Source organism: Ischnura elegans, chromosome 6 (assembly GCF_921293095.1).
Source record: "Ischnura elegans chromosome 6, ioIscEleg1.1, whole genome shotgun sequence".
Classification (NCBI taxonomy): Eukaryota; Metazoa; Arthropoda; class Insecta; order Odonata; family Coenagrionidae; genus Ischnura; species Ischnura elegans.
In genome coordinates this window covers 40,306,601-40,416,523 of record NC_060251.1, presented here as the reverse complement: position 1 = coordinate 40,416,523, position 109,923 = coordinate 40,306,601, and the positions used below count along the sequence as shown (strand labels likewise).

Sequence of the window (109,923 nt, the reverse complement as noted above, 5' to 3'; positions counted from 1 at the left end):
TTGAATTTTCCTGCCGCAATAGGGGGGTTTCCTATTATTTTTTTATTGCCTTAATCGAAAGATTATTACTCCTGGAGTACGTATTTCACGCTTTTAGATTTTTAAATGATAATATCTATTTTTCGCGATTAAATGAAAAGTGAAAATTTTCAAGCGCGCGAAAACGCGACGCGTTAGTAGGAATGATGGGAAATCTCTCCGTACGTCGTATTTCTGGTTCCCCCTCCGCCCGGTGAGGTGACCTTGAGGCGAGGCTTAGCGCTGATACGTCGCAGGCTGCCAGCGGGTAGCCTAGTGCCCTGCTGCCTGGTAGCGCTTGGCTTAAATAAGGTTTATTAATACCTTATCAAACGAGGAAAACTTTCCGACCTTAGCCAGTTTTAATAAGTGATTATTAAGACATGTTTCCCCGAGCTCTGCGCCTCATGCATGCATTGGTAACCTCAGACGACGTATAACTCCTATCTTCTCCTATAGAAACTAGGTCCCTGTGACGTCACGTGGAGTGGCATCGCATGGGCGCCAATCTGGCCCTTTTCAAATGAGGATAAAAATGGACCATTGCCATTCGTCTACACCGGCATTTATAAAACGAAATAATTTGTATATTATGAATACACTAATGGTGGGTAACGAATCGCAATTATTGCCTTTTGTTTTCTTTGATGAAGGAAACTACCCTATTATTATGAAAAAATAAAGTTACCAGTCGACCATTCCGTCGGGTGGTAGCATAATTTGGTTTTACTGGAGTTAATACATGTCGTTGCAATAAAAAAAAACACGCGAACATGGAGAAACACATACGCAGCATAAACTTTGCCCTAATTATGTAAACAGTAAAAAATGAGAAAGACCCTTACATATCAATATTTTATTTTAACCTTCTCATGACGGATTTTAAGTTTACGCGGGAAGAGTTTGAAAACTACCTTTGGTAGACTGTCCCAAACCCCTATCCCCCGGTGCAGGAAAGAATATTTCACAGAATTTGAAAGCTGATTCGGAGGATATAATTTGTGCTTGTGATCCTTTCTTGACAAATAAAATTCTGCGCCTCTATAAATCTATTTCTGATGACAATCTGTTGATATCTAATCAATGTATTGATTGATACTTGTGGTAAAAAAATCTTTATCCAGGGGCGGAGTGGTTAACCAATGCAACGTGGTCAAAGTACTCCTACGAGCAATAGGGTAGTTTCCTTCATCAAAGAAAACGAAAGGCATTGATTGCGATTCATTACCCACCATTAGTATATTCATAATATACAAATTATTTAGTTTTAGAAATACCGGTTTAGACGAATGGCAAGGGTCAATTTTATCCTCATTTGAAAAAGGCCAGATTGGCGCCCATGCGATGCCACTCCACGTGACGTCACAGGGACCTAGTTTCAATACGAGTAGATAGGAGTTTTACATCATCTGAGGTTACCAATGAGGCACAGAGCTCAGGGAAACATGTCTTAATAATCACCTATTACAACTGGCTAAGGTCGGAAAGTTTTCCTCGTTTGATAAGGTATTAATAATCCTTATTTAAGCCAAGCGCTACCAGATAGCATGGTACTCAGCTACCTGATAGCATCCTGCGTCGTATCAGCGCTCAGAGCCTCGCCCCTAGGTCACCTCACTTGCGGCAGCGGGAACCAAAACGACGTCACACGGGAGTTTTCCCGGCATTCATACTTACCCGTCGCGTTTTCGCGCGCTTTAAAATTTTCACTTTTCATTTAATCGCGAAAAATAGACATCGTCATTTAAAAATCTAAAAGCGTGAAATACGTACTCCAGGAGTACCTAATAATCTTTCGATTTAGGCAATTAAAAAATAATAGGAAACCACCCTATTCGCCCGCTCGGTAAAAGTGAAGGGACATGCTTAAGAGATCATCGCAACAATATCCGGAGAGAGTAGATCGGCGTAGTCTCGGACTATCGTTACTTGGCGTGCCGGAGGCGCGTATGAAGCCCTTCCGTTAAACCATATTCAACCCAACCACTCAGTTTACGATGCAATAATTAAGGAGCGCATTTCATCTACATCTACATACTACCCCGCAAACTGCTTGAAAAGGCGTGTGGCAGAGGGTGTTAGCACACCAGCCGTCTAAATGGAAAAAGCAAATGCTCAAACAATATTACGACTAGCTTTTATTAAAGTCCTTTTTTATTAAAGGGGACCCCAATAATTTCACCACGTTTTAACTTCCACCTACTTCCAATTCAACGGTGAATTCTTTGAGCAGGCTGAGGGAGTTGCCATGGGGTCCCCTCTATCCCCCGCCGTCGCCAATTTCTTCATGGAGGATTTCGAAGAGAAGTCCTTAAACTCAGCTCCGCTACGCCCGAAGTATTTCTACCGGTACGTTGACGATACCTTCATAGTGTGGCCACACGGGAGGGACAACCTTGACCAGTTCTTGGAGCACATGAACAGCCGGCATCCCAACATCACCTTCACCATGGAACTAGAGAAGGATGGCCGGCTACCGTTCCTGGATATTCTCATCCAACGGAAGAGCGATGGAACTCTTGGCCCCAGCGTTTATCGGAAACCGACAAGCACCAACTTGTACTTGAATGGAGGCAGTCACCATCATCCTTCGCAGCGCTCAGCTGTACTGACAACCCTGTTTCATAGAGCCATGCCCATCTCTGACCAAAACAGTTTACCCTCGGAGTTGGCACATCTGAAGAAAACCTTTGCACAAAATGGTTACAATGGACACCAAATTTCCATGGCCCTTAAAAGGACCTCCGAACCACGGGATAAGCGCCATATAGAGGACAAGGAAAAGCCGGTTGCAAGAGCGTGCCTGCCTTATGTCTCATCAGTTTCGGGGAAGATTTCGAGGATACTCAGGAGGCACAACATCGAGACCATCCACAAGCCTCCCATGAAATTGAAGGAACAGCTGGTACGAGCGAAGGACCCAGCCGGTCTCAAGATTCCTGGTGTCTACCGTGTCCCCTGCGAGTGCGGTGAGGCATACATTGGAGAAACTGGCCGCACCATTGAAACCAGGCTTAAAGAACATAAGCGGCATCTGAGGCTTGGTCAGCTAGAAAAATCTGCCATTGCTGAGCATAGTGTCGAACACGCCCATAAAATTCAATTTGAAAAAACAGAGATACTTTGTCATGCCAAAAGTTTTTGGGACCGTCTCACCAAAGAAGCCATCGAAATTAAACTGGAGAGGAAGAACTTTAATCGCGATTCAGGGTATTCCCTTAGCAGCACTTGGAAACCCGTTCTGAAAAAACTGACCGAATACAGGGAAAGGACGATACGACGGACAGACCAATCCGGAGTCAACCCCACCAGGCGGGAAACTACCAGCCAATCCCGAGGAACCTGACCGGAGGAGGGCAGCATATAAGCAGGCCCATTCCCGCATCACAGCATCCAGTAGCCCTGATGATGAGCGCCGAGTCGGAGCTCGAAACGTCGGCCATTATGAAGCCTTTAACCCGGTGGGAAACCCGAGAGACGTTTACTCACATCATTCGCCGGGAAAGCATCAAATCTTTCTGTTTTGTTATATTTTTTCTTCTTTTTAAAATTTATTTTATAACTCTTTTTGGATATGGCTCATCAAACATCGGTTCGCGTACCGAGGATGGGCCCATGAGAGTACTCTCATGGGACGAGACTTATAAATTCGGTCACCTCGGGAGGGAAGGAGAAAAAGAAAAAAATGCACCAATCGAGCCCATATACCATGACTCAGTATGAATTTTATAACTTATAATTTTAAAACAATGAATTTTATTTTTTTTTCGAAAATTATATTAAGAGAAACACCACCAAATTGGCTGGGAACTGTCAATTTTAATATCAAAGAGAAATACGACTGGGGCTTGACTCCGTGAGACCCCGCATGGACGGCCAGTCCGTCCATCCCTCCAACATTTAGCACCATGATAATTTTTTAAGTTTACAAATATATATGATTTATATCAAAGAATGCATGCAAATTACGAAACTTTTCTTCCGAAACGAAATGAGATTCATGCGAGAATTAATATTATAGGTAATAGACATTTTACTCGACATAATATAAATGATGAGGTGACGAATTGGGAGTGAATATCCATGGAGAAAAAATTAGCATGCTAAGATTTGCCGATGACATAGCCGTTATAGCAGAAACAGAGAAGGATTTGAAAAATATTCTGGTTAATATGGGTAGGGTAATGAGTAGATATCAACTGAAAATAAGCACGAAGAAAACCAAGATCTTAGTATGCAGAAGAAGAGAAGAAGTCAAAACCAACATTAAAATAGGGAGGCAAAAACTGATAGAAGTGGATGAATTCTGTTATTTGGGAAGCAAGATAACTAGTGACGGGAGAAGCAAGAAAGAAATTATCAGCAGAATAGCCCAGGCGAAGAGAGCATTACACCAAAAGAGAGACCTGCTTACAGCGGGAAACTTAAATATGGAAGTAAAGAAACAATTTATAAGAACCTACACCTGGAGTATGCTCCTATACGGAAGTGAGGCATGGACAATGACCGCAGCGGAGAAAGCAAGGATAGAGGCCTTTGAAATGTGGTGCTACAGAAGAATGATGAAAATCAAATGGATCGACCGAGTTAGTAACGAGGAAGTCCTAAGAAGGGTAGGAGAGAAGAGAAGCCTTGATAAGAAGACGGAACAACCTTATAGGCCACATCTTGAGACATGATGGCCTGATGAAGACAATCGTCGAAGGACAAGTGGAAGGCAAGAATGGAAAAGGAAGACCTCGAACAAAATATATGGAACAAGTAAAGAGAGATGTGAAAGAGAAGAAATACGTAGGTGTGAAAAGATTAGCTGATAGGAGAACTGAGTGGAGAGCTGCGTCAAACCAATCCTAGGATTGTTGACCAGTGATGATGATGATGATGATGATGAGGTGATGATCCTTAAGATGGAGAATTTCCGATATAAATTAAAACTAGATGTTTTTGGCCGATCCTATCTCTCATTGTTAGTAACTCGCATTCCCTTGCTCATTAAAAAAACGGACAAAATGAAACCAAGGGAAGAAAAGTGTTGTAATACTCCGTGATTCGTGCCGGGAAATTCCCGAGCACCACCTGACTCCATCATTTTCTCGTTCGGAGAATCCAACACGAGTCCGGACATTCACTTCTGTCTTCTATATTAACTTGAATGAACGTCTGTAATTCAAGCAGTATCTTTGGAAATACCAATAACGTCTTAAGGTAGGGAGAGAGACGAAAGTTTTTTGGTTCAGTTACGCCTTGCTCCGAAACCTAAACTGGGGATTTTGATACCATGGTTTAAATTTGTACGAGAGCAACATGAAATGAGTGGACGCAGTTCAAGGAATACTATAATAGTAAAATTCAGTGGAACCAAAGCCCGGCCAGTTTTTTCGATCCAAATGTTTGAAATCGCAGTAAAACATACCTCAACAGAGAGGGAGACAGGTCAAGAAATCTTTTTTTACGTTATTGACAAGAAAGCGACGGTCGAAAATATGCATGACTTCGTGAAGTTTTGAGTTCATAGTTGATGAATGGATAACTTCTCATTTGAGCGCAACTTATTTTTCACAACCGTCCAACAATTTCGTCATACATGCGTACTATGGAGCAGTGGCGTAACTCTGGGGGGGGGATGAGGGGATAGATCCCCTCCACATCCTCAGAGAATTAAAAAAATATTTGAAACTATCGTCTATTTTTGGCTTGTAATAACTGCATCTGTTTAAAATTAAATTTTAAGCGCCAAAATGATAAAAAATGTTTTTCCAGGCATGTCATTTTTCAAAATTTTTTCCGAGTCGGTGGTGTGACTCCCGTTGCCTGGAGGTGGGGGCCACGCCCTAGGCCCCTCCATCCCCCATCAAAGCATATTCCTAGCTACGCCACTGCTATGAAGATTGTGCAACCACCAGTGGCGCCGACTCCATGGGGCCTGAGGGGGCCCGAGCCCCCCCAAAAATCGTTACAGATGTGAGGAAAAAATGTGTCAGGCTTGTCGATTTTCCCCGGAGTGTCCATATATCGAGATTTGAGTGATCAGGGTTCTAATGTTGATCATATGACTATTCTAAAATGCTTAAAAATTCACTACTTATAAAATTTACCGGGGCAAGGTCCCCGGTTTGGGCCCCCGCAATATTGTTTGTAAGTCGGCACCCCTGGCAGCCACCACACTGGGAACCATCTTTTCAATGATTATTGTAATGGCAAATAATAGATGGAGAGTTCGTGTATTAATGGCGACGATTATTCTTTTGCTGTAATTAGTGGAAAGAGTGGTACCTTGTCGATGAGGTAGTTGCCTCCATTCGATAATGAAGAGGAGAAGTTGACATTGTCAGAGGTTAATACAAAACTTAAGAAAGAAATAAATTAATTAATTTTTTTCTTCAATATTTTAGATCACAGGGTTTAAGAGATTGTTTCACGCGTTACTTTGTGGAAAATATAAATTTTCCTCAAGAATGAACTTGGTGTTAATTTATATTGGTCGACCCCGGTTTCGACATTTTAGGGTCATAGACCCGGGGCGAAAACATAGAAAATAGCAATGAGCTGCCGAAACCGGAGTCTATCGACATTAACTGTGGGCTTGTGTTTCATAGAGAACTAGGGGTTTTGAAACTGAGAATGCATGAGATTACCACCACTTATGCTGCACAGAGTTGATGAAAAGCATAGGTAGCACCCTAAAAAAATAAGCATCATGCATGTCACGTAGTTTAACAAAGATTTCAAAATACTACGCAGGTTACAATGTATGATTTTAACTTTTTGTTCTATGCTAATTCCTTCCCACGGATCTGAATTTTGAATCCCTGACAGTATTTAACCTTGGAAGCATAATCAATAGGATGTCGAATGTATTCGTATTACAGTAGATAGCGTGATTCACTAAGCACGTAGCCATATTGACATTGGAATTGTTAGCACCTGAGACAAAGATATCCGGTTGCTTTCGCTGAGCTATGCATGATTTCCAAGTGAGATTGATTGTGAGATTGCTCAAGAAATTTTCTTGCCAGACTGTAGGAGTCATTCTCCTCACCCGGATAAGAACCCATGACCTCCAATAGGTTGAATAAACTATGCTTGATAGTCAATCAGAGAGCCGGCGTGCTTATCAGACTCACTATTGATGTATATTTCTTGTATACTAATTGCACCATTATTGATATTACAAAATTACGCATAAAGATAGCATTGGTAGAGAGGTCTGACTGCATATTTTTTGCCGAAATATTCATAAGCTGCTTAGAAAATGGATTTGAATGCAAATTATGATACCCTTATAAATTTAATTATTTTTATGGATTTAATTATCAGATAACTGAAGTGAACTATAATGATAACATGCTATGCCAATTAAATACAATATTGAGATTATAATCTTTCACCTGTATTTAATTTCGCGTCTTCTTATTTTGCACCAGAAATTGATTTTGTTACCCTAAGGGAGATCTTAGAAAGTTACCGTATCCTATTAAAATAAACAACACGAAAACAATCGCAATAGTTATGGTCAGCTAATTGTGCGCAGAAGCTGAAAATAATTTCTATAATTAAGCACCCGCAAATCTAATCGATATCGTCCTTCGGTCAAAAATCCCCGATCTCGTAAACTCGAGAGTTGCAGGTTTGTTGACAAATAGTGGGGAGTTCCCCAGCGGTGCGAGAGCGAGGCCAGTTGGCAACCTTATTTGGGCGAGGCGTCGTCCAAGGTTAACGGATTTGCGCTGAATCTCACGGCTCATCGAAGTGGATATAGGATCTTCAAAGGCGGAGAGGGGAGTCCGCCACTTCCATCGTAACGGAAGGTCTTTCCTGAGCGGCCTTAAAATTATAAAAAGTAGGTTCTCTGTGTGTGAGACACTCTCTCTGGCCCGTTATCTCCTTTCGCTTATTCCCTCCATTTGCTTGCATGCACGCAAGGGGTTGGAGGGGAAAAAGGCGGGAGAGGGGAAGGTTGGTACCGTTGGTACATATGGTACATATAGAAAAAAAAGAAGAGTCTAGAAGTCGCGTGTGGGGAACTTTCCCTCGCCACTCCCTCGGCTAAGACCGATGTTTATCATAATTCGCGCGAACGTTTGCCGATACAAGTCTTTGCGGGGTCAGTGCATTCTTTCGGCGCTGACGTAGTGCTCGATCTAAATTTCCCGCTTGAATACATTAGAAGGGTTGCAGTATCCATATTCTCTGATAGGGAGAAGGGATTATTTTATTTTTATTCTCTTTTTTAATATTCTCTCACTCAAGGGAAATTCTCTTTTCCATGCACTGATTTTCTTAACTTGCTTCGTCTGTTTGTATTTCTCATCGATGGAATCCTGTAATTGTTTTTTTGATCCACTTCCCATTGTCGGATCGGCTTGAAAATTTGCTCACTTGCTTACCTCAGGGGCGGATCCAGGATTTTTTTCTGGGGGGCACAAGGGTCTGACAGATTTTCTCGTATTTGAGATAAAAGACAAAATACAACAATTACTGAAGAAAATATTCTCTTTATTTTTATATGAAAGTTATTATTATATTAAATTAAATGATTTAGACTCCGTAATCCACAAAAAACGAACAAAATGATAATCGTATTAACAATCATGTCTCTTTTTTGAGCGTCTAGGAAGGATACGTGTCCCCGTGGCCCCCCTAAATTCGCATGTGCTTCTGATGACAGCACCATATCCAATAATCGTACAGTTGAAATTTTATCCATTAAGCTGTAACTAGATGTAACTAAACTTCCATAACTTAACTTAATTTAAGTATGAAACAATAGTTAGACCTCCTTTATGTTACGATTATATTTTATTAGCTTACTTCACCTGTCTGTTTCAAATATGTGCTATTGTAATTGATTTTTAACCCTCTTCTCTTTCCCGGTTCGGCTTGAAATTTTCTACACTTGCTTACTTCTGATGACAGTACAATATTCAATCATGAGACATTTGAAAATTCTATTCATTGTGCTCTTATTAATTAACTAAATTTCCATATGGAAAAATATTTTTAAATGTTCTTTATGAATGGATTTAGTTTATTCTAAAACTTTTGACACTAAAAGGAAACGAGTACAAGCCCGGTTTATTCAAAAATGTCGTTTATAAAATTTAAATTTTTTAATATTTCAAAATCAGTTATTAGTCAAAATAAAATGAAAAAGTAACTCTTTTTCCAAAAACAGTATAAAAAGCGGAAAAAAGGAAAAATTATAATAACCTTTTCATCAGTCTGATAATAAAGCCTGTGTGTCAATCCTAACTCACATATCGGGCTCTTGTACCCTCATTTATAATAAACCTAATCAGTGCCCACGCTTTATTCTTAGAGAGATGAAGAGCTTATTAGTCATACTTTTTCTTGGTATTTTTTTTCGAGAAAAGCGTGGTTTTAATGTATTTGATTTTATTTTTATTTGGTCGAAGGAATAAAATACATGAGATGGTAGGCGTCATTTCCAAATTTTTATACCAATGAGGTATGCGTCCTCCTCTTTTAAATCAACCCCTCCAATGAGCAGCCTCCCGAAAAGGTATTAACATCCTGGCTACCGTCTTGTTGTCATCCAGCGTCATAACTCTACACCTGTAATAGGTACTGGTAAAACTTGGGGAGTCTTATGTTTTACGTACGCAAAACAGAAGCACTTTTGAAATAATAATTATTTTTCGGGTTAAAGCCGCGATGAATCATTTTGGTGGAAGACAGTTTCAGGCACGTGCGTCGCCGCCAGCGGCGACATGGGGGAAGCGCCCCCCCAATATTTGAAAAGTCAGTTTTATCCCCCCCTGAATTGTACGAAAAAATTTAATATAACCCCATTTGTCCCCCCCCCCCTACCCCCCAAAGTGTTGATGCTGACGACGCCAATGGTTTCAGGCCCATTCCAGCTCCCGTCTTCGGGTCCAAAATGAAAAACACGCTTTTTCCAAAAACAGTGTGAAATGGACTAAAATGTGAAAAAATATCTAAAGCGTGTTAAGCGTGTTATTTTCGGATTTGGGAGCTGGAATGCGCCCGAAACTGTCGTTCACCGAGATGAGTCAACGCGGCATTAACCCAAAAAACAATTATCAATTTAATCACCGCGGAAACCTCAGTACCAATTTTTCTATGAAATACATGCTTCACATATGCTTAAAGGCCTGGTTACACGATACATTAACACGTACGGTTTAATGTCTAAATGAATGAACGCGTGAACGAACACGAAAATGCACCGTGTAACCACCCAACTTGTGCGAATGCACGAACGGAAAATAGAACCTGTTCTAATTTGGTTCATGCATTCGTACATGTTCCGTTCCGGTCCACCAAAACCATTCACGCAAACGTACATTAACTTGTACGTGTTAATGTACGTGTAACTAGGCCTTTAGGTAAGGTGTTTTAGGTGAGAAATGAAGCATCAGGTAAGGAAGAGGTTGGAAAAATGACAATGACTGATTTGAGCAAGAAATTCTTCGATCTATTATAGTTTCACTATTCAAGGTATTGTAGAATAAATTACGGTGAGACATGTCCATTGACTTTGTACGTTTCACATTGTACTATAGAAAGTGAAAAGCGCAAAACAGAGAACATGCACCCCCCCGTTTGTTGGCATACGATGCTTTGCGATATTCCGTCACATCTTGAAACTAAAACAGATGATATTGCATTGGGAGATATGAAGTTATGTCCAAGCTTTTTAATTATCTGTCTGTCAAGAGCGAGGGCTAAGTTCAAGGGGGTTGCGCGCAAGTTTAAGAACAACTATCATCAGCGGCCAGTCGCAGTTCTTATCTAAAATTTTCGTTATCCAACGAACCGATAAGTTTTGTTTGTCGAAAACAACGAGGATTACAATCCGTCGAACAGTTATTAGAATTGCCTTGGCATTTTAATGACTTCAAAAATAAAATAAAATATTTCCAATGATTGAATAATGCGAGCAGATTCTGCGTACATTTTTTTTCAGATCGCGCGTTTTATCTTATCTCCAATTAAAAAAAAACTCTCAATGAGCTTTGCAGAATGCTGATCCATCGTGCTCGTGAATTACGCTCCGAATTCGTTGAATGGAAGATTTTCCCTATCATTTACGCTTCAAAGATTCAGGCACTCATTAGATTAGGGGAAAATACCATTTTTTCGAGCAAGATGGGTAAAAATATTTTCTCAGTAAAGCTATTAAGCAATGAGATTTGTATTACCCGATTTTCCAAAGATTCTAAGAAAATTTTGATTAACATGACATTCGGCAAATTTTACGTACCAAATCTGTCCGTTCCTCGAAGCCAGTAAATATAAAATCTTGCAGATACGGTTTTCTGCTGCTAAGCATGTCGTGTCTTATAAAAAAAGACCATGGGAATAAAGTACCGTGTCACTGAGACTATACTTGGATACAGTAATCCGAGTTCACTAATATTTAAAATTATTTTCGAAAGCATCGGGTGATTCTATTATGAATTTCGGACCGGGCCAGGTCTGGGAAGGTCTAGACTCCTAGTCTAAGTACGCGTCAGCCTTCCATCCCGCGGACCCCGGTCCGAATACCGGCTTTGGCTGTTTTTTCATCGGCTGCTGCTTCCATTTTTAAGTGCCTTGCGGAGGATAATTCAGGTACAGTACTCCGTCCGCCATACGGGACGTTAAGGCGTTGTTACCTTGAGGTCTTCCGTTGATGGCAGTCTAATGCCAAGGCCGGGCAGGGGCGGATCCAGGATTTCTTTCTGGGGGGGCATAAGGATACCTCGTAATACAAAACGAACGCAATGATAATGGGACCGTATTAAAAAATTTGCATATTTTTAAGGGTCTGGGGAGGGAGGGCACGTGCCCCCGTCCTCCCCCCTTAGATCCGCCTATGAGGCCGGGTTTGCCTCACCCTTTTTCCCTGACCTATCGAATAGCGCAAATGAGATCCGGCAGTCGCCTTCTCCAAATAAGATCTGTCAATAAGTGTCTCATTAGGTAATTTTTTCCATTTCAAAACTAATATCAATGATTGGCAGGGGGAAAATTTTCCCTTGGACAAGAAAGGAAGCACGGACCTTTGATTTTCCGGGCCACCATTTAGACCATGACCAGGGGCGCCGACTTATAAAAAATATTGGGGGGGCCCATATCCGAGGTCTTGCCCCGGGAAGAGGTTAAATTCAAAGTGTGTCGCAACACCGAAACACTATAATTATTTGTTTTAACACATTTTTGAATTTATTTTAAAAGGTAACTATCGTCAAACATGGGAAATAATAATTACCAATATCTTTTTGTGGTTTCACAAAGCATTATATAACTTAATTATTTTCTTGAAATATTGAGGGGGCTCCGCCCCCCCAAACGAATCTTTGAGGGGGCTCGGGCCCCCTCAGGCCCCATGGAGTCGGCGCCACTGACCATGACGTTTTCTAAGTTCCTAAATTGTATTGATGATCATGAAGAAATGAGACAGCGTGGCGGTCTACATTTTGGCCCGTAGTTATACCATAATAATACTAAAAATATTAAATCCCTGGGAAGTTAAAGGTCCATTGTTCGAATCCCGGTCCAGGGTATTTTTTCCCATAGCAATTAATATGATTTTCACTGTTGTTCACGCGGCAAGAATGAAGTATAACAGTTTCACTTCTGGCCTAGGCACCTGGCTAGCTTTTGGCAACTGCGGGACACATTGTGACCCTTTCATATTTGCTCTGAGGATCTTATTTTTTCTGGGGTTACAATGCTGGCCTCAGGCTGTGATTATCGAGTGTGTAAAATACACACCATTGACTTCGTCTGGAGTGAGCTCTACCCTTACCTATCCAAACCAACCTTCGTGTTAAATCATTGAGCGCGTAGAAAAGTTGTCGAACAGAATTAATAATAGATAACCCCTCCTGCCTGAGGGAATTTCAAGCGCTACATTGGGATGGAAAGGGTTGCATAAATTTATTACGGTCGCCCTTGTATGTACGTGTTTCGTGCAAAATCGGGAAGAGTGTCTTATGGCAAAGTTCAATGAAGGTCATTTTAAGTGGATCAGGATGTTTATCATTGTTTTCCGATCCTACTTTGTCTCCAGCCCACATCGAGTCAATTATCTCCGGAGTGAGACCACTTCCTGGATCACGGGCAAATTTCTCCTGTGGTGACACTTATGAACCCAAAGTTTCCACAAGTATTTTGACGTCGCAGGTATCAAATGAACGACCTTGAATTTCGAAGAATAGGGCTACCTAGTGCATTGTTTTATATTGATATAGTTTCTCCAGAAGTTTTTCACGCACTCAAGAATGAACGGATGCATCCGGAAGTGTCCTTCAATGAGCTATTGTCATGGAAAAGGAGAGAAGAATTTGGGAAGCAGGATAACTAGCGGTGGGAGAAGCAAGAAAGGAATCATCAGCAGAATAGCCCAGGCGGAGAGACCATTCCACCAAACGAAAGATATACTTACAGCGGGGAATTTCAATCTAGAAGTAAGGGAACAATTTATAGGAACTTACATTTTTAGTATGCTCCTAAATGGAAGTGAGGCATCATGGACAATGGCAGCAGCGGAGAAATCGAGGGTAGAGACCTTCGAAATGTGGTACTATAGAAATGTGATGAGGATCAAATGGATCGACCGAGAAGGTAATGAGGAAGTCCTAGAAGAGTAGGAGAGAAGAGGAGCCTCATGAAAACCTTGATAAGAAGACGGCACAACCATATAGGCCATATCTCGAGACATGATGCCTAGACCAGGGGCGCAGCTAGGACTTAGGTCTGGGGGAGGTTTAGGTGCAACTAATACCGGGGTGTGTGGGGGTATGGTATGCCCACCAGGATAAGCGGTAGGTGCGAGATTAATAAATTGCGGAACTTTAACATAAATGGTTCAAAATGGTGAGTTGTTCGGCTTTCTGAGGGGTATTTCATTAATTCTTACACTATTCTATTTGTAATATCAATCCAATTAATTCAAATGGATTAAAATTAAAAATTTCTCTGAGCTCTGAGGGGGGTTTTATCCCCCAAACCCCCCCCCCCTCACTGCGCCGCTGGCCCTGACGAGGACAATCGTCTGGGGACAAGCTGATGGCAAGGACGGAAAAGGAAGACCTCAAACAAAACATACGGAACAGGTAAAGAAGGGTACGAAAGAGAAGAAATAAGTTGGTGTGAAAAGATTAGGCGATCGGAGAATTGAGTGGAGAGCTCCGTGAAACCAATCTCAAAATTGTTGACCAGTGATGATGGGGGAACTCTTTTCATTTCGGGGGTGGCACCCTTATTTTTTCCCCTGGGTAATACGAGACATGTTTTTAAAGTAATTACCGTTTTGACATAAAAAAAACAAGTACATTTTTTTTTTAAATAATTTATTCACTTGAAAGGCCATACTTTACTCTACTTTTCTACATAATTCCCTTTACTATTGAGGCATTTATCGTATCTTGGGACCAGCTTTTGTATGCCATCGTCAAAGAAGCTTGCCGCCTGATTAGACAACCACTGCTTCACAGTCGTTTTCACTTCGTCATCATCGGAATGGCGCTGTCCCGCCATTAAGGGTGTTTTGCTGGTCGATTTTTGACTTGCGGCGACACAATCAATGCAACAGCGTACTTTGCGACTATACAAAAACTGCGCCGCGCTATTCAAAACAAAAGGCTTGGCATGCTGAGTGCAGGTGTCGTTTTGCTCCACGATAATGCCCGTCCACACACAGCAAATCGAACACAAGACCTTATCACTTCTTTTGCCTGGGAACAATTAAACCTCCCTCCTTACAGCCCCGATCTAGCGCCGAGCGACTACCATTTGTTTATGCACTTGAATCATCTGGCGGGTCAGCGCCATTCCGATGATTACGAAGTTAAAATGACTGTGAAGCAGTGGTTGTCTAATCAGGCGGCAAGCTTCTTTGACGATGGCATACAAAAGCTGGTCGCAAGATACGATAAATGCCTCAATAGTAATGGGAATTATGTAGAAAATTAGAGTAAAGTATGGCCTTTCAAGTGAATAAATTATTTTTGAAAAAAATTTACTTGTTGTTTTTTTTATGTCAAAACGGTACTTACTTTAAAAACATGCCTCGTATATTTTTGCTCGTGAATATGAGATATTCTTGAAGTATCCGTGAATTTACGTCACTTCATTCATAACCTTACGGTTTCCGGCCTCCAGATGGATTGAATGCGAGGCATGCGCTTCCCACAGAGTTTTCTCCTGGGACTCGTCGCATTCTTCCTTTGTCATCGTCAAACTGCTCGCGAGCGATTCCGAGTCTTTATTTTTCCGTAGCTCCGCTTTCTTCGCCTCTCCCTACTTTCTCTCCCGCGGCCGTGGCGTAATGCTCAGATCAGAATTTGAGTCATCCCCCTTGACGACCTCGTCTGCAATGACGGAAGCAGAATTTCACGCTAAGTGGGACCATTTGAAAACGCGCACGCATTTTTACCCCAAGAAATGCCTCTCAAGCACTGGGAAATTCCGTGAAAGAGATAACAAATATTTTGTTGCCATCAATCGCTGTATAAAGGCGAGTTTACGCGATAAATTACACGCGTGCGAGTTAATGTGTGAATGCATGAACAATAGGGGTGTTAACCTCAAACGAAATTACCCATTTAAGTAGATGCTAACGGTGAGTTTTGGCTAATAATTCACATTGGTGAAAAAATTTCTGCAATAGGTGCATTACATTTTCTTTTGTGCTCCGTTGAAATTTGTGCGCTTTTGAAACGGCCAGTTTCGGCGGGAAGTCAGGCTCGAATGGCTCTGACGTCACACACAGCTACTTCGCTGACTGCACGCTTTCGGCGAACGCCGTTATCCGAGCCGTGCTTGAATTTGTGGATGCCGTGGTGAGAAATGCCTTCGGATTGTGGTTTTGTGAGGGCTAATTTGTAATACTGTGCCTGATATGAGTGCTCTGATGCTCATTTTTTATCATTAATAAATAGAGGTCAAGGCAAGAAAAAAATCTAAATACGCAGAAAATAAATCTGGTGGACCGGAGCGGAACATGTACGAATGCGTGAACCAAATTAGAACAAGTTCTATTTTCTGTTCATAAATTTGCACTAGTTGGGTGGTTACACGGTATATTTTTGTGTTCATTCACGAACTAATACGTTTAGACATAAAATCCTGCAGGTTTATGCACTGTATAAACAAGCCTTGAGTTTCGAATTTTGACAACTGCTGATTAGTGGCGTAGCTATGGGGGAAGTCCGAAACTCCCCCCCCCCACGAAATAGAAGTACATAATCACTTTCTTTCATAAAAGAAAACAAAATATTGAAAAATCATGAATTAAAAAAAAGATTTCTTTGACAAATGCGGTTTTTTTTCGATATCGAAAAGTGTTAAAATTATTTTTTAACCCCTATACGTAGTAACCTGTTTTTCAAAAATCTTCCCCCCTGGTTTTGTACAACCCCCCCCCCCCCCCCGCTGAACGAAATTCCTGGCTACCCCATAGTTGAGACAGGAGACTGAGGTCAGGCTTATTAAACTATCGTCAGAAAGAAAAAAACATACTTTGTAGCGATTCCGCAACGGACGTTTTCCGAGGCCTCGCTTGAAAAAAGGAAATTTGTATGCAGGCACTCGCACAAGTGCAAAAATAAACTAAGGATGAAATTCGCAACGAAAAAATATCATTTGGCTTGGTGGTGTAACTGGTGGTATACCTGACTGGAAATTGGGAGAATTGAGTTCGAATCTCGGCTAAGCCAAAAGATTTTTTTCATTGCGACTTTCATCTTTGGTGAATATAGTTTTAAAGACCATTGGTGTATATAGAATCGATATATATTATATATATAATGCAGAGATGTAGGGTACCTCCATGGTAGTTCCAATATTACTTATTGATGTGAACGGTTTCGATACAAATAAATACCATTAGGCACTCATTACAACTACCATTTCCATATCTATGAAGTAAGATTCGGAAGAGGTGTCATAATGGGATGCAGTAGCGTAACTATGGGGTGATGAGGGGATAGACCCCTCCCCCAAAGCCTCGGAGGAAAAAAAAATTAACAGCTGTTACCTAGTTTTGACATTTAATAACTGCATCTGCTTAAAGTTAATTTTTTAGTGTCAAAATGATATAATATGTATTTCCAGACATGCTATTTTAAATAATTTTCCCGGAGAGGGGGCCGCCACCCCAGGCCAATCCATCCCCCCCCCCCAAAAGCATATTCCTAGTTACGCCACTGATGGAATGGAAGCCAGAGCCAAAAAGTTTAAAACATTCGAAAAATCAGGCGGTTTTCGTAAGAAAACTCTTATGGAAACTAAGCCCTTGTATCTAGGGCCGTTTCGCTTAAGATAAAAAAATGACAATAAATTTCAGCATCATTCAAACGAAATTTATAGCTTATTTAATGAAATTATGGTTTTACGATATATGGGAATTGAAATAAATCTACAAGTGTTGGCTAGCCTTACACCACCCAAGCTATCCCGGAGGCAAATTTCTGGCTGATTGCCTACCTTGCCCTCAAATGTCTCTCGCCTATCCTACCAGGTGTAATGAAGCCCTTTCTTCGATCACGCTCTCAATCAGAGGTCGAATTGATAAACTAAATTCGTACTGGCTTCCTTCAACCATTTTATTACGCTTGCGTCGAGGCTAATATTCGAGGTATAGATTTTAGTTTACGACAGTGGAGTAGCCAGGAATTTCGTTCGGGGGGTTCCAAAACTAGGGGGTACGGAGGAATTTTTAAAAAATAACAGGGTGCTAAGTATATGGAAGCTTTTAAACAAGTTATTGCCCTTTTCATATTCGAAAAAACTTAATTTTTCAAAGAAATCTTTTGCAAATTCACGATTTTTCAATATTTTGTTTTCTTTTGTGATGAATTGTGTTTTTATATTTCGGGATAGGGGGGAGGGTCCGAACCCTCCGGACCTCCCATCTTGCTACACCACTGGTTTACGAATTAGATGTATTGGCCTATTATCAGCCAATTGAATTACAGCGAGCTAACAGGAGGTCATGGAAATCAAAGAGAAAAGCAACTTCGAAAAATATATTGATGGTAAATAAGAAAAACGAGAAGGGTAAGTGATACACAAGGCGATTCAGCTTTCCAACTATTCCGCCTTACTAAAAATAGGTCCTGAATTTTCTTAAAACCTATTCTCACCACATATGGTAATGATCATTTGCGTGTTACGTGCATTGGTCAACGATGCTATGATATACAATCATACTTTAGTGTTTCTATCAAGGCGTTTGCGAATGGACCTTGGGGTAAGGGGTCTAGGGATTCAACCGCCCTAAATTTTCGGAAGATTGTCTTCTGAGTTGCTCCTCCATCTGAGCCCGTCTCCCCTAATGATACTCTCTCCAAATGAACACCACCACCACGAAATTATTTTCTAGCTAGGACCTTAGGTCCCATTATTAACTTGTTGGTTGAGAGAAAAGAGAAATGGATAAGTTTTTCTAGTCTATTATTCATTTTAATTTTTCGACCCAAGGCTGAAGATGCAACCACGATAGTGTATAGGAATTCTTTGACCTGTTCATAATGGATGATTGAGTCGCAAAAAATGGAGTATATTTTTTGGACCGCTGCAGACTTACACTGTCTTCTCCTAAAATCAGTTTTTATCAGTTTCGTTTACTCAATCATCGAGGAAACTTGCGCATTTGACTAAATTGAGTTAAGAAGTTGAAAAATAGGTACAATGCTTTGCCTCCATTGTTGTACCGTTGTTGATTACAATTTGAAGAAAGACTAACGTATTTCGTAGGGCCTGTTAAGCTACCCGGCGTGCCTAAAGCAGTGCGTAGTGCGTATTTATTTATGTATAATAAGACTTTCAGTGATCGTGTGGAACCGGGCAATACCGGAAAGATGCTCTCATTTTGAACAAATCGAAGGGCTGAAAGCTTATTGCCTTCCAAGATCCGGTGTCTACCCTCCACGGTAACCGTTCACAAAGTGATTATGCCAGGTGGGTCCTATATAGTAACCGCCATGTTCACGGCTAATTTTTCTGACTTTTTTTTTAAACTTATGGGATGATATTCTAGGGTATCATGTCATGCACGTATTTACCTGAATCACCCAATTTCATATCTGTTCAGAGGAATTGTTAGATTGGCCAAAGTTCGGTGAAATTCATGCACTTGGGATTCAATAGACATTCTAATTGTCACTTTCCGCGCGCTACTTGACTTCAGACTTGAATTGGCTATTAAGATGATTTTGAGCATCTAACAATTGAGACTAGCTGCATTGAGCAAGGCCGCAGCTATGAATCAAGGCTGGGGGGGTTTAGACGCAACCAATACTACTAAAAAAGCAATATTAAGTAAAAACTAATAAAGTTTAAGCTACTTTTAAGCTAAGTTTAAAACTAATATTAAGTAAAAACTAATACTACTAAAAAGTAGTATTAGTTGCGTCTAAAAAATGTTATTAGTAAGAGGTCTGGAGGGTGTGGAATACCCGCCAGGGAAAGCGGGATGTGCGGGTGCCCTCCTCCAGAAAAAAATATTAAAGACAAATGGTTCAAAATGGTGAGTTTTACGGTTTTCGCAGGAATATTTTATTAATATTTACACTATTCTACAAGTAATATTAATTCAATTAAGTAAAATGGGTTAAACTTAAATATATTCCTCTGAGCTCTGGGGGGGAGGGTTTATCCCCCAAATTCCCCTTCGCTGCGCCACTGGTGTTGGGTCTAGTGTGCATCTAATAATTAAGATGAATGTACTATTTTATTCAGAGTGTTTCAGGAAGGAATTTGCAATACTTCAAGGGGTGGCAGGGGTAACAATTTTCAGCATTTTTTGTCCATAAACATGGGGTCGCAACTCCTTAGTTACCTACTGATGCTATGGCGACGCTTGAATATAATTGCAGTTACCATGAATGCGTTTTTTTATATCCAGTCTTTCCGACATTTTATTCATCGCTGTGGATTTTTGAGGAGGACCTAAAATCATTAAAGTTGGACGAAAGTGTGCGATTATAATAGTATGAAACGACGAATCTTTGAGGTGCATTAAACGAGAGCTTTGGGCGAGTATCAACGATACGATAGCGCAATCTCACCCATTTTGAACATTAACCAATTTCGCTCGTGTTTTTCTCCCAAATATATCAAAATTCATTGAGATTATATTATACAGTTCTTATAAATGACTTTGCACATTTTGTACCATTTTGAACTAAAAGGAATAAGATTTGCACACTCTCAAAGTTCTTCGTTTGGCCACGCAGGGCGCTTAAGTACAGGGAATGTGAGACGAACACGTCCTCGTTTCGAGAATCGCCGTGCGGGTTCACGATATGTTTTTCGAATGGTCGTGGCGTCGTGGCATGTCTGCTCCGTTGGATCGCCTAGGGCAGCACATGCGGGATAGGCATGGGCGGTACTTGATAAAGTATCGGTATTTTTGTGATGAGTATTAAAAACCAATGATAGTTTTCTCCCGGTAGTACCGATGAAAAAATACCTGGTACTTTCATAATTGATAAAATATGTTGATAAGTTGATATTTAACGCTTGTCTTACCGTAATTATCCGGTATTTCGGCAAATTAGCGTGACATACATAAAGGATACACTGAAAAAATCATTAACTGGATTTTTTTTCGAAAATTTATCGGAAAAATACTTGGAGGACAGATTCTCTAATAGTGAGAAGGGTGATAGCGATGAAGTTTTTAAAGGCAATGATTTTGGTGCATACCATTACATTTTGGTGTTTTCCGGGCGTATATGATATGTGAAGTTCTCTCGGAAACTCTATCAGATGGCTTGTTTTCCTAAAGCCACCGGTTTTTTTCGGACTCGAGACCAACATTAGAACGTCTTCTGCCGAGGACTTATGATGAAAAGTCTTCTTATCCACAGAGCTTACGTTGTCACTCTGAGATTACCTAGAAAAAGCTCCTCTAATGTTAAGACATTTAATGTTATGATTTTACACGACGAGAATCGGTGTTAGTTATGGCTAAAATACTGCGATCAAATAAAATTTGACGTGTAGGTCGCAGCTCCATTTATTTCAGAGAAAGAAATACATATGTGGAGTTCGATAACTTTGAGTTTTCTTGCCTTATTTGAGTAAATAAATATTTTTTATATAAATAATGATAACGCTTGTCTCGAACTCACAGTTTTTTAAGTACCGTTAAATGATGAGAAAACAAGAAAGAAACTAAGGAAGGAGGACACATCTTAATAATTAAGAAGCAAAATTAATTTGTCTTCTTTTTGTGGTGCACTTGATTGTATGTAAAAAAACGAGAAACGGATGAACATTTTTAATACATTAAAAAAGTTGATGACTATTGTAAACAAGCTTAGCCTATATCATGATAGCATCGCGATTTTTCAGTCTCTTCCTACTTTGATCAACTGTATCAGTGCTTATACCATCAGTTTAAATTAAAATAAACAGTTGGTATTATTTTTAGTGTGCTTAAATACAAGTTGCGCACTCATTGCATAAGTCTGCATCCACTTTTTCTCGTCTTTTGTTATGATTTCTTGAGAAATAACCTTGGTATTAATTAAATAAACACTTCTTGCTGAAAGCCGTTGTGAATTGGTGTTTATTTCTTGGAAATAGCCAAGGAAGTTGTTAATACATAGTATATTTACAACTTCCTTGGAAATGGCCTACTTCGCTTGATACATTATCAACTTTAAGATGGCAGCGCCGTCGAAGTACCGGTATTTCTAGTACCGATACTCCGGTAGTACCGCTAAAAAAATACTGGCCGGTACAACCGAAGTAGAAAAAAAAATAGTACCCGGTATTACCGAATACCGGTATTTTTTGCCCATGCCTAATGCGGGATCGTAGTGTTCCCTCCGGTTTGCATGAATAATCTTTCCTGTGAAATTCAGTGTTTCTGTTTTAATACAGGTACTTGATACGGTTTGAGTATGATGACGAACAGGGACTGTAAACGTGTTCGGCGAGTGAAAATAGGGGAGAGGCATTGACTTTGGCAAAGGGAGACGCTTCAACGAGAAGTATATCAATAAAAGTAATAATTCGTTTTTATTGGGCGAGATTGGGACTACAAAGTCCCATCTTCCGTCTAAGTCATCGTCATACATTAAATGTTTGCGGGAGAAAATAATGTCAAGGTACTCTAGAAATCAAATTAAGTCAAATCAGAACTAAAGAGACATTATAGAAGTATGTTTTGAAAAACGACAAAAAATGCAAAGTGAAAACATTTGAAGTAAAAAAGTGTAAAAAGACGAGAAAAAATGTGGAAAAAAACCAATGGATATTGACTTTTGTCTTGCTGGTTCCAGACATTTTTCAAGTGTAAGCGAACAACATTCCGGCGACCTCGTCATAAAATAACTCGAGAGGTAGCAGGGATTCTCTCTGGATACATTTTAAAATAAATGCAAATACTTCAGGGACAAGGGTCGAAACGCAAATATCAGCGTGAGATTACAACGCCTTTGCTCTTATACAGGGTGTCCCATTTATCTTGACCACCCGAAATAACTTTTTGTCCAGACGCAAATTCAAAAATGTGTCAAGCAAATGTTCATTAGCCGTCAGGGGGACATTAATCAGCGTGATTACCTTCCTTATAGCTTTGTTATTTACAAAGATATGTACAGCGGTGTCTTTTTTAAATGGCACCCTGTATTTTTTTTTCGTCAATTCATTTCCTCTCCTATAACTCCTCCTGTTCATATCTTTGTGAATAACAAAGCTACAAGGAAGACAATCATGCTGATTAAAGTCCCCCTGACGGCTAATGAACATTTGCTTGACCCAATTTTTGAATTTGCATCTGGACAAAAAGTTATTTCGGGTGGTCAAGATAAATGGGACACTCTGTATATTGAATATGATATTTGTAGAGCCATAGAGTAAGTATATTCTTACTCTATGATAGAGCTTAAAAACCAATTATTGATAAAAATTCAGAGTACTGTTACCTACGAATGAATCAGTAAGCGACGGATCGACGGACAACTGGGCGAGTCCTTTTGGAAATAGCAATAACCTGAGTTATTAGGGTACTTATGAGTATCCTCCTTAAGATATATCCTTACTTCTACAATAATAATGTGGATTAGATCAAACCCTCAACCTTCAATCTCCTTGTTTGTTCAGTACTGAACATTTGATTGAGTGCTTAGGCGCCCTACGCGGCAGCATACTTTGCTTAAGCGCTTAAACCGGCTCTGATCTTCTTGGAAAATCCCATTGCAGGAAAACGCCCACACCAGCAGGCAGTATTGAGGTATATAGAGTGAAGGAAAGAAAGTGCGGAAGGAGATTGCAGGTTGAACAAGAATTTTCTGACAATTGTATATTATAGGCAGAGAGATGACAAAACCTCCGCTGGCCTCGGTGGCGTCGGGGTAAAGTCCTCGACCGAAGGTTGCGGGTTTGAGTCCTGCCTGGGTAAATTAACCTTACCCAGGGAATGGGCGTGTGTGAATGTCCTTCATTTTAAATTATTAACTTCCCATTATATAGGCCGTAAATGATCTATTTTTGGGATAGTGGAAATAAATTAATAAAATATCAATAAATTCATCGTTCCTGTTAGTAGATACGCGCGATCTGAAATTATTTTCATTCGGTATTTGTTGCTCATTGGTATTAATTGATCACAAGCATTCTGGAAATATCTGAAAGATTAAGAATTAGCAATCACTAATGATTTTAAGAAATGAAAGGTACATCGACGACGATTATTTATGGAATCTTGAGAGAGAAAGATCGTGAGAGGCGACGAATGTAATACCCCAGCTGGAGAATTTCAATAGTGTCACGACGAACAGTATCTCTTCAGAACTCTTGGTATTAGGACGATCAAATCATTTTAGCAACCAAACCTAAGTAAGACATCGGCAAAATGGTCGAAAGACAGGGGCAAAATGGAAGAGATAAGTTTGCCTCAGAAACGCAAGTCCTTCTCGTAAAGAGTGAAAATCTAATTTCTTCGAAACTGCATTCAAGCATAAATCTGATTCGTTGCACCAGTCAAAAATTTGCTTTATTTACTCATCTCTGCAATTATCATTTTCTCCGTAAATAATTTAAAAAGCCAAATACTGTTGTAAATAAGTGATTCATATGTATTTTCGGCGAGAATCCGAATATAGCCTTCATTTGCATCTAAATTGTCAAATATTTAGCGAATTACATTTTTTTATTCATGAAGAGTCACAAAGTTTATGAACGTGCAACTTTCAAGAGTGCTGAAAACGTTTGTCTGTCGATAATATATATTCGGATGTACCCTTATACGTGCCTTTTCACCGCCAAATCTTTGGGGAGCTTGAAGAAAGTGGGGAGATTTAATCGAAATAGATTTTTCCATCAATAAACCCATCCAGAACACCCTAGGCCCTAGGGGACTCAGGATCTACCCTAGCTCGCCTTCTCGGGGTAGCAATGAAGCTGATCTTCATTATATTTGACTAAAAGTTACTCGTAGCAGTTGGGATAATGAGACCGCCGAATGTGTCTGTTCAACGTTGAACTGCTTGACCGAAATTTCACTTACAGCTTGCTGTATGCATTGTACTGCTCCTCTAATTTCTACAAGAAAAATGTTTTGCGCTCGTAGATGGCATACTTTGATTGGTACTAAAAATAAAAATGAAACCTTATTTTATCCTTCATTATGCTTTTCGCGCAAATAACATAAGAAATTTCATAGGTACTTTGATAGATACTAAAAATCAAAATCAATTCAGTTACAGAATTCACTTCCTATTGCCTAAAAAAATTTAACGTAATTTGTTTTGCTTTACCTTTAACTGCAATTTATGTAAAATTATGGGTATCACGGAGTTTTGACGATTTGATTGAAAAACTGCAGTTTCTGCCAGAAAGACATTAATAGGTGAACCCGGGGCGGGACGGGGTAAGGTAAGGGATTTTGAATTACGAAAAAAGCGGCAATAACTAGTCCATATTGGTTCTGCATAACTTATAAGCCACACCAATCTGGACTAGATATAGTTATTGCCGCTTGCGCAGTACCTCTCTTTGCACTTAAAAAAATCGCTTACCCCGTTCCGCCCCGAGTTCCACTATACTATTTTCAATTCATTTTTTCAATGTACTTCGATGTGATTCTCCATAAATGATCCTAAAAAAATTATAATCCGTTTATATGGCGTGAGCAGCCATTTTTTCTATCGTCAGTTAACCCTTTCTAACCCAGAGCTGCTTTAGGGAGAAATCAGATTTCAAGATTGTTCATTTTGAAAATTGGAAAATTTTGCTCTCAATCATAATTTTCGTGGCAGCTAAATTTTTCTTCATTACAATGTACACCATAAAAAAAATACGTAGTTTAGATATTCCATAAATATAACAGAAAATGTATACACTTTAGATGTTGCTTAGAAGCAACATTGGGTTATAATGCGTTAATGCCATTAGAAATAGAAAACTCATCACGACTATTTCTCGTCAGCACTTTCTCAAATACCCTCCGAGGTCGTGTCTTTGAAGTCACTCGGATTTATCCCCTTTGTCATTCATATATGGTTCTCTCTGAATGGAAAGAGTGATGAATCTCACATGAGTCTCTTTCTAGAGCCTGGTGGTTGAAAGGTAGTGATCATACATGGGTTCCAGTATCCAACACCTCATGGGGTATAACGTCAAGCCACCCAAGCTTAAGTGATAGCTTTCACTATTGGCATTCCTCTGGATATGGCAATTTAGAAAAATATTGTTTTCTGCTGAGCTAGCTTCTCCTATAAGTAAGGTCAGGGTTATGAGAAGGAGGTAGATGCTTATGGAGGTCGTATCTCGTTTCGAGAAAGCTAGATGCCCTCTTAAAACCGAGGCGTTCTCTCATTTACCTCGATGCTTAATGAGTCGAAGGATATGAATCATTTCGCTTTTTTATTCACCCTTCGTTTGAAAGTAAACCTGACTACGTTCCCCATTCTACGGTAAATAACTCCAATAGCCGTAGATGTAGCATAATGTTCTTACTGGAAAACTTACCTTTGAGTTCAAAAACATTTATATCAATGTCAAGTTGACACACCGATGTGAAATTGTTTTCCGCAGAAGAGAGTTCCATCAGCCGAAAAAGATTTCTCAAACTTCATTTTATTGTTTCGTCTCAATATGACACAATCAAGCCAGGCGACCCAACCAAAAATGAATTTCAGACTCTCATAACATTCGCTAAAATCTAGTGACTAACTGTCCGTATTAATAGCATAGAAGGTCGAGTACGAACGCTTACAAAAACCATACCCTTTCAGCTATTTTCATGATATGTTCTTGTAATTTTGTTGTAATGTTGTTGTATGTTATATTTCATTCATTTCTTATTATTTTGTTTTACTTTTCTTGTAATATTGCGCTGATTAACATGATTGAAAATTTTATACCTTTCTAGCTAAGCATAGATGTTAGTGCAAAACGAAAAAAGTACCATTTTTTTACCCTTTCTAAGTAAACATCAACTGTACACGTTGGCCAACGTTAAAGCGGGCAGTGCCAACTTTAACAAATTTATACAAGTTATTAAATGAGACTATTTTAGCATCAATTTTAAGTTTCATACGTCACCTCTGAGAGCAATAGTTATTGTTTTCTTTATGAAACAAAAATTTCTAACGGTCCATACGAGGTGAATTTAGAGACTGCTGTCATTGGCTAGTTTTCCATATCTTTTTATGTATCGTTCACAAGAATTTTGTTGATTTCATACTAGGTGGACAAGGACACAACAGACGGTCTCGGTAACTGCCGCATTAATGAGATTCCATACGGTATTCAAAGTAATTCTTCAATAGGGTCAACTTTAACCCGAAATCGCAATTCACCGAAAGAATTCGATATATTGAGGGGAAAGTTGAGTCGCGTCGAAATAAAATCTTTCTCATACAAGGATTTTCTCAAACATTTAAAATGAAAAAAAAAGTGAATGTAACAACCCATCAATCATGAGTTGGTGACGTCATTGGGGTCTTGGCCCAGTGGCGCCGACTCCATGGGGCCTGAGGGGGCCCGAGCCCCCTCAAAGATTCGTTTGGGGGGGCGGAGCCCCCTCAATAATTCAGGAAAGTGCGCAGGTTAACTTAAAACAAGTGGTATGAATCATGATAGTGTTTCGGTGCTGCGACACATTTTGAATTTAACCTCTTCCCGGAGCAAGACCTCCGAGGGCCCCCCCAATATTTTTTATAAGTCGGCGCCTCTGTCTTGGCCCACTGTCTCGATTGAAGAGAACCGCTCCGTGAGGGAAAGAATCATTCAATGCAGTTCTAAAGGCCGCTATACAAGGTGAATGATCACAGGATTCACAGGATCATGCGAGCAAAATAGAAAATGTTCTAATTTTCACTGAATGATCATGCGCATAAAGGCTCATTCGCGAATTGTTCTGTTATACATGGTGAATGATCATGCGCATGATCATGCTGAATGATATTGCGAATGAAATCATTCGCCATGTATAGCGGCCTTAATGAGAACGCACCACGAGGGGAAGATGGGTGAGCCCGAGGAGTAGCGACGACACGGGGAGACACTAAAAAAAAGGTTTCTGACGTCATTAAATTTGATTTGGGCGGTTTCTTCTGAATTTAGATCCTCTGAAAAGAGTGATTAATGACCATCTGATTTTTGTTCAAGGAAAACAAATATTTACGTGCAGGAGTAATTTACGTAGGTACCGTGATAATTAAGGTCATCATCACTGTTCTACCATCCTGAAATTGGTTTGACGCAATTCGCCACTCAATTCTCCTATCAGTTAATCTTTCCACACTCACGTATTTCTTCTCTTTCGCGTCTTTCTTTCCCTGTTCCATATATTTTATTCGAGGCCTTCCTTTTCCATTCTTGCCATCTACTTTTACCTGGACGATCGTCTTCGTCGGGCCAATCATGTCTCAAGATATAGCCCATACGGTTGTTTCGTCTTCTTATCATGATTTTCATGTGGTTTCTCTTTTCACCCACTCTTCTTAGGATTTCCTCATTACTAATTCGGTCAATCCATTCGATCCTCAACCTCCTCCTGCCGGCCTCGGTGGCGCCGGGGTAAAGTCCCCGACTGCTAACCAAAAGGTCGCGGGTTTGAATCCCGCCTGGGTGGATTGATCACCATCCAGGGCATGGATGTTTGTGATTGTCAATCAAGTTAATTGTAAGAGAAGACAATCACTGGTCAACAATCCTAGGATTGGTTTGACGCAGCTCTCCACTGAGTCGTTGTGAAAACAATCAGTCAGTCGATCAGGAAGTAGGCGAATAATTGAAAAAAAAACTATGGATACGGGTCACTTAAACTTTTTCGAACTCTATCACAGGCCATAATAATTGAAATTTGACTAGAGAGCTCATTTTAAATTAAGTAAAAAGATATAAATATAATAAGCTTTTACCCAAAACAGTGTAAAATGCCCTAAACATTATAATTACCTTTTAAGCACTCGGACAATAAAACGCGGGTGTTGATTAGGTTGTTAGGTATGAGGGTAGACGAGCTTGATGAGTGAATAGGTACTGGTACGCAATATTAAATTGTAAGTGGAAAAGTTACGCTTTAAAAAAAATAATTGTTTACATTTTAGCTATGAATCATTTAATCTATTACACCAGAACTGTTTAAGAAACTTCTGCCTAAAATTTGTACCTTACTCCATCTAATGAGAACATTCAAAACTATTTTTTCTTTTGAAAATTTTGAAAATAGGGCACAACGGAACAAAATTTCATATGCCTAATAACTGAATATTGTAATGCCAGCAGAAGCAAGAAAGTGTGAAAAATTTCAACCCGATCCGATTATGGTAATGAAGGCTGCATTTTCGGGGTTTCACCGCGTCGTCGTCGTGATGGAGACCACAGTTTATCCTGCATTCCAGCAGGCTTCTTCAGGCCGAAGTGTACTTCCACCCGAGGACGCCTGCTGTAAACCCGGAAAAAGCAGCCTTCGTTATCATCGCACCGCGGAAGTTTTCGTACTAACCGATTGTGGGAAGCGAGTTAAAAATCATTTCCAAATTTCATCGATAAAACATTCAAACATACTAAGCGAGTAATGAAAAAGCGTTCAAAAAATGAGCGCGACGCGAGTCATAATTTGAAAAGCGAAGCGGTGAGGCGGGAATAACGGTTTCCAACGAACGGAGGCGCTGTGCGTCGGTTGAATTCGACGGTCGAGCCAATGAACTGGCTAGAAGGACGGCCGTGAGTTGTACTTTCACTGCCAACTGCCATTATCCTTGAACTTGGTCGCGTGATACGCCCTTTCGAAATTAGCGACAGGCCAGCGTCGGGACATGGAGGGGAAAGGTGCGTTGGTCAGATTATCGGATCCGCTGTGTTCTGTTTTCTGCGGAATCTAATGAGAAACAAATATTTTCCTCTTTTTTGATGCCATAATGTATCGACATCTCCACTCTTGATGAGATGTGCCGAAAGCGCGCTACTCTAAGGCATAAGTATCATTTTGTTAAAACAACTGAAACTTTGAATTGCATCTTCTTATAAATCTATAGCACATCAATTTTTTAAACAGATATTTCTTTTAGATTCTTTACTGTTTTTTAGATTTTTTTGAATCCCTTCTTTCTATAGGTTTTCTGGGAGTTGAAAAAATTTAGAATCCCTCCTGCGCTGAGAACTCTGCCCTACTGTCCTTGCTGACCTTTTTACAAATGGCAAAAAAAATACGGGAATTTACCTTTACCCAGACGAGAACAGCCGCTGTTCATGTGGTCGAATGGTCTCTACTAAATAATGAAATATTAAATAAGTATATGAATACAATATCTATGTTTTTATTCTGTGCAGTCGTACAGCGGGCTAAAGTAAAAAAGTTCGGCAAAAAGGCGAAATTTATTAATATTTATTTCGAATCAGGAATAAAATAACCACATTGAAGAAATTCCAAGGCATGAAAAATTGAGGTTTTTTCAAAACAGTATGTCCAAATTTCGCAGTCTGCTAAAAATCATGGAATAAGAAGCGCGTGGTTATGAATAACTGTTTCATTTTTTCCCAGGACAATGGAATGTAATTAGTAATTTTATGCCTTTCAGGTTTTTTATTTACGGCATAATTTTTTTATTTTTAAAATCTAAACTTCTCTACAGTCAACCCTTTTTTGATGACTTCATAATTTGTTTGAAATAAATCTGTTTCTCGCTCATTTTGAGTTAGACTTATTAGTATTAGTAAACGGAAAAGAATAATCTTTCCCAAACTTGTACCCCTTCTTTATTTTTGTGGTAATGCAAAATGATATCGGGCGGTTCTCTCCCCCTTCGAACTGCCACACACGTGGTGGGCTCGGTGGGACTCTGTAAAATATATGCGTTGCTGATTGTTAGAGACGCTAGATTATTGTGATTAAGGCTTTCATGTATGTAGAGCGTTTAAAAAACTTGCAGGGAATGAGAGTCTACGCGTTTTAGCTCAGAGAACAAAAATACAATATCGGTTGCCAAAACGCGTCGTTTCTATTTATTTCTAACTTAGCAACAAGGTTAAATGCAGTGGCGTAACTAGGAATATGCCTTGGGGGAATGGGATGCCCTGGGGTGGGCCACTCCCCACTGGCAAAATCTGGTAAAATTTTTGAAATATGATTTGCCAGGAAATACAACATTTTGGCACTGAAAATTGAAATTTAAGCAGCTGCAGTTATTAAATGTCAAAACTAGTCAATAATTTAAAATTTTTTTTTTAATTTCTCTGAGGCTATGAAGGGGGGGGGAATTATCCCCTCATCCCCCCCCCCATGGTTACGACACTGGTTACATGTATAACATGGATTTGCCCTACATCTTGCGCATTGCACCTAACCATTCATTCTTCGCGGTGCCTGTATGGCATGTGGATACCCTCCTCTGATGGTTTTATCCTTTTATCTCCGTACGGCAGCCAGCCCGGTCGGCTCCCGAACTGATGTTTGGTTGTTAATGTGGCCTTCGGGCTAATAAGTTTGGAGACAACCCATAAATGAATAAAGATGTCGCTCTTGGTAAAACACATTAACCGGCGGGTCATTGCACAGAAGTCGTTATAAAAATATGGAATCGGCACGATAGTTCAGTAATAACCGAGTTATCTCGGGGTCGGGTAGTTCTCACATCCAGCGGGTATGCGATTCCCGGATCATATGAGGACGGCTCAGAGATTAGCTCTTCTCTGAAAGTAAAATATAAAATTAATTATGGAGAGTTTATCATGGATTTTGTCATAGCGCTTTAAATATTGGAGGTATATATTGTGAATGTACACAAACATGTTTGCTTCACGAGGGGTCATTTAAACTTTAAAATGCTCCTCCTAACCCACGAATCGTTTATCGACTCCTGCTCTAACTAAAGTCAAAATGCGATAATTGAATCGAAATGGCTCTGAAATAGGTTCAAGGTGGATAAATAAATTCGCAATGGCAAAAAGTATACTCTGAATAATGTGCATGCTCTCCTTCCTTTAACTTTACTTTTTATCATCGAGGGATGTATCACGTAAAAGAAGAATTACTTCAAACAAGATTGAGGGGTTTATTTAGTTTAGATGGCACTGTCACTACGGAACATTGATAAAAAGAGTAGGTGGAAACAACTACTGGGACTAAGTTAAAAAAATACTTGGTTCTATGTCTAGCGTAAGGAAGAATATCACTTACGGTTAGAATATCACCTGGCGTAAGAATATCACAGGTTTTCTTGTCATTATTTTCTATGTTACACCAGCTGAAATTAATGTAACAGGCGAGATTGAAACGATAGAATTGGAGAAATTAACGAGCTAATTAGTATGAGGATAATTTGGGCGAAAAAAGGCACTTTGTTATACGAAGAGGAGTATCTTTATCAGCAAAAAGTGAGGAAAAATTTAGCAGGAAAAATGAGCCTGGCAAATACTGTCATTTTATCTGGCCGTAAGAGATAATTCAGATGACATTCTAAGTTTTTCGAATGTGGGAATGCGAGGGTCGTCGAGAGGTTTTGTAGCAGTCTACGTAGTCGGACTAATTTTCATACTACTCTATAGTAAAAGCACCTGCTCTTGTGGGAGGACTACCATCGAAGAACACATTGCAGGTGTAAATGTGCTCGCGGTGTATTACTTTGATTTGTCTTCCTATTCTCATCCGAGGAAAACTCACGGATATTTCCACAATGAATTCAGAACATGATTTTTGTTGACATCATTTATATGATAATTGTTACCTCACCATTTAGTGTAGTATATTTTCTTTAACAGTAGAAAAAGTTATTTGTGTAAGGCACACCTTATTTTATCCTTCATTATACTTTTCGCGGAAATAACAGAAGAAATTTCATTGGTTCAAAAAGATTTTACTGACAATGAGCAGTTCTTGGCTATGGAAAAATAATTCTGCCTCGGATTTTAAGGATATATACTACTGGGGCTAAGTTTAAATAATACTTGGATCTATGTCTAGCGTAAGAATGTACACTAAAGTTAACGAATATTAGTCATTCTTAATGTTCTCACAGTAAAAAAAAATAATTTTACCAAAAGTTAAATATGCAAAAGTTATGAATGTTATACGTGGTAATTATTGGAAGGAGTCAGCATATTTCCGTCAGTTTTCCACTACCATACCCTACTTTTTCCCATTTAGCGTCATTCCCTCCTAATAATATAATATGTAAATATTAAAAGACCTCCCTTTTAATGTATTATTTACAAAAATTAGGTATTTCTTCTAATTAGTTACATTGTCTGTAATGATTTCATGCCTTTTAGGATAAATTCAAAAATAATTATGTAATTCAACTTTCAACGGTTTCTAGCACCTGTTGTTCATTCCGCCTTCTCAGCTGTCTGCCTTTTTCTGATCGTCTCCGTCGTACAAGAAAAAATCAATGAAATGAAATAAAATGAATGGTAGAAATTATTTCTTTATTCATTTTATATGAACGAGAAATATTGAAACATGTATTTACAGTAAGTATAAAAAAAACAAGGTGTGCACGCTTAATTAACAATAATGCCAAAGGTCTATGTTCAATTTAATCCAATATTTTTGATTTAAATGTCATATTTACATAAATCTAGATATGTTTTTCACGTGTGCCTCAGTGAATTCGTTTTTGGGCACATATCTCAAACTTTATTTTGTAAACTAGTATGGATGACCATTAGCATTCAGTTAGTTAAACAGATTTTCTTGAGAAGTAATAATTTTCATCACTGATTTCAATCCTGTTCCCATTAGTTTTGCTGCTTGGGAACGCATAAATAAATAATTTGTTTAGTTATGAACAGAAAAAATAGGACCCGCACACGATTTTAAATATAAAATAATAAATAACAAACTCCCAACGTTGTCTGGAGCAGATGAGAAGGGCTAGCTACTTAGGTAGCGACGTAGCTGAAACTATTTACAAATGAAAAGTTCCCTTCTGAAACAAGTCACTGGTTAATCACATAAATACTTGGCGAGGAGGCATTTCAACACGTTGTGAATCAATTCAGTTGTTTTTCTTGGGTTTTAATCTTGTGCCGTATTCGATGTTCTGATTGTAATTCGTGATTGGTAATTTCCTCTTCTTTTCTGTATCAAGATTTGTTTGAGTCTCCTCTTTCTGGTTGGTCTTGGTTTGAGTCGGATAGTCTTCGTATTGGCCGTCATCGTACTCCTGATCGCTGTTGTCTTTCGTCGTTTCCTGCTTTGACTCCTCGAATGTTTCGTAAACTCCATAGCCGGATGGTTGAGTATTCTCAGATTTCTTGTCGTCCTCGTTATCGACTTCTTGAGATACATCCTCGTCGTAATATTCTGAGTCATCATCTCCTCCCTGGTGTTGATTCGTCGGGGTATCGCTCTTCGAATCCTGGTTGCCACCTCTCACGGACTTCTCCGAGTAGAACGACGAGGAGGACGAAGGTCTGACCGTCTCTTTCTTCTGAGAGTTCGCGTTTGACAAAGAGTTGACTTGCGCAGCATCCACGGACGAGGTCTTGTGACTCGATCCCGCAGAGTACGAGTCGTGTCCGAAACTGTAGACTTGCGTTTGAACCTGAGGCGCAGCTGCGATGCCATTTTGCTGGTTGTGGTAGGCGGCTGGAATGTAGCCAGCTTGTCCGGGATTCGTGACCGAAACTGCCTGAGCTTGATGTCCTTCTAGAGCAATGGCTCCCAGGTTGTGGTATATTTCGTTGAAGTTCTGAGGGCCAGCGAGTGCAGTGTGGGTGAAATCGTGGATTTGTGGCTGGAAGTCGATGTTATTGGCCACCGGCGTCACGGGAGGAGCCACTGTTGTGGAAACGAACTGTTGCTGCCCGTAAATAGCATTGCCTATTGGAGTCGACGTCGGAGTAGCTATAGTCGTTGAAATTGGGAGTTGATAGTGGTAGTGGTTTGATCCTACGGTTGTGGCTGGAGCGGGGGTGGATGTCGGATGGGGTTGGTTGAAATGTTCCTTGAGGGCGTCCAAAACAGGTGAGTGTACCGGGCTGTTGGCGAATAGGTTGTATGTAGAATAATGACCTTGCTGTGCGTCGATTATACCGCTGACCTGCGGTGCGTTCACTGTCTGGTAAACAGTCTCATGGGTGGAGGACACCAAAGGAGCTTGTTGTACAGAGACATCTGTAGGGTTCCTCGAGTGCTGAAACGCTTGGGCGTAGTCCGAAGTTAGCTGCTGTACTTGATGAACGGTGCCACCATCTGGGACAACTTGTACCGTCTGGTGAGGGAAATGTTGCTGTTGAACGTTGACGTGGCTGTAAGTGTCGGGTTGGATCTGCGCCTCGTATTGCGCCAGAGCCTGTGACAGCAATAAATGTCCGCCCAAATCAGCTGGGCCGGTCGCACTCTGGTGAATCACGTCTCCTCCCCCTGCATAGTTTCCAACGGGATGTACTTGGTGCTGTTCTTGTAAGTGGACCTGTGGTTGAAGGTGGACGTTCTGTGGCTGCTGGTTGAACCCGTACAGGGTCAGCAGGTGCTGGGGAATCTCCTGCTCGAGGTCTGGCGGGGACTGGCCGTTGCTCGGGTGAGAATGAGGGTCTAACGGGTAGGGAACCTTCGGAGCGGGCAGACTTGGGTCCGGATCCGGTGCAAAGTACGCTCCTCCCGGGCTGACGGTCGACACGTGAGTGTAAACCGGAGCTGGGGTCACGAAATGATCCAATCCGTGTTCGTGGACTTCGTATCCGTGAGAGCTCTGGATCGTGATGGTTGGGATGTGAGCTTGGTGCTGGGACTGCGCCTCCGGAGTGGCCATGGGCTCGTGGTATGTGAGGTTCACCGTGACCGGTTTACCGTATACCGGATTCGGGTACGGCCCTCCTGCGTCTCCCAGTCCCTGCCCGATCCCGTGCCCAGTCTGGAAACTCGAATCGTGCCCGCCAAAGGAACCAAGCGATAACGCTGGTCTAGAATGATGGTGGTGTCCCCCGGAAGGTCCCAGATTCGGCGCCGGGATGGTGTGAATGGGACCCTTGTTGTCGTCGGCCGCCTGGTGGGTGGCCACTATGTTCTGGGCACCGTCGGGAGGCGAGGGGTGGAAGGTATCCTTGCCGCCCTGGGGTCCCTTCCATGGGATCTTGATGGACGGCCTCGGAGATGGGGAGGGCGGTAAGTGGTGATGATGGGTGTGGTGTACCAGGGATGGCGGTATAGGTGGGAGCGGCGGCAGGGTGTGGGAATGCGAGTGTGGTGGCGGAGAGGGTACGTGGTCGTGGTGGTGGTGATGGTGCGGGTGGTGGTGCAGGGGTCGGATGATGGCCCTCGGGGGACTGGGCCTTCCGTGAGGGAAGGCGGAGAACGCTGGCCCGTGAGGGACGTGATGGTGGTGGTGCGGTGGGTGACGGTGGAGGTGGAGAGGGCGCGGGGGCCCAAGGCTGTTGCTGGACCAGCGGTGGCCGCCTCCGCCCTTCAGGAGGGACGAGGAGAACTTGATGGAAGGCGGCGGCGGAGGCGGAATGGGCGGGTGGACTTTGACGCGGTACTCCGCCTGGGCATGTCCCGCCAGGATGGACGCCAGGGCCAGGAACAGCGTGACTGTCACCTACAATGAGAAATAAAATATAGTGATACCCCGAGAAAGAAGTATAATTCGTTCCGTTACCTTGCTCGCATTTCAAAGCAATTTTCCCCATTGAAATTTATTGATATGTCATTAATCCATTCGAGGACCCAAAAATGCTATATTAACTGTTTTTGTTACATGTTTTTATAGCAAGAAAAATGTATTTATAAATTATAGAAAGAGTAAAAAATACAATAAGGAGAATGTAAAGCAAAAAAACTTGTTTTAGAGAGTGTATTTGCAATTAAGTAACGTAAATGCAACTTACAAACAACTCAAATACTACAGTTCATATAGGTTACTATGCCAGCCTCTATGCTACTGTATGCTTAATTTCAGTCATTGCTTTTCAGTTCACTGGTCTTTTGCCTTCTTTGCCGTGTGCAACGCCTAAGTCGGCCGTTCCTCGTACCTCAATTTTTTCTCGTATTTATAGCGAAACTTCGCACGCTCAACGTCTTCTATCTCAAGTATTTCGTAAATTAGGGCACTCGTATCTCGAGGTACCACTGTACTTAAGTACAGCACTCCCTTTATAATCTGGGACTTCACTTTTCTGGCTCTGCATGTAATCCGGCATTTTTATATGCAGGCGGCTATGATCTTTATTAGAGATGTGTGAAAATCGCAAATGCGATATAAATGTGATGCGCGCAAATAAATGCGAAATAGATGTGATGACTGTACTTTTATGATATTCATACGCAAATTTGCCTTTTCGACGGCAAAATTCGTTCATTTTGTACCGAGCGCAGTTTAAATGCTCCGTCGACACTCACCGCTTAAAGCATGTGAGCGACTGGCCAGCTGCTGGTTGGCTGGGACTCTACGTGGCCGCGAACTACAAGTGGGCGCGGGCAAGCTACACCTCCGCCACTATATGTCTAATTCCTTAATTTATTATTGTTCTACCACATAATTATTTAAAATATTCTGTATTTTGTCATATAACTGTGTTTTACTACATTTTATCGTCATCTACCTTATTATGAAAAAAAAATAGACGCTACAAAATGCGTTAAACTGTTATTGAAAAAGCGATAAAATAAAAATGGAAGTGCAATTTTCACGTATCTCTAATCATTATCAAATATCATTGCGACTGGCCCAATCGTGCAAGTTCGTAATGTTTTGGTTGCGTTGCAGGGGGTGGGGCCTCTACCACTAAGTATGTGGAATGAAGAAAGAGGCGCGCATCTTCAAGATGATGATGTAATAACATTGTAGTAGATTCATGACCTTGAAGATAATGAAATAACGTTTAATCATAGGTCGTAATAAATAAATTTTATAATTGCGGTAAATAGCTAGTATTAATTTCAATATGGAAAAATTTACTCGATCACGCTTAAATATTCGATTTTTTTCCATTGCGCAGTTTTTTTTAGAATAAAACTGCGATATGGCGCTCCCACGATGGATATTACTTATCATGTAAATATCTTCTACAATGGATTTGAATGTAACTTTCCGGCTAATTTACGGGTAAAAAAACTCACTTCAAGATCTAACGGAGAGGTTGGTTAGAAAAAGGCTTCACAAAACTAGAAGCCTGCCAGAGTGTCCGCAAAAAAACGGGAGTCTCTATACAACGTTCCATTACGCTCAAATCGATGAATAATTTGAGGTCCCGTTTTAGAACATGATACGTCTTGGAAAGGATTGTCTATCTCGCTGCCAGAACTGTTTAGTGCCGTGTGATTCAATCGAGGGAATAAAAACTAGGCTTGATCGAACGCTCGAGGAATTCTTGGAATTGTCTAAAGAAACAAGCGCTGCGTCTCACCGTTGAATATAATGCCGTGCCAAAATTTGTTCCGGATTCCGAATAGTATTTTTTCAAATTAATTTCATTCCTGAAGTTTCAGGTAAGACAAAATATATTTAATGATATTTTTGTATGTAGATTACGTTATGGGTTATGTTCAATAATTTTCATTAGATTTCTAGCAACATTTTTGGCAACATACCTAATTAGGAGCGTTAAGAATATTCAGAAATAACGTGTTAATTAATCGATGTATTCATTAATCATTATTTTCTTATAATTAAACGCAAATTTCCATTTCATCTTCAAATTAAGGTCATCTTACCCCATCTTATACTCACCCACTTTTTCTGGCCATAATGGAATGAATTTAGGAAGGACATTATTGCACCAAAATTAGTGGGAAAAAATGATCTCCAGATCAAGCTTAAGTGCTGATCACAAAGAACAAATGTGAAGCAGCTCATCTTGAACAGGACCATTTGGGACGGTAACGGCCTACCAGTAAATAAATTTATATATAAATATATAATAAAAGCCCTTCCCGATAAAGTTACGTATTTAAAAAAATAGGTTTAAGAAGTAGATATCAAGGGTTTCTTATGATGTTTTCAATTGTTTTCATCTTATATTTGTTACCACCATGCCAATGGCCTACTAAAATTTTTAAATAATAATAACAACAACAATGAAAAATATATTAATAAGAATCAAATAATGATATTATTGACAATAATACAAATTATATTAATAATGATAATAGTGCAGTCCTAAAATTGGTGCTGCGGTTGTAGCACCATTTCTCGTTTTCTCGCACGAGTTCAAATAGCTCCCGGATATTATTCTTCCTCATGCCCTTATACATCTTCCCCAAGTTCCTCTACCCTTTCTTCGCCCCATGTTCTATTTATTTCTCCATGATATAGAGGGCGTGTCAGGAGGAATCTGCAATACTTCAGGGGGTGGTAGCGGAGACGATTATTTAGACGTTTTTTGTGTCCGTAAAAATAAATGGAAAATACCTAGTTACTGAGCTATGGCAACGCAAACAACAGTAACCATGAAAACGGTTTCCCTAGGGTATCCAGCCTTTTTCAACATTTTATTTAATAATCTGTATGTCTAAGGATATATCATTATGAAGGCTGGACGAAAATGTGCGGTTATAATTGTGTGAACCAATTTATCTCAAAACGGATGAGATTGCGGAATAGTATTGTTGATACTCGCTAAAATAATTCGTTTAATTAAGCTCTCGATTGTTTCAGACAATTTAATCGCACATTTTCTCACGATACATGAATGCGCTGAAGGCGCGTACATTTACATTGTGCCGGTGTCCTTTCTCACCTCAGCAAGTGAGATTACAAGAAAAGATGAAAATGACATGGCGCCTATGTACTGTTATAGTTTGTGGTGTCGTTTGCGTGAAAATGAAGCTTAATAGCTAATTGGATGACACGTTTACAAGAAACGTGAACATCTTTAAATTACGAAGATACTTGTTAATTTTTTCCTTTTTTCCATTTTATATTTTTTACCTTTTTATTTTATTACTCAAACTATTAACAATATTTGATTATATTTTTTCTATGTATTTTTGTTTTTCAATACTAATTCGCATTAGCGAATTAAATGGTTTATTTTCGTCCAACCTTAATAATATAATCGATTCCAAGAAGTCATGCATAAGGAGAATTCTATATTCAAGGGAAAAACGCATGTTTCTAGTTCTTACTCCCTTTCGTGCAATTGCCCAACACTCACCTTTACACGGATCCCTGACTCATTAAACCAACCGCTGTTCATACTTCCGCGCTTGCACTCCCCCCTGATTCGACCGATTATCGGATTACCGACGCGGATTGCGACACGTGCTTTCCAAGAGGCCGATTCCGGAAGGGAGGAGGTGGAGGAGGAAGTGACGTCTTCGGGTGCGTCGGCCGAAGAGCGTAGACCGTGCTCTGGGTGAGACTAGCCTCATTCAGATCCATCGCCCGCTCCATCGTCGTTTGAATAGCAATGACGCGTGGATTGGCATAATGAAGGCGACCCGCAAAATCGCGGCCTTGCTGAACGTGTGGATCGTCAGGTGAAACCTTTCGCGGTGAGCAGAGCGGTTTTTTTTAGTCAACAGGAACACACCTTTAACGTGCCTCATGATCCTAACTGGAGTAATCGTATCACGCCATCATTTGGCAGACTGGCTCGTATGCCCACGCTCACGAATATTACCAAGGGGACATTTTATCCATTCAAATCTAAATTTTATCAATATTTGCTACAATACGGAGAAAAATGTGTCGCGTAATTTTAACCCAAAGTATCCGATTCCAGTCGGAACCAAAATTTCTCATGATTTTTATGGTCAAAAACGCACCATTTTTAAACAACAGAAACTTCGAGCCAAGCCCTCCGTTTGGCCGCGGGATTGCCCTGTTGCCGGATGGATGCATCCCAATCTCCTGAAGGCAAAGCATTGGAAGTCATGAGCGCCACTTTCATGTAACTAACTTGCTTTACTTCAATTAACACATTCATTTACTGACAACTGAAAAGTTTCCAGTGACGGGATGTTTTATTTTAATACTGAATATTATGGTGACGCGAAAATTGTATAAGTTTTTTCATTAAAATGACAAATATATTCTATTGGAAATTGACCTACGGCTAGACAAGTAGGTCGTACTGTATATACCTGTATAAAAATGCAGGTTTTGAAATACAAAGGCTAGAAATTATTTTAACGCGAGCCTAATTTTCACAGACAGAAGATAAAAGAATATATTTTGAAATTTTGATGTATGTGACTCATATCTGATTTTTCTCAAAAACGTCCTCAAGATGACTAGTCACTTATATGTGATGTATAGGACTTGTCACTCCCCCTCGCAATGGTTTTGATATTTTCAGGCTATATGGAGTAGGTATTTTCAGTGAATACCTATAACTCTCTCGTGTAAAAAATTCATACAAGAATTTCATCAAAGGTATGTTCTTTTTTTAGACATAGGGTATAATTTTTTTATAAGAGTCTACTCTCTTTTTTCTTATATTCGATGATGGCCATAAAATAATCTTGAATATCATATTTTCTCCCAAGATAACATAAATCAAATCACATATATCAAATCAGATATAAACCAAATCACATGTGACAAGCAGATGGCTGTCACGCCTTACAAGAGAACACGTAGAAACCAATTCACATGTCACAAGCAGATGGCTGTAAACTTTGATCATCACCATCAAAATTATTTATAATTATCACGGAACATTTTGCTAATATTCCTGGCCTGGGACTCTTCTCATATCTAATTTCACTCTTTCATTCGGTGCAAGGTTTATATTTCAAGATGGCAGATTACGTTTAACCAATTCCTAAAGACTAAATACGACAGGTTTAGCGGGTTTTATGCCTCCTCTTAATTATGACCTTCTCTTATCATTCCTTATTCCATAAATATCTAGTAACTAATCGCCTTGATATCTTCACCAATATTATTATCGCCCTTTTTTACCTTACCTCTTCCAGACCACATAATCTGACTACTTCCATGGAAGCTACGTGCATGCTACTTGAGAATATCATTATATAACTGCACACACTTCACGCTATCCATTCTCTTCCTCTTACTTTCCTTACTTACTCGGCATTCTTCCTCCAATTACGTTTATCCGTTCAATCTTGGAAAATTTTCATATACAACTGGGGATAATATGAATTCCGGCAATTGTCTGGTGACGTACGAGAATTATTAAGTCAGGTATTTTCTTTTTGCATTTAGCTTTGTGAGGGGCTGGTTCATAAGGGTAATAAAGATAGAATACAGAAATGCGTGTATGTCTAATAAGTCCCAAGTATGATAGAAATGATATGAAAATAGCATTTTTTTACTTCGAGAACTTAGAAAATGTACCTTTTCACGTACATTTCCACTTTTAATAGAAAAAATTATTAGCAGATAGTGTATAATTTTCAAAATTTACTTTAAAAAGAAATTCACAACATTTTTGACTTGAGGGGAAGGTCAGCAATGATACAGTTTTTCATATTGTCTCTTGGTGAAGTAGAAATCTCATTTAGCCATGCAAGAAAATGTTAAATATTTCTCTCGTAACATTTAATTTCGTGCCAAAAATGCGCGGGCATTTGTAATGGGGTGAGATATTTTCTCGTGCACTGAAAAGATTCTTGAGAATTAAAGGACTCCAGAGGATTCCATAACATTTGTCTCGTAAAACCCAGATGGACATATATCTTGGCCCAAACCAGACTACTACATTGTCTTGAACATTCGGGAATGCGATAGAAGTTAGGGGGATGAGGTTTAGGCTTTTGGGGACAGTCTGGGATCCGGAGACACATTTGGCAATGCTGTGTGCCCGCCTTGGCCATCATTGACACTGTTTTATTCTCTGCTTAGGCTATAAATATACGTACTATTTTCCCTTCCCATATTAAAGGAGATGAATTGTCCTGTTTCTACGATATATCCTCTGACACTGCGTGTAGAATGTGTGTTAAAGTTTTCGCTGACGTCTTCTTTTAAGTTTTTTTTTCTATCTTAGCTACCGCCTACTGAACAAGAAAATATCTACTCTCCGCGCACCTGCCATACCGCACATAGTGAAGTGACGGCGAAAAGTAGAGATAAGTAGGCTTCACTTTTTTATTTGAGAGAAGTTTTGCTCAGTTTCGTTACAAGAGAACACGTAGAAACCAATTCACATGTTTGCTATGTAGAAAGCTAAAAAATAAAAGATCAATAACGTTAAATATACATATTTCGTTGCCTTCTGGCCGCTTTCAATTTATCTCCAGGATGTATAGTGATAAAATCCAAGTCATATTTAAAAAAATGAGATGCTTAATATTGAACGCCTATTTCCACTAAACTAAAAGATCAATGACGTTAAATATACGTATTTCGTTGCCTTCTGGCCGCTTTCAATTTTATATCCAGGATGTATTGATAAAATCCAACTCATATTTAAAAAAATGAGATGCTTAAAATTGAACGCCTATTTCCTTGATCTTTTTTCCGAATGCACTTTGCAATACGATTGCTTACAGTTGTTCATTTTGGCGGGAGTCGAATTTTTTCGCATAAGATTTATGCAATATTTTAGAGAAAAATAACCATAAATCCTATGTGTCCTAGTTTATTCATTTATATTTTTGTATTTAATATTTAATTGAATAAAATATTTAAGGAAAATTGGCGGAAGCTGTAGTTAAACAAAAAATTTGGTTTAAAAATATTAATAACATAAGCCGTCAGTAAGGTGCACAATGATTTTCCCATACATTTGTAGTTTTTCATTTTGGTTATTATCTTTTCAGGTGAACTATGTTAATAAAGTTCTAATTTTGTTGAATTCTCGTTCTTTTTATGATAGACTCGTCGAAATATTTTATTCAGGGAAGATTTAAATGTAGGGAAGAGCATTCCGTCTAATAACTGTGATATTAAAATGGATCTCCTATTCTTCCTTATTTGAATCAAACCGCGTCAAGCCAGAAAATAATCTACTTGCGGCGAGTTACACCCATCGCGCTGGTGCCTTCGGATTTTATTTTTGATAACTGGGAATTTTAAATTAGCTATGAGCTGTAAAAATACCATTAATATTTTTAACATAAAACTCATTGGGTTCTCTAATTCTCGTCTTATTGGCGTCATTGCGGTAGGGCGTGGTTTCGAACTTGAGCTATTTGTCAAAGATGAGCCTCCCTAAGATGCTAATTTAGTGAAAATAAAAGTTAATCATCGTCTTTGGCGTGGGTTAACTGGGCATTGTCATTCCGTTGCGGTGCTGAGCACCCTTTGTACGTGCGGGCATTTGAGGTGACCGCGAGCGTTATCTGTGCCGACAAATTCCTTCCATTGTTTCCTTTCGACCATTGTTTCCCTTTCCGCAACGCCTCGTTCGTTTTGCCGCCACTCTCACGAACCGGGGCGCTTCCTCACCCTTAGGGCACAGAGCATGCACCAATTAGCGCAGCGAGTAAACACATTAACGCAGCGGCGCTCATTGAGTCTCCCACTTAACGTCTGCACCCGATGCGATGAAAGTAGTTCTTACCGACGCCGTCAGGGTAACATCCGGTGTCCTGCAAGGAAGTGTAATGGGTCCCCTATTCTTCCTTATTTGAATAAAACTGTATCAACACTCGTCATCTTAAGTCAACAATCGTAAGATTGGTTTGACGCAGCTCTACATTCCGATCTCCTATCCGCTAGCCTTTTCCTAGAGACGTATTTCTTCTCTATTACATCCTCAATAACCTGTCCTATACCACTCATTCACGGCCGTCCCTTACCCTTCTTCCCTTCCACCTCTCCGTCCATATGGGGGGATGAGGGGATAGATCCCCTCCCTAAGCCTCTGAGAAATAAAAAAGTTATTTATAACTGTTGTTTAGTTTTGAAATTTTATAACTGCATCTGCTTAAAGTTAAATTTTTTTGCCAAAATGATGTAAAATGTATATCCAGGCATGTCATTTTTCAAAAATTTTCCCGAAAAAGTTGCCTGGGGGAGGTGTCGCCACCCCCAGGCAATCCTATCCCCCCAAAGCATATTCCTAGTTACGCCACTGTGTCCATCTACAATTTCTTTCATCAGGCTAGCATGCCTCATAATGTGACCAACTAAATTGCCCCGTCTTCTGTACGTAAAGTTTCAGCATTTCAGATACATCTCCCGCTTAACAGATTGACTAAATGATAGTATGAAGTATATAATACATAGTATGTAATCACTTCCGACGTAGGAAGGTAGCATTCCGTATACCACAATCATGTGTTCGACGGGTTTCCTGTTTCTCCTTGTTCGAATCGAACTATGTTACTGCTCTAAGGTTACGCGGTTGCGGCGTTATTTGGTCCCCGCCAGCGAATTCTGCGGTGCGTATGTGAAGCGGGTGGGTTTCTCTACAGCAAGATTATGTCTGTCAGATTTGCTCCTTTGAATACCGATGTCAAGCCGATAGCGCTTTGACGGGATCATTGGCGTATGCGGACCGTAGAGCTTGTTCAGATGGATGAGATATTATCATTTGCAGAAGATGCGGTCGCATTTAAAGGAATTACCACGAACACAATCTTCACATCTCCATTATTTGTCATTTACCGAGCAGCTTGATGAAATACGGGATATATTTGTATAGAGCTACGTGTGTCAACTTAGAAGATTCGCTATACAATAATTTGAACGCCATAATAATTTTTACTCGGTTGCCTCTTGAATTTGAACCATGGACAAAATTGCCTAGAATCAAGCACTATTCAATAGGCTAAAAAAATACCCTATGAATTGACTTTGACAGTCCGCGAAAATACAATGCATTTTAGTATTGTTTACATGGAAGTTTTATTTCTATTAAATTTAATTCTCACGAAGAAGTAGATGCGTTAGTATTTTTATAAAATCTATCTATAACTAATTTTATTCCTAACCTTTTACATTTCCCATAGTGATACGTAAGAAGGGGTTTCAACGTTAGGTCTCATGTTTCAAACACTTCTCTGCCATTTGGTCCGTACGATGATAGTGCTTCTTTTCAGTGATGTTTATTTCGAATGAAAAATGTATTTTTATTAAATTTAACTCTCGCAGTGGAGAAGTATCAGGAATTAAAAGAAACTTAATTACACTTTACATAATTCGTAAAAATTTTTCATTACGCATAATTATATAGAAATTGGGGTGTAAATGTTGGAACCAGCTTTTAGGCGTCTCGCAGCAACTTAGGGAGTATATATAGAGTTATTATAAATAATGGTGTGGTTTTCAATATGGTTTTAACGAAAACAGAATTTTAACATCTAATTATTTAAAAAATTTGTCATCTCAATTTTTTTTGCATAATTAATAAATTACATGTATACCCTTAGTCGCTCGACATAAGAGAAACCCGGCGTCGATGTTAACCTGCTCTTAACGAAAGGGGCCAAGGGGACCACGGCTTAAAGTCCCATCCGACGGACGGAGTGCTGCACTTTAAGTGCCCTCCACACAACATTCAAGCAGGGGTCAGGCAGCATATGAAAAACCTGTCTCCCTATCCCTACTATCTTCCTATAAAAAACTGAAAATTCACCATTCCTTTCTGAAAAACTTGAATCAGTTAATACTTTTCGGGCGTAATATTACTACGCCACTTGAAATCCTTCGAAATTTTTGCCACGCCATCCGTCTTTTGAAAAATCGTAGTTTGCCATTTTATAAAAAAAAAAAAACAAATCGGAAATAGCTTTTAATAAATCGGCACTTTTCTAAACTAATCGGTCTAAATAAACAAATGAAAAAAAAGTAAAAATTCATTCTTTAAAATAATACGAACCACCTATTCCTCGCGACAAAGGTTGGTTGATAAGAAATAACACAAAAGTATTGAAAGTGGCCAGCACTGGGTTACACATCTACGAAACCGAGGTAAGAACGGTAAGTTTTAAGACTGTTTTACACGGGGCACGTAATTATAGCCCATGCTCCAATTCCGAGCTCGCATTCTCGCGATTTCAACAAATATTTTGAGTTCTAACCTGCACAGTGACGTGCCTAGTGTGAAACGGCGTGTGAAAAGGTGACTCCCAAATTTTCCGTAACCCCAACGCAATTGCAGAGGTGCCTACCAGGGGCGCAGTTAGCAATTACGGCTGGGGAGGGGGGTTTAGGTGCAACTAATACCGGGGTGTGTGGATACCAGGATAAGCGGTAGGTGCGAGATTAATAATTTTGCGGAATTTTAAGATAATTGGTTCAAAGTGGTGAGTTTTACGGCTTTCTGAGGGATATTTTATAAATCCTTACACTATTCTATTTGTAATATCATTCCAATTAAGTAAAATGGATTAAATTAAAAATTTCTCCGAGCTCTGTCACCCCCCTCAAAACCCTGCCCCCCCCCCCAAAAAACTCGCTGCGCCTCGGAATTTTAAGATAAATGGTTCAAAATGGTACGACTTTCTGAGGGATATTTTATTAATCCTTACACTATCCTATTAGTAATAGCAATCCAATTGAGTAAAATGGATTAAATTAATAATTTCTCCGGGCTCTGGGGGGGGGGGGGGGGGGTTGGCCCCCAAAACCCCCCCTCGCTGCGCCACTGGTGTCCACCACTTCGCCGGCCAGTTGCCCTATCGCCGCCCATCTATATTCCTCCTCCGCTATGCACATCACGTCCTGCAGCCGGCTTACTCCTCCCTCCGAACCGGTCGACAACCTGATTCAAAGCGCATTCGCTCCGAGGAGACCCTCCCCACCCTCATCTCTCTTTCCCCCCCTCCCCCTCCAAAGCGCTTTTAGTAGATCAGTGTGTGAGTGGGACAGTGGTTCACTTCCTCCCCGGCCAGCGCTCTTCTGCCCTCCCTCGTACGCGGGCGTGACCTTGCTCCGGCGACTGCCAAAGGAGAAGCCCCTCACCACACCCAGCGACGCCCTAGCGCCGAAATACGAAAAAGAATGCGCGAAAGGCTTTCGACTCCGACCCTTCGTCCAACCTCGGGGCAGACACGTAGCCAGGGGCGCTTCGGGGCAGTGGCGCAGCGAGGGGGGGGGGGTTTGGAGGATAAACCTCCCCCCCCCCAGAGCTCAGGGAAATTTTAAGTTTAATCCATTTTACTCAATTGGATTGATATTACTAATAGAATAGTGTAGAGATTAATAAAATTTCCCCCAGAAAGCCGTTAAACTCACCATTTTGAACCATTTATCTAAAAATTCCGCTATGTATTAATACCGTTTATCCTGGTGGGTATTCCGTACCTCCACACACCCCGGTATTAGTTGCACCTAAACCCCCCCAGTCTAGCTGCGCCCATGCTTCGGGGGTCTTCTGCCCCTCCCTTACTCCTCGGAATTTTTCTTGCCATGTGGCGACTACCTGCGATACAACTGCTGAGGAGACCAACAGCCCAGGGGTACCATCCTGAAACACTCCATCATTATCATAAGTCAACAATCTTAAGATTGGCTGTAAATTCTTCTCGGGATATCATCAGGGTAATCTCAATCTCTATCGCTCCCTATGTTTCAATGAAATCGTTTTCCAAGGTCGATTCGTAACGAGCTCAGTCTCTACCAATCAGAGTTGACCCATCATGATCACCTAGGATATAGACTGTCCCACAGGTCTTGTGTCATTTTTGACCTCAAATTTTAGTTACTTAGCCTCGAGCAATATTCATGAAAATTGGCATACTTTTGGGGAAAGGTCATAAGTTTTGTTAAGTGTAAGCAAAATTTTACAATTTTGACCTTTTGACCTCACAATGTGGGTCCAAACCAAAATTTTGAATTTTCCTCATGGGGTTTTAATGGTAAAAAAAATCGAGATAGAATAAAGTCTGAACTTCATTGTATAAAGTTGGCACCCAAGACTGGCATCATCGGCCCTGATGGCAAAGGATGGAAAAGGATTTCTTCGGCAGCGAACCTCAAAGCAGGCACGGAACCGAAAATTTGCTGGGTCATGACGGGGAAAGGGCATTGACGCAGTGGCGTGGCTTTTCGCGGGTATAGAAGGTAGTCAGTCGTAGGTTTTCGCGCGGCAGTCCTAGAGGCAAAACTCGGAAATTAACGCATATCGATGGCTAAGTTATAACAAAAAACGTATCTCAAAAATAGAAACTTTTCACGAGAGCAAAAAAAGATTGATTTTTTTACTTGTACACTGAAATTAAAAACCAAAAGTTCACAAAACTGAAAAAAATGATTTATTTGCAAACAAAGAGTTGTTTTCTGCTTGTATTTTATTTTTTTAACGTAATTACAGTTGTTTAAGATACCTGTCTCAAACCGGCCAAAGTTTGAGATACGTGTTTCTAGAACTTATCCATCCATATGGGTTAAGTTCAAGGTCGTTCATTATAAGTTGAGGTACAGCTCACCCTGAACTAACCACGCTCTTCGAGAGTTTTTGTGTGGGAGTGAACGACGTTTTCACCTAGAATAGAACCCATGACCAATGTAACAGGAGTCCGCGCTATACATCCATTTTTTCTTAATTAAATTTAAATTAAAGTGGCAGGTAGATAAATAATTAGTTACGTAGCAAGTCGTAGTAAAGAAGTATTACATTTGATAGAGATGAAAATTGCTACTCGATATTAAAACAAAAGTTAAAAACAAACGCTTTCGTCAAAATCAGCCAATCAGATTCATCTTGCTTATCGAATTTTGACATTAAAAACTTGGTCTCACGTGCAGATACTGATTAGTGCTCCATATTTATCTAGATGTGAGTTTCACTCTCTAAACCTTTACCTATGTATACTTGTCACAATTGAAAATAACGGTTTTAACGTGGGATTATCATTATGGACTTCAAAAGGCCTTAGTGAATAGATTTACTGCTGAAAAATTAATAATGTTCTGGATTATCGCGGTAATTGAGCAAGGCTTACAGATCGGGAGTCTGGGTTCAAATCTTGGTTGAAAAACTTTTTCAGTGGCAGTCCGGCATCATCACGTGTGCACTATGAAAAACGGTTGAATCAGTAATTACAAAACTTATTCTCCACTTCTCTTTTCATATTCGTTCATCGCCAGTAGGATCTTGTTGATACCCTTTGCTATTTTATGTTGGAGCTACCGCTTGGAGGCTGGAGCTCAAATCTCGAAGGAGGTAATCAGAGACTTTCCGCTCTTTACATTATGTAATTGAAGAGTGTGAAGATGAGAAATTACCGATAGGCCGACTTGTATTAATGCGATCTTTTAACATGGCAATTAAAACGCACATTTTTTACTTTTATATTGCGCGAAAACCGGTTTGTGATATCATGGCATTTTCAAATAGCTTGCACGTAACTTCCGTGGAAATGGTGATTATGTAGTCCTCAATGGAACAGATTGGAAGAGGAGAGGGAGAAAAGGGTTATAGTATTGTTGGAGAAGTGGTTGAGGCCATTAGTTACTAGGTAGTAATGGAATAGGGAATGATAGGAAAAGGCCAGCATTAAGAGGATGCATCAAACCCGCTAAACGTTCGTATTTCGTGTTTCGTAATGGGCAAGTTGGACAGAGACGGTGACGATTGTTGGTTAACTATCCATATCATCTTTACTCCCTCGCAGCCCAAACAGTTTCTTGGTAAAGATAATAATGCAAACAAGCAAAAAACAATTTTAAAAATTAAGTTGGAATAAACCTTAGAAGTTTTAGCATTTCTTTGTCCATCGGATGAAACGTCAAGCTGCGGTCTTCTTGCCGTCCTCAGTCGAGAATGTTTATCAGTTTCTCCCGTTAATTGGTTAAACTTCCATACTATTTTAGGTCTACCTTTCTGCGGAGAAACGTTTGTTATTCAAACATCATTAATACGCAATGAATGAACTGAAAACAGTATGAGGTAGGTTGGTTCTTTAGCAACCATTGAAGTCTCCTAAAAACAACAAATTCACGCGTTAAAGTCTCCGCTACCTATTTTCGGGTAAAACCACGCACATAACCAGCGATCCAAACTCTGCTCATGGACCATTATTTTCTACATTAATTATAATTACTCCTTCATGCGATATAAATTCCCATCCATTGATGTTAAAACGTAATTGATAGTTTGGCTTGAACTTAGTGGCATATGGTTGGGTAGTTAATGGCAAGAAAAAGCATTAATTACAGCCATTTACAATTTTTAACCGTCGGAAGGGGAAATGTAGTGAAAAGTTCCTTCAACGGCATAACCTTTCCGCAGAGTTTATTGTAACACGCATAGAATATCATTTTTTACCATAACATAGGCATATTTTAAGCGAATCATAAATCGAAAAGTTGAAAAATTGCAATCGTGACACATTTTTCTGTGTATTTAAATTCTTAAAATTATAAATTCCGTCTTCCTCAGAGTTACTTAAGTTACTATTGTTCATAAATAACCGAAAATTTAAATTCGCGTGAGTCTTTTTTTCATTGCCTCTTTAATACTGTCTTAAACAAAAACGAGAATCCAAAATAATGCAATGAGGAGCAGAGGGTAATGAGCGGTAAGAAGCTGAGCTAAAAACAGATAAAGATTAGCCATTACATACTTAGACATCTACATCTACATCTACATCTACATAATACCCTGCGAGCCACCTATAGGGTGTTTGGCAGGGGGTGACCAATCACCAACATGCAGCATGCAAGAGGACCGCCACATGCACACCACACAGTCAAAGAAACATTACGCACACTAGAAAAATGTACATGCTTATTCATAAAAAAATTGCTAATGGTTAGTAATTCCTAGAGCAAATACATGCAAGGTTAGAACTACGAAAAAACATGCAATGGGTGATCCTAGCGAGCGTTGCCATTAATCCTTTCAATTGAGACAACATTGCTATCCTTAATAGTACGAGGGAAGAATGACATTTTAAATCTCTCTGTTTTGCAGTCTATTTCTTTTATTTTTTTCTCATGATCGCGTCTACTATAGTACGATGGTAAACGAAGGATATGATTCACGTCGTCTGAGAAAATATCTTCTTCGAGTTTCCTAAGTAAGTTAAGCCTATACTTCGATCTACGCTCCTGTAAAGATTCCCATCCTAACTCGTTTAACATACTTGAAACGCTGCACTTTTTGTCGTAACAACTCATCACAAATCTGGCCGCCCTGCGCTGTACTCGATTAATTTCACCTATTAGTCCTACCTCGTAAGGATCCCACACGCTAGCAGCATATTCCAAGTGAGGCCTCACTAGAGTCAGGTAGCTTATTTCTTTCACCTTTTTTGGGCATTTACCGAGAATTCTTTTTACAAATCCAAGTTTACGGTTAGCTTTCCCGCATACTTCACGTATGTGCTTACTCCACGAAAGATCCCGGGTAATGGTGACCCCCAAGTATTTAACGAATTCGGTATTTGGTAGTGGAATCCCGTTAGCGGTGTAGCTCCTTCTTGAAGATATATCCTTTTCCCAAAAATTCATCACCATACTCTTTTCAAGATTTAATTCTAACTCCCAAGTACTGCACCAGTCATTTACGGCAACGAGGTCCTTTTGTAATGCTAATCTATCGCTAAGGTCGTAAATTTCACGGTATACCACTACATCATCTGCGAAGAGGCGGATTTTGCTCGTGACCACGGTGGTTATATCGTTAATGTAAAGAAGGAACAAAAGAGGGCCGATAACACTTCCTTGGGGTACGCCTGAGGTAACTTGAATTGTATCCGAGCTAACTCCATCCAAAACAACTCTCTGTTCGCGATCCTTTAGGAAATCTTTTATCCAACCAATAACGTGTGTATCTATGCCGTATGCTTCCAACTTTTGAATCAGCTTTAAATGCGGAACCTTATCGAATGCTTTTCTGAAGTCTAAAAATATGGCGTCGACTTGAACATATCTGTCACCCGCGGATAAGATATCGTGAACGAAGAGAGTAAGTTGAGTTTCACAAGATCTCCCTTTTCTAAACCCGTGCTGCTCTTTTGCTAACAGATTTTAGCTATCAAGATGAGCCATTATCGAACTGAAAATAATATGTTCCAATATTTTGCAAGAAATGGAAGTAAGTGAAATTGGACGGTAGTTACTAGGCTTTTCCCTATCCCCACCTTTAAATATAGGCGTGACGTTCGCTGTTTTCCAATCGTTAGGGACTGTGTGTTCTGCTAGAGATTTTTCGAACACTATCTTCAAGTAAGGCGCTATCTCTGACGCTGATTCCTTATACACTCGAGCTGGAATGAGATCAGTGCCTGTCGATTTCTTTGGATCAATAGAGCTGAGTTGTTTTTCTAAACCACTGTTTGAAATACAGATAGACGGCATCTGCTCTTGGTAGAGTCGAGGTAGAGGTGTTGACATATTGGTCGTGAAATTAGAGAAGATACTATGGAAAAAGTTATTTAAGAGATTAGCTTTATCTCGATTGTTCGTCACTCTTTCGCCACGTTCATTAATGAGTGAAGAGACTGTAGCGCAATTTCCCTGTACCTCCCTCACATATGACCAGAAAGCCTTAGAGTTGTCATCTAAATATTCGCCCAATATTTTTGTTTTGAATTCACTCAACGCCTCCCTAAGTGTTTTTTTCGTCTCTTTTTTCAATTTTTTATAATCTTCACGCATTTCTTGTATTTTCTCACAGGTAAGTCCCGCATGTATCTTTTTTATTTTAGCGTGAATTGCTCTCTGTCGCTTAAGAGCTTTACGGACTTTAGCATTGTACCATCTCGGTTCAGTATTAAAACGTTTTAACTTACTGGGAATCGTTTTATCCACGGCTTTCTGCATAATACTAATGAAATTCTTCCATGCTTCGTTTACCCCAAGATTGAGAGTGGCGTCTTTGAAAACAGTGAATGAGTTCGTCAAGTACTGCTTTAACCCTTCAAAATTCGCTTTATGGTATAAATAGACCCTTCTTCTTGACACAGGTTTTCTATCGGAGACGATACGAAACTTTCCATGCACTGCCTTGTGGTCACTTATACCAGCCACAGCCTCAGTTCTGATAACGCACTCTGGAATATTCGTTGCTAATAGGTCTAGTATGTTGTTACCCCTGGTTGGTGTATCTACTAGCTGAGTCAAGGAATTGGAATAGAATGAGTATAGCAAAGTTTCGCACAGGTCCTTGTCTTTCCCTCCATTTTTAAAACAGTATTTTTCCCAATCGATTGATGGAACATTAAAATCGCCGCCAATTATGACACTACTACGATTTTTCTGAGAAGTAAAACGTCTTATCTGGTTATCTAACTCTAAAACTGAATCTATGCTTGAATCTGGTGGTCTATAATATGCGCATATAAAGTATCTCTTAGCTGAGCATTCGATTGAGCACCAAACACTTTCCAATGCACTATCTCCAAAATTCTCGGCTCTGCTTTTGATCTCATCCTTGACGGCAATGAATACTCCTCCTCCTGTTCTCGTTTTACGGTCCTTTCTGTATATGTAATATGATTTCGGGAAGATCTCTCGGTCGTGTATTTCATCCGATAGCCAACTTTCAGTTCCTATGATTACATCAGCTTCTGTATTTAGAATTAAATGGTGGAAATCAGCAACTTTGTTCTTAATACTACGGCAATTTACAACTACGATCGATAAAGCTTCTTTTATACACGGTTTTGTGGACTTTCCTGATAATTTAAGTTTCTCATTGCATGCTATATTTGATTTTTGTGATGCTCTATCACTATTTTCACTAGGGCTATTTTGACGTTTTGAACGCTTTATTGCTGTTTGGACGGAACCTTTTACCCCACGATTTACTATACCCATATCTACCCTACACTCTGCCCTACTCACTAACCTAAAAAAGGCCTACAATGCTCGAAGATTCTACTCGCTACACACCTCGCTGACTCGGCCGTGTAATGAACTCCCGAACGATCCAGAGTGTTCCGACACGATCGGATTACCGGCCGCAGATCAACGAAGGAGGCTCCGATATCCTTGCAGAACTGACGCAGCCTCTGATTTATGCCTTCCACTCGGCTCCAAATCAGGGGTCCACGATCGATCCTCGGGACAAGACTACAGATCGAAAGCTCCATGCCGACCCCAATGGTCCCACCCACCCGCTTGACTTCGGCATTCAGATCCCGGAGGGAATCTAGAATTTCCTCAGATGATGAGACCATCGTTGAAATCTTTTAAATCCAAGTAAATCATTGGAGTCTCCGCAGATTTCATTTCGATATGACCATGCCCCACTCAACCGTCGATTCAAACACTGTCTAGTGAAAATCATTTTCTCCGCGAATTTCATGTTTCCGTGTCTTCGCCGTAGATATCCCACAAAAAGGAGAAACTTAGGAAGAGCTCTCAAACTTTCGTCGAGGCGTGAGGCACGGCGAGCGAATTCAGATAGCCATCGCATGATTAATGCAACAAAGGGAGCGTGGAGGATGCGAGTTCCCTCTATGGTTCCACTCGGACGAAACCGATAAAAAAAATAGTCCGAAAATTTTCTATACTTCTCCACGTGAGGCCATGCGGATCGAATAGCCGAAAATCAGATTCCATTTGGGACGAGTGGGCTCACAGCATAGCATCTCTCAAATTTCACAGCTTTCCTTTCTAAACCATGTACGTGTTTCGTACGGAGCGTCAATTGAGTTCCAGTAATTCATGTAGTTAAACTGAAAACAGTTGATGGAGATCGTATGAGGAAAATTGAGATGGAGTTTTTCTGTGGTGAAAGAAACAAAATGTAAATTTTTGCTGTAACCTGACTTGATTTCACGCTATTTCCTATGAAATTAACACAAATACCCGTAGAAAATTACCAGTGTTTTGATACCAGTATGAAAACAATTCATTGATATAATTTTGGGCTTGCTTTACGGCACAATTCAATCGAATGTATGCAATTTTAGTGCTTGAGATAGCTCGCATATGTGAGACTCTGCTTACCGTCAAACTGATTACATCATCAAAAATATTTTTCATGTTAGTTGGAATAAAGTCACTTTTACTGCTAATTTGCTAAATTATTAATATTTTTTTAAATGATTAAGTTGTTATGATATGTAAATGATCTGTACTCTCACTTGATCCCTTATTTCGTATGCTTTTGTGGTGCGTAGAAAGAATATTTTCTTTATGATGTCAAGAATATAATTACCAAGTACACAGATTTTACTATGCTGTACTTAATCATGGCCAGAAATAAAGATGAAGTATATAATGTTATTTTTATTGCTGCGAAAAATATAATTTTTTCATTCATGGAATTAAATTGTATTCGAAACCCTTTGAAAACTTACCGTATGATTTTCTTAATGCAAACATAGGAAATCAATTTTTTATTTTGGACAATCATTATAGTCGTCTTACTCACTCCTCTTTTTAGATTTTATTTGGCTAAAGATGAGAAATATCCACCTTTTTTACATAACTCAATATTCGATATAATATTTCTTGGAGTTTAGGTCAATTTTTAAACAAATTTCAGCCAACGTTTCGATTTATTCTCTAGCGAAACTAAAATTTGCTCTAGAAAAATTTGCCCTTACATTTGATAAAACAAATAATGCACTGTTAAAAAATCTTTGGGACTACGAACCTCCGCTGAAACCAAAACACCGCCTCCCCAAATGTGCCCTCAACCCTTCCCATATCCCTATCCCCTAATTCCCTGTCCAGTATTATTATGCCATGACTCTTTTAATCTATAAAACGTGATCAACTAATCTGCCTGCAACATTACTAAACGAAACGCCCAGGAGACAGCTGCAAAGCTGGGAACTGCGGAAAACAACAACGAGAAATATACTTGGACTTGGACTTTGATTTATTTTTAAATCATCATCAGGGCTATGTAAGAAAAAAGTATTAATCCATGTATTAATTAAAAATAAAAATAATTAGTAATTCAAGTATTAATTAATAAATTAAACCATGTAATCGATAACCTCAGTAAAATTTATTTTTATTTAATACATCAAAATTAATGGTAACCTAGGTGTGGCCATACCGTAGCAACAAAACATTAATAAATATGTTCAAAATTAAGAGGTATGTCAAAATTATTTGCGTATTCCATATTGTATGTTGTTTTAATCTTTGTATTTTATATTGTTCATAATTTTTTCTTACATAGCCCTGATGATGATTTAAAAATAAATCGAAACGTTGGCTGAAACTTGTTTTAAAATTGACCTAAACTCCAAAAAATATTATATCGTATATTAAACAATGTCAAGAAAAGGAAAAAAAAGAATAACCAAATATTAGGCGACAATTTTCGCAACTTTCTACCTATCCGTCATAGATAAAACGTCTCTTTTCTCAGCAAATAATACTCTCTTTACCATTCGTACTACTGATGATGAAACTCTCTTTAAATACTACAAGGATTTCTCCTACTCGCAAGAAATACACTCCCCTGTCGGAGGTTGCTCTCGGTCATGCTATTTCAACCATTTAATGCCCCAGTGACCCATCTGGCGAAACCAGACACTTGCATAAAACTGAAAACTTGCCTCGCTGAACGAGTCTTTGCGCGAACGGTAAACACTGGTAAATGGAATGTGTTTGAAAATACTCGACCACCTATCAAGAAGTGTTGATACGTGAAATAGGCGTCTCGATTTAATCTTTCACCTTTCACCGCTTGCGAGCTAGACTCACTTTCTTCTACCTGGTATTTACAATTTTAGTGGCTAGTCTTCGGCTATCTATCAAAATTTTCTAGCTAATGAAAACGTCGGAGCTTGTTTTCAAGGTTAAATGCCAGTTTCTGATTTTTTTTCTGCACATGGAAAAGTGGAGACACTCCCTCATCAGATGATATTTTCAGTACTGAACCTACTGTTTAAAGTAGGACACTCACCGAATACTGACAAACTCTCTGGCTTTCCTTTGTAAATGCCTCTCCTACGGTAAATGAGTCATTATATTCCAGAGGCCCAAATTATGGAGTATGTACCATGAGGATGATGCTAATTACGGTTTGTATCGGAAATTGTTGATAAGCCTGAAGGAATTCTCGAAAGCTGTTTTTATATCATCAATTCCATTAAAGTATTATATGAAACATTGTGCGCTAATTTATGTAATTTTTAGTTATCATTTCGGTGGAGGATGGATTTTGATGCTTGGAAAAAGTGCTTGATTATGTTACTCTTAGATAAGGTCACTAATCAAATAAAAATTATCCACGGTATATATTAATCATAAGAGAACACCTCGCTCGATTTATTGCCAACGGTATGGTAGTCACAAGTTTTTGAAATGATACGCATTCATTTACAGTGAAGCAGTACTCTATTTTTTTCCTAATATACTTTTCAATTTATTTGTGTGTCAGAAATTCTCGGAAAAATCGAAATCTCTCCGATAAATGTCTTAATCTGGACATTGTACTGGGAATATGATTTTCACCAGTTATCTCATAAAAAGATAACAATTTCTTGAGTGAATTTTCCTTCGTTACGATAAGTATATCATAACTCTTCTACATTCTTTACGTCATCGATAGCTGAACGACAACTCGAATATTAAGTTTGAATTGCTTGAATTCATCACCGATATTCTCGGTATTCGGCTAAATTATGCTTAAAGCGTTCTTTGATCCTTGTGATCCGTATTCTGTTCTTGGTAGTGTGCAACATTGATACAGACAAGTCAACTCTACAGGTAACGCCGCACACATAAGTCAAGATTCACTTTGTCTTTTCTGTGCCACCACGTTCAAGAGGAAAAGATATACCACTGGTAGCATATTGTATCTTGTGGTTGAGTTTTATTTTGAAATTGTCAACTTTCGTAGATAAATTAGTGTGCCGCAATAGTAAAGATCAAGGAGTGAATTATAATTCATCCCAAATGTCATTCAAATTGCAACTTTCTCCTCCTCTGAAGTGGTTTTAAGACCGAATGGAGTCTAAATGAAGAAAGCCTATACTCAATCGTGACGAATTGGCTGGGGAAAGGAGACTTAATCAATATTTTATTGGCCTTAATTTTGTGAGATGATCATACGATGAAGATGTTTTCCATCGGTCTGAAGGAATGACTTCCTTTAATTTGGTGTAATTCTATCGAGGAGATATGGATTGATGGCATGAAGTAATAATCGTAAAAGACCAATTATAATCGTACACTCACATTAATTTCAGAGTTCATATACAATTACATCTTTAATTTTCCATTGTTTCTAATAAGGATATGCAATCGATGCACTACTACATACAGGGAACTAAGTAATAGCATAAAAGTCATTTAGTTGCAGTTTTCGCCTAGGCTATTCTTTCAGAAAAAGCTTTATACTTATTGTCAGCGATGGAATTAATATTAAAATCTTATTCTTAGTTTTTTCTCCAGACAATGCTTAGTTTTTTAAAACATATTTTTATGTCACTATTGTTATTATTTTTAATATATAGTTAAAATCGTGTACTTTTTATAATTTATATTCGATGTATTATTTATTGTTACTTTAGTCGAAATTTGAATCTTATTTCTTTGAAATCAAGTCTTCGAATTGTCTAGTTTCGACGTGTGAGAGATAGAATAAAAGTTTTGCAGTACGTGCTTAGTATGCTATCCAGGATACCGCCGTTAGGCCGCAGTGTTCGTATATGATGATTGTATCCTAGAATTTAAAAGGTTTCCCAGCGATAAAATATGTCGTTATAAAATATTTCACATTAAAATACACCCTCCTTTTGCTCAAGTGTATACCACCGCGTCCATAGTATCGGTATTTGTTGAGGTATCGTCTTCAACGACAGATAGCAATTGTTCTTAAGGAGTGGATAGAGCACTGATCAGGTGATAACATGTCGCTTTCTAACTTTTTACACTGAGACCATGGAACATGAGCATTGATGACAAATATATGGAGGTGTGAAATTGGGTGACTAGTTTATTAGTTTCCATAGCTCTTTTTTTTTAGCTACACATATAATTGTTTTCATATCGATTTGAAATGGAATTTTCGCTAAAAAGTTCATCGTTCAGCATACTGGCATTAAATTCTAAATAATAACAGTTTAAAGAATGATATGATTACACTGTACGAATCCTTCTACGCTCTAAAAACTTTAAAATTTGGAAATCGTTATTAATTTGTATCTGAGTATCTAATGCATATTTATGATTGACTTCATATGTGGTTTCCATCTGATGTTGTTTGTTGACATAGTTTTGTTCATGGTAAATTAAGCATCATAACTGTTCCCGTGGTCTTGATCTTGAACTGATTTGGATAACATTTGATTTTTTAATAATCGGAGCGTGATATGCAAATTAACGACTGTATTTGTGCCAATATTAATGAGCCACGGCATTGAATTTCGGTGGAATACCTTACGTCATTTATTATGGTTCACTATTAAGTAGGTTATTGGATTCTGGGGATAAAAGATAAAATCTGTCCATAAAAAACTCAAAACACTGGAAGCTTGCGGCGTTTGTATACCACTGCTCCATTTCAAAGTTTTGTGAGGCACTTGTATTTTAACTCAAATGAGTCGCATACTATTTTTCAGTTCATCAATTAAGAGACTAATGTACGACAGTTATTTTTCCGTATTGGTAGTCTTATTTCGGTAGGCATTTATCAGAACACTAGATAACACGGTTGATAATAACACGGCCCTTGTCCTAAACCTATAAGAAGGTAATCATGGTACTCACTGCGAGTATTGTCGATTCAATAGAAAATGTAAGCTTATTTTGGAACGATATAAATAGACTGATTAAAGGGCCATTTTGAAAATTGCATCTCCAAATATGATATTAATATTTTATACTTTCAATCTGTCTTCTGAAATACCTGGAAAGTCGGGGAGTGCATTTGTGCCTGTAAATTCATGCAATATCAGGGAAAATCACATTCACATACGTGAAAATTATCATTGCATCTTGTAAACAATCTTATACGGCTTAACAATTTGGGGTTGCACATATTCAACCTTGTTAAATAGTGTTAACTCTACAAAATGAAATTGTTGCGCTTATGATGGCAAATGAATAAAATGTGAGAGATGTTTATAAAAATCAAAATGTATTGGGTGCTTTCCATTCATTGACACACGTCGACATAAGTCGACTTGCGTCGCGGTTTTCGTGTTCCATTCTGTGTGTGTCGCCGACTGTTGTGACACAAGTCAACAAACGGTAACGCAACGTAATAGGAGAGTAATAAACGAATGCCGCGAGTCGACACAAGTCGACGCGTGAGTCGCATGAATGGAATGCACCCATTACCATTAAAAGTACTGTATAAATATGTGCTAATTTGTGACAACTATTTTGTAACTCCGACGAAAAAATAGGTTGTTCGTACCCTGGTATTTTAACCTCCATGGTAGAAGGTCTTTGGCACATGCAGTTCCTCCGTTGTTGAACGAATTGCCTATATCAATGTTGGATATTAATAGCATGTCTGTTCTAAAAAAATCTCTGAAAAATTGGTTGATTGGGTAATATTATAATGAAATTATATTTGTCCGGAAAGTTATACAGCAAAAATAAGAAATTAACAAAGGCACCTGCTGACAAGCCGTTTTGGCTTAGCAGGACCTAAATTGTATGATGTATGTATTGATGTATTGATGATTGATTTTTTTTCTTATATTTCTCTTTTTGTTTATTATTGTATATTTTATTTGTATATTATTATAAGGAAGTTCATTCTTTATTTTTTTCCTTCTGATTGTAATAGCATAATATTCACATTATTTCATGTAATAACACTGTAAATTAAAATTATTGTTATTAACAAAAAAGGTCAAATGGTAATTATTCCTCATCCCTTTGCGCGTGAATTCCAAGTTGGAATAATCCAATTACGATATGTAGTTTAGGTTGAGGTACTTCACAATGACTTAAAATTCGTTTAATGTGTGAAATGTTCAAAAGGTGAAAAATTTCCATGAAAAATATCATTTAGCTTACCCGGCATCCCGACGTAGCCAAATGATTTTTTCATGACAAATTTCACAAGCGACAATGAGCTCAGTCACATATTTCATGCTTTTTATAGCCAATTAAACGGTGAGGGCACTTGGTAGTAATAGTATATTGGTATAAACTAGGTAGTATAATATCTACGTAGTGTACAGATGAGTATGCTTTTGGGAGACCTAATAAAAGTTTTTAATATAATATACGAGTTAGGAATATTGCTGAATAGAAACTCGCGACGTAGAATAGGAAGCAAAATATATTATTCTTAAGCTAAATTGCCATTTATAACCAGAGAACTAGCACAGGTATTAACTTCACACTTTTAAAATTGAAACTTTTAAAACGCTCTTTTAATAATCATTGATGATCATCGGTGAATTTACACTATTCATCATGGATCATAGATATAATAATTGACTTTTTTAGAGCAAACACTTAATTCGCCCCCTGTTCGCTTGGCCACCATGGTTGGATTTTGACGTCATTCTATTCAAAAGAGTGTGTTTGGGTAATTATAATATATATATTAATTATTGGGCTTAATTTGTGCAAGTCATACTTCAACTAGGCAGTGGTATAAAAAAAGACTAATGTTTTCTTAAAATATTATGCCAAGAATTTGAATATGAGTTTGAAATTTTCAAAGTCATTGCGTTTTATTATTACTTAAGTTCTTGAAATAAAAAACTAAATTAAAAATTGGAAAATAATTAGGTTTCTGAACTCATGGAAAACCTGATTGAGTTATTATCTTATCGTAGAACGAGTTTCAACGAATTTTGCTATTCATTATAATATATGCACCATTTCGATTTCTTATTGCACTATACAAATAATAATAAAGTTAGGGTTACGATTTAAAGACAATTTCACGGAGAAAAAAATCGTTTAAATGGGTAATAAAATACATAAAATCTGTCCCATTAACCGTAGCACTATGTTTTCTGCACTTGATTCAGTTTAGAAGCCGTGGATGATATATTTATTCATGATAACGTTATTGGAAAGCGATGAAAAATAGCTTTATACCCAATCCACTGTCTCAAATCTTGGTCCAAAAATCATCATAGAATACGAAACAAAATATATTGTTCTGAAGCTACATTTCCTATGATATTCAAAGGACTACCGTGCACTTTAACTGCAAGCTCATCCGAAATTCGGGAAATGACTTGTAAATTTGTTATAACTTTTTTATCCTTAAAAGTTTTGAATTTTAAAATTTTATTCGGAATTTACGGATAAAAAATTTGATTCACAAAAATCATATGAATGAAATTCTTCAATAAAACTTCGTTGAACACATTCAACTTCGGTTAAGTAGACTTACTTTCCATTCTCATGCTGATCTATTTTCACGGTCAAGGACGCGTTCCTTGGAGCAATGTCCTTAGAGCCTTGAGATGCATTTTCTTTACCCCTCACAGCTAATCCCTAGAAATTAGTTTTCACCTCGCAAATCTCCCCACTCTCAGCCTGAACGAGCCAAACCAAATCCTACCACTCTTCTACCCAACCCTATCGTACAGATGAATAAGTCTGGAAGGGAAATGTCGTCGGCTCGGACTGCAGAGAGAGAGAGAGAGAAAAAAAAAGAGCTAACGGCCTATCGTGCGACGCCATTTTTGTCCCATGTCGACCCTTTAATGGCGCGGCGCGCACAGGTAAAAATGGGACTATTTCCTCCACTTTTGAGTATGCGTTGACAACCCTTGCCACTCTCCCCGCTCTCTCTTCGTCTCCTTACTGAGTTCCTCCTGCTAATGTGAGGTCCGCAAGAAGGTTAACGGCCTTCCTTCCCTTTCGTAGCGGCCGCCCAGTTATATTTTCACCAGTAAGTGGGTGCATTTGTGTTTTCTACAACAGCCCATTCATGTGTCGTCGTCAAGGGTACATTTCTATCAGTTGTTGGCGCTAAAGTTATGTTTGCTCGAGCCTCAGAGAAAAAATATAGAAAAAAACGAAGTTTTGTCTGGTTAATCACATAGTATATTTCCTTGTCAATTCTACATTATTCGGGGTGTTCTAAGCCTGAGCCTTCGGCCTCAGTTTTTCTTCGGGTGTGACATAGTCATCGTATTTAATAGCTCTTGCTTTGATTATTATGTTCTCAATGAGTAATTGGGTGATGTTCCTTGTTTAATACACTTGCATATCTTGTTGGCATAACGAATTCTGAATTTGTTTATAAAGATTAACGAAACCAATGCTACGAAGCCATAATTTATTTCCCTACGATTCATTTGATATTCTGTGTGTGGTGCGTTTATATGAAGCCAGGGCCTACAGTCACTAGTTCGCATACACTGACTTACCTATAAAATGCATTTAAATAATTTTCTGCATAACAATAAAAATTAAAAATCTACAAAATTTAATAAGAATAATGCTATTTAATGATGGGAAATCCTAAGAGCTGATAAAACTACCTGGAGTTTGCTTTTAAAGCTGCACAAATATTGGGACACTTATGATTGATGGAGATGTGATCACAGAACTTAACGGCAAAGCACAACCTTGGAGGCGATGAAGGCAAGGAAAAAGGATTCTTCGGTATTGATGTGAAACATTTTGAAAGAAAAATTTATCCTAAGCGGTGGATTTTGTCAGGAGTGGTGAATGAATACTTATGGGTACTTACGAAGAATGTAGATTTCCTGATGTGGCGAAAGGGAAAAGTAAAGGTTATAGTTTACAATGTTCCCTTGAAATCATAACTTTTGAAAGTATTGATGGAGAAAAAAATGTGAGCCAAAAATTTTATTATTGAAATTGAGAACTCGAGATAAATCAGAACATTTCTAGTTTACCAGATTGGAAAGAAAATCGATTTACTAAAAACAGTCATGTTTATAAGCCTGTATCGGTCATCCGTTTTACTGTAATTAATGCCATTATGTCTTTAATTTTTAGTTTTCACATGATCGTATTTGCTTTTAACTCTGCAAACATAATTATAATTTTCCACTGCCATGATTCCAACCTCATTTAAAGCTTGAAAAGTTTGTACCTAATCCCTCGCTTGACCGACAAAAACCTTAGTTGGCCAGTATGACTGGGTGCTTTTCGAAATCGGAATTTTCGTTATGCTTGGCGTCCTATGTTAGCCACTCGTGGTGGAGGGAAGGGCGGCCTGTGCGTGTAGGAATGGGTGGCCAGTCGTATAATCTATTTTGGAGAAAGTTGGTTTGTGGTTCAAATTCAGAGCTACAACCTACCGGACGCCACTTACTACGACGGGATCAGTCACGGGTGGTCTTTTTTGAGCGTGTCACGAAAAAGAACAAATTGTTTTGTTTCTGCGTTCCGCACCGTTTCCAAGTTGATTCGCATCCTCTTCTGTATTTTCAGAAAGTGTTCGCCCTTTCATCGTTTTTTTTATTCTAACTGCATGTGGCAGCATATATATTTTCAGGATTTTCCAATCATAACATTGAGATACATTATCAAATAAGGCATTTTGAAATGAAAAAACACGTCTAATTATGTATTAAATTTTGCTTCTCTGAATTTATAAGCAAGAGCAATGAACGAATCGTTAAAATATCATGAAGATGGAATGGATTATGGAAAATTGTTCTTGTAACTGGAATGAATACATTATAAATAGTTTTCTTTGCAGATAAAAATAACTACAGTTTAACAGCTGAGGAAATTTCAGCGCTGCCAGATATGAAAGACTTTCCCGAAATAAACAGATTTTCGAAAGAAAAAAAAATGGTAGGTACTCCAAGGCAGTACTACAATTTTAATGTAAATATTGTCATAGTGTGCTGCAACCGTGTTCCTGATTAATTTTATATTCTAGTGTTAAGTTCAGGCTGTAACTTATTTGATTTTGTCACATGAATTAATGTAGTGTCCATTTTGTAATTTTCTAATTGAAATAAAGTCATGGCATGAAAATTCATGTTTATTATGCAATAAAAATTGAATTCTTCGTTGTATCTCGCCAGAAAGAGCTTCCCATTCATTTTCCACTGTAAGAATGTGAACGAGGAACTCGAGCGAGTTTTTATTGCTGTTATTGCATGCAATAAAGTTTGAAAACAGGCACACAATTTTCCATGGAACAATTCCCTCCCTGAAACTTACTTCTGCGGAACTGGTAACAACATTATATAGTTCTATTGTGCATCGAGAACATACCTCGCTTCCGCGTGCTAATTTCCAAAGCTCTGAGAAAACAAACCTCGCTAGTACTCTCCTACTAGAATTGAAATTATTTGGGCGTTTTCCATATTTCTATTTATGCTTATTCATTGAAGAATAAACCACCATGTGATACTAGGGAAAACGGATCTACTTCATTGGAGAGACAGATCAAATAAAAGTATTTAATTTATTCATAATTAAAATCACCCGGGAGGCATGGCTTGGAATGTAGAAAATTGCTGTAGAAGGTGATGTGGCAGATTGGGAGTAATCAAGAAATCGTATGAATATACATTTCACACAAAAATTCATGTGTTACGCCATCCTCTTTTCAGAAAATAAACTTTATTAATTACTAATTTCTTCGAATATACTTCTCACTGCATCTCATCACACTCGCAGTCTTGTTCTTTGCAAAATTTACGACAATATCCCATCTTTAGATATAACCACTGTATGAATATAAATATTAAATGAAATCAATGTTGGCATTAGTAGTTAAATGTTTTTTCGTCTTGTTATCTAAGATTGTAAATACACCTAATTAGAAAGTAGAAAAACGACACTTTAATAAATATACATTAACGAAACCGTACCGTGTATCAATTCCACGATATTTTTTTTAGATTTACTAATGGCATTATTTTACACATTTTGAATTTGCGACAGAATTTGGTGGAAGGACTATTAGTATGGAAGATACATAAATATATTTTACAGAGTAAGAAGACAAATTCCATTTCGACTTAATCGGCTTTAATTAAGTAAAAACAATTATTTCAAATGATATTTTCGTGCACATTGGCAGAAAAATTAGGATAGGAGAAAAACAAAGGTTTTTATGGAAGGTGATATATTTAAGTAGGATAAGTTGTTAAATGGGAGCGTATATGTTAAACGGGAAAGCACAGTCCTGATTGTGCTGTGACGAATCAATTATATCATATCATTATTTATTGTTTTGCGATATTATATCATTGAAATCTTTTTTTTATGGTTGCCAAGGGAAAATATTTAAAATATTATACGATAATAAAATTAAAAATTTTAACGGCTATACAAACCATAGCCATAATGACGTCAATTTATTCGTATTACGATATTTAGCTTTGACGTTCACATTTACTACTTGTGAACATTTTTCATACAACTTTCGTTGAAAAATGTGTTTATTTTCCTTGAGGTAAAAGCACTATCTGCTCCTTCCATCAGATTCTAATAGATCTATCACTTTATTTGAGTTATAGCTCTTGCAGCTTTCTATGAAATGGGGTTGATATTTTCTCCAGAGATGCCTTCCTTCTCCAACTGATTGCGGAGTAAAAGTGGCTCGCAAGGGTTTCTATGACGGTGGCATACAGGTTTTACTTAGTGAAACTCCTGATGCTGTTAACCGCTGGAAGGTCATTTGAAGTGAGATAAATTTAAACTCCCAACGGTCACCGTGTTTTCACAACCAATGTTGGATGATGAAGGCGTGGGTAGGCTGTCATTATTTTCTATTTTTACTATGACTAGTCTTACACCCCACTGACCTCGGTGTCCATCATCTTATAGTGCAATTATGGGTTCAAAGACCGCTCTAGCAGTTGGCTTGGGAAAAGCGTTTATGCTCTCGATACAGGCCTTCAATATCACAGTTAATTAGGAGTCAGAAATTATTGAAGCCACGAATTTGAAACTAGTACTAGTCTCATTGGCAGGAATTTGAGATGAAAATTTTTTCTGGATTTTTGAGACTACTAAAACATAAAGTACATAATACTGAAGGCTACTGCTGAAGCTTAAAAATGAAACACAAGTTAGTTAAATTATGAAAAGATAAGAACAGTTTAATGTAAAAATTTAAGACTAATATAAAAATTCGCGAATGCTTTTTTTGTTAGCCTTAAGAACCTGAATAAATTTTTCATACTTTCCTTCCATTAATTTATGATTTCATTATTGAAATATTAATTCAAAATACATGGCTTTAATGCTAGCATTTCATATAGTCAAAATCAGAGTTTTGGAGTAAAATACTATTTTAATCTAAGAAGGAAGACCCCATTTTAGGTCTTAGGTGGTAGAAAGTGCTAATAATTCTGATAATAAATTTCAATCATCATCTTCTTAACTCGCGGCTGACCTTAAAGCCACCGAGTGCGTCAACCGGGATGCGGATGGTGGGTCGACCTCAAGATATAGAGTTTCTTATGCTCTTATGAATGGAAGGTGGAGACCACGGTGGTCAGTACAGCGACACTCATTTCACTTCAGGCGTGGTAACATTTGCTTTAGTACTAGTAGTGGAAGGCAAGGTGAAACCACCGCATTATCATCGCGAGGAGTCGCAGCTACTTCACTGACTTTATATCATGACATGATGGAATTCTCCCGAGTAAAATATCCCTGAGGTCCCTAGCCCCCCATTCGGATCTCCGGGCGGGGACTACGCAGGGTATATATAAGGGTATATATAAGAGGGTATATCGCTTCGTACCTGGGGAGGCTAGAGAATTTGAAGGTGGAGATGCAAAGAATGAACCTCGACAATGATAATGAATTTTCTTAAAATTTACTAGCAAAACTATAAACAAAACTAGAAAAACTGAGGTACGGACTAGCTGAAAACTTCATTTCTTTCAAATTTTTCATGCATAAGGAGTTGCCATGGCATCTACTTTCGTATCCATTCATTTAATTACTGAGCCCATAAAAAATCTTTTTTGCTATTTTTCGTTCAAATAAGGCCAATTAATTAAATTCTTATGCTAATGGATGTGATCAGTATGTATGTTCTATAGATTCACTTTTTTCAATAGAATTTTTGCACTAGAGTTTTCTCATGATGCCATAGACTCACATGGTATCACGCTGTGCAGCGTAAAATTGCTCATCAAGTGATGAGGAAATAATGCAGACTATGGCGATATTTTCCAGTACAGGTTTATTTAGAAATATTAAAATTTAAAAGTAGTTTTTTATAAAAAAGATTTTTCTCGCGACTATTGCTCAACAAAATTTGATATTAACAAATTTACTGTAGTGATTTTTTATCATTCTCCTTCCTTTTTGATGATCCATCGGATTTTGTCGATAATTTTTAAAAACTAATCTCCGTAGTTAATTTTACACCCTGAATTAAATATAGATCCAGTTGCAATTGTAATAAACGTGTAAGAATATTGAATTGCCAACCAGAATATTGAGTTATTTCCGAAAAATTTCAGCTTGATAAACAATCGGAAAGTGTATTAAAATTGAGTTGCAAGATTTGACCCAAGACAAGACGACAAACAAAAAAGTGAGTCTACAAAAACGTTGTAAAATGACGATTGTGGAGTCAGACCTTGAGCGTAATTGAAATGAATCTAGAGAGGTGAGTTATGCTATTTTACTCCCTTTATACTCCTAAATGCATTGGTTTATAGTAATTACAGAATAGGATTTGAACAAAATTTGACCGTATGAGGAAATTCGTTTTCAAAAGAGATCTACACGAACTTTCATTGCTATAGCAATGCATTATAATGAAAAGTGAAAATTAAACGTGCTTATTTCTAATGAAATATGCTCTCCTTCGCGCAAAGTTATGGAATAGCAATGTGGAATATGGAATATAATCACCCATGGAGAAAAGTGTGGCAAGATCTAGACCAGTTTGAGGAGACCGTAGTTGTGCCTCAATCCCGAAAGATAAATGAAGACAGAGTCGCGTGAAGCGAGACTCATTACCCTCTATTATGAAAGCAATATACTATTATTTGGTTGCCTAAAATTTTCCAACATTTTACAGCTTTGCAATTCTTCAAGTTTTCCCTGAAGAACATAGTCGTGGGACAAGTATAGCATACTTTTTTTTCCAGAGACTCTTATTTGGAGAAAGGGTATTCTAGTTAGTTCCCGACCTCGTAAAATTACCCAAATGTTTTTGCTTAATCTTTTGGAGAGATTTATTTTTTCCTTGAGAGAGCAAATTTTCTCCCCGTGGTAAGGCCTTTCATGTACGTAAGGCCATTTAGTTCCAGAGTGCAAACCAATGCCATACTCTCCCTGCCATTATGTCTTGTCTCCTCGTTGCGGATGATTTTAGCGCGTCTCGCGTTTCTTTTTTTCTTTCAAATTTTCCCCCTACTAGCCAGAAAACGGGAACGCGTCGGTTTCGTGCGGAAATTTGCTCTCTCGAGAAATGCATAAAATTTCACGCGCCAAAAAAATAAATAACTGTAACATAGCGACCATTTTGCCGGCGAGAGCGTCCAACCGGTGGGTGACCATTTCACGTGTCTGGTCACTCGCGGACGGCTTAGTTCTCACAAGAGTCGATATGATTCATTCTTCCCCAAAACTTATTGACCAGAGATATGACAACATTGAAGAGTGACACTATACTTCTACCATTATACTTATACCAGACACTATACTTATACCAACGGGGATTGTAATTTTCTGAAGTAACTAAACTTATCCCAGAGGATAAATAACTTGTAGACCGTTTTTGCTGATATTTTTATTAATAATAATTTTTATTATTTTTTATATTTTATATTTTTTGTTATTGTTTTATTTCTCATGTTTACATCTTTAATCACCCATAAAACAGCGCTATTTAGCCTTTAAGTCGGGGGGCTAAAATAATATCAGTGGACGACATCAAAAAACTATGCCCTGGTTAGGAATAACCTATCCAGGCGGGACTCGAACCCGCGGCCTTCAATTCGGCAGTCGAGGACTGTACTCCCCCGCCACCATGGTCGGCAAATATAAGAATTGGACAAAATTGTGTCTCGAAATGTAAACCCTAGATGGCCGATGCCAGTATAAACCGAAATTACGTACGATATTTAGTTCGAAAACGCACCATTTTTTAAGCTCCACTAACTTATTGTTGCTTTAAGCGTCAAAATGATGTGCCGCTGTACTTTGCAAATTTAAATCTGGACTTCGGTGCATGCCATTATAATAAATAATACGACATTTTAAAGGACATTCTATTCTCAATTCCGATTTATTTTTGTTTTATGAAAAATTCAAAAATCAAGACACGCGAGTGTAATAAATGACTCCGCACACCATAAAATTAGCCGTTTTGTCAACTTCATGAACTTTGTAACTCAACCTAGGGAAAACTACTACGTCTACAACATTCATATTCCACAATAAGTTGAAAACAATAATGTAGATTGATAAATGGCTTTTTCGTATTTTTAAAACGCATATTTTGTTGTAAAATAATGGAAAGGAAAATTTCTTACGTACCTCTTCAGTCGAAAGGCCAGAAGAAATGACTACCAATTCTCTGTCTATCTGTAGCCATATGCATACATTTTAATTATCCACTGAGTGTTATTTTACAAACGATGAGAAATCAAAATTGCGCAAAACCTAATCTTGCTTTAGTATTTCCCTGTCAAATTTGCTATTTGAGAATTCATAAATAAAGATTGAATAAAAGTATACCTCCACCAATTAAGAATCGTCAATATAAATACCGATTCGTTTATGAATAACCCTGATCAGTTTCGATTATACCGTTGCGCTAAAATGAATAGTCGTCAACATGTAAAATACATGTTGCGACTTTCTTAATACATTTAATGTTTAAGTTCTCGTAACGAAAGAAAACTTTATTGCATACGTCTTTACCCGATTGATCATGCGAAATGACACTAACGTTCCTCTCTTCGAGCGGAGAAAACTTTTGATTTCGGAAGTTGACCGACATTTGAAAGGGAAAGAAAGAAAGAAAGAAAGTGAGACGAACCCTAAAATTGCGTGCAATTTTCCCTCCTCATTTTCCACAGTCCTCGCTGAATTGGGGAAGTGAACCGTCCGTCGAACCGTCCGCTAAAAAATACCGGACGCGCCGCCGATGTCTCTTTTCGTGGGAGACTATTGTGACGCGCCCGGCCGCCCGCGAAGGAAAAAGTACCCGTCCGTTCCCCCACCTCTTCCTTTTATTGGGTCGCACAATTTTGTTCCGTTCCGGAGGAAATGAAGTAGCATGTGCCCCGTCCAATTGCGAGCATAACAGGGTCACTGTGACAGGGGAGGGCGCGGAATGCGGATGGGGTGGGGATCTTGGGAAAGGGGGAGTAAGCACCACTCGAAGCTAATAGGTGGTCGGTCGTCAGGACAGGGCGAGAGGGCGTCAATAGGTTGTTGATGTTTATGATAGAGCGATGATAGAAGTTGTCCTCGAAGCAATGGGAAACTTGCAAAATGATCAATTCGGCTTTCACCTGGTGAAAATTCATGCTGAATGAAGTTATCGATGGCTAAGTTCTAACAACACGTACATCAAATCTTTGGCCGAAATTAAAAGAAAAGTGAAAGATTGGTTAATAAGTGATATTGTAAACTGGTAATTTCTTTATTTTAATCTGAAATGTACAAAATATATTAATTATAATAGTTTTGTTTAAAAGCCCCTAAAGTTGAAGTTGAAACTTGTAATATAAATGCTATGCGCTCAATGTGTCACATGTTGTATTGAATAACTGGAACCTTCTGAAAAGCCATATGGCTTAGAAGGACCAAGTTTGTATATGAAAATAAAGGCAATTATTATTATTATTATTAAATTCGGCCGGTTTTGAGACAGGTATCTTAAACAAAGTGTAGTAACATAAAAAAGTAAAATAAAAGCAAAAAATAACTCTTTGTTTTCAAAAGAATGCTTCTGTTTTAGTTTTATGAACTTTTAGTTTTTAATTTCAGCGTAAAAGTAAAAAAAATTAATCGTTTTTTTTCATCTCCTGAAAAGTTGCTATTTTTGAGATACGTGTTGTTAGAACTTTGCCATCGATATATATAACCTTCGTCAATTTTCAGACTTTTTATGTAATTTATTTTTATCATACGTGTGACTAATCCGATAGTACTGTTTAAATTATTCAGAATTCAACTTATCTGGGAGGTTTGGGTTGGAATTCCGAAAATAGCCATAGAAAGTGATGTGGCAGATTGAATACGCAGTTCACAAATGAATGCATTTGGTACGACATCCTTTTTTTAAGAAAATAAACAGTGTATCTCCCTTGCTCATACATTTCAGGATGCAAAATGAAATATTTCATTTTAAGTTTTTTTTCATCGCGAAATGAACTGGTAAAAATTAATCTCAAAGTCACATTTGAAAAATCGTGAACGCAAATTTGCCAAACTTATTTTAAATTTATTAGTCGTGTTTACCGTGTATTGTGTTGTAAAAAAATTCGCACTCGAAAATGACGCATTAGCTTCGAAAAAAATCTGCGAAAATTTACAAAGGTGTTATATCTTCGTTCAATGCTTGAATGATTGATGCTGATTGAACGAATGGGAATGAATGAATGATTTTGGAAACATTTTAAAATGATGGACGAAAACAGGTATCCAGAATTGAATCCGTACTCCTCCCTTGCCATAATAGAGCCAATCAAGTCAATAATTTAAATTTCAAAACACGTTATGCAAAGGTTCCACGGTGAAAAAATCATTTAATTGGACATGGAATTCTGACGGAGGTCTTCTGAATTCGCGCTCGGCGTTCTACCATTTCAACTCTACAGGCTTATCCTTCCTCCACGGAGACTAGGAGAAGGAAGAAGATACATTGGTGGCATAAGTTGCATAATATCTGGCGCGGATGCGGAAGATCATGTTGAAATTCCGGTCAAGGCTAATGAATTTTCCACTGTGGCATTTTCACATGCTACGTACACTAGCGAGTGACTCTGAAAAAGCATGCCAATGGCCCGGGCGTGATTATTGATTTTTTTGAATTATAAAAACATGCGAACAATATTTAAAATATATTTTTTCGCATATAATTAAGGAGCCGGCATCTAAAAGTAGCCGAGGTTTACAATATAGCAGGATGTAAATGTTACCTAAAAATTTATGGGAGTTTTTCTTGGAACGGTTTGCCACATTATCTTTAGATTTTAATTACTAATGATAATAAATATTGGATATAGAATTATATGCTTCCGAACGTATTTGATTCACTTAAGATAATAGTCTACCTTTTAAATTTATTTAAAAAATGAGAGCTTGCATCTTACTTCGTGGCTAATTAAGGAGCATGCGGGCCTCGCTAGGAGGTATGGAATCGAGCGATAGATAATGTTATACCAAATCAATGGGGTCCCTCTTGAAATTCATTTTATACATTTCAATTAACTTGAAATGAGTATTGAAAATGAGAACTCAGAGTTCAATTCATTAAGTTCGCTGATGAAGTCCGAATGAGTTGATTGTAAGCCGTTGTTTCGACGGCTCTACCATCTTCCTAGGGCATCGGAACGCCGACCTACAATGAACTCACCTGGTGGAAAACCCGATAAGACTTCATCAGCATCATACGCCGGGAAAAGAACAAGATCATATATCATAAAGTTCGCTTTCCATAATTCTATTGTCTATCGTTGTTAGCCCATAAGTTAACTCTGAAAAATGAAAATTATTTACCTATATAATTAAGTTTTAGGAGAGAGGACGAGAAGGTTGGAGGCGTTCGAGATGTGGGTATGGAGAAGGTGAAATGGACGGAGAGGAGAAGGAACGACGAAGTGCTGGATATGGTTGACGAGGAGAAGCAGCTTTTAGATGAGACACGGAGGAGACAGAAGGTATGGATGGGAGGAGTACTTAGCGGGGAGGGAATATTGAAAATGGTGCTAGAATGTTAGGGAAACGAGGTATGGGAAGGAAAAGAATAGGATTTTTTTAATAGATTGAAAGGGGGTAGGCCTTACAGTGAATTGAAGAAGGCAGTGCTGGAAGGAAAGGGAGGATCCCAGATCACTTCACTAGTACTCCATGGAAACCTACCTTAATCGGTAGAATACTACAATAATCATGGTTGGATGCGCAGAAGCCGAATATCTTGTTTATATTTACTCTGAGCGAGATATTAATTCGTGCCGGACCTTGGTTGCCAGTGGGCTGCGGCTTCCCCCGCCCTTTCAAGCGGTCAGCGAAGAAGAAATTCAGGGCAATTGCGCTTCGAGTTTTGAAAGGAGAAATGCTGTGTGTGGGATGTTTAGTGCTGTGTATGGGTGTCAGAAGGTGTGAGTGAACGGGTTATTGCTTGGATATCCTCGCAGTGATAAAAACGAGAGACTTCATCGAACGGAGAAAGCATTAATACACAAGTTAATAGAAGAAGTCGAGTACCTACCCAAGTGTAAACTTTCATCCTTCCAACAGATGCCGTGGTCTAGATTTTACAATCATCTACCTATGACTGATCATAACATTATGTTATTGATGCGTCATTGAAAATGTGGTGATATCTTGGGGAGAAATTTTTGCCACAATATCAGGTTAATGAGTTTAATCCTAGTGTACTATTAATTCTTTTTCTAATAGTTGATTTATTTATTGGATTCAGCAGGTTTATAGGCTACTCTGAAAATATTTAAAGTACTTCATCGAAAATATTGTTATTCATGCGTAATTAAAAAATTCACGCTATTTCACGGTGGCCTCAAATTTCATTGGTTCACATCTGTTCTGATTGTGAATTTTCATTTATTTATAACCATTATTTGTCGATTCCTAATATACAATTGCCTTTTTCGAATTCTCTTAAAACATATAATTCAGTTATAGAAAGTATAAATTTGGTTTAAGTGTTGTCGTTTAAAAGATACTGGTTCATTATTGAAGCTAGTTATGAATGAAAAGTGTCCAGATTTATTCCAGCATCACATTTTGGTATTTTGCATTTTTATGTGTAGTGGCAGTTCATCTTCAGGGGGGATTATAAAAAATATTATGAAAGAATTAGGTTTAGGCTCGAAATTTATGATTTTCTTTTGTAAATTCAAGAAGAGTATTGCTGGTAGACATGATGTCGAAAGCTTAAATTAAAACTCGTAATTAATTATGAATTTAAATGTAACAGAATATGATACGGATAAATTTCCAAAAATAAGTTCAAGGATAATGAATAGTACGCACAACCAACTTTCGTTATGACCCCCTTGTTTTTTATCACAGAAAAAGTGCATTCAAAAATGATCATATTTCTAGAGGAATCGAATTAGGGATCCAGGAAAATGCTGGAGTGGTGGGTAATGGCTAAAATGATAATGGATAAAATTTTAGCCGTTAAATATCATAAATTCAACTATTTCGTGGATAATGCCGTCTACTTTTTCGAGCGAAAGTGGAATACCTAACTACTTAAGATTCTTAACTCTTATCCAGTGACGTGAAATATTTATCACACTACCAGTGGCGTGCCATCTGGGATATACCGCAATAAATCAAACATTCATAAAATGTTGCGAAGTAATTTTTATTGCTTAAGTTTATGTTTCTTTATCATCTAAACTATTCCAACCTCTATATTTTATGCGTTACCAATACGAATAAATTTTTCGGTAAAAAAAAAGGTAATTTTATCAGGATCCAAAAACTGGTATCAAAAACACTACAGATTTTATTAACATTTTTAAGCGTCAATATCTCGCCATTATTCAAAATAAGGGCTTGAATGTCAAAGAAAGATGGCTAACTAATTGGAAACAATTGAATTTATCTCGTTTATTCCTTTTCTTGATGCATTCTGCAGGTGTGACGTGAGGTCTCTCAGACTATTAATCGAATTAATTTGTAAATTTTCAGAATTAAATAATAAAAAAACGTTCAATTTTAATAGTGCTATATCCTTATTTTACAAATATATGAAGCTAACGATGATTTTGGATATTTAAAAACAGCCAATTTGAAAATATTCATATTTTTTAAACGCAGAGGTCTCTCGGACCGCACGTCACCGGATAAAGGTTAATGGATAATTGAATCGTTTAAATGGACACATTCAAAATCATCGATTGCGTTAGAATCTTCAGCATTTTCCGTGGGTAAAAATGGACCAATAATCCATTTCTACCGCTGTGGAACCAATTACTGTGCAATACACGTGAGAATATGCATAATCTTGAGAATTAAACTGTTCCGACGCAGTACAGTTACAACATTTTCTTGATTTTATGTGCTGAGACTAATTATAGAATTTTAATTTGTATGAATCATACTCTAGCAACATTAATATAGAGCGCTATTTAATCAGATATAAGAGAGCATGCATCTTCTGCCCGGAGAACGGACGGGAAGCGCAGTCCCATTGTGGCTGAAATGAAACTTTTTTTTCGGTGCTGGGGGCTTGCTAGAGTCTTCTCAATAATTATAATTAATAGTACTGGCAGCGAACATGAATGTGGTTTCACGTGTGTTCGAGTAATTAAGTTTTATAGATAAGAATGGAAAGGAAAATGGATTGGAGAAGGAAAATTCACGATCATAGAGTTGCATAAAGACTCGGAGCTATAAATTGGGAGCAATAAACCAAAACTATTTATGTCGTTCAACATTGAACGGAGTCATCTCGCTAGAGTTCCGTTAGAAAGAACAAAAACGGCAAGCAATAAAATCTTTCAATTCCATAGGCGATTCCACCTCGCCGATATGAGTATTTTGCTCGCTTTCAACTCGATTTTGATTGAATCCAATCGCAGGGGAGGAAGTAACGCGCTCCGAGTAGATATCGGAAAGATATCTGTGATTTGACCAATGTGTTATCTGAATAAAAATCCGAAATTAGAAGACTTACCCAATCCCTCAACGTTTCTGCGTATGGGAATCAGCGTATTTTCTCGATAGTTTAGTACTTGGACACCGATCGAAGTGTCCTGCGCTCAACTGTACTGGACGTACTGGACTCAAAATTCGATTGGTTTATATAGAAAAGTATTTATTTGCCAAGTTTATTTTAAGTGAAAACTTCTTTAGCGGCGATAAGCACTTTTGTGGGATGGGGAAAAAGCATAGTATTCGCGTGAGCGTCACCGACCCGACACCGCGATCGCTACAGCGAGATATACATATGTATAGTGTATACAATGGTATAGGTTGCGTCACCGCTATACTTTAAATGGGAACAGTCAGTCTCGAAACTGTACTTTGTTAATATATTGTTAATACATAGTACAATTTAAGGCAGTTTCTTTTATGTGTTAATTTTATCAGAAACTCATATGGGTAGCGATGAAATAATTGATATCCCAAATTTTAACTTTGTTGCAAGTTTCAAAAGAAATAATCGACCAGCAGGAGGAGTAGCTATTTATCAAAATAAGGACACACTTAATTATTGCCCAAATTACATGGATGTGCATGCGAAATACGCCAGCATGTTCAACACAACTACTTCTGATATCGGCGATATGTGTATATGTCGTTGCCACTCTGGTGATAGTCAGTTCATCATTTTGGTTGCCGTTTACATTTCTCCGGATAATTCATTACGTGCTATACGAGACTTTTTGTATGAAAATTTATTAATATATTCTCATGACGCATCTGCATGGCTTAAAAAATATTGGAAAAAGATTTGATGATTTGCCAATGATTTTGAGTGGAGATTTCAACATAAACTTTGCAGACGATAAAAATATATCGTTAATTGAATTTTTAAATAATGAATTTGGTTTAAAAACTTCAAATGATCGCAATCTCAGTACTACGAAATATTAAAATTACAATTTACGAGGTCTTTACAAGACATTTAAACAGATTTGAATCAAAATTGTTCATTTCTTATTTTATATACCATAAACCTATTGTATCAGTTTTACAAATTGATGATGATGGTGCTGGTTGTCAAGATGGTGAAAGTGTTGTTCAAACTGTACATGAAAGTTAACTTTTCAGAAGTACAAAATGTTTTATGTAAACTAGTTTTAAAAATATTGTAAAAAAGTGCAATAAAACATATTACATTTTAACATAAATTATAGATGTAAAAATTTTGTACGGTAAAGACATAAAAGCATATTATATTTTAATATATTAATGATGCTACTTTCTATTCATACACATCGTATTTTTAATAATTATTTAATAATAAACAGTTTGCTGAAAAAAATAATTTAAATTTTTGTTGAAAAATGAGTATTACTGGAAAAATTAGTTCTTTAATAATATTAAATCTATATAAAAAAATAAATGGATAATAATGACTTCAGTTTTCACTTCTGTCGGCCAGTCCCACGACTGCCCCGTTTTTATTTCCCATAGTAGAACTGACGTCGGGCATAGCAATATTGGATTCTAAATTTGATCATTTTATATAGAAAAATGTGCTTTACATTTTACTATTTTTTTATTTATCTGCTATTCTTTTATTCCCCAACGTAATTTTGACGTCAGGGGTGGCAATATTGGACTCTGCATTCGATTACCGCTCAGCCACCATGACAGCACTTGCATATGTTTACTCTGAGGTTTATCGTGGCCGTGGTCAAGAAAGTGCGGACATATATTCTTTGGATTGGATGTAGAACCAGAGGAAAAGAGAACGTAGGGCAGGCGGATACAAAGCCTGAGAAAAATGCTAACGAGGAATCCCGGGGAACGCGTGTGCTATTGGGATGGAATGCATGATTCCCAGCGGGGCATTCAGTGACGAGAGAGAGAGAGAACTGGTCTGCTGAAGAGGATATTTATAGGGTTTAACAGAATGACCGCATTTCCACATATTCGCGGGGAGTTGATATGAAACTGGATTCGGGAAAAAATCTGAAGGAAGCGTCTCCATCGCCATTGTTACGAGGATAGGTGCGGAAAAAGATGAGTCAGGGAGATATGCAAAATATTTTTGCCAAGGAATGGTAATGAAGAGAAAATAGACGGAGGAGAAATCCACCAGATGAGCGAATCCTTAGAAGAGCTGAGATTAACGACAGCGATGATGAAAAAAAGTTGAATGAAGACACCGCGATTACTGGGAGATTTAAGCAAAGATAATAAGCGGTATGGAGAGTTGCTTACTGATCGCTATCTGCCTCATAATATTTGAATATATTCAATACCGGATTTATGAAAGAAGGGTAATGAGTGAATCTACCTTGATGTGGGATTAATGTTGCAACTTGGGAATATGCGAGGCTTAAACGTGTGATATTATAGAGGCTCTGAGGTTCTGACCTCCAATGAAGGTTATATAAAAGCTGAGAGAAATACTAAGATATTTCCTAGATATCTTGACGCTGAAATACAGTCATCAAAATATGTATTTAATCCTCAATAAAAAACCAATGCTAATTTGACATTCTACCAAACGACATTCGATGGGATGGGAAAATGATTAATTTCACCTTGTACAATGAGGAGTGTAAATAAACAAAGACGGATGGAAGCGATACAGAAAAAGAGCACTGTTCAAGAATTATGGTAGGTAACATATTTAAATTGTGCTCATCAGGCGTGTCATCTGCGTTGGATAATACCTGTAATTAAAACTGCCATGTATTTTACCCCCGGAGTGGAATTCACCAGAAAAAAAATCATTTTACTTCGCCAGGAGTCGAATCCGGACCTCCCAAATGCAGAGCAGGTATGCTACAAGTCACAACTTAAACCTTCATGAGGAAAACGTCATTAACGATTGTTGTAGAAAATGTAAAAGTTTTCAATTGCTGATTTGACTTGTTTTACGTGTTTCATTGCTCTTTTGTTTTTTTTTTTGGCTGACTGGGTTTCTATCGTGATTATTCCCTGTATGAGTCTAGTCTTGTTCTGCGCTGTGAAGAAGCAACAAATAAATTCATGTTGAGATAAGTCGATCTTTCATTACGGAACCTCAACATGGTAGCAGAGCGTGGCTCCTTGCGTTCCTTGGTTGCTTAAATAGTCTTCGTTGCTTTCAATCGTGTTTTTTCGCGAGTTAAATAACGTTTTCGCGCCACGTTCTCGTTTGGACATTTGCTTGGTTGCACTTGTGAACGAACTGTTTGCTGTTAAGTGTAAAGCATGGAGCTCCATGGAATCGAGAAGTTACGCGGTAGTGAGAACTGGACAATTTGGAAATTCTCGGTGAAAAATGTACTACGAGGTATTGAAAATGCATACGAGGTCTGCACTGGAGAGGTCTCAAAACCAGAGGTTGTGGGAAGCAATTCATCCTCTAATGAGCGCACTTCCTATGATGCAGCGTATAGAGTTTGGGACAAGGCGGACCGAGCGGCATGCCAAGTCTTGGTAAGGTCTATTGAATCTAAAGTGGCTGCTCTTCTCGTCGCGTGTGACTCGGCGAGAGACATGTGGTGCAAATTGCATGCTGTATTCGAACAACAGACTAAACAAGCTGCTCATACTGTTCAAGCGGAATTTTTTGGCTTCAATATGAGCCTCGCCGACGATATGGTCACTCATATCGCGAAGTTTGAAGGGTTAGTCTTACGAATGCAGCAGTTAAACGTGAAGCCGGATGAGTCATCGTTGATGGTTAAGTTACTGGACACATTGCCCGACGAGTACGAGAGTCTGAAACAGGCATGGTGGGCGAGACCTGAAGATCATCAGACCTTCGCAAATTTGGTGGCAGTGCTGACTTCTGATGAAATACGTCGTTTGAAACGAGCTGAAAGAAAGGAAGAGGCAGTAGCACTGATGACTGTAAAATCTAAAATTCAGGGAAATAGCAATTTTTCCACTTATGCCGCAGGTTCAAGTAGAAAGAAAGGGGAATCTTCACGAGAGAAAGTAAAAGATAAAAGGAAAATCAAGTGCTATGGTTGTGGTGGACAAGGGCACATGAAAAAGGATTGTCCTAGTTGGAAACAGAAGAGGGTACAAAATAAATATAGTGCGCCAGACCGTAATGATGAGGCTGATCAGGCTTTCATTAGTGAACTTTTGAATGCAGAGACTGTTGGTGATATGTGGGTTGTAGACACCGGTGCCACCGATCATATATCTAACCAGAAAGAATGTTTCTCTTCTTTTGAACAGTTTTCAACGCCATTGAAAATACATATTGGCGACAAATCCACAATGGATGCACTAGGTAAAGGGACAATCAAGTTTGAATCCTGTGTTAACGGTAAATTGCTACCGTGTCGCATGGAGAATGTACTATATGTACCCACTGCCCGGAGAAATTTGTTCTCTGTTGTTTCCGCCCTTGATAAAGGCTTGTCTTTTAAGTCGTCGAAAACTAAGTGTGAATTTCTTAAAGACGGTGTAGTGAAAGCTTGTGGCGTCCGGTATGGAGAATTATTCAGACTCCACATCCGTGTGCTGAAGTTAGATGTAACGGGTGCCAAAGAGATGAATGTAGCATCGAAAGACACACTACAAATTTGGCATGAGCGTCTTGGTCATCAAAATAAAAGACATGTCCTGAAGTTTCTCAAACAACGGGGAATCGAAGCTACTGAAGGTGAAAGTTTTTGTGCCACTTGCGTTCAAGGTAAGCAGCACAGGAGTAGCTTTCATTCAAGAAGTCAGCGAGCCAAAGAACCTGGGGAGTTGATACACGCTGACATCTGTGGGCCGATGGAGTGTGAGTCTCTGGGTGGAGCACGTTACTTTCTATGCCTTACATGCGATTACTCGAGGTTTCGCATGGCCTACTTTCTGAAGGAGAAGTCAGAAACTGCACAGAAGATTACAGAAGTGTTGCAGATCGTGAGGAATCAATGCAGACGACCTGTGCGTGTATTTCAATGCGATGGTGGTCGAGAGTTTGTCAATCATGAGGTAGAAAAACTGTTAAAGTCAATGGATGTGGATTTCTGTGTCTGCAATCCATATACGCCAGAGCAAAATGGTTGTGCAGAGCGTAGTAACAGGACTGTGGTTGAACTCGCTCGCACTATGCTATTAGCAAAGAATTTGCCTAAAACATTGTGGGCAGAAGCAGTTAATACGGCTGTTTATGTTCTCAACCGAACAGGCCCAAGCAGTGTGGATGGAAAAACACCGTATGAGATCTTTACAAGGAAAGAGTTTCATTTAGACAAGCTTCGGGTTTTTGGTATCAACTGTTACATTCACATACCAACAGTCCGTCGGAAGAAATGGGACCCAAAGAGCCAGCGTGGGGTTTTTGTGGGGTGTTCTCAGAATATAGATGGATTTCGAGTGTGGATAAAACCTGGAAACAAGATAGTTCGGAGTTGTGACGTCGTATTTGAACCTGAGACTTGTGGGGGGCTGCTGACGTTATTTCCAACTGACGTGCATGATGAGCTGGAGCCTTCAAATGATCCTGAAGAGGACTGCGTTACTGAACCCACTGATAAATGTGAGAGAAACCTACGGGATCGTTTGAAAATCAAACCACCTGAACGCCTCATTGAGTCAATGTTAGCTGAGGTTGATGAGCCAAGCAGCTACTCGGAGGCAATGAAATCTGATCAGCGATTACTCTGGGAGAAGGCTATGGAGGAAGAGATGGCTGCCTTAAAGGAAAACTTGACCTGGACCCTCACTATGCTACCAGGTAATCGCAAATCCATCTCTAACCGATGGGTTTACAAAGTAAAACGTGCAGGTGATGGTCACATTAATAGATACAGGGCTCGACTTGTAGTGCGAGGGTTTAGCCAGCGAGAAGGAGTAGATTATAGTGAAACTTTTAGCCCTGTTGCCCGGCTCGATACTATACGAGCTGTATTAAGTATTGCTGCCAAGGAATACATGCATTTGGCACAATTTGATGTTAAAACTGCTTTTCTCAATGGGGTTCTTGACGAAGAAATATTCATGAAGCAGCCAGAGGGGTATGATGATGGCACTGGCAGAGTCTGCAAGCTTCACAAAAGTTTATATGGGCTAAAGCAATCCCCCCGGTGTTGGAATAAGTGCTTTAAGGAAGTTCTTAAGGACTTTGGACTGTGTGAGAGTGAAGCAGATCCTTGCTTATTTTATGGGACAAATTGCCATGACAAACTGATAGTGGTCATTTACGTTGATGATGGACTTGTGGTAGCATCAAATAAACATAAAATTACTGAATTTATGCAACGTTTAGAAATGGAGTTTAAAATCACTAGTGAACCAGTGGGATACTTCTTGAACTTACACATAACTCAAAAAACAGATGGTTCAATCTTCATAAACCAAAGTTCTTATGTGGAAGGGGTGCTGCAGCGGTTCAATATGGCTGAAGCAAATCCAGTTTCTACACCAATTGAACAGTATTTGAAAGAAGAGGAAAGGAAGAATGCTGAGAAAACAAGTGCACCTTATCGAGAGGCTGTGGGCTGCCTGTTGTATCTGGCTGTTGCTACTAGGCCAGATATAGCATTCTCGGTGAACTATGCATCCCAATTCCTTGATAACCCAGAAGTAAGACATTGGGGTTTAGTTAAACGGATTTTGAAGTATTTGCAGGGTTCAATGTCACAGGGGATTCTCTACAGTTCATCTGAGAATGGTGGGGAACTAGTTGGTTACAGTGATGCTGATTATGCCAGCGACCCCACTACGCGGCGGTCAGTCAGTGGCATTGTGTTTATGCATAGTGGTGGTGCCATCACCTGGGCCAGCAGGCGGCAACAGTGTGTGTCGCTGTCAACCACAGAGGCTGAGTACATTGCTGCTAGTGAAGCCGCAAAAGATGCTGTCTGGTTGAAGAGACTCTTTGACGAAATTTCCCCATTAAAGTGTCCCCCGGTGTTGTTCTGTGATAACATTAGTTCTATTAAGCTTGCTAAAAACCCTGAATTTCACAAGAGGTCGAAGCACATTGATGTACGTTATCATTTTGTTCGTGAACAACTCCAAAAAGGACAATTATCAATTGAGTATGTTCCAAGTAAAAATCAAGTTGCAGATGTTTTTACTAAGCCTGTTCCAAGAGTACCATTTAAAAATTTGCGTTCTTTATTGGGCATGTGTGAACTTTAATTTGAAGTTGAATGTGAATTATTTATTTGGAATGTAAGGGTTTTCTTTTAATTTTGCTACTGATGAAGTAAGAGTCATTTTGAGCAAAAGAGATGTTATTGATATTTGATGTATTTCTTTTGTTTGTTATTACAGCAATGTAAACTTTTTGGGGGAGTGTTGTAGAAAATGTAAAAGTTTTCAATTGCTGATTTGACTTGTTTTACGTGTTTCATTGCTCTTTTGTTTTTTTTTGGCTGACTGGGTTTCTATCGTGATTATTCCCTGTATGAGTCTAGTCTTGTTCTGCGCTGCGAAGAAGCAACAAATAAATTCATGTTGAGATAAGTCGATCTTTCATTACGGAACCTCAACAACGATAGAATATGGATTCCGATTATGAAAGGAGTAGATATATTCGTTCGATATTGAGTTTTTTTATTTTTGAGTTATTTGAGATTAAGATATAAAGTAAGCAAATAAAATAAATAACCCGTGTTGGAAGTCATATCATGTTGAAAACATGAAAATAACGATAAAGTTTAATTCAAAGTGACCAGTGTAAAGAAATAAGCTTGTATGAGTTCACACCGCGTTCGTTGACTTTTGTGACAGCAGTTTCGCTGATATCGCAGCCAGCGTCATTAAGTAGAAGTGATCAAAGACGGAAAATTTCTGATATATATAAAGGCGTGTTTACACGGTACATTAACACGTACGGTTTAATGTCTAAATGTATGAACGCGAGAATGAACGCCAAAATGCATTGTGTAACCACCCAACTTGTGCGAATGCATGCACACAAAATAGAACCTGTTCTAATTTGGTTCATGCATTCGTACATGTTCCGTTCCGGTCCACAAAAATCATTCACGCAAACGTACATTAACTCGTACGTGTTAATGTATTGTGTAAGCAGGCCTTAAGGGAAGGTTGCCTAAATCACACCGATTTTGGGAAAAAACGAATTAGCTCAAAAATAAGTGACGCAATAAAAGATTTAAATGCTGCTTAGCATGAGGTGGAATGTGTACTTCTCTCACATATTTTACACCGGTTGAGGCTTTCCATGGCCGACGTTTCGAGGCTCGACTCGAGCATCGTCATCAGGGCAGTTGAATGTCGGACTGAGGGTTTGATTCCCTTATATACCCTGCTTGGAGGTCAGGTGTCACGTGATTGGTTGAGGACTGGTCTCTTGGCAGCCAATCCGTTGATCCTTTGGCTTTTTAGAGCTGACAGAACGGGTTTCCAGGTGTTGCTGATGGCAAAGCCTGCGTCACGGTTGAAGTTTTTAACCTTTTTTGGAAAGCCTCAACAGGTGGAGAACCCGAGAAGAATTCCTTCAACTTGTTCGCCGGGAAAAACTTCGATCCTATTTCTCTCACATAATTTTTGGGGACAGTTAATTCTAAGTTGATCAAATGTATAAAAAATTCAATTTAAAACCTCTGCAAACGGTGCGATTTCAGGCAAACGGTTTCCCCGCACCACTGGAAGCCAAAATTAGAAAATGATATTTCAACGACAAAGACGTAGAGAGGCAAGTTATTTGAGGTAATATTTTAGATCCCTTAACAGAGCAAACATGCTCATTAAAATAACCGTAACACAAGGAACGAAAATAGTAAAATAAGTCATATCTTTGAAATTAATAATAGATTAAGTTTTTTTGCTTGATAAAAAATCTGCAATAATAGAAACAAAATTTTCAAGTCTTTTTTAGAAGTGTTAATGCTTAAGAATAGTCTTCTCACGGCAGCTTTTTAAAGACTTCTAACATAGCATAGCATAACATAGAGAGACGTGGTGCGATTTGAGAGCGACTTACATTTTATATGAAAACATTTCCACTGCCTAAACACGTGATCAAACCACGCTGTTAACAGCACTAAATGAAACACAATAGACTTCAAAAATATGATATGTAGCTTAAACTATTTAAATACCACTTTTTTTCAATATTCTTGTAAAGAGACGAAAGAAATAGCAGAAGGGACACTTCTTCTCTTAATACCTACGCACATCACTTATCACTACACTGGTAGCCACAATTGAAGTGTGGTGTGCTTGGTGATGCAGGGAGTTCCAAATGCAGCCATTAGATTGCATATATATCTAATACATCGGTTTCTAGGGTGGTAGTGCGATTTAGGAAACTCTCCCCCAGACATTTTGGTCCAGGTGCTGCTCTCTTATTGGTTGTTGGTTTTCCATCTCTCATTGCTGGTCTTTCATCGGACAGTGATTGTAGAACATTTTTCCATGTATTGTGGTATCTTTCTTTAAGTTTTCCGCCGTTTTCAATACCTCAATAACTTCTCTGATCAGGCGAGGGTAGTACTTGTTCTCCTTTGCTATTATTTCTGCGTCTTCAAAGAGTACCTATGTCAAGTCCAGGTTTACTAGTTGCTAGTAGAAACTACATCATCGAAATATAGCTAACCGAAATGTAACTGATAACGGACTCAATGACCTACCATAGACTACTGTGATTTTGATTCAAAACTCAATGTACCCCGCTAATCCTCTCTTTCTTCCCCAACACCGCTACCTCCCTTAGCTCTCGTCTCCTCACAAACTTTAACCCCGCCCTCCCTCGCTGGTCAGATACTTATCCTCACAGGAAAAACCCTCGTCCCAAATCAAGGCTGCCCCTTCCCCACCACCCCTTCCATTCCGTGCTTAACCCCCACCCCCGCCCTCTCAACCTGTCCCTTCCCTTCCGATAGATACTGTCATGCCTATGAATAAATATAAGATGCATGTAAGATCAATCACCAGAAGATGCAACCACGTTATGAAACCCGGGTCGTGCCCGTATTAAAATAATAGTGAACCTTACAAAGTTTTATTTTTCTACTTCCTATATCGTCGAAGTTCGAAATTTTAAAAGTTAATTTGGATCGCAAGGCGATTCCATCCAGGGGCGAAGCTAGGAATTAAGACTAGTTTAAAGGGGGGTTTAGGTGCAACTAATACAGGGTGTATTGGGGTATGGAATACCCACCAGGATAAGCGGTATGAGCGAGATCAATAAATTGCGGAATTTTAAGATAAATGGTTCAAAATGGTGTTTTACGGCTTTCTGAGGGATATTTTATTGATACTTGTACTATTGTACTATTCTATAAATAATATTAATCCAATTAAGTAAAATGCATTAAAGTTGAAAATTTCTCTGAGCTCTGGGAGGGGGTTTTATCCCCCAAACTCCCCCCCCCCCTCACTGATTCCATCGTGGAGCGGGGGTTTACTGTAATTGATATTGCTTCGGATGCCTGAATCGAAGCTTTTTCGCGACACTTCCCGATTTTCAGTTCAGCATCGATGCACTGCCCCAGAAAGGAAATGCGGTCTTCCACTCGTCTTGTGATTACGACGAAGCGATGCATCTGGTTGCCGGGAGAACGGGCTGCAGCAGTCCTTTCCGTGAGGAAGCCGGCGTGCCACATGGACGAGAACCGTTCCCCGCGTGCAACCTTGAAAAACATCTTGATACGGAGGGGGGAGAAAACCGTCGCCGCGTCGCGTCGTGATTCCGAGGGGAAATCTCGGATAAAAATTCAAAACCTGCCTTAGGAGGGCACCTCGATCCCTGGCTACACATCGTATTTTCTTATCTTTTATTCGCAACGCAACAAGTTGAAAAATTTCTTAATTCATTTAAAAAATTTCAGGTTATAAAGGCCGAATAAACTCAATAAAACTCAAACTCGATAAACACTTATAAAAACACACTTTACGATCAGGGTCAGGGGCGCAGCTAGGAATTAAAGCTAGGGGGGGTTTTAGGAGCAACTAATACTTACGGGTGTGGTGGTATTGCATACCCACCAGGGTAAGCAGGAGTTGCGGGGGCCCATCTTCCGAAAAATTTTAAGAATAATGGTTCAAAATGGCTAGTTTTACGGCTTTCTGAGGGATACTTGATAAATCCTAACACTATTCTATAATTAACACTGAGCCAAATAAGTAAAATGGATTAAACTTAAAAATTTCTCTTAGCTCTGGGGGTGGTTTTATCCCCCAAAACCCCCCCCTCGCTGCGCCACTGATCAGGGTGATAGAAAATATTTATCCTTTATCCTATTATTCCTTTATCACCTTGCGATGGATTCGCCATATGATCGGGACCGGTTTTCCGAGCGCTTTTTAAAAATTTCAATTTTTGCCGATTTTGTTTCATCGAGCACATTACGTTATCAACGATTTCATGCCACGTCTTATTATTTGACGAAACATATTCATCACCTTAATCATCATTGCTTGAGCAATTAAGATAGCAAGATTGCTTGAGAAAAAATAAACATCTTTCAGAGCGATACTGTGAACATCGTCTTAGAACCTAGCAATATGTGTAGGTCGCACAGACACTATTAATTAAGAGAAATATTTTGCCGAACGGGTAGGAACAGGAATTCGTTTTTCTCTCGAGCCATAAAGGACTTGAGAAAATGCTAAGTGGAGCACGCTATTCTTTTTTGTTTAAAGCCGGTGAAACAACTCCCACCCCCACGTACCTACATATGGAGGCGGTTCGCAGGGTATTATGTATATGTAGATGGACATTTGACTGTATTATAACATTCTTAATGAATAAAATTTAATAATTTTACAACATTTGACAAGCTGTTAAAATATGCACGTTTAGTGGAAAAAATACCTATAATTTTGAATATATTTTATTGCTAAAATCAGCGTCTGCATACCAGTCTGCACAAAAATTATGAATGAAATTTCTTGAAAATGTAGCAAGGAAATCCAAATGGTTTTTTATATTGTCAGTTTATGAAGTTCGATTAGAATAGAATATTATGGAATTTTCATGAAAATGGCATTCCTTTCACCTATTTTTGGAACTCCATTTATTGACTTATCTGGGATTCTTTTTCATGATTTCAAGTAAATTCGCATCATAACGTAGAAATCGCCAATAGGGCGTAGCGTAACGTAGCGTCAATATAAATATATAAAGAAATAAATAATAGGGTAAATATATTATGGAAATCACTAATCATTGCAATTTTTTTAACAAGTCTGCCTCCAAGCATTCATACTTCACTTTTTTTCTGAGAAGCAACCACATTCAACCACAGTAATCAAGACATTCTCCTCACTCACAATCAAACTTTTAAAAAGTATTATCAACATAATTACTTCGTAAACTGATTACCGAAGAGCAAATGTAATCTCAAAGTTCATTTAATTTGACGGTAATATTTTCTCTCTTTCCATACCACCTCTTGCGATAGTTACATAAAAAAAGGAAAATGTCATTTCTTGCGCCTGCATAAAAATTGATCTCAATATCTTTACCCTGTTTCGCATTTCGTAGTCGTTTTGTTGCACTGTTGACAACGTATTCTTGAAAGCTTGAAAAGCATCTTGATATGGAGGGGTAACCTTCACCCAGTCGTGCTTTCGAGGGGAAATCATAAATAAAAATTTCAAACACGCTTTAATTGACACAGCGTGGGCTCCTCCTTTTATTTTTTCCCCAATTCCAAATTTACCTTTTTTCGGAGAGAGTTCCCTTAGCGAAAAAACTGTTGAAATTTCAACAGTTATTTGGGACTACATGATGGCCTGATGAAGACAATCGTCGAAGGACAGGTGGAAGGCAAGAATGGAAAAGGAAGACCTCGAACAAAATATATGGAACAAGTAAAGACTGCTGTAACTGTAACTGCTGAATTCATCAATAACTGTTGGATTTATCAGTTACTGTTAATTTAAAAGTTATTGTTAGTTTTAACAGGTAATGTTAGTTCTAACATTTACTGCTAGTTTCAACAGTTACTTGTAGTTTTAGCAGTTACTTTTAGTTTTAACAGTTACTGTTAGTTTAATCAGTGGTCCCAATTTACTGTTGAATTCAACAGTTACTATTGGATTCAACAGTTAGTATTGGATTTTAAAAGTTACTGTTGGATTCAACAGTAGTCAGTTGAGTATGGGGATTGACGTCACAAGCCGTCTGACATGGCGGCGGAGTGTTTTAAGCGCAACATTGATTTTGGAATGTTTATTTGTTAATAACAAATTCACCCTTGGTACGACTGTAGGAATTGGAATTTTGCTTAATTAAACCAAACTGATATTTTTAACAGGCCTCACCAAAAAAGTGCAAATACTCTATTAACTGTTTAAATTTCAACAGTTTTTTCGATAAGGGTTGTCCCGCAATCTGGATGTTGAGGTCATAGGTTTGGCCAAGCGAAGGATATAGAGCATCTCAGCCGTTGCCCGGACTTCTCCTTGTATTGGTAATGGAAACAACATGGTATCAACACATATAATTGCGCGTAAGGATTAAATATGATGTAGTCCGCAAAGGTCTTAAGGTTCATCTACATTGTACCCCGATAACCGCCTCGATGGGTGCATGGCAGAGGTGTCGGGACACCTGTATCCACAAAAAAATGAAATGTCAAATTTGGCGATGTTTGACTTCTGAGTCTCACATCTGAAGAAAACCTCTGGATAATTCTTCTCATAGGTATATCATATATTGGTAGGCATGATCACCAATACAAGATGAAATGCCGGCCGCAAAGGACTAACGTAAAGAAATTCTCGTACCTCAACAGGACGATTACGGAATGGAATAGACTCCCTACAGAACTGTTTAAGCCCTACCCCAACAACGTAAGGATTTTCAAGAAGAGGTGTAGAGGATTTATATTGGAATATTAATATCATTGAATTTTAAATATTCACTATCTAGTTTCATTTTGGTAATGTATTTCTCATTTGCAATATTTTTGATTTTATTTTTATTTTGTATAAACTGTTACCACCTGGTAAATAGCCAACTTGTAACTTGTAAAATATAATAATAATAATAATATACGAGGGGGTGAGAAGCCAAGTGATTTTTTCCACAACAGAGTTAGGTAAAGTTAATTGTTACTGGAAATACACAAAACTTGGTTGCCAAGGGATGCGAATAAGTTTATGTTATGTGAAGATATCGAGTGGAAGTTCAAATGTACTTTTAAGTATCTAATTGATCTGGTTTATTTTCTATACATAATTTCTGTACCTAACTCTATACAAAAAAGAAATCACTTGCTCCCCTTGGCTCCTCACCCCTTCATATATCTTCGTTGCCCACTCTTCGCCTTTTATTGGAAATGGCAACAATTCAGCATCGCCATGACTGTGTGTAAGGATAAAATACGATGTCGTCCGAGAAGGTCTTTAGGTTAATCTACTCACTACTCCGCAAGCCGCCTCAATTGGCGTGTGTAGGGGGTTATTAGGACATCAGCTATTAACAAAATTGGAAAGGATAATTTTCATAAATATTAATGGAATAGTCTAAATACAAATTCGAATATTAATAACTTCTACGAAATGAGGCCTGATGTTGTGAAACATGTCATCAAAAATGTATCCATTACAGCTAGAAAATTCGTATATACCATTATAGCAAAAATATAGAAGTATTTGGCCGAATGCGCGTTGGAGATGTTTGCCCGCTCAATCTAACATGTAGCGAAAAATCTCTGGATTATTCTTGTCGTAGGGTATTATGTACACGGAAGAGAAAAATTATGAAGCATACCAACTAAATTTAAAAAATGAACTGTGGCATATATAGAGTCTTATTTGGGAAGGGAGCCCCGGCAAAGTATTCAAAGCCATGAGTTATCCACAGCTTACGGGCAAACGGGGCAAATTCGCAGCCAATCGGAGCGCTTCGCTAAATGTCTATGTAATTAAAAATGGTGCGTTTTCAACCTAGACGACAACGGTAATTTTTAACCTCCTTCAATTGAATCCTAGAATCAATTGAATAGGCTGAGAGGCTTTATGAATGGAACAAGTTGAAGACCAATGGCTGCCACGATACTCTTGGTGCAATCGACAAGCCTCTCAGAGATTTACAAATATCTTATTAAAATCGATTTTTTGACTTCCCGATGCCCCCAAAAAGTAGAGGCATAGAGGCAGTTGGAAAAACTGTATTAGGTGGAAAAAAAATAGTTTTCGACAATTTTTCCTATGGTTTTAGGCGATTTAAAAGTCAACTCTGAACAACTCATGACTTCGAATGTTATATGCCTGCCGGAGATCGTGATGTTTCCTAGGCATCCGTCAACAGGCCAAACTCGCGGCCAATTGGAGCGCTTGGGTCAAAGTTTCTGTAGTTTAAAAATAGAGCGTTTTCGACCTTTTAATCCCTTGTAATTTTGTTTCCCGCTGGCATCAGCTATCCAGGGATAAAATTTCGTGTCACAATTTTTCTTCTCCCTATATGAACACATTGGGTAGAGCATGGGTCCTGAGTACTAGAGGAGAGTGGTTTCATCAGTATTTGACTTAATTTTTCTCCACCCAGTATAATAAATGTTGAGAAAATATGGATATGAAAGAATAAAATATCCCCTTGGTAATATTGGTGAGCGTGTTTATATGAAATCAGCGCAGTAACATGACGTGATGTGATTACTCCAATAGGGTGGTTTCCTTCATCAAAGAAAACGAAAGGCATTGATTGCGATTCGTTACCCACCATTAGTGTATTCATAATATACAAATTATTTTGTTTTAGAAATACCGGGTTAGACGAATGGCAATGGTCCATTTTTATCCTCATTTGAAAAGGGCCAGATTGGCGCCCATGCGATGCCACTCCACGTGACGTCACAGGGACCTAGTTTCTATACGAGAAGATAGGAGTTATACGTCGTCTGAGGTTACCATTGCATGCATAAGGCGCAGAGCTCAGGGAAACATGTCTTAACAATCACTTATTAAAACTGGCTAAGCTCGGAAAGTTTTCCTCGTTTGATAAGTTATTAATAATCCTTATTTAAGCCAAGCGCTACCAGTCAGCAGGGTACTAGGCTAGCCGCTAGCAGCCTGCGTCGTATCAGCGCTAAGCCTCGCCTCAAGGTCACCTCGCAGGGCGGGAGGGGGAACCAGAAATACGTCACGCGGAGAGACTTCCCGACATTCATACTTAAGCGTCGCGTTTTCGCGCGCTTGAAAATTTTCACTTTTCATTTAATCGCGAAAAATAGATATCGTCATTTAAAAATCTAAAAGCGTGAAATACGTACTCCAGGAGTAATAATCTTTCGATTTAGGCAATAAAAAATAATAGGAAACCACCCTATTAGACCCATGAGGCACGTTAAAGGTCTGTTCCTGTTTACCGAAAAAAACCTTTTCTCCTCACGGCGATAAGTTTCACCCGACGAGCCACGGTCAGTAAGGCCGCGATTTTGCGGGTCGCCTTCATTATACCAATCCGCTCGCCATTGCCATTCATACGATAGAATATTATAAACATTTCTCTAGGTAGAGTAAATTCGGATTTGGATAACGGAAGCCCGCGTCGTCGGCGGTGGCGTGGAGATTATTCGTCCTTTTCCCTTTCGCATATATCGTCACGCTCGGAGGCGTCGACGGACTCCTCATCGCGGAGGCGCCTTCTTCCTTTTTCCTTCCCTCAGTCCGTAGTCCCATCGAGATGTATGGTCGAAAGAACTTGGTCCGAAATTGGCCACGCAAAGGGCCCCCCTTAGATTCAATTTACGAAGGAAAGATGTTGAATAAATGTAAATATGTATGGGAAGAACTAAACTTTATATTGCTTTCCGAAAATAATTATTACGGAGGCTTCCGCGGTGAGTTGATAGGTGATGGTTTTCCGGGTTTACACCGCGTTGATTCATGTTTTGCGGACGACAATTTCGGGCGCGTTCCAGCTCCCGTACCGACCCGAAGACGGGAGCTGGAACGCGCCCGAAGCTGTCGTCCGCAAAACATGAATCAACGCGGTGTAAACCCGGAAAACCATCACCAAAAGTGCAAAATACCTTCATTCGAATTAAATTGGACTTTTAAAAAACTTGGAATACAATTATTGATTTCAAATTTAAGGTGCGCATTAACTTAAAATCATGAATTAGAACCCCAGATAAGTAGATTAATTAGGTTCCAAAATGAACCGAAGGGAATGTTATTTTCATGAAAATTCCCCCGGGTGTTACCCTCGGGACTGTCCAGGAGTACCGTATCTGCTGAGCCCCATCTTACACTTATTGAAGTACTTAATTGTTCGGGGGAAAAAAAGGATTCCTATACCTATCCGTTCGGCCGAATAACTCTCTTTTTTAATCGTTTCTGTCGTACCTAGAAATCAAATGAAGATCCAAGACGAAGTTCTATGTTACGCTCTCAAAGATATCTGTCCCGAGTAGCTCAAACCATTTAAGCTTGGCACCTAGCTACAGCAGCAACGTTGCATCAAGGGAATGGATTCCCACACTCATTTTTCAAGCAAAGAATGAGTGTGCGATGGAAGGTATTTCATGCTCTCTACGCACATACGAATCTTCTTAAGTTTGAATAGATCATCGTTTTAGTTCATTAATCGATTCAGTTTTGCGGTATTTTAGATTTCTCAGTTATAGATACACTAATACCGATTCATAAACATTATAAAAAGCTGAACTCCTAATTTCAGACCTCGTCAATGTTCTCCACAAGATGCGAGCCAGCTACTTTCGGTTTTTTACGTCGCCAAATATGGTACCTATTGCATCAGTCCAACTTCTCGGCATCATAGCTGTGGCGGCCGCACCTCCTGCCTCGCCGCCACACCGCTTGCCCGGCTCCGTCATCGCTTCCTTCCAACAGTCCAGATAGCCCAGCGGTAGCGTGGTCGCCTCCCAAGCGGTTTAACTTGCCTCCGGGCAAGCGGTGTGGCGGCGAGGCAGGAGGTGCGGCCGCCACATAGCCATTAACATGCAACACTTCATATTCTTCCACATAATAAATATTAATTAAGTATCATATAAATTCCACTTTCACATTGACCCTTGTCGTAAACCACTTCATTATTTTCAAAGACTTGTGCTTTACCCTTACTTTGCATTATGCCCGATTATCGATATTTTGGAAGACTTTGTTTGCGCTATTCCTAATTTATACATGGCCCAAAAAATGTTGATTTTTCGTTAGCTTTAAAAATTAAAAATCTTTAAAATTTACGTAATTAATTATAAAAACCGACCATTTTTTTATTATTAAGAAAAATATTGTAACTAGTAATGATTACGGTATCATTCTTTTGTCGTTTGTATCTAAATTTCTAAGTTGTACGCGTTATCGAGCATCATGAGGTAGAGGTAGGTGGCTGTGCATCTTTATGACTCTGTTCTAATTATAGGAATAGAAGAAATAAAAACTTGGCCGTTTCTACATTGTAATTCATTGTAACCGACCATGGTTTCGTCACAGCGTAACATTATCAAGGTATTATAATTATGAAATGTCCTACGATAAAGGATTACTACAAATTTCCGCCCGCAAAATAAGAGCATAATTATGAATCTTGTGCTTTACAGTGTCCGCTCTGTGAACAAGAATAATTAGTGCAGCTCTCTTTTATGCATTTTATCATTCATTGCAGTCTACATGCAAAAAACCAAACCAGAAATACCTGATTGTTTTTGGCCAAGTCAATATATTTTCTAGGGACACAAAAATGATCAAATCTAACTAGCTAAAGCCTGAATCACACGATCATTTTTTTTCGTCGCGAAAGTGATCACTATCGAGATTTTTCGTCGATTCGTTATTTTCGTCGCGAAAAGCAATCGCTCTAGTGATCATTTTTCTGAATCACACGGTCACTCCCGCCGTCGCGTCGCTTTTCGCATCATTTCCAATATCAGAGCTCGTTGTCATAGGACCCACATCACGAAATTATATAGCGTGTTTGTATATTTATGTCGTTCCCACAATTGTCAAACATTGCGCTGCAATCGCTCCATAGGGGAATGCGTTCCGATTGGCTGATATGGGGTTTTAGTGACGGTTTTAGCGACGGAAAAAGCGACCGGACGAGTGATGAAAAATAGCGATGGGAATCCTCATCGCGATCGCGAAAAACAATTTTTCGCCGACGATCATTTTGCGCAGTGATCGCGATAGTGATCACTTTCGCGACGAAAAAAATGATCGTGTGATTCAGGCTTAACAGTAATCAAATCGGACATTGGCCATTTTCCAGGCGGAAACCTTTTACCTACGAGGGAAAGCCAGATTCTTCTCCGAAAAATAATGGGTCATAGAATAGAGCTCGTTACAAAGTTTCGAATGCGATTTATGTTAATGGAATGGAGGAGATTTTTTATCGGAGCGGAGGAAAAGTGATTCGGAGCAAAGTCACGGCCAACGCCTGCTGTGGTTTTATCGGGATCGGAAAGTATAACGGTAACTTGGAAAAGCGCAGAATCTGTATGAGGTCGTGCTACTTGGTTCATCGCACTGTGGAAAATTTTGGCTCTGAGTGCGTATATATCTTCATAAAAATACACATTCGCAGTATGAAGATAGGTATTGAAATATTTTCATGTTCCACTATATCATACTCCATTAATAGATTTTTTATAACGCATTAATAACAAATTTACTTGATCCATTGAACAAATGAACTTGTATCATCATGAAAAATAGCAATTAATAATATATACCTTCACTCAGAAAACAAGGCAGTCGGGCCGATTTACAGTCGACTATAATTTTTGACATTTGAAGTAGAGAATTTTCTAGTAGGATAGGAGAATCAGTAACTTGAGGTTATCAATGTTAGCTTGAGCTCAAGATATCAAAATCATAGAACATAAGTATTTTTAAAGAAATCAAAAACAATCTTATGATAAAGTGTTCATTTTTAATGGATTGTACCACGATTTGGGGTTGCAGAATTAATGTATCGTTTTGAAAGAGAAAAAAATTTGGGAAGAATAAAGATCGAGATGCATGTAAATGTGGATACATTATTTTGCTGAGGAATTTTGTCTTTTTACCAGATCCACAAATAGTGTTACATTTACCAATGATATGAAGGCAAGGGAGTTTTAATTTGAAATTTTTTAATTTTAAACCGGTGTGATTTAATAACAAAGACGTTTTAGTGGAACGTAGCCGTACAAATCTTATTACTTACGTCAAGGATGTTCTGGAATCGTACCCATCAATGTTATGCCAGGTTTACATGCGACGTTACGTTAAATTTTGATGAATATACGAATGAATATATACAAAAATCAATAGAGTCATTTAATTTAATCAATAGTTAATTTAGTGCTTCCCTGCAAATAATTCGAATTATTCGCCTTTTTAGAAAATACCATCGAAAACGATACGTATGGAGTTTGGAAAATCAGATTGATTACAGCGTAAGGAAAATCGTTAGAACGTAGTTATTATTTTTTGCCACTGATAAGAATTCAAAATTACCGACTAATAAATGATTACTTGATGATAACCTATAAAAGGTTGAGTTTCATCATATTCGTGAAGTAAAAACATGAATAAATCGAGTTGAAGAAGTTCAACTGTCGATAATGTAAAATACAAGATATAAGAATTAGAAATAATCTCTCCATTAAATCTTTCAAATAAAAACAGATTCAACTCGCACGGAAGAAAAATGATTAGAAGTAGACCTTGATGGCACGATTGAATTTAAAAAAGAATTGAAATTCCCCAGCGATAATACACAATTATAAAGGGGACAGGATGATTATAGCACTTCATTTTATTTCAATTGATTTTTTTACAGATAAGGTGATACCATATCGTTTCTCAATCCACACCTTTCCTCCTTAATGTACTTTAACGAGAGTATTAATTAAAATATCAATAGTTGAACTAGCAAAATTCTTAGTTTTGTCCTTTATTGGAAGCTAAAGTACAAAACTTTTGATAATGAGAACAAACATGCATAATATTAAAGCTTTTAGTCAGAGAAATTGCAGAGGGTTACGGAATTAATTTTGGGAAAATTCAATTATTTATAATTCATTGGCGCCATCCAAGACAAATCCTGTTAATATTTATGAACTATCTTCACAAACCAATGAGCAAAACTAAAAAAGGTTACTTAGTTCTCTCTGGGAGCAAAGTGGAAACTTTACTGCAGCTAAGCAAAGACCTTCACGGAGCCATCGAGCACATACATACTATGCAGCTGGTGGCAAAGTTTCGAAATGAGTTGGCGATGTTCGCGCCACCTGCCGTGAGCAGTGCATAGGTACCTAAGTAAGTATATTCCGTTTAGTAAATCACAAGCCCTCAAATCTTTTACAGACTTTTGACATTTTTGACATGCAGAGCTTGCCTCGAGTTTTTTCCTACGGAATAGGGTGGTTTCCTATAATTTTTTTATTGCCTAAATCGAAAGATTATTACTCCTGGAGTACGTATTTCACGCTTTTAGATTTTTAAATGACGATATCTATTTTTCGCGATTAAATGAAAAGTGAAAATTTTCAAGCGCGCGAAAACGCGACGCGTAAGTATGAATGATGGGAAAAAGTCCGTGCGACGCATTTCTGGTTCCCCCTCCCGCCTTGTGAGGTGACCTTGATCGAGGCTCTGAGCGCTGATAGGACGCAGGATGCTAGCGGGTAGCTGAGTACCTTGCTGGCTGGTAGCGCTTGGCTTAAAAAAGATTTATTAATACCTTATCAAACGAAGAAAACTTTCCGACCTTAGCCATTTTTAATAGGTGATTATTATGACATGTTTCCCTGAACTCTGTGCCTCATGCATGCATTGGTAACCTCAGACGATGTATAACTCCTATCCTCTCGTGTAGAAACTAGGTCCCTGTGACGTCACGTGGAGTGGAATCGCATGGGCGCCAATCTGGCCTTTTTCAAATGAGGATAAAATTTGACCCTTGCCATTCGTCTAAACCGGTATTTCAAAAACCAAATAATTTTTGTATTATGAATACACTAATGGTGGGTAACGAATCGCAATCAATGCCTTTCGTTTTCTTTGATGAAGGAAACTACCCTATTGTCACTTATTTTTCAATTCTTAGCATGTATATGGACAAGCTTTAAATACCCTATGAATGAAATCTAGCCACTGTTGAATTATCCACCCCTTTGTTCCTCCAAAGCACTCGTTTGTAGCATTTTTTTCGTGTTCGGAGGCAAAGAAAAATTGCCTGGAACCAAATTAGGGTTGTGTAGTACATTTCCGAAGACATTTTAACCTAAAATTCCTCGATTCTATCGTGAGTCATGCGATATACTATTTCTTAAATAAATTCCTCATTTCCGGAGGAGGCGACACATCTCCTGGCTCATTTCTAGGACTCCTCTCTTTATTATCTCCCCTACTGCGTTAGACGGTGAAAATATAGCAGTATATATTTGCCAATTTCTGATCAGTTTTAGATGAAATGTTTTCGGCCATCTACTCTAAAACCCTGATTTCGCCAAAAACAATTTTAATTTGGCACAAAGCATGAAAGTTACCTAAAAACCCAATAATTTGCGTGCGAACGCGTCATTTGACTGGCAACATAAATTGCAGTATTCATCGCCTATTTAGAACCTTGCTACCAGTTATGATAATCTCTTAAGCACGTGATCATTATTGAACAAAAAGGCTTAGCGAGTTATCTTTTAGAATTGCGCTCTGGAAGAATTTTCAGTATTTTGAATCTTCTTATTCCTACCCAATCTCTCAGTAATTCGACCCGGAGGTTGTTTTGGATAAGCGAGGAGAGAGCTCACCCTACATGAAGGCACAGGGTACGTGGATTTCAATTCACTAAATTTCCATAGGGAAAAATAGTTTAAAATTTCTTTATAGACGGCAATAGTTTCTTCCGCAACTTCTGACACTTAAATCCGTCGAAGGATAAGAGTTCTAGACCATTCCATTCCGATATTTTGTTTTCATCACTAAAACTTCGGTAATAAAAATAAAATAAAAAGATCCAAAAAACACGAAAAGCAGTATAAAATGCACTAAAAAGTAGGTCAAATAAATAAGCTTTTCGTCACTAGGAGGTTAAAGCGTGGATGCTGATTAGGTTTAGATACGAGGACCGTTTTTTTCAACCTGCGATGGGTCATGACCAGAAGACAAAGCGATAGATTAAATTTGTTTTCATTGCTGAGCATATTTGTGGCGTCCTTTCGACATAATCGCCTCGTTGATTGAGGGATTGGTCGTGCCTGTGGAAAAGCTTTACCATACCTTCTTCATGGAATGTTGCCGCCTATGACTTCCAATGAATTTGTCCTGCCTTTGCCCTGAATCTCATCGCCCGTTTGAAAACGCCAGCCATCCAAGCCACATATTTATTTCAACGTAAATATGGAAGTCCCCCAGCACTAAGTCGGCATTGCACGGCGGGTGATCGAAAATGTCCCATTGAAATTGCTCAAGGAGCAGTTGGGCTGCATTAGCGCTGTGATGACGGGCGTTGTCATGGATCAAAACACTTCCAGAAGTCAGCATCTCTCTTCCTTTGTTTTGAATGGCAATGGACGTAATATTTCTCACTAATTCACACTATAGCCACATTTCATTAACGAAAAATTCTCTTTTATCGGCACAAAGGTCAAGACATGTCAATGCTGAAGCCATTCGGCGAGTTTTCTGGCTGTCGCTCCGCAATGCACTTGGCAGGAGAATCAATCAAGAGGCAGTGTAGTTAATGAGATTGCTACTAACCTTAAACTAACGACTTACGGAAATGACTTGGTCAGAAATTACTCGTCAGGTCAGAAATGACTTGAGGGTGTAGTACGGAGGACGCGCAGTTGGCCTACCTGCGTAGTATCCGCCTGTCGCTTGCATGGTGTTTTTGCTGAGCGATTGAAAAAAAACCTCCCTCGTATTAATATTGCGAACCAGTCTTTTCTCACCAACCAGCCTCTTCTTCACTTATTTCCTATGTTCCTAATTAGAACCTACGCTTTATTCTACGAGCGATGAAAAACTTTTTTTTTTACTTTTTAGTGCATTTTATAATGCTTTTGGTAAAAACGTGCTTTATTTATCTTTTATTATTTATATTATATATTTTCTCTTTTTTATTTCATTTTTATCATTAGATTTAACTTTTTTTTCTCTTGACCTCTAAGTTTAACGTTGATTAGTGTTTTGAAGCATATGTCTTGAAGACTTTAAATGCTAAGTTTGCCAACGTTCCAGTACACACAGTAGTGTATTTTTCACGATGAATGGTATTTTTTTTAGTACATCGCTAGTACCAGCGCCTTCAAATAAATCACCACATAAGGAAGGATGCAGAAAGGAAAAGTGTTAGATGAAAAATTTCGGTAAACTGACTTACAATTAGAACGGAAAAAATCATTACAAAAAAGGCCTGATGAAGGTGAATAAATATCAAAGTGAACCGAAAAAACTCTTTTCATTTCAAAGTTGCAATAGCGCGGAAAAATCGTGAATTGTAAAGACAACGAACAAGGAAAAAAGTAACAAAATCGGTTAACATGTTCCGGTCGCGCATAGGCCTTAAAGTTTGACAAAATATGAAAAACTCCATTTTTGGGATATTTTTTTTTTAATTTTTGAATGAAATGTTTTCTTAGGGGAATAGTTTGCAAAGTCTTCAAGTAGAACCTTAATACATAATGTTTTAATTTGGTTTAGATCAGATGATCTTTCCGTCGCGTAACGGGTCTTACATTTGCCAAAATATTGAAAATTTCACAATTTTTACGAGCTTTTTTAATGCTTTTTAATTATTTAAAGTAAAAGTTAAAGTATTTTTATTTTTGAACATAACCAAATTATCAAACAACCTATTCAACATAAATAAATATAAAAATTTGCATTTAATTCTTCAAGACCTTTACTTCAAGACACAGGTCAACTTTAAATGAAACTAAATTTCCAGAAAATACTTGTACGTAATTTTAAGCACTGTATGTACCTTCATATTATGGGCAGTCCTTCCTTCACTGCAGAGGGGAAACTTGCAGATCCCTTCCCAAGGGACCCCTCTGAAGACGTCGGTAGATGTCCTGCTTCTGTTCCACCTAAGCTCCAACGTCCCTCAGACTTCACAGGGTTCACTTCACACTTTTTTTTAAAGTTCACACACTCCACCGAGGGAAAAATTCAAGTCTCGCTCGTACCCAAGCGCCTTCAAACAATTTTACCACGTGAGGAAGGGATACAGAAGGGAACAGGGTTGGACTTCAGACGTCGGTGAACTGCCTCCGGAGAGAAGTTTTCACTGCCGACTCCCGCTTTGCAATCTGCGCAATTAGGTCATTAACCCGGTTTATATAGCAGGGGTGGAGGACGGGAGGAGAGCTGGTACGCTTAAAGGCAAGACTGGACAGACAGACAGTGGCTCCCACTTCCGAAGTGTCGCGGAGATGAAATAAAAAGAATACGAGGGGTGAATGCTGGTGGGGATGAAGGCTCTAACTCTCCCCTCTCCACAACGCTTTGGATCGCAGGTAAAAAGGTCCTCCCCTTCCTCCGCGTCTAAAAGGCGAGCTTCTTCCTTTGCTAAAGTAGAGCTGCGTCGTTCGTGAGTGAATCGTTCGTCGTGAACGGTTCATTTTCACGAACCGAATGAATGGAATCGCACAATTCGTTTTAAATGGTTTGTAATGAATCGAATGGCTCGTTTCAAGGGCGTACCCAGGATCAAAACTAGGGGAAGGGGGGCAAGCCATGTTTGTTCAAGTTATAGGTAAGATTTAAGCATGGAAAAGGAGAATGAAACCAACATTTTAAGGAAACTGTAACAGCTCTGTATTGGTTTTTAAAATTATTTGCTTGGGAAAATATTGTTTTCCTTAAAGACATTTGGGATTTTTGCTTCAAGGGGGGGGGGGGTGGACAGATGCCTCCTCCTAACCCTCGCTGGGTACGCCCATGGCTCGTTTCGACAATGTGATTCTTGTTAATCATGTGGCTCTAGATCCTCATTTTGGCCACAATCCCTCGTATTCGCTGTAAGGTATTTCACGCTACGCTGAAATATCACTTTTTTGTTTAAAAAACTCAATTTCCCAGCCGAATTGGGTGTATACTGAGAGTATCACAATTGACTAGTTGCTGGCTTGTAAAAATTGAGGTAAATTCATGGCATAGATCATATTAAGTAGGAGCGGGGATGTGGGAAGAGTTAATGGCGGTTTTGAGGACTTCATGTTTGTTTGAGGGTGGTGGAGGTGTAATCCCATTAGCAATCAATTATTGGTGCATTGAAAAAATGCTGAAAAACGGATTAGAAATTATTTCAAAGTGGTTCCGAAATAATGTTAGAAAATTTCATTTAAAGAATGTAAAAATTCACGGTATTTCGTGTATAATCATATACGAGTAATATACTAAGCAGTGACACTATACCGCGGTAACGTCCTCGCTCATGATTCAAGTATATTTCCTTATTATTTTAATGCCGGGGTGGAGCGGCCCGCAATTTCCCTTCTTCTTAAGTATATACGCCCTTAATTTGGTTCATGAAGTACTTCGATACCTTCACTGCAAAAACGCTCAACAATTGCCCACCGAATCAAATCCGATCATCTAGTAGGTACTACTGGGGCTACTAGAGCTAGCGGATTTGATTCGGTGGTTGATTGTTGAGCGTTTTTGCAGTGGAGGTATCGACTTATGAAATCTTATATTCATGAAGTACTTGTAAAATATAAATCTTATAAAGGGAAATTAAGTGGAAAACAAGTAGGCTCTGGATCAAAGTAATATTCCACACTTGGAACTTTGGATCAGGCGTGATTACAGTAACAACTATTAAATTAAGAGGGTTTCAAGCATACAATGACTTGAATATGAGTAAAAAAATATTTCAGGCAAATTTTAACGATTGGCCGCGAGTTTTCCCTGTTTCCGGATGCCATGGACTTTGGACCTGGCGTGATTACAGTAACAGCTGTGAAATTAAGAGGATTCTTCGAAATTAAGAGGAACTTCGAATGCTTTGCCTGCATTTGCCTTTGCCTTTGACCAGAGCATCCGGTAACAGGGCAAACTCGCGGCCAATCGGAGCGCTTGGCAAAAAATTCTGTTCCTTTAAAATAGTACGTTTTCGATGTATACATCATCAGTAATTTTGATTCCTACTGGCATCAGCTAACCAGGATTAAAATTTCGTGGCATAATTTTCTCCATCCAGAATGATATTATTTCATAAATTTCAGTGTAAAAAGTGACGGTGTGAACATACTGGGGATGGCCGCGAGGGCCTGGGCTTCTTTCCGAAATAAGGATATATATATGTGGCGTTACATATGGGGGTGCAGGAGGAAGCGCGCCCCCCTTGTGGCGCTTCCCGCATTGCCGAACATTGCAGATCCACAATTGTAACTTTTTTTTATCATAAGATTGCATTGTCAGGTACATCGATAGCTAAGTTCTAACAACACGTATCACAAAAATAGCACATTTCAGGAGACTGAAAAAGAAGCATTCATTTGCAAATAAAGAGTTGTTTTTGCGTGTATTTTATATTTTTAATGTTATAATAGTTTGTTTAAGATACCCGTCTCAAACCGGCCGAATTTCAGATACGTGTTGTTAGAACTTAGCCATCGATATGCGTGTTATCAGCTCAAATAAAACTACCTTAAACTTTGCATGTAACTAGACTATCTTTTATTACGATAAAAGTATAGGTAAGTAGCTCAAACTATCTCTCGCGCCCCCAACCCTGGAGTTTTTTATGTATCCGTTACTGATCTATGTACGCCACTGTTCATTGTTTTTATTTAATTCGTATGTTTCATCGCATTCGTTCTGGCTCATTTTTCATGAAATTCGAAGATTCAAGCTTGATTGAGGGAAATTATTCCATATTGAATTAAACACTTAACGATTTTACACGATTATAAAATTCATTACGACCAAGATTTAAATTTCATTACATCATCTTCAACTTTACCGCATCATCTTCACATTGAAGATGATATAGTCACCTAGGTCGGAATGAATTTTATAAACGAGGAAAATTGCAAGTATTTGATTCGACATCTTTCTGAATTATTTGAAAGAACGATTCATTGACATGGATCGAATCGAATGATTCGAATCACTGAAATGAATCGCAAAGCCCTCCTCCCTTGCGAAGCATTTCTCTCCGCCCCCCACTCCCCCAGTCTCTTTCCTGAAACGGTTGACCTACCGCACCCTTTACCCCTCCTTTTCCGCCTACACTTCCAACCCTCCTCCCCCCCTCTCTAATACTTGTCTCATCCCATCCCTCTCCGTCCGCCGGCCAACTTCTTCTTCCGATGGCGTCCGGCACCTTGAGCTTTTTGGTTTTGGCGGGAGAGGGACACGCGTGCTAGGTGGGTGGGAACGAAGCGTCCCTTTCAAAAAAATTGTACGTGCCACCTAGAAAGTGGCGTGAAGATTTTTTTTTAAGTCAGCTGACCACTCTCCGTTGAAAGTTGGCTTGGCAAGAACAAAATACGAGGATACACGGGGCCTGCCAATTCAAATTTCGTCAAAAACTGCGACCGCCCCGGGCCCCGCGTTCGTGAAAAAAATTAAAATATACGATAGTTTTGAAAACGCAATTTCAACTATTACTGTATTGTTTAGTCCGTGCTAGACAAAAAATAATATTATGAAAAAGTAATTGTTTGTATTATACTATTTTGAACTCAACTGCGTGATGGTATAATAACGGCGTAATTACGAAGTCTGAATTTGGGAGGGGAACACATACTTAGCCAGAGAGTGGTAGGGATTCAAAATGCTCGAGTTTGTAGATGGGGTATAGAGTTTAATATTTTAAGTGAAGGGCCCCGCACTGAAGGTTCGCCCTAGCCCCGCACCTGCTAGGGCCGGCCCTGCCTGGTTACACTATACAAGAAAACTTTAAGAGTTCATGTCTAAATGGACGAACGCGTCAATGAACACGAAGATTCTTTGCGTAACCACCCAGCTTATGCGAATGCATGTACAAAAAACAGAACCTGTTCTAGTTTGGTTCATGCACTCGTACATTTTCCCTTCCGGTCCACCAATATCATTCACGCAAACGTACATTAACTCGTATGTGTTAATGTATCGTGTGAACAGACCTTTAGACCCTTGTAAATTTAATCCCTAAGCAGGGCCGGATTTAGCGTAAGGCAAAGTAGGCACGTGCCTAGGGGCGCCTTCTGTCACCTCGTGCGAGTGGTTATGCCTTATCATAAAAATCGGGGAGCGGGGGCCTCTAGTGAGGAGGGGCGCTCAAGGAGAGGTGCCTATAGCGTAACTTTGGGTAAATCCGGCCCTGTCCCTAAGCGTAGATTCACTTCGTGACAGGTTAGTTTACTTTGCGATTTACATTAATTGCTTCGTAAATTGGATCTCTTTTATTTTAAGGGAAGAATATCTTAAGGCCAGGTTACACGATACATTAACACTTACGAGTCAATTTCTGAATGTATGAACGCGTGAATGAACACGAAAATGCCCCCTTTAACCACTCAACTTGTGCGAACGCATGAACAAAAAATGGATCCTATTCTAATCTGGTTCTTGCATTCGTACGTGTTCCTTTCCGGTCCACCAAAATCGTTCACGCATTCACATAATAACTCGCATGTGTTTATGTAACGTGTAATCAGACATTTACACAGCATTTACACGAATTATATTACACGTCTTTTTATACAGTATGCTATAGAAAATTAACTAAAAACTATTGATTTATTAGAGAAGCACGTAACCGCATTTCAATAACCTTTTACTCGTAATTTTTTCCTCAAATACTTACGACTCCACGCAAAACTCGATGATGTATCGAACTACAGAACTCTAAGTAATAGAACACTGACTCCCTCTCAAAGTGAAGCCAAGAAAATGCGCATTTGGGCTTTGAAGGACCTATTGTATAGCTCTCGATTTAAATACATAGAAAATCGCGCAGCCTTCGTCCGGCCACAACATGAATATGCACCTTTTCGAGATATCATGCATTTCTTTTTTCCGTGGCCTGACCTTTTCGAGATATCTTGCAGATGTGGAAAGGGATTAGGTATTCCTTAAATATCGTCTTTAAGGTTAAAGGATCGCTTTATTAATGCACGAATATCCGTTGGGCCTCCCAAATATTTCATTTTGTCACATCCGAAAATAAAGGTGTTCAAATAAAAGGCCAATATTTTTATAGATAATCAATGCAAATCTAATTATCGTTTATAATATGATGAAAATTGCTGCATTATTTGGCACTAAAAGGAAAAAAGTCCTTTTCATGCCACGGTTTAAGATGTAATATTTCATTATTTAGGCAATATAAATGAACGGATCATTCCGATTACAGGAGTACAAAACATTTGTACGTACTATTTTTTCTTATCTCACGAATGAAATTGCTTGCTGGATTATTTGTGAGTCACTTGTTTCGTAGATACATTACTACCATCGAAACATGTACTTAACGTCCAATCTTAATAGGAAAAATCAAAACTTTTCATGATTTAACGTATGATACCAGGCATGCAATCAGGAATTGAGGCTAGGGGGGGTTTAGGAGCAATTAAACTGGGGAGTATGGCATACGGAAGGTACGGTTACCCTCCACCTGAAATTTTTTATGATAAATGGTACAAAACTGAGAGTTTTACGGCTTTCTGAGGGATATTTTATTATTCCTTAAACTATTCTATAAATAATATATTTATTCAATTAGGTAAAATGGATTAAATTTTAAAAAATCTCCGAGTTCTGGAGGGTTCTGGGTTTTTTTTTCCTCAACCCCCCCCCCCCCTCGCTGCGCCACTCTATGATACTAATTATCACTTTAGCGGTAGGATTTTCATCGTTTCCTCTTAAGCATTTGACGGCTATTTACATAAGGAAGTACATTTTTCATTGCGTACCTCCGCTGTTTTCTCGTCGATCGTCATATTATGACTTACAGGGGGATCGGGTTGGTCTGGTGGCTAGTGTTAGCTCCCCCCCCCCCCCCCCCCCCCCCCCGTGGGCTCTGGTTAAAATACCGGCGGGGGCAGAGGATTTTCAGAGACTGCTTGAATGTTGAGTAGAAGGCGTTTCAAGCGCAACACTCCGTCCGTCGGATGGGACGTTAAGCCGTGGTCCACTTGGCGCCTGTCGTTAAGAGTAGGCTAATTCCGACGCCGGATTTCTCTCTACCCTTACCTTTCCTACCCTCCCTTACTGACGCAAATGACCTCAGCTGTCGGTCAACTCCTACAAATACCATATCATGATTAACAGCATTTGTGCGAAAAATCCACAGAGAAAAAATCATTCGCCTTGACCAGGATTCGAACCCGGATTCCCCGATTACCGATCGAGTGCTTTAGCCAGATAAGCTAGCGAGGCGTCATTTTTCCCTGTGGAAATTTGAGGGCTATACCGGACAAGGTGGTATGGTCAAATTTCCACAGTGAAGAATGGCTCCTTGGTAGCTTATCTGGCTAAAGCACTCGACCGGACATCGGGGGATCCGGGTTCGAATGCTGGTCAAGGCGAATGATTTTTTTATCTGTGGATTTTACGCACAATTAGTGTATTTCGGGTTACTCCGTAAAGATGTCCCCGTCGCCTGTCCCGGTATCCTTAAATTACAGCATTTGCTTCAAGTGTCGCTCTGGCTTAGCAGTCGCCATGTTTTCACTGTCGAATCGAATCTCACCATACCTTGACACCTCTAGCCCATGGCATTTACGGTATACACCTGCAAGCGTCGTCTGGAGACCCCACACCTATACATTCATCATTCGATTTACGACTCGAATTCGCGGTTTAATGACCATTTTATTGCCTAATACTACCTCGTTCTACTTTTCCTCCTCCACTCTTTCTCTTAATCACCCTCCACAATTCGTACTAAGCATTGTTTTGGTGTCCGAATATTTAGGATCAGTTTGTCAGAGAAAAGAATGGTGATTATAATTGTAAGAGTTTTGCTTCCGGCCGCCCTCAATGTATTTTCTATTATCTTCGGGTCACCTGAGAAAAATTATTTTACGAGAATGATTTGAACTTCATTGAGAACGAAAGTCACCATAACATTATGTAAAATTGCCAGAATGTATGTACCTGTTTTTTGCCATTACCAAGGATTATGAAACCAATAAATTATATCCCGATACTTCTAATAAATCTATTAATAGCTAAAACTTTCAAATGTTGCAATTTTTATGTATTACTTGATAAAAATAGCTAATAAATGAAAAAATTCAATTGTTAAACATGACTGACCCTTCCTTATTATCAACATGAATAATAGAGCGCTTTAGAATATAATAATTATTTTATTGAACCATTATAACAAATATTCATAGATGGCTAATGATTTTTATTTTTAATTTATCTCCATTGACACAACAGGCATTGACGTACAATTTCAACGACGAATTTCTAACAATACGCTGGAGATTGTTGGAGTTTAATACCTCCTAAAGCAGTACCGTGTGTATCAGGTAAAGGAATCTATCCTTAATGAATGAAATTCACTCCCATAAGGTTTATACCGAGGTGAGTACCTAATGAGTCAATTGTGCCTCACCATCCAAAACAGTCTACAGAAAGGAGCGCTGAGTTAAGAATAAGCTTGGGTGAGGGCCTATGTATCATATAATTCATATGATTCATACAGAATTATATTCATACCGAATCCCATAGGGTTATCAAAGTTAAGGCAATGTTGGGCCCTGACTAAGGTTTGATGGGTGACCATTCGTACATTAATCGTGGTGCTCTACTCTGCTGTTTGCTATTGGCAGGTAGGGTAAACATAGGGTTGGCACAATGGACCATGATGGGGAAGGCACCCCATTTTGTCCATCTAGAGAAAATTCGCTAAATCCCATTTTAAAATTCCGATTCACGGATTTTTTTTACTAGAAATTACTCGAAGCGTAAGTTTTTTGTTGATAGGCAGTAGTATTGCTTTTAGTTGTGTTTCACTGGCATCATGTGCGACAAAAGCAGTATTGGAAATAATAATTGGAAGAAGAATTAACTGGTCTCAGTCACAGTTAATTCGTAAAAAAAATCAGTGAAATCGGTAAATTAATCGTCGATTACGAGCAAGTAACGATTACAACCAAGGTAACGATTTCTCTTTCACCATAAGGAATAAATGACGAGTAAAACTTACGCTTCGCAAAAACTAATCGTT

General features: G+C 38.8%; 2 protein-coding genes across 2 annotated transcripts; one reads left to right on the top strand and one right to left on the bottom strand.

Moving 5' to 3' along the window:
* Positions 1-2,266: 2,266 nt before the first annotated feature.
* Positions 2,267-23,255, top strand: LOC124161364. Its single transcript, XM_046537679.1, has 2 exons — positions 2,267-3,062; positions 23,212-23,255. Exons 1-2 carry the CDS (start codon positions 2,267-2,269, stop codon positions 23,253-23,255), a joined length of 840 nt encoding a protein of 279 aa, XP_046393635.1.
* Positions 23,256-32,869: 9,614 nt separating this feature from the next.
* LOC124160519 lies at positions 32,870-102,130 on the bottom strand. The gene is made up of 2 exons (XM_046536379.1): positions 101,728-102,130; positions 32,870-36,002 (listed from the first exon to the last, which is right to left on the bottom strand). Exons 1-2 carry the CDS (start codon positions 101,731-101,733, stop codon positions 33,459-33,461), a joined length of 2,550 nt encoding a protein of 849 aa, XP_046392335.1. The 5' UTR covers positions 101,734-102,130; the 3' UTR covers positions 32,870-33,458.
* Positions 102,131-109,923: the final 7,793 nt, after the last annotated feature.

What these genes read in the sequence shown, in the direction of transcription:
- LOC124161364 (XM_046537679.1), top strand. Translation starts at nt 2,267, where the DNA reads ATGGGGTCCCCTCTATCCCCCGCCGTCGCCAATTTCTTCATGGAGGAT. An exon ending in TAAGCGGCATCTGAGGCTTG is followed by an intron (nt 3,063 to 23,211) that starts GTCAGCTAGAAA and finishes ATCCCATTGCAG; the next exon opens with GAAAACGCCCACACCAGCAG.